Genomic DNA, 144179 nt, shown 5'->3' with positions numbered 1-144179 from the left:
GTGTAATGTGCCAAAAACAATAGTGCACGAGATTATTAGGGATCAAAAACATCTGGCGGCTGCATCACGACAATGCGCCGTCTCACACCGCGCTTGTCGTGTCGGACTTCTTGGCCAAGCACGGCGTGGCAACGCTGCCGCACCCGCCCTACAGCCCGGACTTGGCACCACCGGACTTCTTTCTGTTCCCGAAGATAAAGAGGAGTTTGAAAGGAACGCGATACGGGACTTTGGACGCCGTCAAAGAGGCCGTGACGACGTGTCTTCGAGAGGTTCCCGATGATGCCTTCGCGGGAGCGTTCCAGGAATGGGAACGCCGCTGGAACAAGTGTATCGACTCACAAGGGTCCTATTTTGAGGAATATTAGCTTAAGATATGTAAAAGTGTAATAAATTTTTTTTCCTGAGCTCAGTACACTTATTTTCCGGACGAACCCTGTATTAACGGATAACTCCGTTTAAAGTTACTGCCGCGGCATCTCCCGCAGTTCTTTTAATTTATCAGAATAATGTCTGATATATATAGTACCCTATAAACTTGTATACTGATAAAATTTGCCTTCCTTGTACTATATCTTAAACGTTGTCTAATCTATGGGCTCGTAATCGTGTTTCTGTAATCATGAACTCTTTATCCATATCAAGATGAAATGGGACAAAATGTGAATAATAATAAGGAAATATGAAAAATAATTATTAAACAAACATCATTTTCAGCTCAGGTAGAGTAAGCATTCAGTATATTTGCGTTTGTGAATCGCATAGTATCGGTTGGCCCCTTGCTACAGTGGCTTGCCTCCGCCGTCTCTAAATCATCGAGTGTAGTCACGTGGTAGAGGAACAAGTGACAATTCAATTCATTTTGACCGATAATTTACCTTGTAATAGGCTGTTAATACCGGGCACCGAAGGGGTTCAATTCTCTCAAATGCATTGAATGTGGCTCACGTGAGAAAATGAGCAACCCTAAGTTACCAATGAAGAGACGAGCATTCCTTCACCACCACATCATTTCGCGTAAATTTAACGAAAAATACACCGGAGGGATTACCATAAATGAATAGAAACCCTAATAATCTAACCTCAAAACATTCTAATATATTACAAAATTGTTTGAGAGCACATAATTTGAAGACTTTGTAATCGAGTTACATTTGAATAATTCAACTCTTTTGAGGTTTCAGTACTTAAGACAAAATGTTTAAAAAACATTTTCACAATCGCGCGTGTATTTTGCAATATGGCGAACAATGATAACCAACGACTAAATTAGAGAAAAAGACAGAAGAGCTTACTTTACGTATTGTTGGGTCTACTTCTCACACAAATAATACGATATTATTATCGGCATTAATCATGGATTAAGGTAGGAATTTCATGGTTAGGGTGGGTGTAAATTCCTATATTTTATAGCTCCATTTGTTTGACGCGACTCTAATTAACACGTTATGCCAACAATTTAAGAGTCCCCAATTCTAATCCAGTTCTTTAAATTGTTTCCCGTTCTCGATACCCTGCCTACTGATCCTTCCATCCCCTATAACCCACCATAAACGATTATTATGTAATACTCATTAAAAAAAACTGAGCACAAGTCTGGCAGATATCCTTGAGAAAAAAACACCCATCATTCCCGAGGGTTGAACTATTTATAGAGTGAAGAGAGGAAGCGCAACCGAATGGACCTCACTCAACATAAACTACCCGTAACCTCACTTTATATTTTAAAGGGATTCCACTTTCATTCAGCATTAATTCCATTTGTGAGTTTTGATAAAATTTAAAAACTTGTAAATCAAAGTGAAATGCTCATTTCATGAGAAAACCATAAACCTTGTAAGGAGCTACCGTAGAAAGGGAGGAGGGTGGGGGCTGGTCTCCAGCCGGTGCCAGTAACCCCTTCCAACTCAACGAATGGCAAATCAGAAATTCGTCTTCAAAGGTGAATCAAGGCGACCAAACATCCAAGTATTGCGTGAACTTCACAACATAAATTTCTACTTCAGTTCCGCGTACGTTATACCTACCGACTAAACAGTGAATTGTCATCCTTCCTCTTCTTTACTTACCCGACGTTCTTCCTTATATTACACCAATTAGTATCCCACTTCCAACTAACTATTCCCTCCACACACTTTTCCTGGTTTCTTTGTATTTCACCATCAGTAAATTCCAAACATATTTAAAGTTCTGTCCTTGGTCTTTCTCTTTACCCAACGTTTTTTCTATTCATGTTCAGCATACTCCCACTTTTCAAAAGCCTCCAATGTTTTCTTATGCCCTAGCCAAAATGACGGGTTACGGATTAATATTAATTAATTTCGGCCCCAAGCGCCATGTTGAAGTTTATTAACATTTTATTTGCTCCTTTAATTAGGGCACCTGTCACCAAATCCCTTTTTCTTGAAAGTGATCCCTTTCCCAACGTTATTATGGCCATAACACATCTATTACTACCCCCATTTTCTTACTTCCCGAATACGTCAATTGTTTCACATGCTCTTGTTAATTTTCTCCCACTTTAACGTTCACTGAGGGAATTTTAACTACTTTCAATAAAGAACTCAGAATTGCTTCAACTTCACTCCATTTTAGTTGCCGCTGTCCAACGAACGCCCAGCGAGGGAAAATGCATTACTCCCGAGAGACGGGAGTCGCGTGAAACAACCAGAAGCCATCCCGAGGTCACCGGCATGTGGTCTCCACATTGCTCAAGCGCTTACGTTTGTTCGTTCACGGGGAAGGCACACACCGGATAAGGAAACTGCCAATTTACGCGAAAGGAACGTACTTCGCAGGGGCTTAGATTTATCGCGGGGAACAAGGGAGAGATTTTTATTTTCGGGCGCCCAACAGTTCAGCGCAACAGATCGCTGGAAAATCTGAGCTCGACGTAGACGAGGGTCGAGCATCCGGCTGCCCCGGACGCGAAAGGATTCAGCCACAAAGACACACGCCACCTCCCTCTCTCCCTCCACGGCCAAACAGGGGCGAAGGGAATCAGCAGAGGAGGGTGGGACACCAGCTCGCAAAACAGGCTAATGGAAGGGGAGCTACAGGAACCTCGGCTTCGCAGACGGTTTCCCGTGATTCGAGCCGAGCGCCTCAGATTTGAAAATGCGATTTCAATTGTGCCATATTCGCTCGTCTCTTTCTCGAGTATTTGGTGTAATTAAAACGCATTCTAAGCAGGCGGATATTTCGTATGACATTCTCAGAGGGAAAGTTGTAGGAAGCAAGTGAGTTCTTCACACGAGTAGTCGAACGCATTCTACTGCCCCGAGCAAGAATTTTAACATACGATGAAAGTCAGCGAGAAAAAATTGATCCTAATCACAACAAACTGGCAGTAAGAAAAGATATGGCGGGTGATGCGAGGAAAAATTACGTTATTAGTAGCGAAATTTTTGATTGAGACCAATGCTAATATACGTAAAAACATATTTCGTTAATATTCCGGAGTAATTACGAGGTGTGTTCACTAATTAAAGGCAATTTGAGTTATTTGGAAATCATTTCCTTTATTCATCTATATCAATGATATCCCCTTCCAAGTAGTCCACATTAGATATTATACAATTACGCCAGCGATTTTTCAATCCTCGGAACACTTGTGGAACGCGATCTTTGGTATAGCTTTTAGCTCGCTCAGCGATGCATTTGTAATATAATCTATTCTTGTAAAACGACGGCCCTCTAAGGTTCTCTTAATTTTTGGGAACAGAAAAAAGTCGCCATGACCATGTCTGGCGAGTTTTGGACTTCATTACAGTGCTTTTTTGGCCAAATATTCACGAACAAGCAGTGAGCAGTGTGAACAGGTGAATTGTTGTGGTAGTGCAAATGCTATGAATAGTTTCAGCACAAATACGGGCGTTTTTTTCTTATTACTTCAAGCAAACGGCGTTGAACTAGTTCAATGCGAAATTACAAAATTTGCGTTACTTCCTGAACACACTTCTTACGTATGGGTATCGTTTTTAAGTAATTAATACTAAGAAATAACCAAGATATCTGGATAAAATTCATTCTACGAATTAATTGATCCTTATGTACATTATACTGCACATTACAGCTGTTGGTGTTGATTTGTTTTGTTTCAGGGAATCATATATTGAATTAAATCGCAGAGTGGTGACTTGCAGACAAGGCTCGCAGTGTGATTAAGTTTTTTCATTTAAAAGGTTGAAGTGCCCGGAGAATTGACGATGAAACGATGTCTGTTTAAGAAAATGATAACCAATCATATGGTACAGTTGTGAGGTGGAAACAGAATTTTCGAACTAGTTATGCGTCCTTCATAGACGATACAAGAAGTGGATGACCATCACACACAGGCAATTCTACTACAGTGAAGAAAGTGGTGGCTTTTTGGAAAGACTTTTTCATATTAGACCGAAGAGCAACCATTCAAATGGTCATAAATGAGACTGTTCTTAGTTAGGGTAGTGTGTGTAAAATTATTCACAAAGGTGCTGCACATGTCAAAGGTGTCGGCACGCTGGGTTCCACTGGGACTACTAACTACTAACTCCTTTTCAGAAGCAAAAATGGCGCGACCTGCAATCGCAACCATGGCGCGACCAGCAATCAAAGCGATGTGGCTTTGAAATTTTGTTATATCCACCCTGTCCTCCCGTTCTCGCTCCAAGCAACTTCCTTATTCCCAGAATTTAGAAAACCATTACGGGGTCAGAGATTTATTAGCACAAATGACGTCATTCAAGAAGTGGTGGTTTTCGACGTAATCTGCTAAGTTCCACAATGACGGCCTTAGAAAGGTCAATAAACGTTAGGAGAATTGTATAACTCTGGATTTTGACTATGCAGAGAAATATTAAGAATGAAAAATAAAGTTTAAATTATTTCTTGTGTTAGTTAAAAGTTTTACACTATACCCCTCGTATCAGGGTGGGAATTACGCTTGAGCTCGGTAATCAACCTGCCGTGTACAATATTCATGAAACTCAGCTTACCAAATAAAGTCCTATTTGGAGTTGAGTTATTAAGTTCAAATAAAGTTTTGAAATATGAATTAACATTTTTGTCCTTAAATACAATGACGAAAAAGTATTCAGTTAAAAAAATGAAACCTCACTGCGGCAATATTTTGGATATTTTTTTAAACACAACATGGGATTACCAGGGAATAATGAAAAGGAAATTTATTCGAGTTAAACGAGCAAGTCAAACTGTTCAAATAATGCCATAATTTCCTTATGGGTGTAGAAAAACAGATTTAATGGTGCGCACGTCATTTCGAGCCCCAAAGGATACAACGTTCGTAGGCGGCCGCGGGGAGATCTGTTCGCGCGAGGGGTGGCCGACGACGTGTGCCACGGAGTGGGCCGACTACCAAGGCCTACTCCGTGACACACGTTGAGTGCAATCGAGATCCGCCCCGTGCCACACACACGCACCCCCGGCCCCGTCTTCGCACTCGAGCCGGGAGGCGATCGCTCGGAGGAGAATGTCCGGGGAATGGCGATCGGAGCGACGACTGCTTCGCGGTGACGCGAACGGAGACTGCCCTCTCACTTCGTCGAAACGGAAAGGCAAATTGCCTTCGTGGGAAACAATCGCCTAAAAAGCAATCCAAGGCACGATGGAGTTGTCAGGAACATTATAGAAGGGAAAATAGACAAAAATGGGATCTTACCAGGAATAAAAAGGGAGAAATACGAAGGATAAACGGTGAGGGATTGCAATACGAAATAGCCGGATAGCTATTTACGTAACAAGTCGCGGAATGAGAGTATTTTAAGTTCGAGAGAAGAAGACTGTTGTCTGATGCAAACAACACGTCGAGTGCGTTGTAAGACATTTTGCACGTGCTGAATTCAATATTTTTTAGGTAGCCGTAAAAAAAGGTTTTACTTGCAGTAAAGAATAATAATTTTTTACAGGCGTCATATAATTGCGAACCTTCACTTTTCACCTTGGTTGTTAGAGAGTTGTTTAATGGTGACTGATTGATTGGCCACAATCGGCATTTATTGAAGGAAACAAGAGTTCATGGGTAACGAGAGGGGAAGTGCAAAAAAGATTAGAATCTTTTTATTATCTTAGAGAAACTGTCTAATACCCAAGAAGTCAATATCCACCAGTAATAATGGAATGGTAGAATTATCTTCAGCTGTAACTTATTCTCAAGTCTAACGGCACCTTGGCTTACAAATGTTCACACTTTCAATTCTAATGAGATTGAAGTAATTAAAATGACTGAAAGATTGAAAATTCAATTGTTTGGACTATTCCACATCTACACTTTTGTACGCCAAAACACGTCATTCCTTCCAACGCAAGCATATTGAATAATGGAATTTTAAAACTTAAAGAAAAATCAAAACTTCCTATCCTCCGAATGTGTATACGTGAGTTGTTAACATTACCGCTGAAGAGATAAGATTGGAGGGGTAAGGTAAGCTCTACAGATAGAAGGAGTAATGAATAAATGAAAAATATTTCTATTCAGAAACGGGTAAAATATATAAAACATTTTAATGAGTTATTAAATTACAAGATATTGATAATTCTTACCTGAAGTCTTTGGAAATAAGGATACATTAAATGGTAGGTTTACTTGACAGCAAATATACAACTTGAATTTTTTTAATGAAATAAAAAGAAAACTCCTAAAGCCGTAACAAAATAGCACTTGTCCCACAATGAAAGCAAAATTTTGTTGCGATGGTTTTTGGGAAAATAAATTCCACAGTAGTGACCAACCACAACCTCTCAACCAGAGCACCCTTCTACAGTGGTTTGCGGGAATGTTACTTCCTCGCCAGGGACCAACTACATACCAAAACACTCAAATCCAATTGGGGTCATTGACAGGGTTCAAAGGTCTCCGTTAAGGATACCTGGGGTTATGAACCGAACACACAGCTGACACATTCACAAGCACAGAGCTGACACATTCACAAGCACTCAGGGAAACATCACTCACACAATCAAAAAGGTCCCCAATACTGGGGGAAAATCACTAAAATTGAGCAACGTTAGCAAAAAACAGGAAAAGACGAGAGTGTACGTCTGATACGCGTATTTCGGCTACAAATCAGCCCTCCTCAGTGAACTGAAGGAAAAAAGACTTGCAACAAAACGTTATAAGCCAACGATTCCCATTGGGTTAGAGTGTTTGGGTTCGCAGTTGGTCACTGGTGAGGAAGTAACATTCCCGCAAACTACTGCAGAAGGTTGTCCTGGTTGAAAGGTTTTGGCTGGTTACTCGTCGTGGAATTTTTTTCCCCCAAACCATCACAACAAAATTTGTTTTCATTGCGGGACGAGTTGTGCTAACTTATTACGAGTATACGATATTTTTATTTTATTTTATTAACTTACGAGGCCACAGAGCTCAATTTCTTTTATTTTGAATGTTTATGAATAATTATCATAGCAGTGTGAATTGATTGCTACATTAACTGTCTGTGATCATTTCAAAATGTACCATAATAAAAGTAATAATACTGTGATAATTACTCTGCAAAACTTTTATATTCTTGAAAATGAAATGACGTATGTATTTAAATAATTATATATTTCGACGTGATTGAAAATAAGTTTAAATTTAATGTGACTGTATGGGTAAATGCTTCATAGGCACTTTAAAATAGCGCGTTTACGTGTATATAGGAGTTTTTACAAGTTACACATTCAAAGCCACATGGCAACATAGTGATAGAGACCTAACTATGGTTTTTATACAATGGAACTAAGTGAGTTCCTAAAGTGAATCGATAGTAATGGGGCTATTTCTACGTTCCAAAGATCGAGGAAATGCGTAATTTGTCGGCTGGATCAAAATGTCAGCCTTGGAAATCTCTTTCTCCTTCCCTTTCCTCTCTCACTGAATTTCCACGCCGCTTCATTATGGTTTTCCATCTTCGACACCCCTGCACGTTACTGCAGTATCTACAATTGATATTAAACTTCTAGAGTTACAACATGTGTCCTCCTCTTTAGCTCCCTCCTTTAATACTTCCGTTGCAAATTAGTATTCTTTTCGCTGTGAGCATCTCCGCATATTTTTTTCCCTGACTGATATCAGATGCTTCATTCGCAGCAAGATCTTCATATCATTTTACTACTGCATTCAAAACGAGGGATAAATTCATTTCTGGGCTATTGGGCAAGTTTAATCGCAAGGTAAGAGAAGCAGCAACGAGATTAGGGCTGGAAATTGGTAAGCTTCTTTCTTTGCTCGGAATTGCTGTCCGAAAGAAAACTTTACAGATGATTGATGGCTGAAAAAATGTATCAAGCAAGTACTTTTAATCGATATTTTGTACCTTAGAGCATTCGAGAGAGGTTAACTAAAATAAAAAAAGATGATAATAAAGGTATAGATATAAAATACTTCCTCGAAGGGAAGCCTGAAACAATAAAATATATAAAGGTATGAAAAGGATTGTGATCTAATTTACATACAAGAAAATAATAAATATTCATAATTATAGACTCAATCATGGTGGTCCAAATGATACAGGTTTTATTAAATAACTAGAGGTATTAAAACATCGAGATACGAATGGGTACTGCTACACAAATTGTGATGATAAAAAATAGAAAATTTTAAATTATTTTATAAGGACCTTCAAAAATAGCACAATAAACGAGGAACAATTGGCATAAAAATCCACTCGGATGCCATTTAGAAGGTTCATCAAGACCGGAACTGTACACCTATGATTAAGGGCTAACTCGACTCGGGTGAAAGTTCAGAAGAGGCTCAATTTAATTTGCTAAGAAATCGAAGAATAACCCTTAGTGTAACCACCGAGTTGGAAATATTGAAAAGATGCTCGGAAATCGGGGAGGTCTTTTCAATAATTGCTAGTGATATACTGGGCCTTGCACGTAATTGGGATGAGAACAAAACCCCGCATACTTCGAGAAAGTGGCTTTTTAAAATAAATTCGTACTATTAAACCGAATTTTGATCGGTGATGATTGATTTTGATTTTTTGATCCAATATGCGTATTAATGGCGTTTCCATAAAGGGCTCCAACACAAGGTGGTAAATCGGAAAGCACAGCTACCCAACAGGTCTCCCACACGCACGGGTGGGTGCACATTCAGGGGAGAGAGGAATGTATTATTATAGACACCAGTGGGGTCATCCATTGCACTCTCAACCCCCCCCCCCCCGCGGCAGGACTTGCGCGTTCGTGAGCGTGCCCCCGTCCTTCCCCGGCCGTCGGTGTGAGGGGGCGGAGTTCGCCCGCCCGTCTGCCTGCCTGACGAGAGGCGGCTGGCACGGCGGGTGGGCCACGCCCCCGTCAGCCCGGGCCGCACCTCCAAGAGCACTCGCAGTGACCGACTCGAGTCCCTTCTCGTACTGTAAATAGATACAAGTGAATACAAACATAATAGGAGTACATGGTCACGATTCCGTTTAATCTATAGTCGAGTATTTCAGAGGAAGTCATAGAGCTACACGGAGTGAATGGCTATTGACTAAATCCGTCAGGGGATGAGTGATCGCATCCAACCATGGCGTCTTAGCTGAGTGGTGAGGGCTATTTAAAGATAGGAAATAGTAGATGCTCTTATAATTGGGCCTGGAAGGAAAATTTCCCTCTTCCGACTTCATGAGGGAGTGAAATCCTCGTCCATATAATTCCCCCAACCTCTAGCCCTCTGAAAGTGAACCTGTCGGCAGTTAATTGGACAGATCGGCAGGAGAAATTGGATAAAAAAATAGGAGAAAAGAGAGGCGACAAAGCTTATAGGGGCCAAAGTAATCACCAAAGGTACTGAACCCAGACAACGCATGTCAATGTAGAAAGCGCTTGACTAATCTGTAATTAATTGTCAGGAATATAACATAATTATATTGATAATTTTAACAAGAAATTAAAGCCTTTTCTCGTAAATCATCAAGTGTGAAAATTATTCAAACGCACTTATCCACTCCTCCATTGTATTCTCACAGCTGACTTGCAGGTATTCCACATCATAATTGCTCAAATATCTTCCGGAATAATAACTAATTAAATCAGTTACTGATGACCTCTTACCATTTTTTGGCGAAGTTTAATTTTCCAGAGTTAAATTTCTAACAGCTACCGCAAATTTAAAAAACGATTGACTGCAGCCGAAATTTATGATCCTGAAACCAAACATGAAATCTTATTTTAGAGATCTCCTCCATCGCATAAACCAAAAAACTCAAGTTTTGGCATATGCTGGAAAAGTTATAATGATGTCATTTTTCTATATTCAACGAATGGTGCCTCAGAAAGTCAGACAAGCACACTCAAATTTTAATGGAGCATGCAACGGGTATTTACTGAATCTGATCCAAAGTCATATCAATCTCAAGAAGACACGTTTCGAAGCGACACCCGGATTCTCCTCCACAGTGACGTATTGCTGCACATGTTAAATGTTTTTGCTTGGAACCTATGAAACATCGAAAAACATCGCGAATTTTATTCCTCATCCCTCCGGCCCTAGATCTAACGCCATGTTATTTTTGTATCATGTTTCCCAATGTGAAGAAACACCTTTTTGGAAAACGATTTTCGTCATCAGAAGTAGGCGATCCGATAATGTTTTGCTACGGCTACCGCTCAGGCAAATATCAATCAAACTTGCAACGGACTCAAGTTTTCCATTAAAATAGCTGTAAACGAAGTTGTCAACCAATGTAGCATAAAATTAATAGGCTGCACTATAAATCATTTGAGTCAAAGTATGCACGTTCATCTTTTATTGAATAGGCCTTAGGCATTTTTACACGGAACATTTCAAGTTTAAATTTCTCATGGATTGCTACCAAATAATGGCACCCAGCAGCAACAGAACAGCTTCCTGTGGCGAATGATATTTAGTTCTATCCAGGAAGTCGCTTTAAAAAGAATGGCTCAACCACGAAATCGAAAAGTGCAAACTCCATGGACGAGTAATTTAATCTCATCTCTGGTAGACTGAATGAACTTCTTCCGTATTACTATCTCGCCATAATGAAAATCTCATCAATTATGAATAAGAAGAATGACTGTCCCATAAAAATGGCCGATAGCTTAAATATTATCAACACAATTTCATCCAAATATATCAAAACTTCTTCTTTACAATCGCGATCATATTGTGGAATATCTTTGGATATGTAGGAGAGTTAAGGGAAATAATTTACAATATTTATTACATTAATCTGATAAAATATTAGGGTTCCAATAATTGCATCTTTATAAAATATTTTTTCCTGTTCCTAAAAGATTACTCCATTCACATGGAGCACAGGGACATAAGCGAATATAGTTTAGCATTACGCATCCATTGGGTATAACCTAATAAAATTTTCACCATCGGAAAATTTTCCTAATAGTTCTGATAATTTACATTCGTAAATACAAGGCGCAGATCAGAATTATCATAAATGTATCATTATAACTTTTAGATTTGTTCAGCTTTTTTCGTAATTTCCTGTTAATTTAGAAGGTACACGAGGCGAAAATATTATTTAGTATGAAAAACAATCACCTTTAAAAACATGATCAAATTCAATTATCTACCTGAAAATAAGTGTGAAATTCGTTAAATGTGAGGGTTTAACAATTCCATTAATCTAGAGTTTATGCAACCGATATCGCAAAATATATTATATTATACCTATATATATGGGTAGAGAAGAACCGAGTTCCTTCTTTCCCTGAGAAAGGTGGTTTGACCACCGAAAATTCGGAATACGTGTTTCATTTTTGTGTGTTTCTATGTTATTAATTATCATTATTTATAATTACATACAAAATATACATTGTTAATTTCTGTGTTCTTAATTATCATTACTTCTATATCTTCCGATGAAGACGGAACATAATTCCGTTGAAATGATCAAGAAATAACGTGTGAGTGATCTTTTTATGTGTTCCTATATTGTTTGTTGCTGTCCAATTTATTATGGGTGGATAACACTCCCGCGGAACTTTTAAAATGTTTAGGAAAATGTGGGAGGAAGAGGCTATATGGTCTGATCCGTAGTATTTATGAGGAAGGAATCTGGCCGGAAGACTTGGTGAGATCAGTTTTAGTTCCCATTCCGAAAAAGGTAAAGGATATATTATGTGAGGACTACAGGACAATAAGTTTGATATCCCACGCAGCTAAAGTTGTTCTCAGGATCATAAAAGGATAGATAGTAGGGCTAATGATTACTTAGGGGATGATCAGTTTGGGTTTAGGAAGAGGAGAGGTACGCGTGATGCCATTGCAGTAATGAGATTATTAATCGAGAGGAATATAGAACACAACCAGGAGGTATTTGCCTCTTTCGTAGATATCGAAAAAGCGTTTGATAGAGTGAATTGGGAAAAACGAATGAGTATATTGCAGAAAATAGGAATAGATTGGAGAGAAGGGGGCTAATCCGCAACCTGTACATGTCTCAGACTGCTCAGGTGCGGGCGGGGAACGGGGAGTCCGGATGTGCAGTGTTAGGAAGAGGCGTAAGGCAGGGTTGCCCATTATCACCGTTGCTGTTCAACCTGTATGGAGAGGAAATGATCAAAGAGGTGTAGGAAGAACTGGAGGTAGGAATGAAAGTGGGCGGGGAATTCGTAAAATCAGTTAGGTTTGCTGATGACCAAGCTTGTCAGTCAGCCAAGGGTTTGCAAGCATTGCTTACTGAATTGGAAATTCAGTGCGACAGGTATGGGATGAGGATCAATATTAATAAAACATAGGTTATGCGAATTTAGAGAATGAAAAAGGCTAAGCTTAATATTAGAATAGTAGGGCAAAAACTAGAGCAGGTAGAACAGTTTACGTATCTCGGTAGTGTTTTGGACCAACACGGTCAAAGTAGTAGGGACGTAAGGCGAAGAATTGCGCTAGGAAAAGAGGCTTTCACAAGGAGGAGGGAGTTGATGACGGGGACGTTGAGTAAGGATGTTAAGAAAAGACTCGTAAAAACTTTGATATGGAGCGTAGCTATGTACGGCGCGGAAACTTGGTCATTGAAGCAGGAGGATAGACGTAGACTGGAGGCTTTTGAAATGTGGGTGTGGAGAAGAATGGAGAAGGTGAAATGGACAGAGAAGAAAACAAACGAGGAAGTACTTGGTATTGTGGGCGAAGAGAGGGGTTTGTTGGGAGCAATCCTATGGAGGCAGGAAAAGTGGCTGAAGGGGGTATTGACCGGCAGCGGGATGTTGAAGACTGTAATAGAGGGGAGAATGTTAGGCAAACGAGGAAAGGGAAGGAACAGGATAGGGATGTTGGACGGGATGAAAGGAGGAAGAAAGTAGAGATGAAGAGGGACCTGATATAGAGTAGGATGTTGTGTTTTGCTGGGGGTCACAAATTATTTAATTAGTAATTATGTCCATCCAAAAACCTACCTTAACCGGTAGATTACCTAATAATATATATATATATATATATATATATATATATATATATATATATATATATATATATATATATATATATATATATATATATATATATATATATATATATATGTGTGTGTGTGTGTGTGTGTGTGTGTGTGTATCATATATGTAGATAGCAACTTTATGGCGTTCACTCATTCTTGATGCGCATTAGCAATTACATTAACAGTAGTAAAAATAGGGATTAACACATATATATTTATACACACATATAAATACATATATACAAGGTTGGTATAAATAGTAATATTTTCTTGGCGTGTGCGTGAAGTGCTGAATTCAGACCGTCGGTTAAGTGTGCACTTGATTGCAGATGGTATTGCATAGATTAGAGGACAGTGTATAGTATGTCATTATCACTGAAAAGTTGGTGATTCGAAAGATCTACTCTGAACTTGTCCCGAAGGTCTTGACGGACGACCAAGGGCTGAGTTGTCGGGTTTACGCATGCAAAGATTTACTACGGCGTCGCGACGATTCCCCAAACCCCTTACAGATTCACCTTGGCACGAGGAGACTATTTTTTATTCCCGAAGGTGAAATCCTCCCTCGAAGGAGACCGACATGGGATCCTAAGTGCTGCCAAAGAAGCTTGCACGCGTGCCCTAGAGGACCTACCCCAATCCGTCTACCAGGGTGTCTTTTGGTCGAATAAAAGGCTCTGACAAAAGTGTGTCGACGCTCAACTGATGTATTTTGAAGAATATTGAAGCATTGCAGAAATATCTGAAATTAATCTAATTTTTCGAAACATTTCCCGATAATTTTTATATAACCCATGTAGTTTGCCTTCTGCTACACACTCACTTTCAACTCTGGTGGCAATTAAGTTCCCTTTTATCGCCAAGATCGAAAATCCACGATCGGAAAAGTTCGCTCAAGTACCTGAATGTGTCCGCGCGGAACTAGAGTCGGAAGCGAAGTGTTGAACGGAGACGGGGTGGATTGGGTCGGGTGGTGAAAGTGACAGAGGAGGAGGGGAAGTTCGATTGGCGCGCGATAGCCAACCTCCCGTCCCGCTCAACCCGTTTTGTCCACGACGCCTCCAAGTTCAACTAGCCACTGCTTGGCTGTTTTTCCATTCCCAAGAAAATGAGAAGACGGAATACGACCCGATGAGGTTTTGGCAGCAAGCCCTCCTTTAAAAATAAGGAGTAGCCTGTCACAAATCGGCGCGGCGAATCAGCGATTGGACACTTTCCATTTCATTCAAAGTATGTGACAGAGATATATTAACAAATCACTTCCACCTAATGAAAGCTAGTTTTATGCGCAACTAGATAATGCAAATAAGTAATAATGAAATGGAATAGCTACGTTTCCAAGAGTTTTTTCCCCGAGTGAAGCCAAAATCGCGGAATTTGGAACGAAATGGAACGACTAGAATCAAAGAAAATCGGACTCAAAAAAATTCGTTTAATTATATTACACCCAAGCAGGTCGCTTCTTTTCTATGTCAAGCAAAACTGTTCCAAACTTCGACACACCTGTCACTTTCTTCAGCCCATAAACATTTTGGGCCCAGGAAAATCGAGGGCACAGTTGGAGCGACTCCATACAAAATCATTTAAATGATTTTTTATCAAGTCTAACTTTCAGTTCTCTAATTTTTCTACTATCTTTGATAAATTAAATTAGTACAGTTTTCATCCCTTCCTATATATCCTCCTCTATCCTACACAGTTTTCCTTTTCTTTGCATCTCCTTTCGTTGATTCGATTGGAACATACCTTTGTAGAGTCAACGAAATATTATTACTTAGCCGTCCAGGTTTTAGCACTTATAAATGTAAATATCTTATTGGCATTCAATGGTAAAAAATTCGTGTCCATGATGCTGAACATGTCAAAATCTGGGTAGGTGAATGAAGATGTTTATTGGGCCATACAAACGTATTTTCGTTGCGAAACTTACAAGTACTGTGAGGACTTCTGCGAGGAGTTCCGTTGGAAGTCCCTGTTACATATATAGCTGTATCTATACCATAACCTCGCAAGCCGCCACAAGGGCGTGTAGCAGGGAAATTATTGATACCTATTTCAAAAAAGGAAAACGCAGCAGTATGGGGACTAGAGGACTTGAGGCCTCTTAATCCAGATGGCAAAGGTAGTGGTTAGGATCAATGTTAATAGAAATACTACGATATATAGGAGCAGACTGATGGGAAAGGTGACTTACTCAAAACTTGTTCATGAATCCGACAACAGAGTAAAAGTGACGAGAGAAGGATCGGGATGAGCCCTGATAAGGTTGCGGGAACTTTTTGACATACTTCATGCTGAGGATATGTTACCTTTAGCATGGAGTAAGAGCAGGAGGCAACATTATTAAGTCATTTAGGTTTATAGGTAAATCCTGGTGTGGATACACCCCCTGCCACACACCTTCCCGGTAACTTTCAGCATATTTTGCACATGCAGATTTAATCTAAAAGTATTCAGCCAGACATAAAAGGAATTGCAGTTTCTATCAGGTGTTTTACAGGAAATATGCGAGAGGTATGCGATGAGGATTAACCACAGGATAAAAACTTAATTATAATCTCGGCATAAATGGAAGCCAAGTTAAATATTAAATTTAGCGAGAATAAACAAAAGCAGGCAAAGCAGTTTCTACATTTAGGTATTACCAATTTTAGAGGAAAATGAGCATACTATTGGACACATTAATTGCGTTGGTAAAAGTAGCATTTCCAAGAAGATTTTGGACAGGCTCACTAATTAGAAAAAATATTCGCTCAACTTAATGGTGGAACATAGTACTTTATGGATTTGCGACAAGATGATGAGTGTAGATTCAAGCTGTGAAACGTAGTTTGGGCGAAGAATAAAGGAAATATGTTCTACAGAGAGGAAAACAAACGTTGAAGTCTTGAAATCAGAAATAACGAAGAGAGGACGTTCCTGGCAGAAAAGGGCAAGAATTGAATGGAGGAAATATTGACAGGTAAATGGTATGTTGAACGCCAAAATAGAAGGGAGAATGAAGGGTAAAAGAAAAAAAGAAGATAGGGGGAGGAAGGAAAAGAATAGGACCTTTGAATGCAAAACAATAGGTTTAATTTATCGAAAACTGAAGAAAAAAATAATGCAAATGAAATAAGAGGAAGTTATCGCGAATTACAGAGAGTGATAGCCGTTAGGGACCTTCCAAAACCTACATTATTAGGTAGACTATATTGAATCAATGAAATACATTAAAACTTATTTACTCTTACATAAATACTCTTTATGGTACAGATTTCAGGTCAAAATATCCTGAATTGCAGGTTAAAACCAACAAAATCCTATTAATTTATTCACATGCGTCCCAACGGTAAATTTTTTATTGTTTCTATAGGTGCTGGCTTCTAATAAATTATGAAAACACATCTCGATCTGTTCCTCACAACAAAGACCGATCGGTTCTGATCGGCAAGCAAAACATATGTGTTAAATAATGCGAGGTAATATGATCGATAATTTTTTTTAAATCTTACCACGACAAAAATTTGTGAATCAGCAGTGACGATAGCGTAATCCTGTTACCGCAAATAAAATGAAATGAATAAAATGGAAGAAATAAAATGAATACTTCTGATGTAGCATAATCTAGAGCCGGAGTAAAATTTGCATATTCATTAATTTGCAACTCCTCATGCTTACGGACGCTCATAATACTATTCAATGGCACTGAATGACGCCGTGAAATAAATTATAATACCTCAAAAACATCATTTTGAAATGTTTGACCTTCAAAGATTCGAGGAAGGAGACAAGAGAATTTAAATTTAACATCAAAGCTATGGTCTTAATTTAAATAAACCTTGAAATATGGTATTTTAAAGCTTATATCTGCGTAGCTTGCATCATTATATTTCATTTATATTGTAATCATTGGTACCCCACCATTTAAGATAAGGTTTTGGATCAACACAATCTACCTGTATACAATTGCACAACGAGGCATTTACACGTTCTTTCCTCTCCTAGCCAAGGGGTTAGGTGGTTAAAGAGACTCCATAGTCTCAATCTCGCCCCAAAATTAAGGCGACTATCAATCTATCTAAAAAAAACAACCTTGTATCAGACAGCAAGAAGACGTGTGAGCTATTGGCTGTACAAGTGAAGTCAGATAAACTCCTATAGCCAATAATATGAAACTTAGAAAGCCCCAATAACGTAATTTTGGTCAGCTGGTAACCATCAACAGGGAGAGGTAAGGGTCACCGTAGATGGTCATCGGCTGACCGAAATAACCTTACTGGTGCTTTCTTAGTTTCTTACTATTTGCTATATGAATTTATTCAACTTCACATCAGGCAACAAAGTCAGCCCGTCTTCAATTCTGCATACTTCATTCCTTCACTCCGTTGAACTTGCATATCCTATTCCTACCCCTTCCTTGTTTGCCTAACAATCCCCCATCTATCAAATTCTTCAACATTACATTGACAATCAGAACACTCTGAATCCATCTTCTCTGCCTCCTTTTCATTAATCCCAGCAATCCTCTCTCCTCCCCTACCTAATATAACAATGTCTCGTTTGTTTTCCTTTCCGTCCACTTCGCCTTCTCCAAACCCATATCTCAGATAAGATAATCTTGCAGTCTAAGATAAGTAAAAGTTGTGAAAAAATGGCGTATATCTCTGATGTACTTCTATTTCCTGAAATACATTCTAGCTTATTCTCTCTTTCAAACGCCTTCTCGAATGCTAAGAAAAAACAAATCTTGACTGTATTCTGAATTACTTCTCTATTTATGATCTTATGATTGCTATCGAATCATGTGTCTTTTCCCTTTTCGAATCCAAAATGATCATCCCTAAAATAATCATTTGCCCACCTAACTATTCTCTTAAAGATTATACTAAGAACGAGGGCGATTCGAAAAGTAAGTTATCCTATTTTTTTTCATGAAAAACCAAATGTATTCTCAACTTTGCGTGCATCGTAGGAAAGGCTGAGCATCTAGCTATTTTTCTATATAGTCGCCTTGACGATCAATCACTTTTTGCATCCTTGCAACCAGCTTTTTAATACCGGCGTCGTACCTTTCTTTTTTCATGGAGAAAAAGAGGGGACCTTACTTTTCGAATCGCCCTCGTATCTCTTTAACTGGGTGCGGAATATAAAGTACTCGTAATTATAATTTAGTCCTCACATTTCTCTATTTTTGTATGAGAACTAACTCATATCCGACGAAATATTCTAGCCAAACTCCTCCTTCGCAAAGGAAATGAATTAGTTCATCAAAATTCTTCCATTCGTAACTTCAAAGAATACACTTTGTATTTCCATATAAATCTTTATTAGAAACCTAGGTTTCAACACTTAGCGCCATCATGAGGTTAACCTTCATGACCATGACCAAATGATAACGCTAAGCGTTGAAACCTAGGTCGCTTAATTAAGGTTTATGTGAGCATATAAAGTGTATTCTTAGAGATTTCATAGACCTCTCGCAAAAGGTAATGCTGGAAAGGGATATCGGGGCGTCCTTCATCGGCCTTCAGCCGACGATCCGATCATGAACCGTTCTTCTGTTCACTGCACGTGTGAGACCGACAGGTGTGTAGCGGGTAAGATATTAGAGCTCTGCAGGGCTTTTTAGATTAAAGTATAGGTCAAATATTGGGTCTCCTAAGTCTTCTTTGCCAAATTATTTAGCCTTGAATGAAGTGAGGGTCAGTGCTAGCAATAGTGCATTTAACACGAACCAGATAGAATCGGACGGAAAATTATATAGGCGATTCAACATTAATAAGAAAACAATCCTTAGTAAATATTCAAAAGACCGTTATATCAAGGTAAAGCCATCCGTATTGGTAATTGGTAGTTAATTGCCAAATTGTAAACAATAAAGTCGCAGAATATCATCACCTCATTCAAAGCACAGGCGCAGATTTAATTATTGGGACAGAAAGCTGGTTATCCACTGATATTGCTGACGGTGAAATTTTCCCAAAATCCTTTTCCGTTGACAGAAATGATAGAGCAAATAGAATTCTTCCCGGTGGTGCAGTTTATTGCAGTTAAAAATTCTTGCGTCGGCTGGGCTGAGCTGATTCCAGGTGATGGAAAGCGTTTGCTGCTCAATTATAAGTCTTCACTCCAAAAGAATTTATGAATGCGTATATTACAGACCGCCACTCGACAGAATTAGAATGCTAGAATTAGATCAGCAAATCAAATGTATTGCAACACAATCACCATGGCGTAATAATTGGTGAAGATTTCAATGCCACTTCTATGACTGGAGCACATAGAGTTTTAAAATGGGGGTAGAGACAAAGGTATCTCTGCGAGTCGCTATTGAATTATTTTACGTTGAACTCATTGAATCGACTAGTCAATTCACCACTCAAGGGCGATAACATTATTGATTTGTTAGCAACGACTATTCTCGAGAAAGTCTTAACTATAGAAACTGTTAAAGGAATCAGGGACCACAGGGCAGTAAATGCTAAGCAGCATGGTTTCTGAAAGGGTAGATCCTGTGAGACACAACTTGCGCTTTTTATTCATGATAATCTTACTTCGGGAGAGAGCAATGTTCCAGTAGACGCAATTTTTCTAGGCTTTAAGAAATCTGCGACTAAGTACCTCATAGTACCGGGTCTTTTTGATGAGGAGAGATATTCCTATTTTCCAATGATTTCTTCGATTATAAAAAAAATGAAGGAAATACAAATTAATTCTTGCCTATTCCCAAACATGATTTCTGTATACGTAATTTTTATCTACTATAATAATAAACTTTACATATATGTACTATGGACTATGGAGCATTACACCTTAGTACGGCTGTTCCCTTTTCCCAAAGACTTCAGCCCTTGACCGAGGAAAGAGAGACGTTGGTTACTCACAAAATGAAAAGCTGTATTGTCAGACTTGGAATCCCTCCCCAATGCTAAGTGTTTTCGTTTTCAAATGAATCCGCAGTAAAAATATCTGCCTTCCAACACAATCTGTTAAATCCCTCATTTTAAGACCTAATGCAATTCCAGTGAAGGTGCTCTCCTTCCTCTATCGACTGAAGTCTCATTGCATGGAACTTCGGTTACCAAGTATACTAAATGTGAGGCAACTGACCAGAAGTCATACGACTCACTGAATCTCCTAGCCTATTAACCACTAACAAAACCAACATACTTGGTGATGATTTTGCATTACACTCCTATGTACAATTACTAAATTAAAAATGCCTTATTACTTGAGAGTAAACACGGGTTACATGTTGACAAGCTAAGAGAAAACTTTGTTTCATTTATTTAAAGGGGATATACAATGCAAAGATAAGTAATCAATATTATTTGCACCGGCTAGGGCACAATTTGTACACGCTGACATCATATGGAAAACTTACGAGGTAGGTTTGACTAGTGAGCGACTAGAGTGCAGGGAGGCCGGGCAGAAATTGTACAATCATCTTCATAGTGATTAGGTAATTAGAATAACTGTGGCATAATTACACGCAGCACAGCGATCAGCAGTCAACTTTTCAGTAAGTATTAGGCTCGCCTATCTATTTAAATCACACGAAAGCCTTTCAAGGGTAGTATATCAAGCTGTAGCTCCTATGGTGACCGGGGCGTACGTATTGTGTCTTGTGCAAAAGGAGCATAGGAGGTGTCATTGTTCGTTCGGGTTTATTAATGCTTATTCTAATGTACCAGACTCTTTCGGAAATTAATAATGATAAGTATGAAATCAGGGAAAGGAATACCTACAGTTTTTTCACCCTCTATCATTACTTTTTAATATTAAGTTATTGCCTTGACTCAACTATATTGCATCTCTAGATTTACATATTAATTACACTATAATTACAAGCCATTCAACCAATTTTTAATGGCAAAATTATCTTTGTAACATGCAGCCAAAATAATGAAATAATTCACATATTTCATTTCTAGATCACCTTCTACCTCTTGATTTGAATTCAGAGGGAATGAATACACAAATAGTTTTTCATTATATACATTTTACAAAGGTACTGATCAACATTTTCATGAAAAACAGGTACATCCGATGTAAATTGAATAAATAAAATATATTGTAATCAACTGGTCTAACACTTTTGTCCTACATGGCAAATTTAATAACGCATCATACAAATTTCAAAATTTTTAAATTTAGCCCTAGATTCCCTAGTGGTAGCATCATAGGACCAATACAGTTCCCTTTTTATAACTACGTAATAATTAAAAAGACTGAAAAATATCAATGCAAGACTACTGGCCGATGTCAATTAATAGGCTATTAAAGGGCAAATATATCGGAAAATACCTTCGTGTGAAATTAACCACATTCAGAAAGTAGGATGGAATGGGGTACCTAAACAATATGGCAAAATATACACTGCTTAAGAAAATAACATCAGTCAAGGTTCGTTCCTTCAATGCACAAAGGAGCTGAATCAGTTTATTTAATCATGAAACTTAATAAAGTGGTGATGGAATAAGTTTATGACTAGGTAAAATCATAATCGTATTGATTACACCAGGGCAACTCCCGCGTCGTTCCATCTGGTTGACATTTCGCTGGCGTTGAAGCTGCAGCATCTCTAAGATTCTGACTGCCAAGCCGGAGTAACTGCCGCCCAGTCAAAAGAAACAACACGGGAGCAGCCCGAAGGATAAAAGGAAGGTTTTGATCTGTGCATCACCGCGGAAGGCTTCGGTACAAGTTTCGTATTCGTAAAATCAAAACTTGCTTTTTGGTAAGTAGGTATACTCGTATACGGAATTCAAGCTTTCTAATGACACGGTCATTCAAGTTCCAACAGAATTTTTTTAACCTGTGATATATATCTGTATGAGATTAATTGGTATGCTCTGTTGTTTCTATTTTTCAAATACTATCGACTACTGACATAAAAGGTTTGTATAAAAAATCTGGGCAACAAGTTTTTCCTGACGTGTACGTGAAGTGCTGAATTCAGCCCGTCGGTTAAGTGTGCACATGATCGCAGACCCTATTGGCATTGATAGGATAACAATGCACGTTATTATCAGAGAAAATTTGGTGACACAAAACATCTGCGCTAAACTCGTCCCTAAGGTCTTGACGAACGACCTAAGCAGAGTCGAGTGTCTGCTTGCAAACGCATTCTGTAACGCGTTGAAGACCCTGGCTTTTTGGACAGCTCCGACTTGGCACCAGCAGACTATTTCCTATTCCCAAAAGTGGAATCCTCCCTCAAAATACACCACCATGGTTTGACCCTAAGTGCCGCCAAAGAAGCTTGCAGGCATACCCTTAAGGACCTTCCGGAATCCACCTACCATGAATCCTTCGAGTCGTGGAGAAGACGCTGGCAAAAGTGAGTCGACGCTCAAGGGATGTTCTTTGAAGAGTTTTCAGGCATTGTTTCAATATCTACAATACATCTATTTTTCCGAAAATTTTCCCAATACTTTTCATAAAACCATGCATTATTATATAATGCAATATAGTTTCATTTACAATATACTACTAACAATTTTTTCCGTTCTCCAAAAAGCGCTTTTACAATGAATGGATCAGATGAAAAGTTTAACAATATGATACAGTTCAAAATGTCGAGGGAAAAATGCTGATAGAATAAGGTTCAATTTGATAGTACACGTCATACCAAACTTATGGAAATAAATTATTTACTAAGCACATCATTAATAGTATTCAAATAATTCCATAATTGAAACTATGCTTCAATCCTTTTCTCTGTTTCACCAAATTGATGAAATGACATTTTTTAGCGGTATGGAAATTATTTAAAGAGATAAATATCCATGTAATTTCAGTGATAAGACATCGAAAATACATAAGCCATCGTAAGTCATTAAACATTTGCCATCATAAACCACCCATCAGCATTTTTCTCTCAAGATCCTCCAACCCCAAGTACACAAATGACGATTATTATTACTAGGTAATCTACCGGTTAAGGTAGGTTTTTGGATGGTCACAGCTACTAAATAAATATTTTGTGCTTCCTAACAAAATACAAAATCAAGTATCCTACTCTACATCAGGTCCCTCTTTATCTCTGGGTACTTCCTTCTCCCCATCATCCCATCCTACATCCCTAACCTATTCCTGCCCTTTGCTCGTTTGCCTAACATTCTCCCCTCTATTACAGTCTTCAACATCCCACTACCAATAAATACGTAGTAGTAGTTTTGAGGGGAGGCGACCGACAACTGAGGTCATTTGCGCCAAAGGGGATGGACTCGATCAATACGTCCTTTACCCATTTCATCCATAACAAATGACGATAGTTAAAATATCCTCTCCCGCTCATTTGCCACTTATTTAACTGTCTTTCTTCGGTTGCATCCCTCAGTATCCGCCGTCTCCTGCTATCACCTATATCCGCCATTTCTTTCTTTCTCGAATACTTCTCCACATCCTCTCACCTTCAGTCTTGTCTAACACTTTCCTTCGGTTCAATTAATTTCGCCGTTGCTTCTAAGAATCCACATCTTCAATCCCTTCACCTGCTCTCATTCCATTTTCTCAAATATGATTATTCGTAATCATATAACGCTAAACTTCTATCTCAAAATATTTTCATCACTTTACTTTCTTTATTGGTTAATTATGATATCTAATACATTAGTACCACATCAAACTTTAATCCTTCTCTTTTCATGTCAAAACGTCTTAACCGATTTCTTCCGAATCGTGAAATGCGCGATTATTCCACTTTCATTTTGATACTACAAAGACTTCGACAAATAGAGGTGATTAAGTTTATTATTACATGATTGGCTGCGCAAAACTTTAATTTTATGATACATATTTTAAGCTCAATGTATAATCCACGAGTATATACGGTACACATTTCATTTATTGGACTCCAATATTGCCCCCATGGCAACCTTTGCAATTTGAAACATGTTCAGTTTACCTTCAGCAACAATGGAGATAGCTCGCGGTGACCAAAAGCTGACCGGAAATTTTATATCACTGAACAAATCTTCAGCCAACACCTATGCAATTCCACAGAAGACTTATGGAAAGCAATCTTTTTCCCATAGCATTGTTAATAGATGGTTTGAAACTCTTAATCAGGAGGGCAATCACTAATGCCGAAGGGAAGTGGACAAAGAGCGCCATTCAATGCTCTTACGGAAGTAAACGTTTATACCGTTTCTACCGTGATGAAGTAAAATCGTCAGATAACATTATAAACTCTTGGAAATACCTAAAATTTCATAGGGTGCCACCCACACGGTGGGGTCAGATCGTAGAATATGAGACGTGCTTGTCTTGGGGTGCATTCTGAGACTGATATTACCCGAACAATCGGACGTTCGCATACCGATTATTCGCAGCTGCATTCGATGTTACAGGAAGATGAAGAGTTTCTTACGAAGGTTATGACTGCATTTGAAACTAAGCCACATCACCATGATCCTGAAAGCAAACAGAAAAACTCTGAGTGAAATCTCCGCCATCGCCAACACCAAAATAGCCAAGTTTTGGCTTCTGCTGGGAATATTATGGTCATGTTATTTTTCGATACCCAGTAAATGTCTCATCAAGTCGTACCAGCATACACAAATTTAAATGGATCATACAACAGGCATACACTGAAAATGATCCAGGGTCATATCAAACTCAATAAACTACGTTTCAAAGGAAAATAGTGGATGCTGCAACATTATATTCCACGACTGCATATTGTAAATGCTGTTACTAAATAGCTTGCAAAAATCAATCCGAAGTGTGTATTCCGTCCTCTCTATAGTCCAGACCTAACCTGCCTTTTCCTGTTCCTCGTTTTGGAGATACACCTGATACTGATAATTAATGTTCAATCATTCACTTGTTTTATGATAAATTTTTACGTAAGACTTCAAATACAATGAGTGTGGAAATAGTTTGTGAGTTGACAGGGTTATGACTTCAGTCCTATGTGTGACTTCAATCCTCCGAAATCTCCAAAGGAATCGATTTATTCCTGTTTTTAACCTTTCAGAAATACCAAAATGAATCTCAAAGACTGAAAATTGGTATTGAATAATTACTGAACGAGAGGGTTTTAATTTTCCTTTTATATTAAAATAATTTAAGGAATCTATTTCTTAAAATAAATAAATTAGGTGTGGGAGTGAGGTACTGAATTAGCTTGTCAGTCTAGTTAAGGATTTTACCCTCCGCTGCACACCCCAGGAGAGACTATTTCCCCAAAATTTTGGAATAAACTCAAAACTCGTGGACGTATGTCACTCGAATTTCAGCGTTACTTTAATCTTGTTTAAATTCGGCATGAAATAAACTTGCTTATCACGAGGCCAGAAGTGTTCATTCAACTCCACAAAAGACACTATTCGAATATCAGATACTAAAGAAAGGAGCGATCAATTTCCGCAACGGAAAGAAACCTACAATACAGGAATCCAATTTGGTGGGATAGAATATTAATAATAGATTTCTGACTTCGATCTCCACAGAGATCGTCCAATATTTAATTTTTGCAGTCACCTTTGCAGTTTGTTCAACACACTTTCTCCTCTTTCTCTCGTATCTTAGACTTTTATTCCAACATCTATCGTGAAATTTATATTTGGAAAAATTTTCTACAGTCAGTACAACGATCACGCCAACATTTCTCATTTTCCCGTAACACTCGTATAACACTTGGACCAAAACCCATGCCGCACTCGCTACACACCCTTCTTCGCCATGTTCTCCTGTCGGCTAAATCCTCCTCTTAGCATCACTGCTATCGTTGACTATAACATACCGTTATTCACTAATTCAGTTTTCACTGACAAATGGGACAATAAATTATGCCAATTACAATTCACGGAGAATTTTAGGGACCGCTGCTTTGGAAATACAGAGACCTGAATTAAGAAGCCCTTCACGAAGAAGGAGATTCGAAGTGTCGCCTGTTTTTAGAAACTGGTTATGTCCTATGTCATAAAAATCCGTTTTAAAACTGTGAAGATATTCCCGTGGTCAATCATTCTTCCCAGCGACTCAGAGGGAATGCCATTCTTTCCATGGAAAGAGGAACAGGTTCCGGGGACGCCCCGAAGGGGTCGGTCGAGAGAGATCACGTCTGGGAGAGCGGAAGTGAGGCGCGAGACCTCCGCCAGCCCCCTCTACATCCGGTCGAAGTCTGCGCGCCCACCGCGCCACCGTTCGGAGATGAACAGAGCCCGAAAGAAACACCGCAAGTCATTTCACACCAGAAAGGTGGCGTTTTGAAACAAAGGCCTGAGTCGAAGAGGTGTGTGCTAAGGGGAACATGATATTGCCGCCATTTGGTGCAGGGAAGCCGGCCTGTAGGCACTGAGAATCGTTCTCCAAGACTCCCAGGGTTTACCTTGAGGCCTGAGACATGGATCTTACGTTTCGGAATAAATGCATGTGGTCTTCTTGGCAACCAAAGAAATGTTTTTGGCTTCGTAGCAAATGATGACGGTGACGAACGTCTGAGCGAGTCATGAAAGTATTCGTTTCCGATATTCGTTTGACTCTGAAAATCCGTCGCCACCTTTTCTCCAGGATGGACCAGTGGCTTCCACAGAGTATACGATTATGAGGTATAGCAGATGAACGCTCAAACACACCAGCAAACACGTACGTATGCAGAGGCCAGCGGTGTTTCATTTCAAGTAGGAATGCAAGCACTTTGAGTCCGTCAGAGACTTTTAGGTATGCAATTAGGTGGTTCCAAAAGCAAATAAGGACCACCTATAATCAGCAAATTAGTTTTCCAAATATTTGGAGTTATAAGATTTTTGCCTCCGTCTAAAATTTCAAAAACACAATGTTCGGGTAGCGTTCAAATCAATCATAATGATGCGATCATAGAGACCACGCTTCACTGTGGCGATATGACAGAAATTCTTGCGTCTCTCGATCATTCTGCGTATATCAAATTTGCTCTTCAGCGATTAAATGTAACAAGCAAATAAAACCAGACCTAATTAGATGCGAATATTTCTAAAATTAAAGGCTAGAGGTCACCAATGTAACTGCAAATGTAAATCGGACAGGTAATTTAAGTTGCGAGAAAATTCTTCAACATGGTTACTAATTTAAAAAAATATACTCAAGGCATTAACTTTTACGGCGCGCTAAAAAATTATTAACAACATGGAAAAATGAGTTAGAGCGTATGCAAGTGATAAAACTTTATGGAATAATTACTAGTGTGCCGTTTCAGTGATATTAATTAATGACCAAATCTAACCATTTTAATAGTACCAGTTTACTTAGTTTGAGGAATTTCACTCATCTGAGCAAATAAACATGAAAGATCCAGACCGCATTCTTCCATAGGGCGATGAAATACGAAAAATGTCAACCCCCACCCCACAACCTGCTAGTGATCTCTCGAAATTGGAGTTTGCGAATATTGTAACATGAGATCTGGAAAGGAAGAGTATTGTATGAATCGACAAGGTGCTTATGACTTTCGCACAAGATGTAATAACGAGAAAAAAGAACGAAATTTTTTTCCCTCTCTTCGAAATGAGAGAGGTAGTCATCAAAGTTGAGGTACTTCGCCTGATTCCATTTTCTCGGAGAACGTGGTGTTATTATTTCCTTCCCGCATCCATTCCAGTAAGCTCCTCAGAATGATACATGAACCCATGCGTAAGTCCCCTGACATTAGAGATCTACCATTATATTTTCTCCCCAATCACAGGGAGGCGAAATATAAAGATTAAAAAAGTTCCCATTTCCATCCGGAAAAAAACAGTGAGCCAAACATAAATTAAAATCATGCCCTCAGGTCTAATCTATGAATAAGAGTTCCGCGTGAGATGGGGTCGGAGCCGAGATCACTGTTATGTGATTTGATTATCCTCATGATTTTTTTTTCTCTTCGTTCCCAAACCGCACCGTCTCCCCATCCTCCCCTCGGCAGAAGGAAAGAGCATCTCGCTCAAACCCCGCCGCCTTTCACCCTCCACCCCCGATCCCGTTTCTTAAATAATAAAACGTCGAAAGGGAAAGGGCAATCGCCGAGCCCTGCGGCTCATCGCTGTTCTGAAAGTTGTCCGGGCGCGAGAACGAAAGTGCTTTTCGGAGTGGACGTCCGGGCGAAGAGAGACGACCGGTCGTCTGCGGGGGACTTCTTTTTTCGACCGCCTCACACGCCCCCCGGAGTATCATATATAAGAGCGTCCGGAGGCTCCAGTGAGCACACTTCTTCCAACGATCTCCTCGAAACAGTCGCTTCTGGGAACTCACGGCGCCATGAAGCTCTTGGTGAGTATCATTCACCTGACAGAGTCTCATCTGCCTTCCTTGCGCCAAGCAAGTCTCTTGGAACAACCCCGACCTCCCTTGCCATAAGGTAGAGCCCACCATTCCGAAGAGCACCTACCTGGAAATGAAGAAAAAGATAATTTATCGAAATTCTCGCTATTATTTTTTAATAGTCATACTATCTCAGGGGCTACTTCCTTGTCATAATAGTTCCGTTAATATTTTAAAGCAGACATGCTCCAAAAGTAGTAGTTTTGAGGGGAGGTGACCGACAGCTGAGGTGATTTGCGCCATTAGGGATGGATGGGAAAGGAAGGGTGGATAGAAACCCAGCGTCGGCATTAGCCTACTCTTAACGAAAGGCGCCTAGGGGTCCGCAGCTTAACGTCCCATCCGACGGACCGCGTACTCTCTCGAAGTGCTCTCCACAAAGCACCTCAAGTACCATTGAATACCACGGGACACCACTGAAAAATATCAGCCACCCCCTGGAAGCTCGTACGTTAGCCACCGCACCATCCCGATCCTCCATGCCCCAAGAGTAACGCTTTTATTCGCACGAGTGTAAAATTGGAAGTGTTACTGCACGATACTGATTCTTCAAATGCATTAATTATAAAACTACTTACGCAATACAAATGTAAAAATTTGAAAATTGAACGCTTGGAAATTTCAGCCGCAGCCGAAAGAAATAATTCTAGCATTTCTATGTTTTTTTAATTTCTTGGGCGTATTTTCCTATTTCCCCAAAATCTTGTCTGCTATTTTCCTCTTGTTTTCGATCGGAACCCCTATTTATATTTTCGAAAGCTTCACGTTCAAATATGTGTTCATACGTTTAGGTGTCAAATGAATCATTTCTGTCTTAGTATTTCCCAGGCAGTATATTAATATAAGTATCAATAAGACATTACGGCTGTAAAAATTCCCTTTGCCGAAATAACCATATTAAAACGGTTAACTAGAACATCTTGTGTGGAACACGTGGAAATATGTTGCTTGCACTCGCCTCAGTGGACGATTTTCAGACCTCGTGCGTGCCTTCTTTGACCTTTCTCTTCATATTTCTTCATTCCCACGGCCCCTTCAGTCTACAGGGATCTCTAAGTGGTATGTGAGACCCAGAAGAAGTATGGCGTCATTTAAACTTCAAGTCTGTCAATACGCCAAGATCCTCAAATGAGGGCACATAGTTCAGGGACGTTGAATTTATCATGTATTTGGACCTAAAACAGAAATGAGTTGGAGCACTGGACTTACTTGGGTTGAGATTGCGTTTCCAGACATTACACCATCCTAATATCCTATTTAGTCTATCCTGAAGGCCATAACGGTGGGCAGTACTAAGCATTGATAAAGAGTATTTTGAGTTTCGTATGAATCCCTCTCTTTTTGAGATATGCATAAGAGATAATATAATAGTAAGCAGACTTTCCCTTTCATAAACTCAGTATCGCTTCCTTATTTTAATGCTAAAAAATAATATTTCAGCGATTTAGATTTACTTTAGCACGGAATGACGCGATGGTTAGTTCCTTAAAACTTTTGATCGCTGGTGGTACCTACTGGTCAACAAATTTCAAGTTAAACAAATTACGTCCAAAAAATTAACTTAACATTTACCTCGCCGTTAGAGCATTTTGTTACATGCAAACGTATGATTTAGATGCCGAATACAAAGCGATCCCTGGTAAATCTGCGAAATTTCGCGAATGGGACCGTAATTACCTGTAAATTTAATTATAATTTCTCTGACCTTCGAAAAAACCGATATTGATAATACATTGACACGGATAAAAGTATTATAATTCGCAGGAAACATTCAATAGCCTTCTCAAAAGCATATTTTTTGTTTATTAGTCCCATACAAAATCGGTGCTGCTGAAAGCTGCTAAAATGTACGCTGTCTATAATTTGGGCTCCAAAATCGTGAGTCAAACATTTTTTTCCTTTGAAACAAAAAACGCATGACGGTGATCATTCAAGCCTTCGCTTAATATTTTCAGCCAGTAATTTCCATTCTTACAAGATAATCAAGTTCAATATACCTGGCAAAGGTAAATTGGAAGCCAGTAGGTTAACTGCGTGGTAAATAGGAAAGCGCACAATGGAATATTCCGAACTCTCCCCCGTAAAATCTAGTAGCGCACAAAGAAACTGTGATTCAGTGAAACTGGCCCTTTCAAAATTTTCTGATTTTAGATCGTATAGTCAGTTCCTTTTCAAAGATCATGGGGTGTTTCTTCACTAATCTTATGGCTCTGTCTGCCCTAATTAGGCACTTCTATGTGGTTCCCTTCAAAGGAATACAATAGAAATACACCCTGGCTTTGGATACTGGCTGGCCCATTTAAACTGAGAGGTCGTCAAAGAAACATGATTTTTCAGGAATCTTAAATACGCATACGTCCGCCTGGGTGACGCCATCAATCTCGTGGGGTGAGAACACGTTTCCCTGTAGTTGTTCGCTCCAATCAATCCACCACTAAGGAACCTAACGCCTTCAAAAGTTGCATTGAAAAGAATATATTTATTACATTTCGACGATCAATCGTCTGCTTAACGCGTCAAAAATTGAATTTAAAAAAAATCACTGAGAAAACAACCACCGTTTTGTCATTCCCATAAAGCGATTTGTTGTGTTTTTATATCAATGCTGATTGCAACGCTATACGAGATACTAAAACTACAAAATCCGTACAAAGAAAAGACAGGCCTTTCTATGCGCGAACTGTTTGGAAAATCACCATCACTTAGAGATCGTCTTTTAGCGGCGTTTGTGAGAAGTAAAACACTGCCTTGTTAGTGGTCCTATCGCAACTTGTCTCCGCACAACAGCGATTTTTGTCTGAGCTTTCACACGTTTGCTGTGCAAATTCTTGTATCGATCAGAATGAAGGCACTAGAGAAGCAGCGTATGTGCGTTGATTTTTGTTTTATAGTCGGGAAAAGTGCAACTGAAACTTATGCAATGATTCACGAGGCATTCGGGAATGAATCTCTGATTGGGCACAGTGCTTTCGTTGGCACAACCGCTTTCAGTCTTGACAAACTTCGACTGATGAAGAAATTGAAAATAGTAAAATGTAAATAGTGAAATGTAGTCAGGGGGATGTAAAATGTAATATTTTGTGCAATAATATCGCCGATGAGGATTAGATATGCTGAATCTTTGGGATTTGTCAGTGATCATTCAGCTGCGAATATCAATCCTCTTCCAATGCAACAATTTCAGAATATAAAAATAATTCGCCTTGACCGGGATTCGAACCCGGACGAGTGCTTTAGCCAATTAAGCTACCGAAGCGTCCTCTCACACTCTGAAATTTCGGGGGCTTTAAAGGAACAAGATGTTGTGACGAAATACCGTACATATGTACAATGCCACAGGCATTCGTAGTCGTGCGCGATGCGCCACAGTCCACGAGGCTAAAGCCACCTTGTACAACTAAGGGTATTTTACATTTGACAAATAAATCAATCCCCTTATTCCACTGACGACCTCATCCTACAATCTCTCTCTACACCCCCGCAGATTCCGACCGCCTTGCTGGTCCTCGCTGTCGCCTTCGCCTCCGCAGCAGAGGAGGAGAAGAAGGACGCAAAGGGCGAAAAGCAACAGGAGAAGAGGGGTCTCTTCGGCATCGGATACGGAGGTCTGGGCGGCTTTGGAGGGGGCCACGGACTGGAGTCCTATGGAGCCATAGGCTCAGGGTCTTACGGAGCCCTCGGAGGGGCGTCCTTCGGAGGAGGACTCGGACACGGCGGCGGCCTCGGATACGGGGGAGGACTCGGGTACGGGGGCGGGCTCGGATACGGGGGCGGCCTCGGCTACGGCGGTTACTCCCTTGGATACGGCGGCGGCGGCGGTCTCGGTTACGGGGGCGGACTGGGCGGCGTCCACGAGAGCAAGGTGGTGACCATCACCAAGCAGGTGCCGTACGCCGTGCCGCAGCCCTACCCCGTCACCGTGGTCAAGCACGTGGGTATCCCCGTGCCCAAGCCAGTGGCGGTGCCCGTGGACAAGCCGTACCCAGTGCCGGTTCCCAAGCCTTACCCCGTCACCGTAGAGAAGCCAGTGCCCTACCCCGTCGAGAAGCCCGTGCCCTACCCCGTGCATGTCCCCGTCAAGGTCTCGGTGCCGCACCCCGTCCCCGTACCTGTCCCCAAGCCCGTGGCGTACCCTGTTCACGTGCCGGTCAAGGTCCCCGTGCCACACCCCGTGCCCGTGCATAAGCCCGTGCCTGTCTACGTGAAGAGCCACGGCGGATATGGTTCGATCGGCGGAGGTTCTTACGGAGGCTCTTACGGAGGGGGCCCTTACGGAGGAGGCTCTTACGGAGGAGGCCCTTACGGAGGAGGCTCTTACGGAGGAGGCTCTTACGGAGGAGCCTCGTCCTACGTCGGGAGCGCCTCCTTCGGCGGTAGTCACGGGGGGTCAGGTTCTTTCGGCGGAGGGTCCTTCGGAGGGGGCCATTACGGAGGAGGGCCCTACAGGGGAGGATCCTACGGAGGAGGGTCCTACGGAGGAGGGTCCTACGGAGGAGGGTCCTACGGGGGAGGGTCCTACGGGGGAGGATCCTATGGGGGAGGATCCTATGGGGGAAGCCACTGATTCATTTGTTCTATCCTTTCGCCTCACCATCCATGCACTTCACCACTTTCACCCTCTCATTCATCATTTTTGTAAATATAATCCGCAATAAATGTTGTTAAATAAAACTTGTGTTCCATTTCTTATCAACGACTTTCTCTATATATTCTCTATCTTTTCAGGATTAACTTTGTGAAAATCCATTATTACTGAAGTAAAAAAAACAATTTATCTTTCCACGAATGTTATTAGGCATGACAAGTTACCTAGAACAATGAGGCCTTAGTTGTCCACTTCGAAGTACTCACTTTTGGATCTCACACACTTATCCCAGCGTCTCTTCCACTTCAGTTATTTTCGATAAAGAGTACAGAAATAAATACAGAGAATGACACGAAAAACAGATAATGGTAAATGCGAAGATGGCTATCAGGCGTGCAAGGCATGTGACCTGAGAAACCATCTTGGCATCATAAAATCATAAATTAATCTTAATAAATTTATTATAAAGTTAAAGATGGAAAAATGTAAATACGGGAGATGCATTTTTAACCTTAGAGTCCCTGCAGAAGATTACCTTATTTTCTAAAGAAAATTCCTATTTTAACATTAGTTGAATTTGTGTTATTCAACAGCTGATTCGTCCACATCCACAGAACTAACAAAAAATGACATTTTAATCGGGTGAAACATCAATTTTCTATGCCCAACTTCATAATGCATTGAATGGAAGCTTATTACAAATCAACGATGCTTGTATTTACCCAAATTAATTTTTGAACTATTTGAAAGAAAAACTAAAGACAATGCCATTAGTATCATCTACTTCATTAAAATTCACATTAACCTATGAGTATCAAAGAACACTACTAATCATAATTTATTCTCGTGAATCCCTCCTGATCACAGGTATTACGGAGAAATGAGAGGTCATCTTCAAACCAGGAAACGTCTCTAGGGAGGAGGGCTCCGTTAAAAGACGACAGCCGGCATCAAGAGGAGAAAAATGCATATCGAATCCGAGGACAAAGAAGCCTAGTGACACAGTTGGAGGCTCGTAAAATATCGCACTGCAAACCTAAACCGATAAAAAAACCATGGCATAGTAGTTGTAGTATTTAGGGAAGGCGACCGACAGCTAAGGTCATTTGCGCCATTAGGAATGGATGGGAAAAGAAGAGTGGAGAGAAACCCAGCTTTGGCATTTGCCTACTCTCAACGGAAGGCACCTAGGGGTCCGTAGCTTAACGCCCCATCCGACGGATGGCGCACTCATTCAAAGTGCCCTCCACAAAGCACTTCAAGTAGAGATCAGGATGCCACTGAAAAACATCTGCCGCCTCAGGGATTTGAACCCGGGCCCTCCGGGTGGGAAGCCAGTTCGTTATCTACCGCACCATCTTCGATCCCCATGGCATAGGTATATAAAGTCTCGCTCCCGAGAATTTCTTCGCCAGAATCGCGACCACTTGTATCAGCCGGGAGGGAGAACGTCTCCTTCCTCCGAGCGATACCCCCCCTCACACCCCATCCTCTCCCCCCTCCCAAAGGGGTGGAATCTGGAGTGAACCCTTGAGGATGAGGGCGAAAGTGTTTTAATTCCGCCCCCGACCCCTCCTCGTCAACGAACGCGGCCGTCGAATTTCCCGAGCGATCCACTTCCGCTCCGTCCCAAACCCAGTTTCACTCCCGCGCCCCACTTCCGCCCCCCAGGTCGATTGTTCCCCACCCACCGGGTCGGAGAGGCGTGGGAGGTCGCCATCCCTTCGCCGAGAACCATTCGATTTCCGCCGCGGCGTTCGCCCAGAGAACGCTATCCGGCGACGGCACGACAATGGAAGGAACTGGAAAAGATGAAAAATCGGAAGTGCATGGAACAAAAAGGCGTTCACTCGAGGGTGAACGAACCCTTGGACTCCGACGTCGAATGGAGGAAGGGATTTCGACCGAGCTGCTCCGTTTTCGTGAGCCTTCCTTTCCGGCGGCGCGTTAAACCGTTCACGGAGTGCCCGGCGGGTGACCGTGCAGGGTGACCGCTGTTTACCGTGAAATTTTAATGACGCAAGGAATGCATTGATCGATAGGAACATCGCGTAAATAACAGAAATACCACAGAGGATATGCGACGGTTAAAGTCAACCATTATATATTTTTAAACCGCAGAGAAGTAACATGGACATCAAATAGATAACATTTCGGCATTTATTCGAATTTAGCAAAGGTGTGTCTCCTACAGTCGATGGTCATTACTCCTGATCCGACCAGCATTTCACTGCAGATTTAGGCGCGAAACAATAGACCAATATCCGTTGGATGAAAGTTAAAAAGTGGAATTAACGAAGTAATTTTTTTATATTAATATGTAATATATTTTTTTATTTTTTATATGTAATAATACATTTTCAACATACCTGCTAAAGAGACGTCCTTCCTATTTATGCCAGAGCTTCAATCTGTAATTTCACCTTCGCTCCGATAGTGATCCCCAGCCTACCTCCTCTAATATTTTGGATACGCTACTAATTTTATCAAAACAAAGTTTTACAAAACTACCTCCTCTTTGCTGCACGCGATCTAATTCGTCAATTAATCCAACTTCTTGGGGATCCCACATAATTGTAACATGTTTTAAATGAGGCCTAACCAGCGAAACATATTTCTGTTTGACCTTATCATCATGTTTATCCAGTACTCTTCTAATAAATCCTATTTTTTTCTTAGCTTGTCCATATGTTCCCCGTACATGTTTCACCCTCAAAAAAGGATCAGTTCACATGATAAATGCCGAAAAGGAGCCTATCCCTATACGGTCACGGTAAATTAATTAGTGTTCATTCAATCATGGGCTATCTTAATATGTAATATTGGGACTAAGGATTTTGTGTCATATTAGTTATGGCTTACGAGCGCAGTGGTGTGCAGTGTCAGGGTCCACCAAATATCTACGCTAAGCCAGCTCCGCGCATTTGTTTAATACATCACCGGGAATATCCCATATTGGCAAATATCTCGTCGGCCTCAAACGATGGATGTGAATTTCTCGTCAACCCTCTCCACATGGAACGTCAGGAAAGCAGATAATTTGGAATTGGATTTTATCTATTATCTTTTGCGATTATTTGGGACTTGTGTGCCATCTGACACTGTCTATCAGCACATGTGTATTTTTAATAATAATGAAAGATATGTGTCATTACTTCTATTTCTTCCGATGAAGGCGGAGTTGAGTTCCTTCGAAGTGATCAAGAAATAACGTGTGAGTGATCTTTTTATGTGTTCTTATATTGTTTGTTGCTGTCAAAGTTTGTTATATATATATATATATATATATATATATATATATATATATACATGTATGTATGTGTGTGTGTAAAACACATACATATAATGTCAATCAAGTTAGCACTAGCGAAAAAAACAAAAACACAGAAACACACACAAAAATAAGAAACTTACCCGTACTCGAATTTTCGGTGGTCAAGCCACCTTTCTCAAGGAAAAGAAGGAAGGAATTTTTTTCCTCTCTTTCTTCAGAAAGGTGGATTGACCACCGAAAATTCGAATACGAGTGAGTTTCTATCTTTTTTTGTTTCTGTGTTTTTGTTCACCAGTTCTAACTTGACATAGACTTAACTAGACATTATTATTCGCATCCATGAGACTTATCCATAAGTTTTATGTATATATGCATGTATGTAGATCGCGGTATTCCAGGGGGTAAAGCGTTGGACTATTGACCGGTGGGCCCGGGTTCGATTCCCAGGCAAGCCTCTCTGGGCACCCGCAGCTCCACCAAAGCTACGTGATTTTTCGGGTACCAATTCTTCCTGGGAAGCCATAACCGGCACAGGGAAAGGAACTGGCCCCCCTTCACTGATATGTGAATTTCACATGCCATCGGGCTTCGCACTGGATGAACTCGACTATCACCTACCAAACCCACCCTCGGGTTGATTACTGTGTTCAGGGTTTAAATACATATGAGGTCCTAACGTAAAATTTTAATGCATCCAGTGGTCTGATAAGTTTCTTGCTTTTAAATGGTTTGATAAAAGATCTAGTGGTATCATTTAGAATCTTATTTGTTTTCCCAGCGTGCTACGTATTGCGCGGTACTACACGAGAAAGCTACTCTTCCTTGGCGTTAAAAATAAGTCCTGAATAACCTGTACTTATTCGGAATCTAAGAAGATCGAGACCCCGATGTACCCGTGCTTCAAAAATTGCGAGCTCTTGCTGTGTAAGGCTTTCAAACGAGTGAAGATCAATTAAAGGTTTGCTCTGCAAATCGCATTGCGGATGGTGACAGTAATGTATGGAAAAAAATTTGAAGTCACCCCTTTAAGACAATTTAAATGCAGAAAAATTAGAATGTGAAATCATTTATTGAGAAATTTCTGCAACAAGTTAAAGAGACTCACCAAAACCTGCAATAAATTAATCTGGCGAAAACAGAACCATACTATATATTTGAGAAGCCATTTGGAAAACAACCTTCCGGTTGTTTTCCAAATGGCTTCCCAATCCGGCGGGAATCAAAAGATATGTTCAAAACAGGAAAACTAAAGATGGCAGCCTCGAAGAAAAAATTGAGCTTTTCCGAGATGATATTGAGAACAGTTCACGGCATGCCTGTGGAGATCATCCCTATTATGCTTCTTATGTTTGCTCAGAAGTAAATACATATTGCAAGAAAAATATCTATCCTGATTTAAAAACAAGTATAATGTTTCCAAAGTTAGAAGAGCCAATCCGAAATTTGAATTAGCACCTCAGAAACCTTATACATGATATCGGAAGCAACCCAATGGAGCATTTAAATTCCATAATTGCTAAAACGATTGGCGGAAAACGAATAAATTACGCCCACCGTCGACTTACCAAGGAAGATTTGCGGTCATTTGTCACAATACAGGTGTTTTTTTGCGAAAAACTCACAGCAAATTTTTTTGGCGATTCACGATAAGAACTGAAACGCGCATATTGAAAGCGGATTGCACGTGTGCAAGAAAACGAATCCAACCTAAATCCAGGAAGTTAAATTTTAAAGTAAAATATAATATATCTTCTTATGAGCGAAAAGCTTAACGCCAAGATATATCTTTAATACACTATGAAAAGGAAACGTGCAATTTTTTGGGCAACCTTTTGAAGACTGATGAAGATATAGTGAAAATCGAGAGAAGTATGATTCTACAATCTGGAATCGGGCATTGGAGAGAAGATAAGAAGAAAAGGTCTAGCAGCTTCGTATTTTGGATGACTTTGCAACATACCTTCACGTACAAGTTGTGAGGATATAGCGAAATGAATCATGCATGGAACTTAGGAAAAATAAGATTTTGTATAAGGTAGGGAATGTGAAATCTTAGATCAAAAAGATTTTGAGCCAGCCACCGGCCTTGCAGTGGAATCCTGTTGGAAATTTATTGATAGAGAGATACCACGCCTAGACGATACTCCCGATGGGTTGATTGGTGACGACAGTATCCTAGAAATCATGTGACCTTAATCAGCTAAGGAACTGAAACTAGACGAAGCAATTGTCCAACAAATGATTGCAATATATAAAATAGATTAGAAAGCAGAAATTTCAACAATACTCAACGACATAATATCCAGTTCCGTATCCCGGCTCAATTTCACGTACCGCGTCTCGCTACCTGGTCGTGTAACCACCAATCGGGAAAAATTTAAAGAGTTGATAGCTTTTGGGAACAATTATTGTTTCCAAAACTGGAAGAACTCTACTTTTATAAATTTTCATCTGGGATAATGGATCCTTGTTAATTTCAATCAATGTGTATCAGAAATCCAAATTACATTGAAGAAGCAATACTTCAGTATGAGGAGAAGAAATCTCAATCATTGAAGGAAAAACTTAAAAAATTACTAACTAACAGAATTTCAATAGACTCTTTCTCTTTTATACTTCTCCGGATGGCCTTAGAATAAAAGACGGGTGGAGATTTTTATATAAAACCGTGTTCTTTCATATAATTATAAAAATCTGGACGTACGAATGCCTAAGTAAAATTTTAATAAATTAGTTTTTTCTAACGCAATTCCACAAGGTTTATCAAGATGTTGTCATTTATATACAAATCTGTATTTTTGCTTTGCTGTATTATATCTTATGATTGAGTACTGTTTAAGGGCTTCATCATTCTCAGTGATAACAGTTACCAATCTAGAAAGGGCACAACAAAAAAAAATATACTTTGAGTATTGAAGGATAGACATGATTCATCCTTATCCCCAGTATTTCAATCCTAAGACTGGTACACTGGAGCCCTCTAATTGTCTATGTTCATTGCTAATTTCTTCACTCCCTAATAGCTTCTCCGTTTTACGTCCTTCTTAATTTGTCTAATGTACTTTACTCATGGCCTTCTTCGCGGGATCATCCCTTCAGTTCTCCCTGCCATTATCCATTGTGCTTCCAGGTGTGCCCCATCCATATAGTTCTACTTTGCCGAAGAATTCTCCATGATGTCCTTTCCTCTTCTAGTCTTGTATATTCTTCCTCACTTTGAGTATTTCATCTTCGGAATTCTCTTCTAGCTCCATGTTCAATTCAATTAGGACCAATTACGCTCAGAAGGGGCGAAGTTTGGGCTTCTAATTTTTTTCTTTAAATGGGTAAACATTCAAAGAGTAATATAGGCTACATCCAAGCTGGATGAACATTTCCGTTTTTTAATGGAAAGAAGCAATTTTTGAAAAAAAACTTTCCACACTCCAATGGCGTTTCACTCAGAATTAATATTTTAATTCATTCACTTCACTGAGGAGCGACGATTAGACTGTCGCATCCTTCATCTAGCTATGATATCATTTACAAATGCATGTTATGATTCATGCCGATGGCTGAGAAAACGCTACGTACATTTAAAAAAATTTAACAGTTCAAATTCTATAGTCCCGGAATATTTCTTTGCAAGTTAACTTAAAAGCATGGTCTTGATGCACAATTGTATGACTTGTGGAATGTTATCTCGTCTAACTTTTTACCATTACCTATGCAGAGATTCCACCAAATAACATTTCACAGATTAAATGCAGCACCCTTATGTTCCACAAGACTGTGATTTACCGAAGAAAATGATAATGCAGTGGTAAAATGACAGAAGCGGGCATGCCCAATAGTGTGTTGCGATGCCCACGACGAGATAACGTCCGCAACCATCCGGAAATGATGTAATTATGATAACCAGATGGAGTGTTTTGGGTAGCCGTCTATCGCCCCGGATGAGTGTTTTGTCAGGATACCGTATGTCCTGTCGGCCGCGCTTTCGAATCCATTTTACTCCCACCACTCCCTCCCTCCGGCGAGATCTTCTCCCGCCGACCGAATGGGCACGGCGTGCTTTTCCTGCATGGAACAATCGCGATCTGTACTTCGATTGAAATCTGCCGAAGCACGCGAACTTAGGATTCGCCTCGTCAGACAGGCCGACGCATCGGAGTTACCCACACTGAGCTGCAATCCTGGGCTGTGGTGCCAGCGATGCGCGTTGTAGACGACCAATCAGAACTACTCCACACGGGCACCGAAGCTGCAATCAGACCATTGCTACGCCACACACATAAGCTCTTCAGCCGAAAGCCTTTTCTCTAAACATGCAAGGAGAAAAGAGTGTATGCGTACGCGGATGGCTTCATTTCTTTCGGTTAACTCTTCCTGTTGAATATATTTCAAATTTTGGTTGAGAAAGGGTTCCCCTGTGTGTGGTTTTCTGCTTGAGTTTAACTGGATCAGACGGGTGCAAAGGGAGTATGTTGAGGAGGGAGCAAAATTAGTTTGGATCACTCAAGCGTATCCTCCAATCAAAATTTCAAAACATTATTGTAATTCACGGGGTCAATGCAATTTAAGTGTCTGATGATTTGGCAGACTGCTTTAAAAGATATTAAACTTGTTGTAGATTTGCTACTTGAGTTCCGGAATGAAATCTTTTTTTAATTTTAGTATTGGCACTTATTTTTTCATATTCGTTTTTCTAACAGTTTGCTCTTTCTTGTCACCGTACTCATATTTTTATCTTTTGGACTAATTACTATAAATACATTTTATTATTGCAATAGGACAAATAAAAACAGTTCTCACTATTTTTATGAATGAAATTCTAGCATGAAATTAAACACCCACATAAATTTGATTGTATATGTACACTTGTGTGTGTATGTGTGTGTGTGTATATATATAAATATATAATATATATATATATATATATATCTTCGAAATGGAACGCTCTTCGGCGACGCACAAATATATAAAAACACAGATGTAGATTTTTAGAATATAGAGACATAAAGAAAGGACACTCACAATTATATATATATATATATATATATATATATGAACACAGGAATCAACCCGATCATGTCACGATGGAAATTTGAGTACATTTAATTTATAAGTCAGGACAAGATTAAACGCTAATAGATATAAGGTTTATTCGTAGGTGCACGTTTATGTCAATAGTATACACAATGTAATTATTTACATTTATGTATAAGCTTTAAAGATTTTTACATGAATATATACGACATTGTGGGTTTTGAATGGGGTTTTGTTGTCTGTTACGGGTGGTGACCAGAAAACAGAATTTCGAACTGCAGAACCGCATCCAGCGTGGCAGCCTAGTGGTGAGAGTATTCGGCTACTAACCTAATGGCTCCTGGTTCAATTCTTACTTGAAACCTTCAGCCCCGTATAGAAACCTAAGCTGTGAATTTTTTTGGTTGCCCAATCATGGTCATAACCCGAACGGAGGTACAGGGAAAGGAAATGCCTTTCTGTCTTTACTAAAAGTGAATGCTCGTACGATGTTGAGCAAAGTCCCGGGCGAGTACCACCAACAACTGTCCGACGCAATTTCAGGCTGCTCACTGTGACGTAAATACAGTGCCCTTATTCTCATTTTTCATCCGTGTGACCTGATCCACTGAATTACCTGGTGGAGACCTGTAATTATTTCCTCAGTGTGAAAAGTAAACTCCAGTGCCCTGCTTCTTTTAATTCTTTGGTCTCTCTTGCTCTCTTGGTGATTGCAGGGACTCCCAATCCTCGGTTTCGTTTCCAATAATTCCGGCACAATTTATTTTTTAATCGTTACAATATTTTAAAAATACCGAGACTGGACGAACTTCATCTAATTTCGGGATTTATCTATCATTGGTCAATAACAATTTCCGTATATTCCCAATACCTCCCAACTAGAAATTTTTTCATGTCATTTTCGTTTAACTATTTCAATGAAAAGTATGGGCCTACTTCTAACAACATAAACATCGCATGTTTCTAACGTAGTTCATTTAAGATAGACTGGAGGTCATCAAGCACATTAGGTGGTGTTTGGGCATATTGCACCGGGCCTGGATGAAAACGCGTGCCATTTCGTTTCATCTTCTTCTAGTCTCGACCTTTGCTTCAACCCTGCCTCCCCCCTTTTCTCTCTCAACCCCGTCTCATTCCATCCCCTACGATCGCCGACAATCGCCTTTCGGCCATTGACACCGAGCAATGCAACACGCGGCGGCGTGCGAAGATCTCTTCATGGAGCGTGTTGCAACGTCCCACCGGAAATACAATTCCTCCGCGGTCGCCGAAGGTATCTCCACTTCCCGGCAGTTAGTTCTCACCGCTCGGCAGACGTCATTCCAGCCGAAACTTCGATCATTCACATCAGCCAGTAATTCACTCAGTGAGGGATGCTTTTGAATGTCAGGGCACTCGAGCCACGGCCTTCCATGCACGCATCGTATCAACGTAGCCGTTTTACAGAGCAATGAAGTTTCGCTTAGTATATGCCCTTTGAAAGACTTTTAAAAAGCTGTAAGACTGGGTAAGCGCAAAAAGTGTTTTAATTATTTTAAGTGTAAAACCTCAACATATATTTACAATCACAATGAAATTTTGATAGCTATTAATTTGGAAAGTGATATCTTGGTTACGTATGGTCTGTGTCCCGACGAAGATTGTGTCTGATTTCAACTCGAATATGTCGGTGACCTGTACCGCAAATATCTATATTAGGCTTTAACATTTAAAGAAATAATATTGATTTTTCAGCAACGTTCATAGGGCCAAATGGTTATTAAAGAAGATGCAGGTAGAAAGGTAATCCGTATTCAATTATGGTAATACGGTCGCCCCCCTTCCACATAACCTCTCCGCCCTTACTCTGAGGCGGACATTCTGAGGATGACGGTTTGCCCATCGACACGTCAAATATAATCGTGAGTGTCCTTTCTTTATATTTCTATTTTTATTCATATTTTGAAACGGTGTGTGCACAAATGTTTGTGTCGTAGCTCAAGATTGTTCGTTTTCATACACATACACTCAATTACTTAAAACATGTTCCGACTAACTACGAACTCATTTAAGTTGGCTATTAAGTATCATTGACGCCGAAATATATTATTAAAATCCGCATTGTTTAATCTAACGATAAATTAATTGACACCATTAAAAAATTTTATCTATTTCGGTCATATTTTCAAAATTTATAAGAGCACGACAAAAGTTGACCAATTTATGAATGCAGCACCTCTAGCGTTCATAAACAGCTGCAAAGATAAGTAACGTATAGAATAGAAACGCCTTTTTTTAAATAAAACTGTCACAGTGGATTTAACCAATATCCTTGGATTATGCCGTCATTTGAAGGGTGTTTATGAGAAATAAATAGACCTTCGAAATCGATTATACGAAAAATCGAAAATTAAAAACGCAAAGTTAGAATGGACCCCAAATCACTATTACAAACGTTAAAAATTATCGTATGAGATCGAAATTAGTTTCATTCCGACATTTTAAAAGCATTTAATACACTGAAGGTCCTTCAAGGGGACTATGAAGATGTAGAGAAGTTACCACACCCCAAGAATCCTTTATTTTCAGCAAAGAAAAAAATGCAGGGGACATGTTTCAACAAAAATTAATAAAAGGAAAATTCATTGCCATGAATGATATCAATGCATAGACCAGGAAGAAATCTGAGAGTTATTTCTTTTTATCCGAACACTTAGTCTTATTTTTAACTACAAGCTGCTTGTATCGTTTCCTACCAAAGAAAGAATTTAAAGAGATCAAATGGAAATACATATGTCAATTTTTACGTAGCTTTACGGAGCGGTGTAGACCGAAACTTGAAAATCTCAGCTCCCATAATGCTCAACTTAGAAGTAGTTGTTGTGGAAATTGTAAATTTGGCAGCGAAATTCTACAGTGTACTTGACTGCAAGCACGAGACGAACAATGAAGGGCTCGGCAACGGCTTAAGCCAACGAAAGCAAATCCTAGTCTCAGCGTATAAAGCTTTCTAAAACACCAAAGCCAGTGTTCCCCAAACCTAAGTTTCGGCAAAATTTTATTAATCTTCATCTTTCAAGCTCTGGAGTGTTCCCCCGTCAATGATCTTACCACGATTATAGGAGGAGGGACGTACTTCGGACCACGGTGGGAGGTGGGCTGACAGCGCCTGAGACTGCGGGGGGGATTCAAACCCTTTGAGGGTCGCGTGTTGCCGACCCCTTTGGACGTGTATCACGGACATTATCGAATGATAAGTATCGGGTAATATGATGTATTGCTCTCACTTCTCGACCGTAAACTAATACCCTCTCTTCTACATGACGGCCGCGAAGCAAAGAAATGCGGTAGTAAAATACTTTTCACCCCAAACGCATCCAAAGAAATGATCCAAATTACAAACTCCTATGTAGGTAAACGCCAAGTGCTAAAACTCAACAAACGATCTAAGGTTTTGGAAATATGGTGGGTTTGCTACTACAAGCGAGAAAAGCTTAAAGGTTTATCTCAGATCATACGTGGTCTGTGCAATAAATGCGTGAACTGGTGCAATCTGAAGGCCAATACGCGGACAATAGCCCCGCCCACTAGTGGCGCTGTTTGCCTGAGACCCAATGAACCGTCTGTGCTTGGCGTATCGTCGAGCCCTGCGTATGGTGCCAGTTATGATAGTTTCTGTTGTCCTTCTTTTTACTCTTTGTCAAAAATGAAAATTGACGAAATCACGGAGTAACAATCAATATCGAGTTTTTTGGTGAAGTGCGATGAACGTTCTCACGAAATAACTGGAACGCTGACAGCTGTTTATGGTGATAATGCCCTGAAGAAAACATCTGTTTTCAAGTGGATTAAATCAAATCAAAAAATCAAGAAAAAGCCGATCGGAAATCAAAGTCATGCTCCTGGTTTTGTTTGATGTCGAAGGTGTTGTTCAACATGAATTTCTTCCTGAAGGACATACGGAAAATGCTGAGTTCTACCTTACAGCTCTCAAGCGTTTCAGAGATCGCGTGCGTCGTGTGCGACCAAATTTGACTCAAGGCGATGGATGGATCATGACAATGCACCTGCACATTCAGCATTGATTGTTTGCCGTTGTTTCTGGCAAAAAATTCAATCACCATCCTTAATCATCTTTCTTATTCTCCAGATCACGCCCCCTGCGACTTTTTCCTATCCCCAAAATGCAAAAATGTGGTGTTGGGACATCACTGGGAAGATGTGGACACAATAAGGCTAGAAACGCCGAGAAAACTAAACAGCCTAACAGCCGAGGACATCCAAGGGTGTATTAAACATTGGAAAATAAGATGAAATAAGTGCATAGCAATGATTGGAGAGTGCTTTGAAGGGGACAAAAATAAAGTTTGTATGGCCTCAGTTCGCGTATTTATTGGGCAGAAGAGTATTTAAAAAGTGCATGAATCATCTATCGAGACTCTAAGCCATCTTGACCGTTCCGAATCCCGCTGCTGAGGGGTCGAAGGGGCGTCATTTTCGGAGGCCCATTGCGAAGAATGCCGCCAAATGGCCCCAAAGAGAGAGAGGGCGGGAGGGAGGGATGGAGACGGGGCAACTGGGCGCCGTAGATGAAGAAGCAAGCCACCCCGCACCGCGTTGAGTCGCACCGCAGGAAGCGGACGGACTGAGAGATCGAAGTTACCTGTCCGCAGCTTAAGTAATGGCGAACAGATGACTGGCGATATGGCGTCCCGCTCTCCGAGGGCCGCTACTCCGCTGCGATGCACGAGATAACGGGAAGGAAGGGGGATACTTCATTGCCGTTCCGCTTGGCGGATCCACATCGTCCCAATTACGGAGAGCTGAAAGGAAGAGTGAAGGGGCGCGGCGTGGGAGTGGAGAGGGAGTGGGGGGATGGGAGAAGAAAACCTCTCGCTTACCCCTTTGGACAACGCGCGTGACGACACGCAAGAATGCGAGCGAGATATTCCCGTAATCCAGAGCAATGTTGATTTCCAACCTCGACCAAGACAAAGAGAGCGTCGATGACGCCCTCGCCTCGTTTTCATGTTTTTTCTGCGCGCTTCATGAAAGGGAAATTCTTAAGAACCGGAAGAGAGAGCCGTGGGTAAACATCCGCATGAAGGCCTTCGCACAACCTTCCCGTTGACCTTTCTTACATTTTATTTCAGAGATCTGGAGTCTTGCGGACAGTAAAGTAATCCTGGAACTCGGGGGAGGAAGTCCACTCTTCGACAAAATTGATTTATTTTTGCTAATTTTTGGTTCCGTATGATCTTCTCAGTTTTCCGCGATTAGGAAAAATATTAAGAAAATATCACCCACATGATTAATCAGCTGCTTCGGCATTGGATTCCAGCCTTGGTCAGCGAAACATTTATCCGCTGAAATCCACTTACGAAATCAGTGAATAAGGCTTAGATGAAAAAATATACATTTTACAAGGGATACAAGTTTTATAAATAGTGACCAATTATTTATGTATGTCTAATTCATAAAGAAATAATTAAATACGGCAATTGCAAGAAACTAAGTTTCTTTTTAGCAGTAACGACGTAATATCGTAAAAAGTAACCTTATACTGTCTGAAATATAAATGACAATTCACTAAATTTAATAAGGGAGGATTGCTGTCATCGAATTTATATATAAAATTATGTATCCACGCAGAAGTTCAAATCAATACTCAAGCGTTCTTTATTAGACATATTCTAATCTTGTCATTGCCCTGAAAACATAAAATGCTGTCAGATAACTTCAAAATTTAAGACAACGAAAGACATTTGCAGTAAACATGTACATTACTAACATCAATAAAGAACATAACCGTGAAATACCGAATGTTAGAACAAATCCTCTCAGCAGGTGCGTCGAAAGAACTTCCCCGGAGAGGAATGGGATATGTGCATCATTACGTTCCTCGTTACTCATCAATGATTTGCATACCGATGTTCGTATTAAACAAGGGAAATAATATTCTGTTCATGCGTCGTCATAAAAATACCGAACTAATTTTTATTGTGACAAGCGCAACACTTTCTCGAACATTCTCCAGGATGTAGCCGATAATCGATTGATTCTATAGCCGGGTTTATAATCGATTATTGCAAGTTAAATATTAAGCTTCAGACTTCCAAGTCTTACCGAGAATCCAGAAAGGTACTCTCGCTTGATTGCTAAGCTTTTTAAATTATCATTTAGTACTTTGAAAATTTATATTTTCCTCAACACGTACCAAAGGCCCATGACAGAAATGTATATTTTTTTTAAACACACAAATTGTTATGGTATTGTTTACATGAAACTCACTATGTATAATTTCACTGAAAACCTGTCCGCTTTTAATTTTATATCGTAGGGTATGAAATATTTACCGTTTCATATTACATCAGTATAAAATTACCTGAAAGTTGTGATAAAAACAAGGTTGCAATTTTCCACAGATTTATTTGTAACGTACAACGCGTTTCAGTTCATCGCACCATCTTCAGGTACTAGTCTTGTGCCCGAAGATGATTTGATTGACTGAAACGCATTGTATGTTACAAATAAATCTGTGGAAAATTGCAAATTTTGTTTTTCTCATAATGACAAACTTCACTACATCTCACCTGAATCTGTTGAATTACCTGAAATTATTTCAAAGACACTTTCTGATGATACCTTTTTTACAGGAAAGTATTAAGATGCTAAGGTGAAACATGATAATCAGAGGGTTGCTATTTATATGTTGAGCCTTGACTAAGTGCTTTAGGCGCCATCTGACTTCTCCATCTGAAAGTTTGACGCTTTTAACGATGCTTTCTCCAGATAATTTTGCCGTGTGGTCAAAACTTATGTTGCTTACATTGACTCGAAAATTGTGGCTTACGAAAAAATGGAGTTAACTCGTGAACACTTTCGTGCGATGATATTTTACGATTTTTGACGTAGATTATCAAGACAGGAGGGCATCGATCAACTTACTTCCACTTTTGGCGATAAAGATCCATTCTTTGCCACTGTAAAACGCTGTTATAACGAATTCCATCATAGCCGCCGTTTTCTCAGCGACGAAAGTCGTGAAGGTTGTCCAAAATCAGTTGTTATGCCAGAAAACATTGATGCTGTGAAAGAACTAGTAAAGGAAGATCGTCATGTGACTTATCCTGAGATTGAGGCATCCTTGGGGGATAAGTATGACGAGCATAAATAAGATATTGCATGAACATTTAGCTGTGAAAAACATTTGTTCGCATTGGATGCCGCATATTGTGGCAAAAGCTCAAAAAATGCTCGTGTCAATTGGTGCAAAGAAATGCTCAGCAAATACAATCGCGGTGTATCAAAAGCAGTGTATAAAATCTACACTGGTGACGAATCCTGGGTCTCTGCGTATGAGCCCAAAACAAAGCAGTAATCCGCTGTACGGGTCTTCCAAGACGAGCCAAATCCGACAAAATTGATTAGTGCACGAAGCACATCGAAGCAAATGGTCGCCTGTTTCCCCGGAATAACTGGACATGTGGCAACCGTACTGCTGGAGCAACGTAGAACCGTGAATTCTGAATGGGACACGACCATTTTTTTGCCAGGAGTGCTTGGTAAAATACGGAAAAAGAAGCGGCTACGAAGGATCATTCTTCATAATAACAATTCAAACTCTCATAGATCGACTGAAATCTGCCTCTTCGATTGGCCAAAACGTCGAATTGATAGATCATCCTCCGTACAGCTCTGATTTAGCACCTAATGATGTCTTTTTATTCCCGTTTATTAAGAAAAAAATGCGTGGTCAACGTGCCTGAAGAAGCCGTTGATGCATTCAAAAACTATGTTTTGGAGGTACATCAATCGGAGTGAAAAGCGAAAATTGGATCGAGCGTATGCAAAAGCGTAATGATCATCATGGAGAATACTTCGAAAAACAATAAAGCCATTTTCAAGAATAACATACAGTCTTTTCACTACTAGGCTGAAAGTATAAATAGCAACCCTCGTATAAAAAAGGGAATTTTACAGAACTAATAGATATTATGCTCATATTTTGAATTGTTAATGCATCCTTGCAGTAAACGACAGATCACATGAATTGAATTTTATGTTTTATTGTGACCATTTAAGTTGCAACATGCCCGTAATTACCAATGTACAACCGGGAAAAATCCCTTTTAATAGCTCATAAAAAACTCATAATCTTTTCATAACATAATTTTAATAATAAATATATATACCGCGCCAAGAACAATATTAAAATTTTTCGTCTATTGAACTTATTTTATGTTGATCTTAAGAATAAAAAATTAATAAAAAGTAGCACTTCATTAAAGAATTATCTCAGGGAACAAAGAAATTTGAGCAGGCTCCAATATGAGAAATACCTCAGATATATTATTAAAATTCATATTAGTGACATACAAAAACTGTCGCGATTGTTGTGCGGTAGCTGCTGACGAAATTCGGGGTAGCAACGTTGCCTCACCTCCCCCCCCCCCCAACAGCCCCGACCTGGCTCCACCTGACTTTTTCTCGTCCCGCGAATAAAAAGGGAGCTCAAAGGATATCGGTTCGACTCCATCGAGGCGGTTTAAGCGGCGACGACAAAGGCTCTCAACAGTATTCCGAAAAACGACTTCCAGCGGGCTTTTGACAAGTGGCAGACGCGCCGAACTAAGTGTATCGATGCAGGAGGAATGTATTTTGAAGATTATAAAGTAAAATGTACTGATAACTGCAATAAATTTTGATTTTTGGAACCAGTCCCGATACATATTGTACGGACCCTGTAAATGTATTTTTTCCAAATACTAGCCTCCTGCCGATTGAGTCATGAGCACTTTTACACTACCTACAACTCTGTATTCACCAAGTTTCAGTGCCGACAATTTCGCAAACACAAAACCTTATTAATGCAAGGTATGAATAACAAGATAATCAAGAGTGAATTTTTATACCAACCTCCACAAACCTCCCTCATGCCTACCTACCAGCACTAAACTGATGCAAAATCATTTTCCCTATTAGCTTCTATCTACTAATAGAGTAGGCACAATGTATGAGTAAAATTTTTAATGAAATAATCCAGCAGGGTTCATGATGATATGATTAAATATCTACCTAGAATTTAAACTTTTTAAATATTTAATAGAACGTTTTAAAACACTGCTGATCGTCAATACTAGGGACATGCAATCGCAACATAAAAGTAATTTCCTCCCTCCCTTTGGACTACAGCCTTGACGTGGTGGAAGGGCTTGTGCGTTCAGATGACCCCTAAAGCCGTCCTGGCGGGAGTAATGATAGTTGCTCCTGGTAAGAGCAGCCATGCAAATAAGTCGAAGGGTAGGTGGTAGACGAAAGGCAGTGCGAATTGCGTTTTTTCCTCAGTGAGGCGGCTGCAAAGGCGTCTGACCCCAGTGGGACGGCCATTCATATCGGACTGGGAAACCATCAGTCCGCCCCCTCAGTCAGATGTCCACCGTCTCAGAATATCCAAACACCCGACGACGAGAAGGTACTTAAGTTATTTACGTTACTAAAGAATCAACGCAGCTCTACCAAATCCAAATGGCTACTCCTACCTGTCAATAGTCGTGATTTGCTATACAACAGGGGGCGGATACTCTTAACAGTGGCTACCTTTGGATGGCCAGATGCCATACGAATCTCACCTAGAGTACCGGACGAAATTATTTCACAAGGATTTGTGTCATCGCAGAGGATTTGGCCATGCGGTGGACTGAGGGTGCCTCGGTCCAGGTGGTGTCACGTTAAAAACACTATTGAGGGATACATTGGGAAAATGCTTCAAATACCTAACCCAGGATATTATGATGAGATCAAAAAAGAAAATAAGTCCTGAAAACTACGGGACTCGGCCCGCGGGATGGCTGGTGCCTGACAGCGGAGCCAAGGCATCCGCTGCCATCAGCATACGAAATCCTTGCACTGCCAAGAGGGTGGTAGCAGAAAATAGACAAAGAAGAAGAAAGAGTGAGAATAGGACTTGGAATGTAAAGACATACTAAAAAGAAGAAAGTGGGAAAACATCATGTGAGAGATGGAGAGAAAGGGAAGGTTATCGGAGCGAGAGTTACAGAGAAATACATAGTGGAGGGGGGAGAGTAAACTCGTAGTAGTCAAAGTACTAAATATAAAATTGGGGAAGGAAGAGTAGTGAACATGAAATATGTGAATGACATAAGTAGAAACAAGACCAGACCCAATCAATCAAGTGGCAATCTAGGTGCAACAGCTGACAAGCAGCCATAGGAAGGGAGAGCGAGAGAGTGATTACGATTTTTAGACGAAATGATTGCAAGTGTGTACCTGGATGATTACATTCGATAGTGATGGGGGATTTATATTATGTGAGGTAACGGGATAAATGGAAGTGAGGAAGGGTAGTACGGTTTAGGAAAAGGGACGAACATTAGAAGAAAACATTCGAGTTTTGCAGAAGAAATAGCTTAATTACTCGTCTATCTACTGGTTTAATAAGCAATGTAAAATAAGATATACACGAAAAATACGGGGAGATACAGAGAGATATCAGTCAGCTTGCATTATGCTTAGGCATTGGTACATGAATATACAGATTAAGTTACATAGTTTTCCAGGAGCAAATGCGGATTCGGACCACAATTCAGGGCTGATGAAGTTAAATATTAAATATAACTTCAACAGAGCTAAAGAATAATGGTGGAAAAGACATTGCGAGGGTATGGAGAGTTCACAGAGACAAGACGAAATGAGCGTGTGACTCAGAATGGTGAAGACTCTCTCAGGATATAAGAAAGAAGATTCCATTAACACTATAAATCATGCAACAGGTAGGTTATAAATTAAAGAGAAGGATGGGCTTAGTAAGAGGATTAAGGAACTGTACGATAAAGATAATATGCCTGGGAGTTTGGATAAAGGAGAGGAATGTGATATTAATAAATGGACTACGAGATAGAAAAAAAGAGTGAAATTAAATCGAAGAAGTACATGGGAATAGATAACATTCCTGCATAACTAACCGATATTTGCTCAAATAAGACTGCATGGCAAAACTGTGTAAGAATTAATGATTACGCAGTCACTGGCAAATTAAAATAAAGACACAGTAAAAATATGAGTTTAAGACCCTAATCACACTAATTACATTCTGAGGATAAATGTTAAGTCATCCATGGTATACATTCACACGCGCACCCACAATGCAATTGATGCAACACACGGCGTGCGGCGTGACGATGTTCGGGCCGGGAGTGTTCGCGGAACCTCCGAGGCGATCGGAGTATGAGAGATCTCCTCCTCAATGGCTGTAGGTTTCGACTTATTGTGCCTCAGAATAAATGGCTTTGCTCGCGTAAATAATACGTATACATAAAAAATCCTTCAAAATTTGTATCAATTTGGAATGAATTATCGATATCGGCGAGTCAAGTGGATGATTTCTTAGCACTGAGGCCCGGAAGTGCGCCTGATATTCGGCCACTTAAATCTACCATTCAAGAATCGTTTATGACGCATGATCAATTCCCTTTAAAATACTGAATAAACAAGTAACTAAATCTCAGTTGAAAAATGTCACTAATGGCGAACTTATTCACGCTGAATCAGCACTGGAATCCAATAAAGACATATGAGGGGCAGTCAAATGAAAATCGAGCCCGCCAAAACACAATCCGCACGAAAGGTTGGTACGTATTGGTGCTGCCATTGGTGTGGTAGGAAAACTGCATAGTGACAACTCACGGTCCATAACGGTTCGTTTGATCACACAGTCCCAAACCATTCCATGGTCATGTTGTAGCGGGTGTTCGTTTTTCATTTGACTGCTCCTAGAACAATTAATTGCCAATTAACGAGGCTCAAAACTGTTAAAGATGCTGTAAGCATGTATCCATTCTGGAGGCTTTGCGTATTAATTCCTAAAATGCAAATTTCAAACAGTTATTTTCTATCCTTAGCTCTTTCGAGGCTATCCAGAATGGTATTTTACAAAATGATGGGTTAACTATCAGCCTCGAGAGCAATATGTGAGAACAATAAGTCTGATTCCGCACGCAACTAAGGTGGTTCTCATGATAAATAACAAGAGTACGGAGATCTATGATTACCTAGGAGATGGTTAGTTCGGGTTCAGGAAGGATACGCGTGATGCCATTGTAGTAATGGGATCTCTAATAGAGAGGAACATGCATGTACAATACATTCGCGATAGATTTACCTGTGTCGTAGATTTCGAAAGATCGTTTGATAGAATGAATTGAGTAGAATTAGACAATGAATTGCTGAAAATATGAGGCGATTGGCGGATTAGAAGAAATCCCCAACATGAACATGTCTCAGACAGCTCAGGTGCGATTGGCAGATGGGGAATCCGGATGTTAGGAAGGGGGCGAGGAAGCCCTGCCCCAATCGCGCTGTTCAACGCACGTTTGTGTAGAGGAAATGGTTAAAGAGGCATGGGAAGAACTGAAAAGGATTTCCTTGTGCTTTTCCCATTTATATTTCCTATAGTTTGGTAATAGACTTTCGATACCCCTATTTTATTTGCTCTCATTTTTCCTGTAAAGCACCCACTTCTTCATCACTCATGATTTTCTTTAACGTCTACTGATACTCCTTTCTTGTCGTCCCTGCAATGCTTCCAAATTCCATTTCCTAGACCGTCTCCCCCATTTTATTTCTTTGAATCGGACGCTGCATTTCATTATTACCAAATTTTGGTCTTAGTCCGCATCTGCTCCCAGAAAACTGTGCGAATCAATCAAGCTATTCCTAAATATGTGCCTAAGCATAATATAGTCCAACTGATATCATCCCCGGGTATTTTTGATTTGTACCTAGATGCCACCAAACAACCATAGGGAGGAAGAAGTAGTTATTAGGGATTGATCAGTTATAGGATATAATAATGGGTATACCCGGAGGGAAACATTCGATCGTGATGGTACAGGACTCAATGAAGATTGGCGCGACGTTTAGCGAAAGAAGAGATGCTAGTTAGGTAGTGTATTTTGCTTTAGGAACAGGGAATGGCCACGGGGAGAAAGCAATAGAGTTCTTTAGGAGAGAGGGATTATTCATCACCAACACTTGGTTTAAATACCTAGCTCCTCACACTTCGGTTCCTGAAAGGGATAAACCAGGGTATTTGAGACTCACAAAGTGGATACAATCCACTCAATACACCAATTCATAGTGAGACTAGCTCTAAAACTGAGATGATTTATTGAAATAATAAGGTAATGGTCTCTTATCATTGCTTAAAAGATATTTCTAAAATCCTACCAAAATTAATGATCACAAATTCATTGATTTAGATTTCACTATTTCACCTTCACATGTGGCATTCACTATAAAAGGAATGTAATAAATGAAATTACGCCCATTTGAAGCACCTGATTCTCACTACTTGTTAATTTGCATATTTTATTACGTTGAGTAGTGCTCAAAACCTTTACGTCATAGGGACTACAAATTATGCACAACGTCTGACACCTTACACGCAGTTGCAATTTATAAAATTGTCGGTAGTTGGTTAATTTATTTGATTCAATTATGCGGCTGACTATTCTTGTCTTCATATTCTATTTTGGGTCTTAATGTCTATCTACAACAATTCGCATTCAAAAACCATTGCGTCCGACAGTTTTTGTTGACAAAACGTGACCAGCAATATCTACACTGAAATTAATATGGCCACGATTCCATGGATTGGAAATTTAAGGAGTTGAAAAGTTGGGTCAAAAATACTCGGGAGCTATCTTCCTCGTCAAACGTCCTTAGAATTTTAAAAGACAAGAAATTCGACGATTCTCCTTTGAGTCGCGTACACAACCAATACTGAGTAACAAGGATAGTAGTTTGTATTTTTAAATTGGATCTAGCAATAGTCCCATCCAGAAGGCCTGGGTTCAAATCCTGGAGGTGGCAGATATATTTCAGTGGTATCCCAATCCCTGCTTGAAGTGCTCCGGGGAGAGTACTTTGAGTGAGTACGTCGTCCGTCGGATAGGACGTTAAACTGCGGATCCCTTGGCGCCTTTCGTTAAGAGTAGGCTAATGTCGACGCTGGGTTTCTCTCCACCCTTCCTCCTTTCCCATCCATCCCTAGCAGCGCAAAGCCTTAGCTGTCGGTCGCCACCCCAAAAACTACCACTACTAATCTAGCAATAACAAATTCAACCATCTGACCGTCTCGTCCAAGACTATACAATATATTACAAGATATATCCCCATAATATGTATGATTAGAAAGCCTCTCACGGCTAAGAAGATATTTTTTATTAACACAAAATAATGATAAAGGTCGACTAAAGCTTCACATTAGTCTGGAACCCGATGTTCTGATCAAGGAAATTATCCTTAACCTGCCGCTATTAGATAAAATCAAATAATATTTGAATGCTGGTAACTTGGCATATGTTTTCCATATCAATGTGTCTTATTCAACGAATAATTTTCATGTTTTATTGGTCATGGGAGAGATTAATAGAGAAATGCAACAAATGGCATTCTTTGGGGAAAGTAAAATCTCTCTCCATTACGCCTTCTTCCGTAAATACTATATTATGCCGGTCGTTGACGACTGCCGCAAAAACCTTGCTTCATTGCGATTAGCCATTGTGATTTTGACGGAAAGTAACATGTTCCACTGCTTTAAACGGTAATAGAAACCATGGTCGTACTGGGCGTAATGACCGTGACCATACCCATGACGAAATCCATTTATACCCATGCGCACCGAATATATTACCCGTTAGACTCGACCGAACCGGGCACGATGTTTAACTGAAAAAGGTTGCATAAGTGCAAGTCTTTTGGACTCACTTGGCGGCCGACCCAATCGAAACCACAGGCCTTTCGAACTCGAGTCTGCGTGATCATCCACTGAAACTCCGTTCGATTCCACGCGTCAGTCCGAATATTAAGAGGGTGGTGGCACGGCTGTACAGCGAGCCGCACTTTCCCGAGCATTCTCCCCGAGCAAGGAGATAATCAATCCTTCATTTCACAGTAGACTGGTTTATGTTCGCCGGGTATCATGTTGTCCACATTTTGACAAATGCGTTCCTTCGTAAGCGGAAGATCACCGGGGAAATTCCTTGGAGGTCTTAAAAAAAAAGTATTTCTTTGATGGATGCAACAAGAGCAGCTGGACTGCGCAACCAAAATAATTTATCTACCGTTGGCGTCTTGGCATAATTTCTCGCAAAATGAGTTCGCGCGGCATAGCTGGCCCATTCTGAGTTAATACCATTTTTGAGTAGTCAAAACCTTAAATTCATAGACTGGCAACTGTTCCCTTATCACCTTAACAGGATCTATTTGTGTTTTACTATATAACAACAGCTTTATGATTTTTTGATACTTTCCGTTTACTGATTGTTTTTTAAAGTCTAGTTTTTTGGAATTTAACCTTCTATGGTCCAAGTTTTAGCACTTCAAATAATATGGTATATATTTAAGATTGCACTCCACTCTGATGAAAAAATACTAATTGAAACAGGTTTTGAAGAAAAGACCTTTGGGTTCGGTAACGCATTGAGCAATGATCCTCAAGAATTCAAAGTGAATTCACTTCTTCTGCAAAATTCTCAACCGTTATTTTCTAAAGGTTAAATTCCTCATTCCACGCTCCATGGTCAACATTTAAGCTAATTTTTCTTATTTTTCTTTAATTCATGAGCCCTTCTTTCTCAAATACTTCACCAAAAATGAGTCAAATTTGAAACGATTATTCAGATTTTAAATTTATTTGGAATGCCTTATGTCAAAGAATTATGTACACTGGTAAAATTGGTTATTAACTAAAACTGTGCTGCACGAAAAAACTATTTGTTTATTTAAATTTAATTTGTTCAGGTCATACTCAACAAATATTATTAAATATTTCTTTCAAGTGCTAGGCGTTCTTATCAAAAGCATTGAATGAATTTAATTATAATTATGACACATTTGAGGTATATGAAACCGCTTATTTACTCTTTTTTCTGGTTGACTTATAAAACATACTCAATAAGAAGATAAAATAAAAAATACCGACAGAACGAATTTTCCTCTTCAACCAATTTTCATGATGTCTCAATCGTATCGGTCAACAATTGGACCGGAATAATGTGACTTGAGTACAATCTCGGATGGAAATACCAATGTAGAGTAACTATTACATCACAAACTATTACAGTAACGTTCCAACCACATAATTGTGAACAAAAATATTCTAAACTGATTTTATCAATGTTCAAAAATAGGAAAGAAAATCAGAGCAAAGCTCTTATATAGTTTTTTGTTCATATGTCATTGAAATGAAGTAATTTGAAAACAGCTGTAGGTATCTTAATAATTATTCGAATAAGTGGTCAAAGCATTCATGTGTTAAAAAGTGGCCGTTGACCTTGCTTCTAATGCAAATGTGGCTTCTCCTTTAATGATTCCATTTAAGACCATGGGACGACGTGAAGTTTCACAGGAATTTCATTGATAGTAACCTAAATGCTGCTGGGCATGGATAAAGTTCCATGCTCGCCAGCACCGGATAAATTTCCCCCGGTATTGGTAGGCGGAAGGAAGAGTATGTTAGGCATTCCGCGGATGACCTACCCGGACATTGGCACGGATAAGAGCAAAGCCGCAATAGAAGGGCTATTTACGTTCGCAGCTGGAAAAAGGCAGTAGCCATCACGCACGACACTTTCCCTTAGCGATGGCTTTAGTTAGTATTTTTTTTCTTTCGGTGATTTGTCGCACAACCATGCAAGTTCAAACACTGATTAACGCATAATGAGCGATAAAAATTATGACTCAAATTAGTTACAATGACGTTACTATGTATTATCCGGGGCATAAATTTTACACAAAATAAGATAACTAGTAAAATAATGAATCCTAAATACCATAAACCTTAAATCAGAGCAATGGGCGAGATTCACTCGTGAAAATGGAATGTTAAACGTTTCCAGCATTTAAGAAGTCGAAGTTACACTTTAAAATTCACTCCAAGGACAGCACCAAAACATCTTACGACCGCTAAAATAGAATCCTCCCAACGACTAATAGCGATATATTCAAACCACGCACAGTATAAAACAGCGCTAAATTTAGATTTTCACATTTAACCTCCAACTCTCCTTTTGATTTCCCTCTATTGTTTGGGACCAGAATTAATCAAAGATTCAACGATATTGAACACCTTTACACCATGAAACGCTAGATCTTACAATCAGCCTACCGTGGTAGTCTCAGTTAGTTTCACATTTTTCAATGCATCCTTTTTGCATTCACAACAGTCATAAATTCTAGTCCTTTCAAATCTATCCGACCAATAGTTTAACCCTCTCACCACATCTCACTTTGCATACATAATTTTCTTGAGAGGTATTTTGCATGCAAGACTTTTGAGACATTTTGCTTCGCGGGAAATAATTTTTCACCAAAGAGCTATGCTCTTAAGACACCTTAGCCATCCAATGCATACATGTTGAGAAAGGTGTGTAACTAGCTGATGTGAAAGTATTATGATATGCGAAGTTACGCCGGATATCCTACTTCCTTTCATGCAATAATTCATGGCGCATTGAAGATGGCCGCTTTCCTTAACCCTCCCCACAATACTCAATTGCCCCTTCTCATTAATACCTTTTTAAAGAGTTTAAGGAAATGCGAGCCCTGGAAGAGATATTTAATAGCCCCGGAAAACGTCGAGGCTTGCCATATGAGGAAAACCATTCATTAACGCATGTACGTATATTAACTGGCCTACAACGGCAGTATATATCACTATCAATAATAATTCTTGGAATGAACAAATTATAGAACATAAAATAAATGAAAACTAATCTCACGTATTCAACGGAGAGAACGTCAGCGTCTGACGCCCACTCTAACTCACAAAGGTTGAGCAAACGAGATTCCCAATTGAGCTGAAGCTGAAGGGTAACCCACCAAAGCAAATCTTGCTCAGCCGCAATAAAATCATTCCGACCACAGTTTGGCAAATTCTTATGAATCTTGCATGAAACATAAAGCGCTGAAAACGGTAAACTAGCGTCATGCTCAAAAGGTCCTACATAAAGAGCGATGAAAAAATGAAATATTCCAATTTTCATTCTATTAATTTGTTTAAATATTGGATTTAATTCCAAAATGTTAAAATTTTTATAAAATAAATATTTGGTAATTTTAGTCGGTGTGTTCTAAGGAGGAAAATACATTTAAATCAAAGAACTTGCAGAGAAAAAACACAGTACATAAGGAATTACATGAACTCATACACATAAACTAGGACAATTATTCATCATTATATTTTACAGAAAAAAATAAACATAAAATTAATGATTAGATAGGATCCTTGAGTTTTTTCCTAATGGAAACTTAATACAGCATTTAATGTGGCAAGTGGAACAGGAAAAGAGCAAACCGACAGCCTCTTGGTCTTCGGTGTGCACTACAACAAATGCTTCAGATCATACTCGGCTCTAAGATCATTCCGAATGTAACGGCATAACTAAGGCAGTTTTTGAAATTTGGCTCAGAACTGCTTACAATATTCGTAAAATTCAACAACTTTGTATCAAATCACCAAAAGGTGAAAGCTTTCACCTGTCTGAAAAGCTGTGATGTAGTTGAAACCTGTGAGAAAACACATTTTTGGTTATTTAGAATATGCATAAATAAATGAATATTCTCTTCTTCATTTAATGCATTGAAACAGGGTATATTTCCCCATATGGTGGAAAATGAAAAATGCTAAGGAGTGACGTCAATTCAGACTAACAAAATAACAATTATCGTTCCGAGAGAAGTCGAACAAGACAAGGTCAAGAGCTCTTCTCTTCAATTTACATTTCTTTCTCGTCCCTTTTTTTGATGTTGGCAGCTTTCTTATTAGGGACTGGAGTTTCTCAGTCCTTTGGCAATGTGTTCTTGCATCCCATCTTTATAACTCTTCGCCCCATCCTCGTGAGGTAAATACATAGAGTTGTTATCCCAGCGATATATTTTCCTATAGTTACTCATGTCCTGGATTCAGAATCTTTACTTTCATATATTTACAATTATTTATTTAAAACATATCCTAATTACAGATGGGTTATATTTAAAACGCCGTATTGATTTGTAACACGAAGTGAAAATGGATGCATCACACAAGAGGAAATGTTCCTACCCAGGCAGATACAGATGAGCAGGGCATTGTTCATTAAAAATTTATATTTTGACCAAAAATGGAAGCCTAATGAACCTCCAATTGGACGGAGCGGAATAGCTTTAGCAAATCGATCGAACCCTTTTTCTGAATTAAAATCTGCTAGATTCCTATTGACCACTTCTGACTCTATTTTCCGTGTACAACGTTTTGCTAATTTGTTGAATGAATTCAACTACTAATATGATATATACTGCAAATTTTTGTGTAATATTTCTCCTTGATTACTCTGCAATATAGATAAGTTTACAAAATACAAGTCCTTCCACCGTTCAGAATCGAAATTATATCCTAATATAAGTTTCATGGAATTGCAAATTGAAGGCGTCAAGTATTTAAAAATCTATATGAAAACATGATATATAAATATTTACATACGCATGAAATATCATATGATTACATATAATATACGATATTATTATATGATTACTAGTTGTAAAGAAAGTATATCACTACCATAATTTTGGTCATGGATAATTTTGAATTCATTCGATAATCATGTAGATTACGAAATAATCAACTGTAAGGTTTTCAGTTGAAATCCGGCCTTGGGGCAGGTCTTTTAATTGAAAAAACCATAGCATAAAATATTTAGTATTCAATTTACCATTGCAGAAAAAAAATTTGAAAATACAGAAAAACAACATGCCAAACTCTTAAATTATTTATTCAAATTTCTTCACCTTCATCTCTGAGAAAATCTATCCAAGCAAATCCCCTACTCGGTACACAATGCCGAATGATAACGGTGGTGATAAGAAGAGGGAATAGGAAAGAGATTTAAATGGATTTACTTAAGATTAAGGATGCCATTAATTTCTGCATTAATTGAGGGAAAGAGGTGAGTGATTCATGGATGGACATCTATTTCTGTCTCTTACCCTCGTGATACCATCGGCAAATGTGCCTTAGGTTAAGAATAAATGTCTGTAATTAAGGAGTAAATTGACATGCTCTATTTAACTCTTTAATTACATACTTCAAATAACGGAGATTCAGTTATCCCTCTAAGTATATATAAATAATTAAAATTCATTTACAATAATAAAAATTATTTATTCAAATTTACTGATACCATTATTCAACATATATTCATTTAAAACTCTCACTAACCTCAAGTAAAACTGCAGATAACTAAGGACAAGTTTCTACTTTGGTTTCCGATTAATCGACATATTACTTAGGGGCTTAGCTTTCCTCAGCCTAAGAGTACTAGTTAATAACTAAATTATTAACCTATAAATAATATATTCACAAAAATAAGATATTCTTTAATGTTCACTACTATGTCCAGGTTTAAAATTTCAAGTAAGGTCAATAAGATTAATCGTTTAATCGAAAATATGAAGCGAGAATCTATCTTGACCAATCAATGAAGATCTGAATAGTCCTGACTTTGGAATTATCTTATGTGAATTTCCTTGAATGCTCTATAATGGCCTCGAATCGCCGAGATCTGAAAATTGAAAGGTTATTTTCCATGGTCATTAGCCCAAATTACAACCAAAACAAGAGAAGCAAGCGGAGTCTTTCTTCTGATGCAAGCAACCTTCCGTTTATGAGACCTGCTCCACGCCGACTTCGTCAATTTACGATATTTCCCAGAGACTTCAACGCCTGAAAAACCTTGCTCGGTCAATGCTACGAAATACTTAATGGGTAGTTTCGCTCTCGAACTCTGTAACGAAGAGCAAGAGGAATTTATTGCGACATTAGAAATTATTCAAAATCGTTCAAGGTACTGCAGGAAATTGCCTTCTTATGATAAACTCTTGTAGGATATGCTATTTCAATTTATTTGATGATTAAAATCAATTTTTGAAAATTAAAACGAAGAGTATGACTTACGTAATAAAGCCAATGTAAAGTATCAAATGTGATTTTATGAACCCATAGTTCCAAGCATATTTGGTCGGTTAGCTGTCCTAAGCTATTAACTTGCGACCTGAATGAAAAAGAAAAAAACGGCATAAATATTTATTATCTATGCAAAACATAAAAACATCCTCTAGTCAAACTTTTTTGATAAATTTGGCGGGCTAAATATTTGATTAGTCCAATCCAAACGCTAAATGTGATACCAAATTGGCTAATGAGCGTTGAAAACCTACAAGAGCTATGGTAATGAATCATATAGAGGACGATCAAGCAACCGCAGGTACATTTTATTTTACCAGAGATATGGTAATAGCCTTACTCACCTGCGCCCTACTGACAGCAAACTTTGGGTAAGTTAGCAATGAGTGTTTTTTAAATTTAAAACTAACGAATTTTTACGTAGTGGTCTTAGTAAAGTGTAGTAATAAATTTTATTTTCAGAGTTAAATTCTGAGTCACTTCAAGCCTTATTTCTATAGTTGTTGTTCGGAGCGATCCGGAAGTAGGGAAACCATATTTTTCAGATATGTAGGTAGTCCTCGCAAACGATGATTCATACGTTTTTTCTATGCACGGCAACAGCAGATTTGGTCTGAATATTGATCAATTACCTTGAAATTGAGTAAACATCATGGATAATTATTTGAGTGCAACCAAACTAATTTCCGACTTGATTTTTGCAAAAGGAAACGGACATTTATTAGATTTATTTGAGAAATTATAGCGGGCAAGATCAAAGAGCATCTGAGCGGAAAATAGCCAAGGATTGGGCAGATGGTGAATATCATGCAGTTAACGGCTTGTTGCCGTAAAAAAGAGGAAATTTGATGGAAAAGTGAACTTTTGATCAATAGAAAAGGCATCCACATCAATTTCTTTAACTTATATGAATTGGTTAAGGAAACCTCAACGCAAGTAATTTGTTATAAACACAATAGAAAATGATATTGAAGGCACCACAACGAAAATCAAGAGGCAATTACGTGAGGGCTAAGTAAATATTGGGGTATTAGATGGAAGATCTATCATGGCGTATGAAAGGGAGTTAGAATTACATGCAGAAAAGGAAGAGTGGATAGGGCTGCATTTAAACTATCTTCGGAATTAAATACTGGCGATGACATAAATCTGGAAGGCGCGATAAAAAGTTTGAATTAAAAAATAGACTTTCTAAAAAACGTTTAGCGGAGTGTGAAATTCTTTTACGTGTGATCAACCAAATAGTAGTTTCCTCGAAGCCTGGGAAATGTCTTAATTTTAAATTGTTCATTGTAAAATGAAAACCTGTTTGCTTGAAACAAAAATTGATTGCCATCAAACCATGATAAAGGGAATTTTGTACGCTAACTTATTTTCAGTGAAGCATTATGTTTTTCGAGTGTTATTTGGAACATACGAAAGGAACATTAAAAAGAAATAAAATAATTATATGTAAACGCTATTTGCAATGATGATGGTGAGTGATGTAGCCGAGGAATGGGAATTCAAATACATCTAGGGTTCCATTTAGCGTTGCAAACAGGCACAACAATTATGAGGGTATAGGGTTATGTATACCTTGGCACTATATAGGATTTTGATGAGAACGATCCACGTATATCCTACAATTGTTTTAAATATTTTGCATGAAACAATAAGAAATAAAAGAGATTTGGAAGAGGGCAAACCTAAGGGGGAAAGAGGTCTATTGGGAAAGCCTCGATACACAATTATGAATGCTAAGAAAAGAGATAAGTGCACTACAAAGAATGATACATGCTGATTGACTGAATCTGGATGTAGAGACAAAAGAATAAATGCGGTGGATTCTGGAAAGCATCTTTTTTTAGTAATGGCCAACATTTGGAGTGCACATTGCATGAAAACTGATGATGAGTGGTAGATGGAACTTAGGAAATGGCGGTTCTTGTAACTACTTTTCAGCCCGAAATTTATAATCAGTCCTAGACAGAGTACATGGGGGATTTTATCGTACAAATTTCCTTCATCCGTCCTTCTTACGATACTGGCATGAAACTTTTCACGGAAATCAAATAGCACACGATATGTAGCCGTTAGTCCGCGAGCATTGAATTTAAATACCATATAATTCAAAGCCGATTCCTCGTGCTTCCTTCCCGTGAGAGGCACGCTCACCTACGCTACGAACGTCTTCTGCCATCCACTTTCTTTTAAATTTCTACCCTTCGTAATGAATGCCATACAATATTTCTAAGGTCTTACAACTTATTACATGCATCTCCAATTAGTAAACTACTTCGATCAGGTTGCATATTTAAAAATAAGATTGTACCATAGCATCGACGGAAATGCAAAATTGGCGAGCGTCTGGCACGACGTCCGCAACACTGAATATCGCGGCTCCGGGCACCGACGACAATCACATCGATGTACTCACGGCAAATCGCCTCTCGCCATTGGGGGTGGGTGGGGACCGACACCCACAACCGTCGGCCCCCCTCCCTCTGAGAGGGCGGACGACGGGAGGGAGACAAATGAGAGAGGGTGAGGACGGAGATCGTGAGCCAATTCTCCACGACAGGCGGGAGGGGGGATGGACGGACCCCGTTCCATTTGTATCCCCCCATTTGCGTAAGAATGGCATTTTTTGATCCGTTCGGTGGGAGCCTCCGCGAAGAGAGCGGAGGCCGCCACCTCTCTCGCACCCTCTCTCCCCCCCTGGAACGGGGGTGCAGGAGACGGGCGAAAGTCACACACGCACGCCTCCTCAGCAATGCCCCACCGATCCCCGCGTGTCCGCGTGCTCTCCCCCGAGAGTGTTCGAAGTGCGCAGGGGAAGGAGAGGGAGGTGGGGGATCAGCCTGCTAAAGGAAGCGGAGCGCGCAGGTAGGGGGGGCAGATGTCTCCCACTCGGGGTATAAAGGCACGTCGCCAGGGTAACGATCCTCATTCCAACTTCCGATCCGAAGAAGGCGGTCGAAAGCGTCCTTACCTCACAGCCACGTCCAAGAAAGGAGCAGCAGCGGGGAGATGAAGTTCTCGGTGAGGATACATATTTATTAACATTAACTTGTACTCTAGATTAACAAAGCAAGGTTTCCTCAGCTATACCTTTCGCTTAAACTTTCGCTCACATTAACTCGTCCGGTAAAATCCTGTACCCTGTCAAATATTGAATTGTTTATGAGTACGCTGCGTGCGCCATGCATGCATGCATGCAGCCACGACAAGAGCAAAACAGAAGTTCCTGGTTATTTTTCCGAATTTTTAACATTCTTAATGTTTTTCCCGTTCAAAAATTTAAATTTATGCCAATAAATTATTTCAGAACACAATACTACAACTGATGAAATTAAATAAGGCGGAAATGTGATATTTTCAAGTAGAAATTCTGATGAAGTAAGAGGAAAAATTAGATTCGGGCATACCTGTAGGAGTAATGCAATTGGAATAAACAGAAATTCAAATTCGTGAGCTATTCAATTGAATTACTAAGGAGTCACAAGGATCTTACGGCTAAGTGAATAAATAGTATCAGTACATTCTCTTAAATTGTACTCCTACTATGCCATATTCGCTGTAAGAAAATTGTTGATTTTATCCAATAAGGAAACATAGTTCCGATTCCTTCGCCCCAAATGAAGTTTTAGAGGCGTGCATGAAGCTCGGATTATTAGGCATAGAACCATATCATTTCATAATTCCAAAATATGGAATGCACAAGAAACAAATTATTTAAATACAGAAAATACATAAGTTTATTTTTTCAAACAGAAACATATCAAGACCAAATTTTATTTCATCAATAATTATCACAATACTCGTGAAAGAAGAATGGACCAAAATCTTTCATTTCACATAATTTTCGAAAACGGATAAAAATAATAACAAACACACCTCTTTTATTTGAACTGGATCCCATAAATCGAAGTTCTAATTCTCGGTTAACACGCGATCTACTACGGGTGTTCCACGAACTGATAGCGCCATGTTACACATTTGATTGGATGGTTTGTACTGGGAGGCCTTGAACACGAGAAAATTGCACGCTCGGCTTCTTAATTACTAGAAATCATTAGTTTTTAATATCGATACAGAATAAATAATTTCTCCCCGCAATGTATACGTTTGCCAGATGACGAGGTGGCGTTCTCAGGGACAAGGTGGTTCTCACATATTCACCATACTGAGCGCTATAAACTTTTCTTTGCATAATCCGAGACAGGACTAGATCGCGTGAATCCTAGAGGAGCTAAATTTGTAAACCGTTGTTATAATAAACCGAGTAGCTTGACAAAACTGTTAGAGGAACATGGATAGGAATCACTGACGAAGCAGAAGATTAAATCACAGGTTAAATCTCTTGCATAAATTGGAAGAATACAGGATGTATCTCTCTAGCGATGATGTAGAAAATGAATTACTAATACCATCTTACTACGTTATGATAGATAATGACAATAAAATTAGAGAGATTAAGCAAAGAGCAGATAGATTTAAGATATCATTTTTCCCATGAACAATAAGGGATCAGAGTAGCATTAACTCAATGCGCTAGGGGGGTATTTTGAGTCAAAAGTAGTCCGGTGGGTAATCACCCCCTGCCACAGATCCTAGCGGTGGATTTCAGGGTACCATGTAGATTGATAGAAAACACTATGAAGAAAAAATTTAACTTTCCAATTTCCATTTATCACCAACTGCTCATTTGCAGCTGACCAAACACCGCCTCCCCCTACCACACGACCTCTGGGTGACTTGTAGGGTACGGAAGCGGAGATTGCTCTTTCGCCGCGCGTGGCGCATGGTCGCATACAAGAAATGCGCTTCCTAGGACGCCTCACTTCTCGCTTTCAAAGCGCTCTTATCTTAAGCTGCGATTTCCCTAAGAATGAACCGTGGAGTGATTTTGTTCCTCCTTTTTGTAATCAATACTTGGTGATCCCTAAATAACTAATATACTTCGTAAGCATTAATTGAAACATATAAAGAGAGATTAATCTAGTTGATGTTTATTTTTTTGACAGATAAATGTTTGACATATTTCTTTTAAATAGTTCCTGATGGTAAAAGAGAATTGGTCTATTATAAGTTCTGTCAATTGCTATCGGTGGAACAGTGAGCGTAATGCCAAAGGTAGATACACTTACGATATTAAATGTTTAGATTACCATAGCTTCAACTCTTACGATATAAAAAAGGGTCATCCAAAATTCTTTTAAACTTCATTATTTCTCTTTGTTTTACGGAAATATGTATGTAACTACCATGTACAGTCTCTGCGACTGCAAATGGTAGTTACATACATATTTCCGTTCTTATTCTGAAAATTGAGAAAGAATAATTTGCCGTCGCTTTCATTCATTCCAACAGAACTAACCACTACTTGATCAACTACTGAGGTTCGCCAACAACGGCAAGTGCTTTGGTAGATGACCTAAAAACGGCAGCTCTATCGGTGATTTGCCTTGAATGAAACTTTACCTATTTTCTTTAGTTTTTTTCTAACTCTTGAATCACCTCCGCTTTCTTTTCAACACTTTGAATAACTCCGACAGACACGCAAGTCAAGAGGGAGTGAAAGGGAGAGAAGGAAAGAAAATACCAAGTTAAATACATTAATACAACTTCAAAGTACGATTATTCCTAAAGAATGGTATGAATCCTTAAAATATTCGTAAAAATATATCACTGATTTTTGCAAGAAATAAAGATACAATTCATATTTCTTACTATATATATTTCTATATATTAATTATATATAAATACATATAGCTAGAAATGTCATGCAACGGTATAAGCAACTATTTTTTTGGGCTAAAACAATTTTAAGGCAAAAGTACAAAATTAAAGCAAAACTGATCCAGCTAGAGAATACTTAGGTGTATGTTGCGACGTGTGGCCATACCAAGGAGAGAAGAGAGAAATAGTGAGTTCCCCTCGGAACTGGCGCTGCTATGGGACACCTTTCCCCGCCGCTGGGATTCCCCGCTCAGAGGGACAGGCAATTGCTGAAGGCATTGAATATTTGCGTATTGATAATAATCTCTCTGGGGCCCTACTTCTCGCGTTGCTTTGGCGTATTTGTCTATCACCTTTGGAATTGGCATCTCTCCTGTCGATGGAACGACATTCATTATTGCCAACGGCGTAATTCCCTCGTCGTATGCGGATCGATTTCAGGGGGAAACACGGCTTTATCTGTCAATAATTAAGCATAACAAACCAGAGACTAATTTATAGTTCCATTCAAATTACTCAAAATTACCAAATCTCATTTTCCTTTCGATTTCCGGACTTGAAAATGTCTTTTTTTTATATGGAATAGGATTTCTCTCAACGGGAAACGTTCGAAAGTCGTGAAATGGTAAAGTAAAATACTCGACATATACTTACTGAAAATCAAGAAATTTTTTTATCAGTCCATTTCAATGTCTAAAATAACTCAGCAATATAGCTCGTCATGTGCATTACATGAAAAAGCTTAATTTAGAAGATGGCTGAAGGATCCCGTTGGAATAAATAAAGAAGAAATTGAGAGTGAACACTATGTAGTCTACAGCCGTTTGATTCACAGTCGTAGCTATAACTTGGCTAGTATCTTAGCCCGCAAAATTCTATAAGTTTTTCGGCTTCAGAATTTCATCCCACTGCCCCCCTCCAGCCAATATTGTTGCATTTCTTCGCCTTCAGTCCGACGAAAGCGGTTGCCATTCCGTGCGAGAGATGTCAAGTAATTTTAAAACAGTATGTAGTCAATTACTATAAAGTTAGACTATTTAAATCACTATTATATATTTAATAATATATTATTTTTTGTTATAATAGCGAAAGGTAAACATTTTTACGCTTCAAATTCAACCAACTCGGTTCTAGCCATGCTTGCTCATTCAATAAATCAGAGGTAGGATCCGTTAAAATTTCTCTCCGACCTCCCATTCTCTACTCCACATAACTTCCGTTCCTCCCTTCTTTCCATCTAAAATAGCTATTCTTTCCCGCTCTCTACCTCACTTAGATGTTAAAATCTTCCACAGTTTTCAACCTTTCATCTCTATTCAGTATTCTCTGCCTCCATCGGACTTCTCCTGACAATCTTCTACTTTCCGATCTCAAGACTCCCGTGTTAATAATATCCTCTCTTTCCATTTTATTTTTACATTCATTTTCATTCTCCCAAATATCGAAAGCCAGCAATCAACGCTTACTATGTTGGATATACTATTTTGCTTTGCATGTATCCAAACTACGGGCCATTATACAAGATCTTAACAACTTACTTCTTTACATCTTTACTGAGGGCTCATAATGATAAAATAAGAACACGGGTCAACAATGACACAATTTTCACCGATACTGGTTTCAACGAAGAGTTTAATTATCAAGGTAATGGTAACAGTTATAAACATTATGCTGAAACGTTCAGTGATAAATTGCGTGAGAACTTACCTATTTTAATTTTATTATATTGAATGCCAAACATTTTCACGAAGTGACGCCTGAGGCACTATTTTATATTTACTTGAGGGAGTGGCCATTTTCTCTCTCCTCTTTACAAAAGCTTCACCACCTACTGGCAATCATCTTTAAATGCCCCCAATTTCTTAGGCAATATTTCACATGCTCTATGTATTTTGAATGACGGAAAATGCCTTTTCATTGTGCCTTTAACAGACAATTTGCGCCTTGGCGCTGATGGTGGCGCTGGCGTCCTCCGAGGAGGCCAAGCAGGAAGACTCCAAACAACACGAGAAGCGGGGCCTCTACGGTCTCGGGTACGGACACTTCGGGGGCCTGGACGGCGGGCTGGACGTCGGACACCACGGCGGCGGACTTCTCCTCCCCGCCTACCACGGCGGACACCACGAACACAAGGTCATCACCGTCACCAAAGAAGTGCCCTACCCCGTGCCGCACCCGGTGCCCGTGCCCGTCATCAAGAAGGTCGGCGTACCCGTGCCTCACCCCGTCCCTTACCCCGTCATCAAGCCGTACCCCGTAGCCGTGGAGAAACCTGTCCCTTACCCCGTCGAGAAGCCCGTCCCTTACCCCGTGGAGAAGAAGGTCCCCTACCCCGTACACATCCCCGTCAAGGTGCCAGTGCCGCACCCCGTGCCCGTGCACGTCCCCAAGCCCTACCCCGTCCCCGTGCAGGTCCCCGTCAAGGTCCCAGTGCCGCAGCCGGTCCCAGTCTACAAGCACGTGCCGGTTTACATCCACTCCCACGGACACGAGCTCGGGTACGGAGGATTCGACGGCGGATACCACCACGGCGGGTACCACGGCTGAGGCCACTGCCAAATGAACCCCTCGCCGAAGGATGCTCCGGAGGCCGTCTCCACGAATTCCTCCGGGGAAGAAAGACCTGGTGTCGGATTCCGGCCAGAGGCCTAGAGGGCGTAGCCCTCCTCCACGGAGCGTAGCCCGCCTACATTCATCATCGACCGCTGGAGAAACTGCTTTGAAGGGCGAAGTCATTCATCTTAATCCCACTGCATTCATCCAACCCACAGCTTCACATCTTGTATCACGCGAATGTATTTTGAAATACACATCGTTTGCATCCTTTCGCTCATTGAATTGTTGGTTTTCATTTCTCCAGTAAATACTAATAACCCACCTTCCAATTACAAAAAAGGTCTGGTATCAAAACGCATTGATATCATTTCATTTTTTACGCGTGTCACGTATGCTATAAGTATACCGCTTGGGGAGTTTGGTTTTTCATACCACATATAGTATCATACGGTCACTGTAAGGAAATTTATTGTATAAATAAGGGAAAACCTGATCAGTAATAGAATATGACCCAGTCGATCAATGGCATAAATAGGGCAATAGTGCTCATCGACACACTTTCCTCCTCTAAAAATGTATAAAATACTTGAAATATTGCTATTACGTATACCAAATACTAATAAATGCAAAGAACAAACAACCAAAGAAAGAACGATTCGGTAATTTCCGCATATTCTTTTTTCAAATTAATAGTAACACATTTTTTCGAAGCTTTGAAAATGAGATATTAATGTTGAAGACGATACAAAATTAATTTTTTTTTATATAAAACGCAAAATTTCTACCTTCAAACGTCTGAATATTAATATGAATGTAAACCTTGAGGTCTATTCATAAAATCAAGCCCGATATAAAATCGATTCGCAGAATTGACCGGAATGATCTCTGCCGTAGGGTGTTCAAGGGACCAATCCCCATTCCTTATTTATTTTATTTTTTTGACATACCCCTGCAAGCCACTAATAAGGCGTGTGTGTGATAGTGGCGTGGGGGTGATTACACACCAGACTAGTTTTGATTTAAAATACTTTTTACCCTAGCTCTCTAGGACAATGCTATTCTGATCCATTATCATTCGTGGGAAAAATTACATGCTAAATTTATCTGTTTTACGCTTAATTTCCCTGATTGTATTGACATGATCTCTTCTACCGTAATACGATGGGGCTAATAATACATTTTCGGCAAAATCGCTAAGGACAGCTCCTTCTAATTTATGCAAGATATTTAACCTGTAATTTAGCCTTCGCTCCGTGGGTGATTCCCAACCTAGTCCCTGTAATAATTTTGATACGCTACTCAGGTTGCCATAACATTTTACAAATCTAGCTCCTCTACGCTACATGTGATCTGATTCAGCAATTAATCCCTGTAGTACCGACGGCTCCCAGACGGTGATAGAAACTCCACAGCTTTGACCTCACTCAAGTGGCCAAAGGTGCCTCTAAAATTTTAAATCGGAACCCTTATTTAGCAGTTAGTCGAGCTCCCTAACATTAAGCTACCACACTACCCGAATCAAAAGTCATTCAATGCGAAGAACAGAGCTGAAATATCTTTTAGCATAAATAAAACCAAGGCATTCGATCCATAAAAAATTAAAAGAGAGTTACTGATCCACTGACCCGAATTATTATCTATTCTAAAACTAAAGAAATAGAGTTGATTAGCATTCTCACTAATTTGATTTTAAAATCACGCTTTTGTGAATTAACTTTCTATTATATAATGTTACTGTGTGAAGTTACTTCGAAGACAATGCTTGTTTGTTTTTTTAACAACAGATATCCGAACGGAAAACTTAATATCAGATATAGTATGTTGTTTACCATTCACAAATTCACATAAAGTCGAATCTCTGCATCTGCTTATACGAGAGATCCTCGTCAATAATAAAAGTTTTAATTTCGCTTAGTCTTCGTAATTCGTCATGGAGATAAGTTGTGGTCTTGGATTCATTTCTTTTGAGGGCCTAGTCTTTTCCCATTGGCCTAGAAAGCGCCATTTAAACGCACGATAACAATCCGAAGGCCGACCCTTGATTGCTCATCGGCCATGACCTCGGTCAAAGGGAGGCCCATAGCTCGCAATGGGTTTGCCGTGACCGAATTGTATGGGATGAGAACACCTTCCATCCATAGCGGTATAGACTCTTCTCCCGAATCAGGCGATACAGAACTTCTCAGTGGGTATTAATTTAAGGCATATAAGACTCATGATAGACCGATGTGGGTTTCAAAGAGGTTTAGGCACTAGATGAAGTCATAAACTTCCTAATGGATCCAATCGGTATCATAAATATCCCATGCTCCTTTATCTTCCATTGAATAACATTAGTAACGAATTTAAAAAAACAGTGGAACAAAGGAACCAGGCTTCAAGGATGCATACACCGAGTTCTTCAGGGTAAAGACCAACGACAAAGGAGTTCTGGGCTCGACGCAATACATTCCACGATACGCCACTTTGATTACGCACAAAACTTTTCCCCACTCCATGACACGAATGGAATTTCCCATCAAGGTTATTGCCCATAGGAATAGAGGGATTCGGAAAAAAGATAAATAAGTTGAATCCGATAACAAAGCCTTTAGAAGCATATCCCTGAAAAATTTTAACACAATTGCATTAAAAATTCAAACACTGCCTTTATATTATTTAATTTCATCACTTATTTAAAAAGTTTTTTTATCCATTCTTGATTTAAAAGTATATCGATATTTCATCTTTACGTCCGAGTCTGTTTAAATTTCTACTTATTTATTTGCATCATCGATCCATTCAGGTCAAATTTTTCATTTTGGTGGCTATGAGTCCATGTTCTGGAAAATTGCTGGATAAAATTTTCAGTGTTTTTAAGACTCATATGCAATCATTATCACGAAACGAGAAAAATAGACTCCTATTTTAAAGCTACACTGAACATATGATGACAGGCAGCAGTTTCGACATTAGGCACTGGTGGCGCAGACCGAGTGGGTCGGCTCGGCATCAGTTACCACAGTTGCGGGCGAGAGTGATGTGCACGGTAGCGGCCGCAGTTTTACGATGAGGAAGGCAACGGGAGACCACAACATTATTCTCCATAGAATATGCAGCCTTGTCTTGCATTCAAATATAGAGTAGAATGGAGGGATGCAGTAAACCATTCCCGGGATTGAAATACTGATGTTGATGCAATCATCACTTTCGAAATAATTTTCCAATTCTGGGACACCGAATTCCCATGGATTGACCTCTAACCTGCTGACTGGAGGGATTGGGTTCAGTTCCGGGTGACGACGCTAGACACCCTCAGCTTCTGCGCTATATTTCTTTAAAATTTCTGTTTTGTTTTGTACTGCGCGGAAACATGGTCCTTGAAGCAAGATGATGGGCGTAGTATTGAGATGTTTGAAATGTGGGTGTAGATAATGATGGAAGAGGTGAAGTGGACAGAAAGGAAAACAAACGCGTAAGTACTAGGCATGGTGGGGGAGGAGAGAGGCCTGCCGGGAGAAATCCAAAGTAGACAGGACAGATGGATTCAGAGCTCACCGCAATCAAATCGCATTTGTCCAAAGCATCCGCAAAATCGCGTGCTCAGAGAAGACACCGTGATAGCAATACTGCCCAAATACATGAAAAGGCCAATGCACTTTAAAAGGTTTTTAATTTTACCTCTAGCTTGTATGTATATTTTTATTCTTTTATGCGTAAAAAATTATGTTTGCATGGCTTTCAAGATGGGTTTCAATGGCTACATGGTTATGACAAACGGTAAAATGGACGACAGAACAGTTCCTGATGACATTAAAATTTTCTCCTTAAGTCCAAGCTATGCAGGATCTAACTTATTCAACCATTTACTTATTAAATAAAAAAGACTTCCACTTTCCACTTTTAAAGTAGCTCCACTGGAATTGCCTAAATGTTAACTGCTTTTATACCCTGCTCCATAGTTCGTAGAGGCATGATACGTATCATGTCGCTCGGGTAAAAGATAATCCTGTCCTGGCATATCCTATGCTTGATATAGGAAGTCCTGGGATCAATAGAAATCATGGTTATTATCGACATTAGAAAATCTTTTGAAACTTAAGATATTTCATCCAGACGGCGAAATTTCACAACCGTCATTGTTTTAAGAAAATGAAATTCGAAGGATTCGCAGGATGCCGTTCCCTTATCTGGCGAGTTCCGCGGCGCACAAGTCTCATCAAAGATAGTATCAAAATATTCGTTTTGTCTGGCCAAAATGACGGCTTCCGATTACTGAAATCCTCACGAGGAGAGATACAAAAGGAGATAAGACTGCATCTGACAAGGAGACCCTTACACTTTAGTGGTATGCAGGGACTCATTGAGTTTACTCATTGAATGGGAATTCTAAGGAATTTTTCCGCGAAACAATAAACAATGACGATGAAGGTGCCGTTGCAATATCTATTTAAAAAGTTACGACGGAAGCGGTATCATTTTAATAAAAGTCAAACTGAAAAGCAATTGGGTCCATTAGCTGTATGTGTGCAACAAAACACAAAATAACTTATTCGGTGAGTTTTATTTTCCCCAATGTCGACACATAGTATCTTTCCTTCCTCATTTTTCACTGTAAAGATGTTGCAGACAAGTGGGTCAAAAATTAAAAATTCAAGAATCACTCTATGAAATTCCAGAAAACTTTTTCAAGTAGAATTAATTAATTCATTTATATTACCATCATTATTCATAAATTATTTTTTGTACAATCAGTATTTGCGAGGGACTTGGAAATTAAACGATTAATACTACAAATTAGAGGGTCGTTTTTTATACACCTGTAAAATACACATTTGGCAGAGTGGTACATAATGTAATTTTCCCACGCTGTAGATTTTTAATTGACTACAATAAAACCGATGAAGCGTCATAGCGCAGAGTGCACAAATAACTTTTTGTTATTGCCGAAAATGATAACGTCATTTTCATCAAAAAATAAATATAAGTTCCTGCATTATAAATATTTAGATTTGCGTGAAGTTATGAATGACCAATTGGCCATGGACCATATCGCGGCACTCTGATCACACGGTATCATCTCGACGTCGTACGAGTTGTCTCGTATATTAATACAGCAGAGGGTTTGGATGAATCTGAGCGTTATCTTGCATCTGACTCCCTTACCATTTATTACCAAAAAAGGTTTTTAAACTGGTTATTTGATTTCCGGAAGACCATTTTGGTTTTTATGGGGAGATTATACGCTAACAATTCAAAATTTTACTGAGGCACTTTTTTCTAACCAGGAAATAAAATTGAAGGAGATAGAGGATACAAAGTGTTCCTAGCAAATTATTCTCATGACAAGTTACGTATTATGCAAAGTAAGTAACAAAGCACTTATCGCGGCACATTTGCAAGCAGGCATTCAAAAGAATGACGTATGCTACAATAAGTTATAACATACTCGTCTAAAGCTTAAGAGTTTACAGAGAATATTAGTAAATAAATCTCGTTTCCCATTATTTTGGTTACCAAAAACAAATATGTCCAAGTACCATTGGGTACTATTTTCTGCAGTGTTTTACTTACCCTGCCATGGTTGAAGTGAAGCTTCCTTACTTCGTGTCTAATGCGATTAAAAATTTCTTAACTGTAAGACGATCATTCTCGTGTCAGCTAATATTTCGCTCAATAAAACCATCAAACATAATGAAAAAAATTCATTCCAAATAATTTATCCATTTACGCCAGTAATAATACCCCAATAATTCGACGCATAATACCAACAGCAGATATAGAAATGCAAGGTGAGAAATTTCAATTTTGCTTCAGAGGAATCGGAGCTACCACAGTAATTTTTTCAGGAAAATTTAATTTAAATTTGGTAACTGGTAGAAAGGGTGGTACAAAGGGTCTGGCGCAGCCATCGGTGGAGATTTCTACATCTACATCAGACCGTGCAAGCCGCACAGTATTTTTGTGGCTGTGTGTTTAAGTCCACCAACCTTCAGTAAATAAATGAATATTGCGCCGGAGGTTAGTGGTTCGCAGCTTGGCTCATCGAACGGCGTTTTTTTTTGTTGCTTAGCTTTGTTTATGTGGCGATCGCAAATCGCACGAGGCAAGAAAGCGTCCATGGATCCTTAAGTTCCCCAGTTAATCTCCCTTATATCATCCGAATGATCCATTCCCATGACGAGACTTCATGATTTATTTGGTGCCATGAGTTATATCCAGTGTCCTGCACCTTTCTAATGAATGCTTAGTCTAGCCTTTCACCTTCTCGCTTGGAGGGATTCTCATCCTAGATACTCTAATAGCGGCGTTACGCTTGCTTTCTCACCGTAACATTTTTTCATCAACCTAAAGGCCCCTCTTCGCACCTGTTCTATCTCCTCAACCAGCTCCTTTCCGACGGACCCCAAAAAATCGTCGCGTATTCCAAGAGCGGTAGGACCAGTGAAAGGTAACACCTCTCCCTTTCATTCTCATTATATTTTCCTACGACTATTCGCATAAATCCAATTTTATTCAACTGGGTTCATAAGAAAATACAGTAAGCTTCCCGGAAAATCCCGAAGGTTTGAAATGGGAAAGTAATCCATTTCGTGAGTAGTAAGGCTAATATATTCACATATTCATGCGGTTATGCAAGAATTCCGACCCGGAGGACCAGAGCTCGAATCCGTACGGTAGCAGATTTTTGCATTAGTATTTTGATCCTTAAGAATTATGCATATCGTGCACGTCATTGGCTAAATTTCATACCAATTGGCATGAGCCAAATATATGCAAGTTCTAACGGACACTCACACACATTCGTGAATTTTTGCGTTGCCCTCTTTCCATTCGAGAACCCTGTGTTTTTCCATTCCTCGCTCCACCATCTGCATACATCAATGCCTAACATGATATCCAGAAAGGGCACACAGTGTGTGTGTGGCAGAGGGTGCTAATGGTAGCGAAGGTATTCTCGATATTACGCTATGCATAAAAATGAATTTACATTTCCCCTCCCAACTGATGGATTAAACTTTCATCTTGGAGACAATATCAAAAGACAATTATAAAAAAAGCAAATATAAGTAGCAATTGTAGAAGTGGAGTAAGTTCATAGTAGAAACATTGCAACTTACAAAAGCTGTCCTTTTAGCTAAGACCAATGGATGGGATTCGTTAAGTAACGGTAAACAGTTTGCGTGAAAAACGAAATATTTGTTCAAGCTCCCTCAACCGCATTCACTTTCACGCGTTGTCCCCTATGTGAGCTTGATCCATCTTAGCATGAATTCATCGCTTACTCTAGGTTCGACGTCCTCTTGGGGAGTGGATTTTGAGTCGCTCGTTGCTGAATATGCGCTGCGGATTCAAAGAGCCGTTTCATGAGCTGCTTTCAGGGGGGAAAGGGAAATTAGCGTACGACTGGAACACGGATCGTCGTTTGCATTTTTAACATCTCACCCCCGAGATTGTCCCGCGACGCAATAGACGAACTGGAACGGTGCGTCGGTTTCATAACGGTGCACCCCATGCGACCGGTGAAGTGGGCCGCCGGGGATGACGCTCTTCTGTCTCGCACCTATGGCATTGTTTCCTTTCCGCCCCGCGAGAGGATGGCGTTCGGGCCTCGACAAAGGGCTCACGCCGCGCTGAAATAGCTCCCTAGTCCCCTTCGAAAGCGGACAAAGCGGAAGCCCCCTTTCCCTCCATCCCCACTCCCCTCCCTCATCCCACCCCTCCACCCAAGACTTCGCGGAGACGGATTTTTCCCAACACTCAACCAGTGGAAAAAAAACTTCCTCTTACGGAAACTTTCGTTATGTTTCAAGCCTCCATTGTTGCTGAGACACCCACCCAACAGAGATTAGTCTGAAAATTTCTCATGCGGAGGCGCTAAATCAACGAGAAGCCATGAAAAACCATTTACTAACTGAACGAGGAGATAAGCATGCGAATACGTAAGATCATTCTAAAAAAGCACGCACTTAACGGATTGCTTTTGAAAAGTCCGATGACCCAAAACGTACGTGCACACCATTCGCGCAAAAATACGAATGATGGTGAGGTTTTGCCATTAAAATCACTAACAAAATAACTTCATACGGAACAATTTGTAAAAACTAAATGTTTCACGCACGAGATATGAAGATTGACCGCCGAAGTGAGCGGACAAACACGACCGCCGCGAGTTTCAAACACATTTCTTACGTGAACAGAAAATCACATATTCTTTCATAGAAAAAATCTTCCCAAGTCGTTCCACGATAAGGTAATAAATTATTCACACCAAATCGGTGAGTTGTATCTGAGTGAATCGGTGATTCACTCAGATATCTGTGGTCCTGTCAATCTATGAATAAAGGAATATTCACGAGTATCTTCATGAAATATCAGATGATCATTTCCAGTTAGGAGCATACTCCTTAAATTTGATAATACGAGGTTGGCGATACACTACCAAGGAATATTCCCAGATAGGCAAAAGAGTAAAGGGAGTTTAGAGTCGACAGTGGTGGGGAATTCTCACCCAATACCTTCAGAAATTGTTGTAAAAATAAGGACATGCGAGTGCAATATATTGTGACTTCTCACAATAGGTGGGACCCCTGAAAGGATGAGTAGAACGCAATTAGATCTAGTGCGTACGAAAATAGCTGAAGCAGGCCTATCTACGAGTAAGAGCTAGAGGGAGAAAAATAATTCTTCGTTAAGTGTCTCAACTCCACAGATTTCCTACAAGAGGCAATATCGTATTCCCTCTGGTGAACATTCTTGTAGAGAGAACGATATATCCACTTTGAGGGTCCTTGAAAGCGAGTAAATAATCACCCAGACCTAACTACGAGTACGTTGGAGCCACTCAGATGATGAAGCGGTTTGCATGGATGTTTGGAGGGGAGCCATTAAAAAGGAATTAGAATCTCAAAAGAAGATTAAAATACGGATATAAGATGGGTCTTAAGAGGAAAAAAAGTATTGATAGAAGATTTCAGCAAAAGGATTATGAAATATATTAAGAGACTCCATAAGGCCAAGGTCGCGAATTTCGATCAAAAAGTCATTACTTGCACATTTTGTTAAGAAAGATTGGCTATTACCTCAGATTGACATTACCACTGCATTTTTAAATGGTGATTAGAAAAATTTTAAAGTGAGGGCACCAGACGATTTTGCCTCAAAACGTCAGTTGTAAATTTTATAAGACGCTGAATGGATTTGAGGGTGCTTCAAAGTATTGGAATTATAGGTAAAATATTTTGTTTTAAACCGTGGATTTAAAAGATTATGACATGACAGGAATGTTAAGATTAGACTTGAAAAGCTATGATTTAGTGATTACATAGTACTTTATTAAGGAACGACCCGTGTTTCAACGCTCAACGCCATTTTCAGGAGCACACTAAGGTGACGTTGGACATCGAAATCCGTGTAGTTTTACATAAAGCACTGCAAAATCACGAAGTTGTAATTTGTCATTCTAATATGACTCCATTTCATGAAATTATGCCTGAAACCACCTATTACTTAAATCGAGGTGAAGTAATTTCAAGCCGAAAGAAGAATGAAGAACCATTCACGTTGATTTTCGCGACATGATCGCGACTTCGTGCAACCCACAGCACACAAACAGATGTCAAGTGCAATTTTCTTTCACCAATTCGTGGGTTGTACCCAATTAAATATACAATTTTTTCAATAAAGTTCTCTGCGTTATTAGACAACCTTCACTCACATTAGCAGCAGCGCTATTGGTTACCTTCGTAAGAGCATTGAACGAAGCTCCGGGTCCACCTTCCTTTGAAAGTAATCAGTCTTAATTCTTTAAACATTTCAGACCATTTCCAGCTGCACTACACGTAAGAATAGTCTCTCCATAGACGACCTACCCCACTTTAACACCCTCCACCGACGATTTGTTCAGGTGCAATTCAAATTTCAATGTTGCATATTTCTGGTCACGTGTCTTCTCCATCGTTCTCGCAATCGAACTGAACATGTTTCAAATTGCAACGGTTACCGTCGACGCAATACTGTATTTTAGTCAATTAAACTCGTGTAACACATAAATTACATATTCAGCTAATCATATAGTTAAATACTTGCATATTAAATTAGGCAAATGAGATTGTGACTACTCTCCAGTAAACAATTATCGTGCATATAAACGTTGAAATGTCATTCATTTACGAGCTTTCGAAGATGCTGTTCAAGGTAAGTGAAATATATAACCGTAAATAAATACCTAAATCAGGTGATTTAATCTCTGATGTCCTTGCAGAATGGGCATTCGAAAAATGTCAAGCCCCAGGGGCCACCGACGAGAAAAATACTTAGGAAAAAGTATGGGAAGGAAAAGGACGATGACTTTCCTTCACGCTCACGACCTCCAACAATGGTAAAAGTGTTCGGCCGCAGAGACCTTGGCCTTAATTAGGAATATTCTAATGAGATATTACGTCTCTCACCCAAATACACTACAGAGAGAGGCAAATGTTCATACCTCACCATTACCTCATCTTTCCCAATAGTAATACTTGGTCAGTGGAATAATAATAAATATCGTGCCAACCAAATGTTTCATATTACATGAAAACATTATTTTAAATAATACTGCATTAATTTCAACACATGAGCCAATTAATGATTAATATTAAAATGGCTGCTGGGAAAAAATTAAAACCTGGATGATCTGGCGGGAAGAATATGATAAAATAAGAAATCACGGGCTCATCACTTGTTCGCCTTTATATTCCTGTTTACCAATCTAATGCGTCTTCATTTTTTTCCGGGTGACCAAAGAATTTATCACAACCGTGGTATAACCTTCAATTATTATAATTAATAAAGTCATCTTAGCTGGGTAAAATTCCTTTCCGCACGACTGAATTTCGATGAACCCATTGAAATAGAGATTAAGATTAAATGCATATTGATACAGTTTTAGAAGTGCAAAAAAATGTAGGAATGCCCCACATTGGATGTAACATCACACCTTAAACAATGAGATATAGGTTTTATTTATTAAAGGAAAATATTTTTAACCAAAATTATTGCATACAGGGTGCGTACAATAAGTATTGGGACTGGTCTCAAAAATCAAAATTTATTGCGGTTATCATTAAAATTTCTTAATAATCTTCAAAATGCATTCCTCCTGCATCAATACACTTGGTTCGGCGCGTCTGCCACTCGTCAAAGCCCGCTGGAAGTCGTTTTCCGGAATACTGTTAAGAGCCTTTGCCGTCGCCGCTTGAACCGCCTCGATGGAGTCGAACCGATATCCTTTGAGCTCCTTTGGAGCTATCCTTTGAGATGATAAAGCTGTCGAGAAAATCTTCATCTTCCTGGACGTGGTCCAAATTTTCTTGCGAAATTTCTACCCGCGACAGTTTTTGTTCCTCGCTCAAGACTTTCGGCACCAGCTTCGCGCACACCTTCCTCATCGCAAAATCCTCTGTTGCAATGGTAGGGACGGTTCCGACTAAAAGGCCGGTCTCCTCGCTGATAACGGCGATGGTTAAACGCCTGTCCGAGTCCAAAACCTTATTTACTTTGGCCACCTGAGCATCGGTTCGAGCGGTCGTCGGGCGTCCGACGCGGTGCTTGTCTTCGACGAGCTCAGCGTCGGCCTTCCTTGAACATTTTATGCTACTCAAAAACTCTTGTACGGCTAAAGGCATCATCCATATAAGCCTGTTAAATGAGTTCAAGAGTCTCCAACGCGGATTTCCCGAGTTTAACGCAAAACTTCACAGCGCAGTGTTGCTCGACGGTGCGCTCCATGCTGGCGCGACGGCACCACAAACAATCACACGTCACAAAAATTCACCTCCTGTCTCAACTCATGCCCGGAGGCGACTGAATTTAAGTGCGCCTGAGTGGTGGGGGACCCCTATACCGAGGCGGCCGGTCGGAGCCCCACCTAGTTGAGGCTACAGCGAACCAGTCACGATACTTATTGTATGGACCCTGTAATTCATTGGGTAACTTGCAATTGGTAATTGTCAGAACCAGATTTAAATTCAGATGTATATGTCTACATATATAAATGATAATGCATACATACATTTCCCTCCCCAAGGACTATAACCTTGACGTGGTGGAAGGGCTTGTGCATTCCGATGACCCCTGGAGCGATAGTGGCGGGAGTAATGATAATTACTCCTGGTAAGGTCATGCCAGATAGGTCGAAGGTTAGAAGCCATACGAAAGGTAATCCACGCAGCTTCTGTTCCTCAGTGAGGAGGCTACACAGGCGTCTGACCCCAGTGGGGCGGTCATTGAGTGAGATGGCGTGATAATAAAAACACTATTACCTCTTCTACGGTCGTCACCTCAGGAAATATTTGGAGAGATAAATCGAATGCAGCAGCAAAGAGAACACAACTGAAGACCAAGCCAGTTACAATAGGCACTGAAAATGTTAGGACGATGTTGAGGATAGATAAATTAGCATAATAAATCGTGATTTAGAGAGATGGAGGAATTTCGGGAATCACCGCAGCGATAGATATATGGTAAAGTAGTATACCTGCATGCATGTATAGTGAAGGAGAAGAGAGCCGACAAGGAGTGGCAATAATACTGAACTAAAAGGTAGGAAAACAGTAAAAATAAAGCACGGTAGTGACAAAATACTATTGGTATAAGTAATTTTTTGAATTTTGTATTTTTTAGTACACTGCAAGCTCTCGCTAGGATGTGTGGCAGGGGGTGAAAGCACAACAAACTAATTTTGACCCGAATATTTTACGCCTACCTTGGTCAGACAGTGTTGTTCTGATTCCTTATCGTTCGTGGAAAAAATGCCATCTAAAAGCTATCTGTTGTACACTTAATATCTCTCATTTTATTGACATGATCTCTCCTACCATAGTACGATGGGGGTACTAGTACATTTTCAACATCACTGTTCAAGAGGTATCATTCCAATTAATACAAGAGATTTAATCTGTAACTTAACCTTCGCTCCGCGAGTGATTCCCAGCCTAGCTTTTCTAATATTTTGGATACCCTACTAAGTTTATCATGACAACGGTTTACAATCCTAGCTCCTCTAGACTGCACTCGATCCAATGAACAATCAATTCGGCTTCGTGAGAATTCCATATAACAGCAGCATATTCTAAATGAGACCTTATCAGTGAAAGATGACATTTCTCTTTGACCTTTTCAACACATTTACACAGTACTCTAACCCTAATATTTTGTTAGGCTGACCACATATTCCTCGTTTATGTTTCACCGAGGAGATGTCATGAGTGAGGGTAACACCTAGGCATTTGATCGAGTCTACGCATTCCATTTCAGTGTTCCCGATGAATGTGACGTTTGGGAGGGAATTTCTCTGTCTCCAAAATTGCTCCTTTTTCATCACTATGCATATTTTAAAGTTTAATTCTAATTGCTAAGTGTCGTACCAGCCTTGGATAGCATTTATGTCATCTGACAAATATGCTGTGTCCTCAGGATTACGGATATCTCCGTTATATAATCTGAACCAATATCGATGTTCAGATTTACGTGCCTGCAAGCAAAGAGAGGGAGGAAGAAGTCGACTTGGTATGTGATCAATTACAGGAAATAATTTAGTGTGCTCTTGCATGAAAGCATTTCATAGTGATGGCCATTGGAACAAAACGGTAGAGAAAGGAAGAGATGGTACTGAGGTAGCGGACTACGGTAGTGATGAATTCGCAGTTTCCCGAGCGCCGATGAGGACTTGGACCAAAATTAAATACTAATGAAGCGTAACGTCAGAATCGAGAGGATAAAAACAGGGAAGACGGTTGACGAAATGGAATTTACGAGTAGAAACATTAACCTGAACGACAAGAAAGAAGTATTAGCAGGCTGAAGAGAAAATCATGATTGAGAGAGAATGGGAGCTACGTACTACAGAAGAAAAATGGGAAAAAACTACAGGGAAAATAAACTGGAAAAGAACAAGTAAACCATGGATTACGGACAATATGATTAGAAAGATAATTGGTAGAAGGAAACGGAAGAATATGAACACACAATTTGGCAGAAACCGTTCCGAGCTGAAAGATAAAACTGGCTCGAGAGACCAATAGGGCGAAAAAAAGGCTGGTGAAAGATACAATGCGAGGATATGGAAAGTTTACAAAGGAAGGGTGCAATTGGTACGTTGCACAGGAAAGTGAAAGCACTGTCGGGAAGCAAAAAGGGAAAATCCGTGCGTGCAATAAAAGCTAAGTCTAGAAAATTATTTTTTGAACCAGAAAACATTCAAGAGAGGAATATATAGAAATATGCGGTATATACATTACGCCATGATTCATAAAAAATAGGCATCATTAATGGCGATATTAAAACGACATAGAGGGAATTCAAATGAAATAAGACCGTGGGGATGGACGACATCACCACGATACTATTAAATTGTTTAGAACAATATTACCCGAAGAGTTCTTATGGACTATTATGTAGTTTTTCTATGAAGGATGTATTTGGTCGGAAGATATCCTATAAACAGTGTTAGGCCTACCCCAAAAGAAGGAATGGTAACTAATAGTGAGGATTAGAGAACATTAAATTTGTTTCCGTTCGCAGCTAAAGTACTTCACAGGATCATCAATAAGCGGATGGAGAAGAGGGTATAAGATTACAGAGGGGATGATCGGTTTGGGTTCAATATACATATAAGCAGTCTGATCAAAGAGTATCGCGACTTTAGTTTTCTTCAAAAATTATTTATTTATTCATTAATATTTATTTTATTCCTAATTATATTCCTAATATTCATTAATATTTCTTTTATTATACTTTTTGAACATACCTCGTGTGTGTGTGTGTATATATATATATATATATAAAGATTGTCCGGAAAAACTCATACGAGCGGCACAATAATGGGCTGACACAACATAACACAAATAGAAAAGAATAGACACATATAAAAGAGAAGGCCCCTGAGAGGGCCGAAAGCTCGAACAATTTACCGTGTAAGTGTTCTTTTATATGTGTCTATTCTTTTCTATTTGTGTTATGTTGTGTCAGCCCATTATATATATATATATATATATATATATATATATATATATACTCATACACACATACAAACATAATGTATAACACTTAGCACTAGTGGACACAGACAAAAACACACAGAAAAGAGACTCACTATTTTCGGTGGTCACGACCACCGAAAATTCGAAAAATAGTGTCTCTTTTTTGTGTGTTTTTGTCTGTATCCACTAGTGCTAAGTGTTATACATTATATATATATATATATATATATATATATATATATATATATATATATATATATATATATTGAAGAGGGACCTGATATAAAGTAGGATGATGGATTTTGTGTTTTGTTAGGAGTAATAAAGTGTTTGTCTGGTAGTTGTCCATCTAAAAACCTACCTTAACCGGTAGATTACCTTTATATACTATATATATATATATATATATATATATATATATATATATATATAAATCCAAAGCGATAGCCGTAAGTGATTTCTAACCTAGATTACGTGACTAAGCTTAATATTCTACTTTATAAATCTAATTTTACAACTCCTCTTGCACACAATCTAATTCGGTAATCAAGCCGACTTAGCAGGGACCGCATTTATTATCAGTATGCTCTAACACTAACTAATACTAAATGCTTGCATCGTTGTTTCAACCCTCTCTCTCCATGTACTCTTTTAATGAGTCTTGATCATCTGCTACTTTTATAGCCGGTCAATGTTTCCCCAAAGACGGCCATAATCGTTTAATAGCGTGCACTTAATAACTCGGTATTTTCGGCGCAGAGCCGTGCATATTGTTCTTCGACGCTGTTGCGTTTCTGCGGTCTTGCACTCATTGTCAGACGGAGAAATTTCGACGCGTGATCCCGAACGGTGAAGGCAGGATGAAACAGCGGGGTGGGAGAGCAGGAAGGGCGGGAAAATCTCTGCGCAAGGGAAACTTACGACCGGCGTTGCGATTACGATATCGGGTAGAGTTAAGGAAATGGAAAATGAATGTTTTGTAACACAAGCCCGGCATTGAAAAGATTTCTTTTCCTGCGCCTTCTCTCAATTATGCTGCGTGTTTATCGAGCACATCGAATTGGAATCGATCCTTCTCCTTCCGATTGACTGCAACTGCAATTTTTTTCCTCCACTTTAGACATTCCATTCCTGAAAATAATAGAATTAAAATGATTGCAAGTTCACTGTATCCTGAGTGATGGAAACTGCCCAAGATAGCCGATTTTATATCTGCGCTAATCAGATATTGCATTTGTCCTTCGTGTTCTCCTATGCCCTCGCAGTTTACGTCGCTTGCGTTTTCTTCACTTCCAGAGATAATCTGCAATTGCGACAGAATTCGATGAGGGAAGCTGTTTTATATCCTCATGCTTTGATGCACTATCGATTTTTTTATCTTATTGATGCAACATCTGCTTCGATACGTGTCTCAATAAAAGCCTTTTTTGATTCCTTACGAAAATCCAATTGATGTTCACTACCATTTGACATGTCATCATTTTCACTCTCTAAAAAATTCCCCCCGATTCGACTCGGCTATTTCAGTTAATTATGTTCTAATGCTAATAATTACCGTTTTTTGCAAGGTATGTAAAGACCCATTTGCCCCTATGACTTTGATAGCTCACTCCTGGCTTTTTAATCGGGTAACCCAAGGGTACATTCTCCAGAGTTCAGAGATGTTGAAAAACACAATGACATTTTATGGCTTCATCATTAATTAGAACGTATTACTTGATATTAATTTTAGTAAAATATAATATTAGGTTTCAAGCAAAAAATGCAGTTTAAAATCAATTGAAAGATGGATTCCTCTTCGAACACCAATTACATGTCAGTTTAGCATACTCTCACTAAACGAAAAAGTAATTTCGGTCTTTTGACGCACGGAATTCAGTAAGTATAGGACATTGTCAATCCTTGGCAAAATCAGCACACTCAGAAAGTTGACACCATGAATGGAAATCTCCGATTTTCAGTGCGGGACTGTAGCGTGTCCTCATTGAATAATCCCCATGGACATGAATAATCCCCATGGACATGAATAATCCCCATGGACAATAATCTTCCTATGCAATTACTGTATTAACTGAAAAATGCCATTCTTCTAGCATAACGGTCTTCCAACTTATCTTTGTTGCATTCTCCTGAATTTACAACTGCCCTTCAGAAAACAAATAGCATTACTTCTCATGGTTCTACATTCATGCATTTTGCAAGGCAACCAACTTACACCTCATAATCAATGCAGCCTCCACCACCCACCAAACAGTTCGATGACCTGTGGTCCCACACTCAATCTGGCTGACGTAATTTCCCAAGATTGCTGTTTAATATTCATAACATTGACAACGATTTTCAAATAAATTGGCGTTGAATAAAAACTCTGCGGACAGGAAATTTAATTACTAGCGGACCTCCGAGCTAATTTAAAGCGATAAGCCGTTCAAGAACGTTCGATACCTAGGGGCGATATTTTATAACAATTGAGAACGAGACTGGAGTGTCTACAAAACGTGCAAGATCGTTTTGGCAGGTTTGAGTGCCCGCCATTGACTTCAGTGGAAGTCTGTTAGACAGCCACACGAAATTCGCCAGATCAACGTTTCTCTTTCTGCATGAGGCACAAAAGAGAGCATTCCCATTGCTCCTCGCCTTCAAAGCTTTAAACCAAAAAAATTCCACCTTGAACCAACGCCCCCCCCCCCCGTTGTTCGGTCGAACGAAGGATCCGTACGCACACACGCGATCGGCAGTCGTGGGCTCAACCGTATGAGGAAGTCAGCAGGGGTAACCTTTGCCTACCACCACCCCCCAACCCCCCGGGTACACGCCGTTCTCTTTGTCCGCGCCGCATTTGAGTCGGTGGCTCTCGCTTGTACAAAGGGGGGATGCTCCCGGGGAGGGAGGAGAGTGGGGGGGGAGAGGAAGTCATTCGGTCGAGGTTCGCCGACGGGGGGGGTGAGGAGGGGAAGGGGAGAGTGCCCCCGTTACGTAACGCCGGCCATCCGCCGAGGAAGAGGAGCAGCAAGGTGGGAGAACAGCGGTTGCGTTCTCGAGGATGTTTGTGTTGGGCGGGAGGGGGGGGTTGGGTGGGGCATGCGTGTGAACGACGCCGGTTCAGGGAGAAGGGGAGGGGAGTCTGGGGCGGGAGGTGTAATGGAGGTAGAGGAATACCCGGTGCCCAAGGGATTGCGGCGTGCGGCGGTTCACATATAAACGGCGTGTGGCACGTGCCCATGTTGCCTTGGGTGAGTGCCGACTCGGGGATGGTATGGGACGAACGTGTGGAAACCAGTAAGAGGTCATTTCAGTTTCTGGCTACTCTTTTTGAAAATTTTAATTGATTATTTTTTTGGGAGAGGTGATTGTTAGGACGTTAATGCTTGATCGTATACCACTTGGATAAGACCGCTTTAGATTTCTAATCCGATGATATCCCATAGAATCAATTTCTCCCGAGTTGACGCAGCATCCACAAGGAAGGGTGAGTCCGCAAAGTTCGAGTTTAGTTCTTTTACTTATTCGTCGCAACATTACGACCAAAAAAATGTCAAGTAATCGGCCATAAGGTTGGGGTTTGATGGTTGAATGCAGAGATCAACTTAAGCCCTAACCGGCAAGTATGAATTTCACATACCAACAAGGTAACAAGGGCAACAGTTCCTTATCCACTGTGTCGACTATGGATTCCCAGGAATGTGGTACCCGTAAAATAAAACAGCATTTTTGAAGCTGATGCGACAATTTCAGAATTGCTTGGCAGTAAAAATAACATCATCTTTTATGATTTCAGCAATATGCACCTTCTCCCTGTAATGAATAATCTCTCCCTATAAGGTGTATTCAATAAACCAATGCCAGAACTGGGGCTTGGGGCCTATGGGCTTAGCAGGAGAGCTTGTTTCCCCAAAATCTAGAGAGACTGATAATGAGGAGTAATAATTTCACCGTTCAACGTTCACTCCGAAAAAGGAGTCGTGACATTAATTTAATAACAGCATTAATATTGGCATAATAGCGGGCGTAACGAAAATAATCTGGGACCCACCCGCCTTTGATGCTGGCAGAAATTGAATCTAAGCCCTTCTTTCTTGAAGGGATTAGATGCTTGAAATATTCCCACTTCATTTTCATTTGGGGGAGGGGGTGGCAGGGAAAAGCAGAGAGTTAGATATACTTCAAAATAAGAAGCACCCAATAATTTTAGCCATCTTCATTAGTAAAAATGTCTGCAATCAAATGTCCGAGCAGGTCAACAGTGGAGTAAGGGTACAAGCTGAATTCATTATGAGACCACGCCATAAAAGGGTATTTGCTATTTCAACTCCACAATATAAGGAGGAGCTCAGATACGCAACTCATAAGTAAAAATTTTTAAAACCATCATAATAATCTGCAAATTAAATATAAAACCAATTACAAAAACAGTATAAACGGCTAATTTCCTTCATCGTAAATTACGTAACAAGGCAATCTGGAGCGTAAAATAGGTTGAAATCATTCCTCTATTGTTTGAAAATTGTAGATTCTGTACGAAATTATGCCATAGATATTACATGTGCCAAACTTGTGGCATATTCTCTTTTCGATTCTAATGACACGGGTATTACGACGATTCGCAATACTTTTTTTTAAACTTTTTCATATAAAGCGTGTATTTCCTTAAATGATAACTGTTCGCACGTCATAGTAGACAGTGCCCCTCTTACCTCTGAAAAAAACATCTCATTTATGCATTTGGTACCTTTCGTACCTCAGGGATAGCAGAATATGTAGCATTAGGCATGGCATGTAGCATATACCGCCTAGAGTTGTTATTGGCCCCTTTCCTTGGAAATGGAGTTTGCACCTATTCAAGTCATTCGTCGCGGATTACGTGTTGGGCCTCTCTGTTTGAACAACTAAAACTGGCGCGTAGAAAAATGTATTTTTTTCTCTAACTTTCATCCTTCTTAATTCCTGAAATGAATCATTTCTTTCCTTTACTTCCATCGGTGGTTCTAGAGTTTTGAAAAAGGTGAATTTTCCTAAGAAAAACTAGATTTTCCCGCAGTATTTCTCGAAAGATTGAGTAGTTATTTCAAATTTGGACATTGCAATCAATGACTGAGAAGAAAATCTTTGCCTTAAATATCAGAACCGTCATATAACCCTATCCGGTGAAGAAGAGGCGATAAGACAATGATTATTGAACATTCTTAAATGAAAAGCACGGAAATCGCAGTAAACATCGAAGGTCGATGAGCACTTCTCAATCCTCCTATACAGTGTAATTATTCATTTGCATGCCATGTCAGACGAATTTTTCCGCGAACAACGAACAGGGTGGCTAACCTGCAAGTCATCTATGTGTAATTATTCAATGTGCTGATAAAATAAATTTTCTGGAATAAGTTAACGAAACGATATGCGTTAATCACAGATGTCAAAATATTCTTCAAAAGCAAATTATTTCAATCATTCAAAATGTTAAAGGTGCTGCGGGTTTCCCTTCGACCTAGGATGAATGCCGAGCCAATGCCGCTCCCGATGCAAATATAAAATATAATAAGATCTTTCCGCCACCGTAACACTCTTTGTAGATCAACTATCTCTCCGTCCACCCCCAAAGACGAGATTTTTTTTAAAACAGTGATTCCGAATCGTTCATGTTTTCATGTTTTGATTGTATTATTGTTATTTCTTCTGTCTCTATAACGATTGAGGAATAAAAACCTTGAAAACTGAAACTGAAATAAATCATTAACAGATTACACAATTATTTCATGCTGGGTCTATTAGCAATAGAGATCGACTATTATGCCGTAAGTCCGTACTCAGAGTTCATTAATAAAAGAGAGCGTAATTAAATGTCAGAAAATTAGAATTTCCGTGCGTTTAAAATAATTTGCTGGAAGTGAAATAAACCGCGTCGTATTTACAACATTTCGTGGCTATAATTTACGACCGTCGTTTCATACTCACCGACCAATGATTATCGGCTTTCAAAACTTCTACGCAAATTCCGTTTCAATAAAAATTTCTCGCTGCTCGTAAATGCGGTAGGTATTATATATTGGCATTGGCATTACTACCTTCACAGGCACGAGAGAAGTGAGAAAATTTATGATGAAGGAAATCCTAACGTTTGTATTGGCCTATCCCGATACTGGATTCCCCACTGGCTGACTGTTGGATTGACGTTGTGAACGCCCACGGTGCACCGTGGATGTTAACAGCGCTCGTCCATGGGACGTGGCGCTCCTCAATAGGAGTGATACCTGTGACCTGAGCGTGGAAACTAGAGTATAATTCCTAAGTATTTAATTTTTGCATAGAAAATAGTCCTTTAAATATTGTAGAATGAAAAGCCATGAACCTGATCGTGTGCAACCGATTTAAAATTGACATCTCCCTAATTATTGCTGCTTTCAAATCAAATGCTAATCACCTAACAAGTATATATCGATCAAACAAATTGTCAATATTGCGATTAAATGATAAATATGGGCAATAAAACATAAAATGAGTTGCCTAATTGGGATATACATTTTTATTCAATAAATATCGTCAGCATTTTGGATACTCATGATATTTAAACTAAAAATACATTAGCCTATTTTTAATGAATCGCCGTAAAAGAGAGCAGCTTAAAATAAGCACCAGCTATGCGTATATATTATCCCAAAATCATTTCACCTCATCAGTAGAGCTCCTATACTTGGAGGGGATCGAGATGGTGCGGGGGCTAGCGCACCGGCTTCCCACCCAGAGGGCCCGGGTTCAAATCCCGGTGGTGTTGAATATTTTTCAGAGGTATCTCGATCCCTCCTTGAGGTGCTTTGTGGAGGGCACTTTGAGTGAGTACGCCGTCCGTCGGATGGGACGTTAAACTGCGGACCCCTTGGCGCCTTTCGTAAAGAGTAGGCTAATGCCGACGCCGGGTTTCTCTCCACCCTTCATCCTTTCCTATCCATCCCCTATGGCGCAAATAACCTCAGCTGTCGGTCGCCTCCCCTCAAAACTACTACTACTACTCCTATACTTGGATGCCATTTTGTTTCACAACTAACGCACTTTTTTTTGCGCATAGATTTTAGTAGAAAACGAAGGTATTTATTGATTTAATGACCAAAATTATGAGTTTAATTTCCCGTGAATTAATTAATTTCCATTAAGTAAAACATACACAATACTCTTAATATGCCGTTTTAATTCACGATATTCTAAGCTATAGTTTAAAAAAGTGTTGAAAAAAAATCAGCTTTTATGATGGTAGATTTCATTTTCAATTGTGATACTCCAATGAAAACCTCACCTAACCCGCACCATTCTAGACCGAAAACGATTCCGCTGACAAAGGTACAAATTGTTCGCTCCTTTAGGTCTATGCTGTCAAATTCTATACTAGCCAGCCAGCAAGTCTTAAGTTTTATCTTGAAAACTGGCCAAAGGATTTCTATGAAATCGGATGAACATATTGTTTCCGGGTGAGAGCAATTAATAAGCAACAAGTTCCGATTTCGGGTGTATTTACTGAGGAGGGATGTTACAATTCTCCGAACGAATCACTTTTTTTGTTGAATAAACATTGGTAAGTGATTGATGGGTCACTAAATTTAGCTGTATGGCGAAATTTGTAAAAATAATTAAAAAGGATTCACTCCTCATGCTTCCGTAACGGTTATGATGATAATGTCATTGCAAAACATTTTAGAGTAAATTTTGTTTCAAGGTTTTTAATCTAATGAAAACAAAACCAATAATTATTTTTCTCCGATGCTCAGTCTCATTTTTCTCTCATTATTCCTAAATTTTCAACCTTGACGATTTTCAATTATTATTATATTCCTTGGAATTAACTCAGCAAACTCTAAATATATTTATGGGCAGCATTTTTCACACACTCAGCCGCTTAGCCGAGCCAAGCTTGGATTTACAGGTATTATCTTGGGAGAAAAAGTTTGCACGGGATTCAGCAGAAAGCATCGCAAAACATTCCAATGGTATAAAACCATCAGCGTACGAGAAAGCTGGATCGTAAAAAGCAAGAAAATCAAACCTCTGTGAATTTCGAGGGATATATTTTGGAGGGAGAGTGTGTCGCGGTGGGACGAGATGATTTCAGGCGCGACTGCGTTCGCATGAGTGCCCGAGTGGGCACGCGCCTGCTCCCCCGCTATCAGCAACCGAGGATCTCAGGGGGTGTCGGCGGGCGGAGGGGGGGTGAACGAACGAACGAATGGGGACGGGGAGGCGCTAATGAGCGGACGGAAGCGCCACCAGCGAGTGGGGCGGGGGTCGGAGGAGTGGGGTGGGTGGGCGGAGGAGCTGTGGGGTGGGCAGGCGAAAGTGGAGGTGGCCGGATCCGGCCCCCAGGGTCGAGGGAGGCCGGCGGAGGGCGGGGAGCTCGAGAGGGGGGCAGTATAAAAGGATCCCCGGGCACCAAACCCTCGCATCACAACTGCTCCTCAGCGCCGATATCAGACTCAAGTGCGCCGCCCGTGCATTCCGTTTTTTACGAAGACCCAGGGGAAACCCTCAAGCATGAAGGTGATATTGGTAAGTCTTGAACACCTGCAGAGGCGAAGGGGGTCGCTAGCCGAGAGTAGTAAGGCCATTAGAGTTTTGGGGTACTTCCTGGATGTTGCTGCTCTTTTTTTCGATATCCCTACTAAAATATTCACTTCATGATCGCCGTTTTAGTTTCGAAAGTATATTTACAACACTCATGCACAAGAGGCCGTTGTAACTAAGTGGCAATTTCACAGACTCTGACGGGAGTTAACGAATCGACACGCAATTTTCGCGATAAATAAGTATAATAAAAGAAAAGCAAGCGCATTATCTTCAAAAATTTTATATCAGGCGATTTTATAGATATATTTCGAGGCAAATATCAGCCGTTCGCCATCAATATTTGTAAATGCGTGCGACCATTCTTCGAATGATTTAAATTATGGCGATAAGACTTCATTTTCCGTCGTTAGTGGGTTTCAGCCCTCATTAGTGGGTTTCAACAATTAAAAGACAATCCCTTTATTACACGATGCACTTGTGACGGTTTTTAACGAAAGGCGTTTGGTGATAAGTCCATCCACTAATATTCGCACGATCTGGTAAACATTCACTATTCAGATATGTGTATTAAGGCGGATGTGACGAAAGTAGTAGGTAACCTTTAGACTAATTAAATATTCGGATCGTGGGGTCGTTCTCTCCCAATATGAAAGCTCGAGTTCATCGGGTCCTCCCCGCCTCGCTAAGGTGTAAATCCTGCCCCCCCTCCCCTACGGGGTCCCTAAATCCCCTTCTTACAATACTCCCATATGTATCATGGGCAGAATGTGCGCGTCTATTTAATAGAATTGGCGGAATGTAAAATCCGTGATCCTCAAACCGTCTAACGAGAGGAGTCACCTGTTACACAAATTGTTCGGGAGTGTTTTTTGCTGTTCCTGAAGGAATCTGTCATCTCCGACAGGGATCAGGTGATGGTGGTTATAGGTGGTATAATCACTCTGTTAAAACGAACCAATTAGGTTTGTAGGTTAGGGGAACGGTATGTGGGATGGAAGCAGTGAAAGTTTTGGTCTCATATGCGTTATAGGTGGATCGTCATCATAATTCCATGATGTTTCTACCAGGGGTTTCCACATTTGTGACCGGAAGCTTTTCGTGGAACCTCTGCTACGAATGATAGCTCCCGTCCCAGAGGGCAAGTGGATGAGGAACGTGCCTTCAGCCCCTCCCACTCTCCCGAGGGACTCGGAGAATCCGCAACGGAAATAAAATGGGAGGCAATACTGGGAGACATTCGCGAGCAGCAAATCCGGAAGAGGGAGAGGGACAGAGTCAAAAGCGGAAGGGGGAGAGGCAGCGGGCGTCCCTCTCTTTCCTCCGGAACGTGTTGCTTCTACGTGTGCCTCCACGAAATGCATTTCCGCGTAGATTTCCTCGACTCACACTCGCCATAAAATTAAAACCAATCGTCAACCACTGAAAATTACTCCCAAACCAATTTCAAACTTTTTTCACATCCGAATTCCCACTGTTATCGACGAGGTTAAAACGGACTGATTTGACCCATCCCTCTTGAAGAAGGCGATTCACACGACCAATACGACTCAAAACATTAGGGCAAAGCTGTCGTTCGGACTATAATTTCACTTCGACTCCGGAATGGGCGCAAAGATCTCCGCCACCGCTGATTCTTTTTGGGGGGGGACTGCTTCGCGCGCCCAAATAGTACGATTCCGACACCCCCTAAGCTTGTTGCTTATCCGAAAAAATAACAGTTATGCAAGATGCGATGCGGAACGTACAGGAAACGCGATGCTCATTTAAATGAGGAAAAATTGGCGATGTAGTTGGGCTATTAGGAGCATTACGTTGACTGTGGAAGCATTTGTCAGATAGCGGCATTGGCGACACAGGTACCTTAATTGAACTCGTGAATTAAGAAAAAAATAACAAATAAGTTTAACTCGAAGAGCAACCCTGTATAGTGGATCCGAAACCTGCTTTGGGGCAATACGCGGATCAGTGTAGATTAGAGACTTATGAAATATAGGTACAGAGAGCCATGGGGAGTGCAAGTTAGATAGAAGTTAGATGAGGAGTGCAGATAGATTGGAGGAATAAATAAAGAAAAAGTTTTAAACATGGTGGTAGGTTTTTTAAAGTAGCGTGGGAAATTAGAGGAAGTCCACGCGATGTATAATTGTTGGCAGTGATCCTTAAACACCTGCCTTGAATGGGTGTATTTTTTTACCTTTAAGAATGGTGTAAAATGAGGATGGTATTTGCGGTTTGCCATAAATTCACAGACACTGATTTATTGCAGGAGAAATTTTCCTATCCAATTGCAAACAGTCCTGCGACATCATTTCATTCAATCCAGGATAACAATGACGCGAATGGTTGGGTCGCCTAGTTAGGGTTCCTAGAGAACTTAGATCAAGGGTCGCCTAGATGAGCATTGAGGGTAACGCTGCCTGATTATCTACGCGTACGTTCAATCCTGATTTGGAATTTAGACGTGGCGTCCGGTCTCCGGTTCTGATGATATGGATTCCACTGGTTCCTTGGCACCACTCGAAATCTCTTAGTGCGAGTCTGGCATACCCGAAATTCCAGAAACACACCAGCCAACCGAGGCGGCTTTGTGAGAAACATTACAGTAACCAAATAAGTCATAAGACAACATTAAAATATCTGCTGACTTTCCCAAATTCAAAACTAAAATATCACTTCGGTTTTCAATTTTCTCCATGCAGAGTCGCTAGGACTCAATTATGAAAATATTCGATTATTCTCCTCAAAAGTAAAAAAAAAACACTACACAGGCATCTGTACCATCAAACATTGAAAATGCAAAAGATATTTTTGGTATTCAAACCTAATTATTTGCATAATCTCCGTAAGCGCCTCACTCAAAAACTGAATTACTAGTAGCTCCAATGCGGATATAAAATAGAACATAAATATTCAACTTCTAGGAGGGCGGCCAATACACGAATGTCTTTACAATGTAATGGGTAATTCACTTGACGAATATAATCCTAATTAACGAACAATTAAAAAGTGAAAGCGTCTAAAATCAGATAAAAGAGCTATTTCTTGCGCACCACTTGAGGTGTGCTCTACCTAAGCGCCAAAAGCAAAACCTTAAGAAAAATAAGTACCAACGCTTTCCTCCTGTTTCGCCAACAATATCTAGTTTTTCCACCTCAATTGGATCAGTTATCATGATATTTTCACTGTCTTCTACCAGTTTTATTATAAATTTGAGTTTAACAGTATATATATATATGCATTAGTATTGATTTTATTTAAAACTTTTCGAAAGATATCCGATTGCCGATTGTTTACTAGAATTATTATTAACGATTTACTTACATTACCAGAAACAAAACAAAACACCCAAATATATTAATGAAAAGTGAGTAAATAGACGGAATGGTTTGAGGCGTCACTTAGTGGAAGCGATTCATATCGGGAAAGAAATACTTAGTTATTCCACATATATTTTATTAAACACGACCTATGGTTCGACTGATGGTGACTTTGTAAGCCGAATTCTAGGTCGTGTTTAATAAAATATATGTGGAATAACTGAGTATTTCTTTTCCGAAAAGTGAGTACTTTTCGAACAGTTGAAGGACGTTCATTCTGTCATAAAAATTTATAGAAAACGTTTATTTAGAATGCACTTTTAAGGATAAACAATTATCGGCCCTTCTCATGCATATACGAAAATTATGCATTGATTTAAAATTCCATCGATTACCTTTTTATTACTAATGTTGATTTCCAAAAGTACTTTTTCCAGCAAAATATTTTAAGGAAAAATCTAACAAGAAATATTTGCATATGCGATTCTTTTTCTTGAAAATTTTGAACAATCATCCTGAGGAAATGCACATACATGAAGAATACAATCAATTCCTTTGTCACTTGGGCCCCACTCCTATTATTGCACAGTGAAAGATCAAATAGCGCATGCTGTCGGATTTAAAATGAATAGTAACATTGAACAGTGAGTTTTTAAATTGCACTACCTAAGCACTCCTGACGACGAGTGAAAAATGCTTTTGTACAGAATCTGAACAAAATACTCTTCTCAGTCTATTATTTTCTGTCTAGAAATTTTAAACACTCATCATGGAGATTTTACAAATGCATCGCCATATCTTGAAAGAATAAATTCCTAATCATTATTTAAGCACTAAGTGCATGCCCATAACTCTCTTTATTTCTGGTCAAATTTTCACGAACGTAAGCTAGCAGATTTTCACAGGTCACCAAAACTTGATCAAACTTGCATTTTGCCTCGTTTTTCGGCTGCTTTAAGTAACTTTCTTTTTTTTATAATGATAAATAAATTAAGTTTGTACTTATTATTTAGTGTAGAGTGGATTCTTTCCTAAAGTATAAAATATTTACCCGATGGAAAGTTGATATACTACCTTGATCAAAAAGTTCCCGGAATAACCACCGTGTGGCGCTCCCATCGTTCCGATGTGAGTTCTGTTTTTTTTTTTAAATTGGTACATCTGTTGTTGATATTCCCTTTAAATCTTAGTGTCATAACTTGACATTTGCAAAAGTTACGGTCGGTTTTCGGTATGGCCATCAGTGCTTCCTGCGATTTTTCCATTACTTCCTCTCGGCTGCTAAAACGCGTTCCCCGTAATGGTTTTTTAACTCGATTGAACAGAAAGAAGTCACAGGGAGCCAAATCAGGTGAATTCGGTGGCTGTTGGATGGTATTTGTTGCATTTTTCGTCAAAAAATTACGAATAATGATAGCACTGTGCGACGGTGCGTTATCATGGTGCAAAATCCACGAGTTTTCTGCCCACATTTCTGGTCTCTTTCGGCGAATTGCTTCACGCAAACGTCTCATAACGCCCAAATAATACTCTTTGTTTACTGTCTGGCCTTCTGGCAAAAATTCATGATGCACTACACCGTTGTAATCCATGAAAACCGTCAGCATTGCCTTCTTTTTTGACTGAAAACGACGTGGTTTTTTTGGTCTCGGCTCATTTGGTGAACGCCATTCACTTGCCTGATGTCTGGATTGCGTGTCGTACTCATAAACCCACGTCTCGTCTCCAGTAATGATCCTTTTGATGAATGTGGGATCGGATTCAGCCTCGCAAATCATGTCTTTTGCGACGTCAACACGGTCTCTTTTTTGCATGAAATTGAGGTCTTTTGGCACCAACTTTGCTGCTACACGACGGAAACCCAAATCATTAACCACAATGTCTTGGGCGGATCCATAGGCAATGTTCAAGTCCTCCGCTATTTCTCTGATGGTTAATTTGCGGTTATTGACCAACATTTCTTTTACTTTATCAATTTTTTCACCGACTTTCGATGTCGATGGTCTGCCACTGCGTTCATCATCTTCGATTGACTCACGACCACTTCTGAACCGCTCGTGCCACTGGTAAACGACCGTTTTTTTTAGAGAATCGTTGCCGAAACAATTTTCCAACATTTCCAACGTCCGTGCGCCACTAAATCCGTTTTTTACGCAAAATTTAATACAAGTTCGTTGTTGCAAATTTAAATCCATTTCTGCAATTGTAAAAAATCGCCAACACACAGAGAGATAGATGTACTCTTGGCTACGTAACTTTTGCAAATGTCAAGTTATGACACTAAGATTTAAAGGGAATATCAACAACAGATGTACCAATTTAACAAAAAAAACAGAACTCAAATCGGAACGATGGGAGCGCCACACGGTGGTTATTCCGGGAACTTTTTGTTCAAGGTAGTATGTAAGTAACGTACTTTCAAAGTTCACAATGAATGATGTTTTATTCGACAGTGGAGGCAAAGAAAAAAATCAAGTATAGGCCTTAAGAATGATACATCTTTCCTCCACTATCACCAATCTTTTGATACATCCTGATAGCCGATGGCCAGCCATGGAGTTCAAAACTAATTGAGCACATCCTGAGAAATGGTAGCTTGCCAAGGACTAAATTAGAAGGAAAAATAGAAAATAGGAATTAGAGAGGAAGACATAGGATTAACTACGAGAAGTAAGTAATGGAAAATGTCGGTGCAAGGAGCTGAGAGGGAATGGGCAGAGATTGGCAGGGAACCGGACTAATTTGATAGCTGCTTCAACCATCTTCGGATGGACAACCCCTGATGACATTGATACTTTTTATGTACTTCTTTACATGCGTTTAGAAATTACATTATTCTGAAATATTGCATAAATTAAAAAAAGTCAATAAAGCAGATGTTAAGGTTTTTTTTATGTGTTGGATTGCTGCAATTCGCCTGTTGTGTTTTATCACCCACCACTTTTGTTTTTATGGTACTGCCCGATCTGACTTTTTCCCGGAGAAAAATCTAGCTTTCAATCGTCGTTTCGGCAGGCTCTGGCGTGCCTCCTCGCCGTGGCGTCGGCTGAAGTGCCCGCCAAGGAGCCCGCGAAACCCGAGTCCAAGCAGCCAGAAAAGAGGGGACTCTTCGGCCTGGGCTACGGCGGACTAGGAGACTTCGGCGGCGGAATCGGGACCTACGGCGGCGGAATCGGGACCTATGGTGGAGGAATCGGAAGCTACGGCGGCCTAGGCTTCGGTGGCCTCTCCGGCTTCGGCGAGAAGACGGTCACCATCACCAAGGAGGTCCCCGTTGCGGTACCCCAGCCCGTGGCCGTGCCCGTGATCAAGCACGTGGGCGTGCCCGTGCCGCAAGCCGTGCCCTACCCCGTCATCAAGCCGTACCCCGTCGCCGTGGAGAAGCCCGTTCCTTACCCCGTCGAGAAGCCCGTCCCTTACCCCGTGGAGAAGAAGGTCCCCTACCCCGTGCACATCCCCGTCAAGGTCCCCGTGGCACAGCCAGTCCCTTACCCCGTGGAGAAGAAGGTCCCCTACCCCGTGCACGTCCCCGTCAAGGTCCCCGTGCCACACCCCGTTCCCGTCTACAAGCACGTACCCGTGTTCGTCAAGTCTGGTCACGAAGGATTCGGCTACGGCGGTGATTCCTACGGATTCCACTGAGCGAGCCCGCGGGTACAGGGTACCACCTCGACGACGGCGGCCCTCACCCTCCTGGCAGGGGGCGCACACCAAAGAGAAGATCACACCACGGCCCTAAATCAACTCACCTCAACCACCGGCTTGTGATCCAACTATTAATATAAAATATCGTATGGAGATCGAGCAATAAACGAAGTGCAAAAAAACGACCAATGAATTTTATTTCAATCGCAAATTCCTTTCACTTTTCAATCCATTCGTTTCTAAAAGCGCGGTTCTGTTGTCGAACTTCGTATCTTAAATCGCTTTCTCCCGAGGGGCACAATAGCGAGTTCCAATCAAATTTGGCAACAAGTTGCACGATTTCAGTCGATCAGAAATTGCGAGTACGTAGGGTGCAGGGAGCGTGAAAATAATCTTCCACTCCTGAAATTCCAGTCAATTCAAGGAAACCGACAGCTGTAAAAGGTAAAATGCCTATGGCAGGGGGCTATTAAGGGGAGAAAGTTCCCATTACGTTGTCGGCCCACCAAATTATTACCCAAAAAATGGCATATAAGCGACTTGAAAATTTGTTAAAACATTGCAAGTTTACGAATGTGGGCATTTTATTTTTTCCGACCAATTTTTTTTCTTGTATCTGTAATGTTTATATAAACCTCAATATAGGGCGATGTACTTTAATTTATAAATATGGGCATGAAAAATAAGAATTCTTTCCTCGACTTGATTGGATAATAGCTGGTGCTCTACCGCTCCCACCACGTCCTTACTGCGACTTGCGAGGCATTGTGCAGACACAGATGGCACTCTCTGCAGACGATTTCATCAATTAATTCCTTCCTCCCCAAAAACCACTCTCAGCGATCTGTTGGCATATGAATGGCAACCTAAATTTTATTTCCGGGAGTTTAACGATGATTGGCTCCTAGAGCAGATTTGTCGAGGGTTTTTTTACATTTATTAATGTACATTTAAAATAAGATGGACGAAGAAAGGCATTGCTAGGGAAAATCCGAAAGAGTTAGAAAAAGTTTGTGGAGAAAATGTTACAAGTTGGTGGGACGTGGACGCCCGTGATAGAGGGAAAAAAGTATGCTAATTAAGCGGGGAGGAGGGAGGTGGGTAATGAGAGAGAAGTTTTAAGCATCATGAAGGCAGGTAAACATTAGAAAGAAATGAAGACGGGAATAATGTAGAACAAAAAAGAAATTTCCTATATTACGTAGAAGGTAATAGTCAATAGAGTTGGTGCTCTTATGCACGTAGACAGAGTACCTTGAATGAATAAATTTTACGATTCGGATCGGGAAATAGTTATTCAAAAAGCAAAAAGCAAATTTTAATGCATAAATTAATAGTTACATAATTTGTTGTTGAAACGATGAAGCTATATAATAAAAAGACGCTTAAAACTCTCAAAATTCGAGCTCGTAATAAATCCTACCCAAGCTGCACAGGGTAGTTGTAGTGACTAATTGTCAAAGAGAATATCATGCTAAGCATGTGAAAGTATCATATGAGAAAACTTCATTCAGTAAAAAATAATTTTGGCACGCCAAACATCGATTGGTGTTTACTAAAGAAAAACTCCATTAATGTTGGCTTAATATGTCATTACAAGAAATCGCTCCGGCTTTTCGGCATCAAAAATGAAAAATAGAAGGGTGTATTTGATGCGTCATTGCACATTGAAGAACATTCTTGACATTAGATAAGAAAGAATTAAAAAGGACTAATTTCCATCAAAAATGTTGGTCTCTAAGAATCTTGATGGTCATAATCATTCGGCACTCTGCCGGTTAAGGTAGGTTTTGGATGGGGACAGGCTACAAAACGATACGGCGACAATTTCCTTGTCCCTCATAACAGAACACAATCTGAAAGCCCCTCTTCATCTTCGTCTACTTCCGTTTTACCTTCATTCCATCTAACATCTCTATTCTATTTCTGCCCCTTCCTCGTTTGTCCAACATTCTCCCCTCTATCAGAGTCACCAACATCCCACTGCCGATCAATAGACTTTTCATCCAATTTCCCTGTCTACTAATGATTTCTCCCAGCAATCCCCTCTACTACCCCACGACATCTAGTACTATGTTTGTTTTCCACTCTGTCCACTTAAACTTCTCCACAGCCACAGTTCAAAAGCCTTAAATATTCGCCTATCATCCTGCTTCAATGACCATGTTTCCGGGCCGTGCATAACTACACTCCATATCAAAATTTTAACGAGCCTTTTCTTGAAATTCTCAATCAACATTATATTCTGGCATGGCCACCTAGGCTGATTTGGTCGACGTTAATAGGCCAACCTGAGTTGCTAGACTAAACTACCCTGCTCAGGGCCTGGGTATTTGGTAGATGCTGTACTGCATTCGTAAAAACTATAATGTAAATAAACTCGATAACAATACAGTCTGGTTGGAAAATTAAGACTATCGAACCACCACTGAAATCTAACATGCAAAAAGTCTGTCCCAAAAATAGTAGGACTGAGTTGATTGAAAAAATGCATTGCCAGAGTTGACTTATTAACTCAAAAGTCTTCCAAGTAGCGCCGCTGTGCGTCCACACACCGCTGCCAGCGGGTTTTCCACGCCTCGTACGCTTTCTGGAAGGGGGCGCCCAAGATGCTGCTAAGCTCCCTCGTCACGACCTGTTGTAACGCTTCCACCGAGCTGTGGTGACGTCCTGTTGGTATAGGATTTGAAGCTGGGGAAGAGGAAGAATCCTGGTGGGGCATTGCCTAAAAAATTTTAATCCTCAATCACATAGTCGAGAAGCAGATTCGCGTGCAAGTTTCATTTTTTTCGTCCGAGAGCACTCGCGGCACCAACTTCGCACACACCTACCTCATGTCCATGCTTTCGGTCACAAGTCACTGCAAATCACTTTCAGGGATGCCAAGTTCATCAGAAACCATGCGAATACTTCATCTGCAATCCCTTTCCAACAAAGCTTTCACTCTTGCAAGATTTTCTTAACTTTTTGAGTTCGAAGGGCGTCCTGAACGTTAAGTGTCTTCTCTACCCTCCATCTTCTCTACCCTCCCGAAACAACTTTTGATACTCAAAAACACCCGTTCTAGCATAGCATTATCACCATGAGCTGCCTTGAGCATGTCATAAGTCTCTTTCCTGGTTTTGCCCAGTTTCACGAAAAATTTAATGGCAGAGCGTTGTTCCAATAACCGATTTATGACGGAGCGAAACAAGATCACGTTACAGAGTTTCGCAAACGAGCTAGCAATCCGCACTCCGCAAACGCTGGAAGCCAACTGTCCCCATAGAATGTGTTGCCATAGAAAACTCCATAGTGGAGAAAATACCATAGCTCCAACGGAATATTCCAAGGAAGGCCACACAAAGTTTACCAGATGAAAGTACTATTAATCACATTGACCATATAAAAATAGGGAGACAACATGCATCTTATATCCTCCAAGTGGACAGCTATAGAGAAGCCGACAATTGATTCGGATCACTAGTTGGTACGAGTGGAATATAAACGACGTATTGCAATATATAGATCTATTCGGGAGAAAAAAGTACCAAGGACAACAATCTCTCAAAATGAAAACGAAAAGAAACTGCAAAACAATATGAAGCTAAGCCGGAAAAGATGTTTGACTAAACAACAGAACTGGAATATCGAAAATTTTGAAGAAAAAGGTTTCCGCAATTTCACTTCCCATCCCGCGGACGGTGTACCCACTTAAAGTGCTCACCACAAAGCTCTCCGAAAAAGACCTGCCTTCCTCGGGATTCGAACCCGAGACCTCCGGATGCGAAACTCATACTCTATACACCACACCATCTGGATCCCCATTTGAACTAGAGTAAACATCTCAATAGACGGAGTTTTTGTTTTAAAAATAGAATTTTATCTTGACGAAAAACTACATGCAATGCGTTTCCCCCAAAACCACTATTATTTTTAGGGCAATTTTACTGCTTCGCCAATTAATCAACTCAAGTTTAATTCACCAAGAGATTGGTGGCCAAAGTAAACAATGGAGCGCAAATATTATCCATATTTCTCGATTGAACTCGCCTTTCTGCGAGTTTCGGGACAATGTGCCATCTTTAGATAAGCTGAAGATCTACGTTAGCATAGAATTTTTTCGATAACATCCCCTTACCTTGTTCTTCATTGTCCCAAGGCCCGCTGTCACCCTCCCTCGTAGCCGTTCGGGGTCGCCTCTTTCTCGCTTCCCACGGCGATTAAGCTCCCTCCGCGCGATCACCTTTCACACGAAGATCCGCCTTTGGCCTCCGCTGAGGGTGCACGCTAATCCTTTCGCGGGCATAGCACAAATGGCGTAACACACGCACGAACACGGGAAGCACACACGTAAGCACGCCTTCCTTCCTGGGGTGGGAAAGGCCAAAGGGTGGGAAGGCCGACCGAACACGCCTCTCCTCGCATTTAAGTCTCGCGCTACCTCCGCCGTACCGCACGAGCGTGTGGAGGGACGCGGCCCATGGACGCATGGGGCTCGCCGTCGTTCCGACCCCCCAATTGAAGCGGGCTCCCTCGAGCAGTCCATCCCGCCTGGTCAACGGGAAACATTCAGAAAAATAAATTGGGCAGGCGTCAACGCACGGTATTTCATCGTTTACGTATTCAACTACGCGTAGAACAATTACGTATGAATTTGACGTAATTACAAGACACGTATTTTATAACTCTTTTCAACTCAATCGTAACAATCAAAACATTTTATTACATTAATATGCTGCAGTTTTTAATGTTATTTCACCCTTCGGAGCGTAAACAAAAACTCTCGCCAGGAAATGCAGCAATTTAAAGGCGTAAAAATCATTCGCCTTGTCCGAGGTTCCTATCAAGGCATTTTATTTTTACACTTTGGAATTTTTGCATTTAAATTAATATTTGCGGATGACTCAGTTATAGTTATCGTCGCGGCATCTCCCACAGTTCTTTGAATACTCTTGCTAAAGTTGAAATCGGTGTCCTAATGCAACGGGGCAGTAAGGAGAACTTGAATATTTTATGATCTATTTTCTCTTTACGATTCATATGGTTTAGTTAAGCAATCGTTTTACATTAGCATATAGTGTCCCACAAATGATATCCCACATGAAAACGCTGCATCGCAAACACAGCGACACTTTGTACAGCCCAATCTGAATTGTGGATTTTTCTGGTAGTTTGAACTTGAAATGAAAGTACAGAGAATTTGGCACAGAAATTGGCCAAGCTACCCTGGCCGTGCGAATATCACACGCCATTGTTAGGCGTGAGCTAAGTCCTCACCAATCAAAATCAACCTTCGGCTGTGATGATTATTATTACGGAAAATGGCAATTCAATTCAAAAGAGTAATTATAGCAATCATCAGTCCCATGTATATGCAGGATAGTGCCTTTATACGCCGCTGCACGGAGTAACTTACGCTGTATAATGCCTTTTCAAATTGCCTTTTTTGAATAACTTGGCCTTCATATAAATTTTCCTTTAGCAATTTATTCAAAAACTTCTAATAATTTGCATGTAACTTAGTGAAAATTTTGTCAGAGACTTGTTATAAGGAGATTTTTTGATGATCATCCGGTCGCATCCCCAAAAATGGCTTGCCGTTCTAATCCCTGGAGCCACAGTGATATTTTACGATTAAAAGAAAACAATCCATTCAAATTGTTTTTTATTGGCAACACATATTGCAAGTTTATCTCATGCAATAATATCCGGAATCCGACATTCAAATATTATATCAAAAAGTATTCGAACGTAGAAGTTCCAATTGTGTCCAAGTCTAATAATATTATTCTATCTATAGCAGTAACAATAGTCAAATTATTTCGGGAATTATTCGGAATGTATTCCATAGACATATGTACCTTCAAAATGATATACACCAAGACATTAATATATTTAAAAGGAAATAGTCCACCTTAAAACCATAGAGTACTATTCAATATGAATAATATAAAATATCGCTTTCATTTTCAGCAGTATTTTCGAAATTTAGCCGCCTTAATTTCTTTCATAAAAATAGTATTCTGAGGTGCAGGTTCTACCTTAAAGGATCAGCTGCTGGTGAGCAACGAAATTTTTCATGATCCAGAAATGCGGCGATTGAGGAAAGAATATGAGCTTAGATTGGATGCTATTGGTGTGTGGACAAGAATACGGAGAGGAAAAAAATGATGAATTCAGAGAAGAATATTGAAATATTGATAAGGATACAGAAAATTCGTTGGTCGAAGAAGAAGACTGACGGCGAAGTTTTGAAGGCGGTGAGGGAAGAGGAGAAGGTGCCAGATGACATTCTAAATAGCCGGAAACAGTCGTGGATGTGGATATTTACGAATGATTGGATGATGATGCCGTGGCTTCAGAGGCTGTCCCATCCACTGCGCTTAATTGTTTCTCGCACCAATGTTTAACCAACCAGACGGATTTTCTTTGACTCTTTTCCCATTCCTTAATTAACTTTCTTTCCCATAGTAATAAGATGCTTGCCAAGTGTTTCATATAGAAGTAAACTAAAGCAGAGTACCACCATTCTTTTGTATTCTTGTTACATTCTCCTACGCCCCGCGTCTAATGAACCATAGTTCCTCCAAGGATGATCCGTACATTCTTTTTATTCGTGCGTGGACCATGAATTGTTCGATGTAACACCCAAGTATCTGACCTGCCCACCCACCCAACTATCTGAGTTGTTAAATCCCAGCCCCTATCTTCTATACTTAATGTTTACTTCCTCTTGTCTAATACCTCAAAACTTCAGTCGTATCCATGCTCTTATATTTAATTCTAACCCCTGTTCTTTAAACCACTCCGATAACTGGTCTAAATCTTCCACTCTGCCCTGTGGCATTCCGGAAGTTACGTATGCCGCTAATGCACTCAACCCTTCGACGACTACTTTATAAATCGATTAAATAAAAGTCCTTAAACCAGTCCGTCACTTTAAAATTATTACCATTAATAATAAGTTTAATTTGTACATTTATAAATTAAGGGACCTTTTCAAGCACTTTCTTTAAATCTAAAAATAAAACTTCCATTTGGGTATTCCATTTCCCAGATTTAAGTATGTGTTGAAATAAAACACTCATTTGTGTTATGAATGATCTGCTTTTCCTAAATCAGTACCAGCTCCGGCATACAACATATGCTCCTTCTACCAAAAAATTAAATTACATTACAAATAATTACATTTTCTAAGATTCGGTAGGATATCGATGTTACAGAAACCAATCCATGTATACTGGGATCCTCGCTAACGCGCCTTATGCACGCAGCAGGTGGCTTGAGCTAGCTTCCAGTCACGAGGTGAACGGCGCCTTCTTACTCCCTTGTGCTAACCTGTTTTTAAGTAAGGAATACTTCGGAGCTGTTTCCTAATTCCTTCCTGGGACAATTAATTTGTCGTTCAAGAGCTCTACAGGCATGAGGAACTTCGTCTTGTGCGCCTACATTTTACTGTGGCTGATCTGAAAAAAATATTATGGATGAGAGGGATTATTCACTCTGGCTATCTTACGAAACAAGTTCGCCATTTTCTACCTTTTAAGAATGTGCATTGGGACGTTTCTCTTTAGTTTCCCTGATTTAAGGCCAAAATGATTAAAAAATATCCAGTAAATATTCGCAAAATATTTTCTTTTTGAATGGACGTAAGTCTTTCCGCATATCTTATTTTCTTATTTTTGCTCGAAGTTCCTCTTCTAAAATTTAAAATATATTTTCGTCAGGACATTTTTAACTAATTTTAAAACTTAAAGTGAATTTTTCCTTTCCCCTTGATGTCACTCTGACTTTTCTGTTACACCGTCGTGGTTCCTTGTTACTGCGTTTCTCATTTGGAGGCATCTTAACAATTATTTCGACGGATAAAGTCAAAAACCTTTTCTTTACACTTAGCGAAGCGAGTTGGGAATTCCTCCCACTTGGTGAATGAGTAAGTAGGATATCTACGGCTCGTTTTATTTGAGCAAATGAGGATCCAAGGTGGTCCTTACCACAAATTGTATGTACCGAATGCTATCCCAACACATCAACATTTTTTAAAATTCCATGCCAATATTTCGGTCATCTAATAGTAACGAAGTAATGCCCGTGGTCAAGTTTCTTGGGGTGGGGGAGGCTATAATAGGAGTGGGGAGAGGAAGGGAAATGGGGGGGAGATGTATTTTCTATTTTATTGCGTTGCCTGAGTACCTTTAAACTCGGGAACCAAGTTAAATAAGGGACTGCTGATGGTTCACGGCTCGTAATTCATTCTTTGGTCCCCTATGTATGTGTATGTGCAAGCTCTCTGTGTCGTCGAGTTTGGAAATTTCGCTCAGCCCTCACCCCCGCCTTACCTACCTCCTTCCCACACCTAACCCCCTTCCCCCTTGCACATTGCTCTTTACCCAGCAGCGCCCCTAAACAATGGCCATTGACACCCCTGGCTGAATTGTCTCCCGCCGCGTCCCTGTCCCAATTCCCAAAACCTCGGCTCGAACTGAATCCCAGTGGGCCCGGGTCAACTCTGCCTGCCTGCCTTTTGTGCCGCGGCCGAGAACAGCAAACTCTTTATCCCAGAACGACAGTTCTTATCTCATGTAGAACATTCGCTTCTTCCCAGGAGGATAAATAAACCCTTACTATTGAATTTTCAAATCCGACAACGATAGATGTTTTACAACACGTCCTCGCCATACGATTATTACCATCGCATGATCTGAGTCCTCTAGTTAATTAATATAGCCTCATATATGCCGAATATAAATTTATATTCACAAGTTTAAAACAAAACAATGAGCGCATTACTAAAGAAATAACAATAAGCATTACGTTAGGAAAAAACTTTCATAAAGTGGAGGGAGTTGATGACAAGGTCAATTGGGCTACGTTTTCATGCTTCCGGTTTGGCGCCACCGTCATAACCCCCTCCTTTCCATGTTCGCAGCAGCGACGGCAGGAAACAAAAGACAGCGATAACCAGCATGTCTGGATGGGAGATGAACAAATGATTGGAATGGAGCAGCGGTTTTTTCAAGAGTTAATGCATGGGCAACTTTGGGGATTGGACAGTGGCGGGACTGAAGGCATGGCCCATGGACAATCTAGGAACTGCATAGGATTAGCATATTACTTGATATCATATAATATTCAATGTTGTAGCGATATTTTAATTTGGAAGAGAGCCCTTTGTCAAATCGATTCTCAGGCGGTAACTATTCTTAGTTAACATCGCCACTACTTTCCCTGGCCCCATTGACGTAATACTTAGTCTACGGAGAAAGGTCGTAGATGTGGAGGATCCCTTCCCCACTTTTTGGTATAAGGAGAGCTCGGAGAGAATGCTTAATTTCCCACTCGACCTACGTCTAATAAACGGCGAATATAGTACGTTGACCTTGCGCCCCCCCCTTTCTAACTGCTGAAAATAACAGGGCACGCTTGTACTTTGGAATCGAAGCACCAATTCTTGCGCTAAAAGTGTTAATTTGACGGGGATAATCGTCTGGATAAATTAAATGTGCACTGTTTACCTGCTTTATGTGATTTTCCGCCGCCATTATCTCTTCTTCTGCAGGTAATGAGATTTCCTGTTCCGCGAGGAGTTCGGGGATGTCACGTTTCGTGTGTCCTCCTACTGGTCCCGGGATGAGAGGCCTTTTCGCGACGAGCTCGCTGACGCCATGCTCCTGCTCATCCTCCGGGTTTTCATTTCCTCTGTCGTGATTTTCCCCTTGCTCGTCGTCTTCTTCTTCTGTAGAGGTCCCGGGGAGGCTGGTGGTTGATTCTGTCTCGGCAAATTCGCACCACCGCAGCAGGGAATTGTGAGTCATCTGGCTGTTGGTGCAGTTGGGCAGTTGAAGTTGGGGGCACGCATTTTCACCGCCCGCTTACCTCTTCCGCGGCCGGGGTCGCATCGAAATGGCTGCGTTGGTTGAGACACTGCTGAGGTTGTGGCGCGGTTGGCGTTGTTGAAATCCGGACGGCACCCGAAGGATGTCTGACGGGACAGTCAGTGCTACTCGGCGCCTGGCCACCCGCGTGTGTCCAATGTTAGTAAACTCCTGAAACAGTTGTATGTGCTACAACTCACAGGATCAGGTAATTTCTGCTAATGTACTGTCATTGTTAGCATGAGTTCAGAGGAACCTCTGTTAGCATTTATACTACTGGCTGCTGCTGGCCCCGGGCACCCGAGGTAAACCTGTTCTAAAATTTTTTTGGACGACTCTCAGATCAAGTTAGCCCCCGACTTACATACGCCTCCAATGCCAGCATAGCCACTGTGTGCATAAATCAGGGTACGAGAGGACTCATCGGTTAGGTTTCGTGCTGTGACAACCCAGTGTGAGGTCACCGTCTGTGCCTGGGAGTTTTTTATTACATTACATTAATATACAATTCAATCAGAATAGAATTTCATCAGTAACTTATTTTTTGTTGAGTACAGTGTTACAATGGAGTCTAAATAGCTTTCAATTACGATGTTATACAGGTATAGTTATACCTGTATAGTTTGGAGAGGTGAGCAGGTGGGACAGTTTACCTATCTCGGAAGTGTTTTGGACCAAAATGGTCAAATTATTGGGGACAAAAGACGAAGGATTTCATTTGGCAAAGAAGCTTCCACAAGGATGGAATTGATAACAGGGACGTCGACAAAGGATGCTAAGAAAAGGACCGTCAAAACTTTCATAAGGAGCCTGGTTTTTTACGACGTGTAAACATGGTCATTGAAGCAGAATGATAAGCCTAGATAGGAAGTTTTTGAAATGAGGACGGGGAAAAGGATGGATAAGGTGAAGTGGACAGGAATGAGAATAAACGAGGAAGAACTAAGCAAGGTGGGGGAGGAGAAGGGACCGTTGGGAGAAATCACACAAAGACATTGCTCTCATGCCTGTTCTTTCTGAATCAGATATGATTTTCCAATACGTTCTCTTCAATTTTTTGTTCCATCCATCGACTGAACATCCTTTTTAGTATTTTGGATGACTATGTAATTATGCTTAAGTTTCGATGCTACCCGTGCATATTTTTCTTTTTCGCTTCTCGTCAAACAATTATTTCTCTTCGATTCTTTCACTGCTCTCTCTAATTCATTTCTGAGTACATCTGAGGCTCGTTTACCTTCGTCTACCTGACCCTCTTCTTTCATAGAACCATCATTTCTGCATGATTAATTAGCATTTTCCCATTTGCATCTTTAATATTGTTGGTTTTCTTTTACCCAATGCAGTTATGAAGATACGCATATACACAGTCCCAAATACGAGAGACGTTTTGAACTTCTCCTTGGCGATGGCTCCAACGGTCATCGACGTGCGTCCCTCCGCATTATTTAAAAACATCCAGTGGATGTCTCTCCACGAAAGCACCTCCATTCCCCTCCCAACCGAACCAAACCCTCCTCATTCTCTCACGAGCCGCGCAGTGTGCCCAGCAGGGCGGGAGGGAGGGGGTTTCCAACGCGACTCGGTGGACGGGCGTCGACAAACAAAAGGTGGCACGAGCGACGCTCTGGCAGTGACGCCGACTTAGTGCCGTGGGCCGCACCTCTTACAAGGGATCGGAAATCCTCACTCTAACACTCACCCGAAGTGCAAAAGACGATGGAAGAACTGCTCTTCGCAGGGAGACGCCCGCCTTGGACGACTGTCGCACCTGGCGTGAGCCGAGGTATGGGGAGACTGCCTCCGGGGCAGGACACCGAAATTTAAAAAAGGACAGGTCATGTTCCAAAAGTTTAATGGATGCATTTTATCATGATTGTGCAACCCAATTCCGAACAGGTTACTTGGATTCCTTAAATGAAACCTTTCCTGAGTGAAGTCCCCGATTTCAGGGTACCATGAATAAAAAGACGCAATTGTGTTGCGAATACTGGTCAGCTATTGCAACGTAGCTGTGGGCTTGGGCATAGTATGCTCCCGCCGTCAAGAAAGTATCTTATGTCAGAAGCACTGGCAAGCTCTAAGATTGTGCAGAAAATCAATTTCAATGAAATTTATTAAAGAACGTACTTTGCTTTTCCACATTGCACTCTGTGGAAAATCAAAGTGTCTTCTTTAATCATGAAGGATTTCCATCGTATCACGTCTGAACCTGTAATTTATTTTGTCAAATAAATCGGTCTGTAATTACCGGGATCCTCCCTATTGCCTTGTAGAAGGAGTTAATGTGAGCTATCAGAGATTTCTTCAGGTCTTGAGGTCAGGGTATCGTTTGTTCATCTACTTCGGGGCTGTTTTCCTATTCCATTCTGGGAACTTTTACGTCAACCTTATACGTTTAAGACGTGTAAGAGACGGTGATTTGTGCTTTAATAATTGTGCAGTAGACGTTCTCAAATACGTTGTTTAGGATATTGGCCTTGCATGGGATTTTTTTCCTGACGTAGTTTTATTTTCGTTTTGTTTTTGCTTTGTATAAAGAAATACTTCAAGGTAGAGCAAGTTCGTTTCTTTGTTCACAAAGTTGACACACGTATGCACTATACTTTAATTTCCTAATATAGCAATGCTTTTGTAATTACCAGCCTTTCATGCATGCTACGTGACCGTAACTCTTCGCCTGCTTGGAATACCTGGTGTGGATGTACTCCCTGCCATACACTTTTCCGTATGTTTGTAGGGCATCACGTATATGTATAATTGTACTCTTTTAGCTCTTCACGTGACATGCATGAACTCAGTTTTAATACAAATCTAAATAATGTAGTGCACATAACGCTGTTCATAATCTCACTTCCTATCACCTTTTTGGGGTAAATGGCTTCGCTTCTAGTTCCTATCTCTCGTTATTTTTTTCACTCTGGGCATGCCTGGTGTGAAATCATCGTCTACAACGCACCCTAGCTGTTAGCCTTGGGGCGTGCCCCACCTTCCAGCATATAAGATGAAGAACCCAGAGAGAGGTGGCGTGACGCATTCTTGCAACAGATCGATATTGCAACATAGTATAACTGGTTGGGGTGACTAACAGACAGAGATAATTCATTTTTTTCAAGCGTTTGCTTGATAATACCTTGTAAAATCAAAAAAATATTAATTCTCATCATTACTTCATGGTGGTCGTTCTCATTTGCAAGTCTATATCAAGCTCTGGAGTGATCATTGTTTTCTAGCTATCACCAGGCCTTGGAAAGTAATTGACACCAATCAGATTTGTTCACGCACATGAGGACTTCAATTTTCCTTTTTTACGGTTGGTGACCTAACACCCCCCGCCACACGCCCTTGCGGCGGATTGCGGGGTATTATGTAGATGTAGAATAGATTAAATTTCTTTGCCAGTCAAGCCGCAGTCAAGTACATTTCTTCAATCTTCATTTACATCTATATGATACCCTGGAAAGCTCCGCTAAGGTGTGTGGCGGGGGGTGATTACACACCAGACAAATTTTGAAACGCAATACGTTTCACCCTAGCGCGGTCGGATAATGTTATTCTGACCCCTTATCATTCGTGGGAAAAATCACGTGCTAACTTTATCAGTGTTACGCTTAATCTCTCTGATTGTATTAACATGATCTCCCCTGCCGTGGCACGATGGGGCTAATAATACATTTTCAGCAACATTGCTAATGACAGCTCCTTCCAATGTATGCAGGAGATTAAATCTGTAATTAAACCTTCGCTCCGTGAGTGATTCCCAGCCTGGCTCCGATAATATTTTGGATACGCTACTAAGTTTCTCATAACAATGCTTTACAAATCTGGCTCATCTAATTTGCACGCGATCTAATTCGGTAATCAATCCAACTTCCTGAGAATTCCACTTACTCATACTATCAGGATATTCTAAATGAGGCCTAACAAGATTAAGAAAACACTGTAAAATTAACCAGAGAACTGCATTTGTGGCATCCATCCAAAGAAGGCTCTTACGAAGTGTCTATTGACTATGAAAGAATGTCCACTCTATGTATCTGTTTTTCAAAGGTATTTGAAAAGATATTATAATTACGTCATACTTGTTTTCTATGGACATTTAATTGATGGATCACAGCATGGCTTCTATAAAATTAAGTCAACTACAACAGCCTCATTTCAATCAATGCATTTATGCAGGTTTGCCTTATGTCTCTATTGGACCTATTTCAGCTTATATGCATACATCTATATGTATATGTGTGTATATATATATATATATATATATATATATATATATATATATATATATATATATAATATTTTTGTCTAACTAAGAACTCTTATTATAATTATTATGTTGCAAAATTTCAATTGGGAAAGATTTTATTTGTGCTCTGACTATGCGGAAGCAATTTTTTTATAGCATCACAACATGTGTTTTTTGTCAGGTGTTTGTTTTATCACATTGCATTTAGACTCCCAGTAGATTTAACACAGTTTACGATGCGACTAAATGCGATTCGAAGAGTAGATCTGGTCATGCAAGCATTTCACCGAAAATTCATTTCCGTGAAGGATCTCAGGTTTTCCCGGCGTATGGTATTCAAGAAGTTCTCTCGGGTTTCCCACCGGGTCAGTTTGCACCCTGAAGACGATGGCAGAGTCAGCCTTCGAAACGTCGGTGTACTGAAAACTGACCCGGTGGGAAACCCGAGAGAACTTCTTGAATTCATTTCCGTGTTCTCCTTGGAGTAGCACGAGAGAATTATTACCCCCAAATACAGTGTCGTTACTCATTAAATGCTGCCGGTGTGATTCCTGCTCACATGTCACTCAGCGCTGGAAGGAGCAGTCATTTGTCCCATTCCTCACTTAATCCCTTAACCTTGGGTGAATGTTTTGCCTTAACTCTACCAAATACAGTGAGTCTTGAAATGCTGCTCATGGAATCCCTGCTTACAAGTCACCAAATTCATACAAATTATCTTGCCAATATTTCCCTCATTAATATTCTTGGATGATTATTTCATTGATTTGCTTCAATCTATTTGTATTTTTTCCTATCATCCTACCAATTATCTTCTAATTTCTCGTCCAATGTTGGGCAATTCACAGAACTTGCCAGTGCAACCTCCATCCACATGAAGTTAACACTAATGTTGTAATTTAGCTTTTTTGTATTTGTTATAGCACACATTGTCACATGTTTTTCTACAAAGTGAAGTTCGCTTTTTTAACTGTATTTGTTTCCTTGTTTAAGTTTTCAATGGGATCAAAACCTACTTAAGATTGTGTGTTTTATCTCTCCAAATATATGTATTACCAAATATCTCCGCCAATGTCTAAGTATTATTGTTTTTATATCATCCAATTCATAATTCTATACTCGTTTTATTATTTTACAGCAATTACTTTAAAATAATGTTAGTGTTAAAAATATTTTATATTTCTATTTGGAAACAATAAATATTTTGAAAGAAAACCATTCTTATTGTATTCATTATTTTACCATTATCCTCATCAGGTTTTTAAATTAAGAATCTATGCATAATTTAATATTAAATTGTGGCATTTACTGGATTTCATCTTTTTTTAAATCGAGTGCAAATATTGTTATACTTATTGTGTGATGCCTACATTTTTACGTTAGTGTGCCCACGTATTTACATTAGTTTTTCTTTCATCAACGGACGCGAATATGTCTCTTTTTCGGAAAAACGACGTTTGGAATTGTCAAATCTTTAAAATCCTATGCTCTCCAGCTCGCTACATCTCTTTTGGTATACGGCCGGCCTTGCTCCCTACCAGCGGGGGTACGAGTTAATCAGAAGAACAACTATATGGCAGCACGTTACAGTAGCAAGCAGACGCTTTATTCTGTGGTTCCTTATGCTTCACTGCACATCTGGTAACATTTAAGCTGTGTCCGATTAAGCATTAGAGCGCATTTTTTTGGAGCCTAAATTGAAGGCGCGTAAATATAATACAGCTGGAGGTTGGATACCCTAAGAATTAGTACTACCATAGCTAAGTAGCTATGTAGCTAATAAGAATGATTTTACATATGACGTACGAACTTAAATACATACGTTTATTTTATTGCGGCAACACAGCAGCCCTCAGTTTTGCTGAGGGGATCGAAATGGGGCGGTGGCTATCGTACTGGCTTCCCACCCAGAGGGCCCGGGTTCAAATCCCGGCGATGTTGAACATTTTTCAGTGGTATCTCGATTCCTACTTGAGGTGCTTTGTGAAGGGCACTTTGAGTGAGTACGCCGTCCGTCGGATGGGACGTTAAGCCGCGGACCCCTTGGCGCCTTTCGTAAAGAATAGACTAAGGCCGACGCCGGGATTCTCTCCACCCTTCATCCTTTCCTGTCCATCCCCTATGGTGCAAATGACCTCAGCAGTCGGTCGCCTGCCCTAAATACTACTACTACTCGACGACCTAATATCCACTCTCAGCAACAAACATGGCAGCAGTAGGTTTATAATTTTTGATAATATTAATCTGCCGTCGATTGTTGGAACTCATACTGCGTGGGAATATCTGCCAAAAACCGAGATTTATGCTAAGAACTCCTCCATATATTCGCAATGCACTATTTAGAACAAATTGTTAAATCACAAAAAACGGATTACAGCATTCATTCTTGATTTATTCGCGCTGTTTAATCCGGAGATTATTCCCAATACTATTGCACTAATGGAAGGCATCCGTGACCATAAAGCTACAGGTATTCTATTAGAATTAAAAACTTAATTCATGAAAGTAAACAAAGAAAAGCGTAAATTATGCATCATCTTCTAAAGGTGGAGCCTTGTTGTTGCAGCCATTGGTCTCACTCCACTGTCGTTCTTTTCAGTTCATCGTAGTTTGTTACTCTAATCGTACTTTTCATATCATCTATAAATTTTAATCTCAGCCTTCCTCTTCCTTTTCTTCCTACTATTTTTCCCTCCACTAAATTTTCCAGGATGTTGTTATGTCTGATAGCATGTCCAATAAATTTAATTTTCCTTTTCTCCATCTCTTTTATTAAATTCCTTTCCTCTTTCATCTCTCTCAATACTTCTATGTTGTTTTTCTTGTCCAACTATCTTGTTCTCGTTATTCTTCTCAAAATCCCCATTCCCATTGCTTCCAACCGAGCATTTTCCCTCTTTCCCAATGCCCAAATTTCGCATCCATATAAAAATTTACACGAAAGAAATGATTTTGTAAAGGATTTTCTAATTTCCAATTCCATGTGTTTATTTGCCAAACGATTTTTTTCATTATCATATGCGTTCTTCGCCAAGGCTATCCTTCTTTTCACTGCAGAGGTGCATTTTTTGTCTCATGTAATTACACTCCCAAGGAAGCAGAACTCTTTTACTTGGCTTACCATTGATTTTCCTATAATTTAAGGAACAATATCACATATTCAACAAGAAACTCTCGATTAACTAAATTTGTCAGTAAACAGAACAATATTTTCCTAACTAATGTTGTAGACTTCTCCAATATTCACCAAATTACAAAATTGTAATGGAACTTGTGAGCAAGGACCCCGTGAAATTAGATTATCATACTGGATGACTTCTTAAATAAAAATACAAGCAAATAAAATAAGAAGAAGTAGTAGAAGAAGCTAACTAGATAAGAAAGCAGTTTCTAAATCCGGATTTATTTCAATATGTTGCTTTTATTTAGGCAATAGGAGTCCACAAAAGCCAAACACGGAAACCATTAGCTGAATTATTCCGCCTCCTTTCACTTGCGTTGTACAGCATCAACCCCCCAAAACCACTCTCAATATTCATCCAGTTACATTGAAAGCAGGAGTTCTCGAGAAAACTCAATTTAAATCTTTATAGCAAGATTGCTTTTGGCCATTTTTTTTATAAAATAACTTCGTAATTACCTTCCAGAGAAAGCAGACCAAGGTGCCGAGTTGCAAGTTCATCTCAGCAAGTTCACATCTTATAAGTATAATTAGAAATTCCAAGAATAGAAAAATTAATTGGAAACTTAATTAATTAATTAACTGGAAAGCTCCGTGTTTGATTTAATTTTGATTATTCTTAGATTTTTTCATGAATTTTCCGTAGGAGTCTTGTTTACTTATCAAAGAGAAACAGTAATTTCAGCAAAGGCATTTTAACTGAGATATTTACGAAGCTATAAGTGCGTCGACAAAAAACTGCCGTTCGGGCGAAGGAAACTTTTTCTATAACCACCAGCGCAGCACCTCAAGGCGAAAGGGACACTGTTTTACTTTCACAGAAGGAAACCAGAGGGGCAACAGAAACAGTTTGATTAAAGCCTGAATGGTTTCTCTGGCATTAGAAGGTGCAAGGATTAAAGATTATGAAAATCACTCGAGGAATTACCTCCGCTAACTTTTACGGAACAGGAAAAGATCGATCAAGGGTATTTCAAACAATATTCCTCTCTCCATTTTCATTGTGTGTTTTTGCTAAAGGATGCATTTTTTGCGCTCACTTGCGACTGAGAGAAGGGAGGCGACGTGTGGAAAGTGCCCCGCTTTCGGCTGCACGTGACATCGAAGGGACGCGGTCACTTCCGCCAAAACAAACCCCCATACAGTCGATGTTGTCTCTTGCGGGAGGAGCTTTAGGGGGCGGAGGGGTTCCCCACAGGACGTGAGGCGCACTCGAAGGCGTCAATCATGCGCCGTTGATTAATTTGTGAGAGGAGAAAAGTTGTTTACTCGAAATAACGAGGCAGTTTGTTTAAGAGCCACTCCCTCTGGAGTTTCTCGTATTATCATGGAAGCTCTTGCAACTTCATAGTTGTTTCCTAAGCACCAATGATCTGCGCTTTCTCAATCGTCTTGGTTGCCGAATGGAATCACGAGCAGCGAAGGAGCTGGATTTGTAAAACCTTATTATCAGACATTGAGCACCATATACAAACTATTAGAGGAGCTAGGTTGGGAATCATTCACGGAGCGAAGGTTAAATTATAAATTAAATCTCTTGTATTAATTGTAAGGATGTCTATTTAGCAGTGTTGATGAAAATGTGTTATTACCCCCATTGTACTACGGTAGGAGAGATCATGTCAATAAAATTAGAGATAAAGTATATAACAAATGATTTTGAGGTGTCATTTTTCCAACGAACGATAAGGGATAATAATGACATTGTCCTATCACGGTAGGGTCCCATTCGGTTCAAAATTAGTCTGGTGTGTATTCACCCCCTGCCACACACCCTTGCGGTGGCTTGCAGGGTACTAGAATATCAATTATCAAACATTTCAATGTCAAAAAATCATCGTCTTGCTCTCTCTAGTCTGTTTTTGCATCTCTGGTGTCTTCTGTCACTATTTTAGTTATTCTTATGAATCCCAATATTTTCGTTACATATAAGGTTCATATGTAAATAAAATTAAAGAATGAACGTGTTTGAGCTTCTGTTTAGACTGAAACACTGAGTTGAAATAATTGCATAGTTTTACTCGCCTTTGATATATTTCTCTTTCATTTTCCTCATGTCAAAGTTGAATTCGAGGCCAAAGTTCACGTAGACGTATATTTGTCATTGCGGTGGATTAAGTAAAAACGTTGGCTTTCCATTCTCCTTAAGTCCGGCAAATTTGTCTACATCTATATTGATAAAATTGAGCATTTATGGATAGTAATATTGAATAAATGAAAAACTCCAACAGCCGTAAACAGTTTATGCAAACTGTTTACGGCTATTGGAGTTTTCATTGTTTCGCCTACATCTGATTTGGTGGTTGAACTGAGCCAGCGGGTTTTATTCACCATGCACTCGGCAAAGAGGGTGGGGGGAGCAGCCAAATCCTTTGCTGCATGGGGAGGGCGCTCTCGGATCGTCACGGACAACTTGGGTTTCCCTGGAGGCGCTCAATGACCAAAACTAACCCAGTTAATAATTTAATAAAATACGGAAAACATATGTCTGGCCATAGTCCTCCCCAATCTGTATATTCTCCCACTGAATCGATTAGCATTTATTACCCGAATTCTTAATCTCGGAAAAACATAATCCTTTCATCGTTCATTATTTCAGCAGCTAGAATATTATGGTATTAAGGGAGTTGCACTGAAACTAATGAAGTCATATTTGGATGATCGCCACCAATTGGTTGAACTTGATGGCCGTCGGTCTGCAGCTCTTAAAGTAAAATGTGGTGTACCACAGGGCTCTGTGCTTGGCCCAGTACTTTTCATTATCATGATTAATGATTTGCCCTGTAATATGAAACCTAGATCTGTTTTATATGCTGATGACACTACTTTTGTGCAAAAGTGTCAACATCTAGAAGATGCAAAGTTACGATCTAGCGCTACCCAAAAACAGGCTAAGGAATGGTTTGATGTTAATCATTTACAATTAAATACTAACAAAACTCTGCATATTGTGTGCAGTCTTAAATCAAAAATAACTGATATTGAAATTGCTAAAATACTAGGAATTTATATTGATACAAAACTTAATTGGGAGACTCACATCAGTCAGACCTGTAATAAACTTAGTAAAGCTGTTTATATGTTAAGAAAGCTCAACTTTATCATTTCAAATTAGTATCGTTTGACACTTTACCATGCCTTCTTTCAATGTCATTTGAATTATGGTGTTGAGTTATGGGGTCATTCCCCTCATGTTAAACAAATCTTGCTACTGCAAAAGAGAGCTATTCGCTCTCTGGCTAATATACCACCACGTGATTCCTGCAAACCTTTTTTTATTAGGTATAGAATCATGACTGTATTTTGTTTGTATATCTTTAAGGCTCTGATTCATGTGAAAGTTAATCTAGAAACTTACCAATTAAGATCCAACCTCCATAACTATTCCACAAGAGGTAAATCGAATCTAAATACTACTTATTGTAGATTGTCATCAACTTACAACACATTTCACAATATGAACATACCACTGTATAACTATCTGCCTACTCAGTTGAAATCAGATGGTATCCAGAGTTTCAAGAATAGGGTATACCTGGTTACTTGCTCACCCACTATACTCATTGGATGAATTCTTTTGTGACAATTTTCATCACATTTAAGAAAGCATGTTTATATGTTAAATAATACTTATATTGACGACATTTAATATGGTTGTACCATTTTTAAAATGAATAAAGTATTATTATTATTATTGTCACACTCATTTGCGTTTGGTTAGAAGAAATGTCAATAAACCAAAATTAGACCATCGTTTTGTGACTTTTGTTGGGCTCTTTGGAGTAATTCCTCAGTTGTGCCTTTTATAAAAGATAACTATTCTTAAACTTGCACAAGATATCTATTTATCCCAAGCAACTCTACAACAAGACTTGCAACTTACAGTAATTTGAAGAGCACCCACGACGCCAATGGGTCGGGAAGGTGGGTTACTCTGGCGAACGAACAGAGGGGCAATGTCTTCTTACATATTTAACTCGCCCTGAAAAATAATAAATATTAAATATCATTTAATAACTACCAGGAATTAAAGTTAAGTTATCTCAAATAGTATGCTAATGCAGCAAAACAGCCATATGCAACCTGGCAGATGATTGTTCTGATAATTCTGGTATACAAGGACTGTCTCAAAAGTAGTAGGTCTGAGTAGATTAAAAATATTTATTGCAAATATTGATGCATTCACTCTAAAGTCTTCGGAGTGTAGCACCCCTGTGCGTCCACACACCGCTGCCAGCGGGTTTTCCACGCTTCATACGCTTTCTGGAAGGGGGCGCCCGGAATGCTGCTAAGCTCCCTCGTCACGGCCTGTTGTAACGCTTCCACCGAGCCGTGGCGACGTCTGGTTAGCACGGATTTGAAGCTGAGGAAGAGGAATAAGTCTGGTGGGGCATTGTCTTAAACATTTGGATCCTCACTAACCATGTCGAGAAGCTCTTGGCAGAGCCGCGTACGAGTTTCCTTTTATTCGTCCGAGAGCACTCGCGGAACCAAATTCGCATACGCCTTTCTCATGCCCATTTTTTCGGTCACAAGTCGATGTGCATCACTTTTAGGGATGCCAAGTTCAATAGAAACCATGCGAACACTTATTCTTAATATTACCACTTTTTCGACACACCTTGTAAGCATTACAAATAAATATTTTTACAAATGTTTCGCATTAGTTGTCAAAAGTTTAGTGAAATAGCAAATGTAATCATTAGCGTGACTAGCCCTATTATAACCGTATTCTCAAATAATACCTATACTAATGACTATTTTACTCAAGTTACTCCTATGTCAAGAGGCTTAAGTAGAATCTTGGTCGGCTTAGCTTCAGACTATTCATGTATTTCACCCAGAAAATACATGCATACTCATAGATGTGGTTTTAACATGAACGCATTAAATTAATGTCAAAAATGAAGGAAATAAAGGCATCATTGTCACAGTATATCTACCCCTAATGATAAATCCATCATTCGCATGTCACTTCAATCTATTCCTACATGTTCACATCTGTGTCAGTGCCTTTTGCCTTCACTTAATTACAAATGATACAAAACATTTTGAGAAGTACTACGAGAGAGAAAAACATAATCTCATTAAAAGTGAAAAAATAGTTACAGCAGATAACAACAAAATACAATCTGCAGGCATTTAAACCAAGTGGAAGCACTTTCAATCACACTCGACCAAGGTACACTTGGCTTTCACTTACCTAAATTACATCGTCCTCATTCTGACACTTCTCTGTAAGGAATACTGGATTCTTCCTTAAAGAAGCCTTAACAACACTACATGAATGAAATTAGTTCCAATGTAATATCATTCGTAAGAATAAGGTAGGTATTTCTTTAATGCACAAAATACGTTTGGATAAAACAGAAAGCTACAAAAAATATTCATCAGTAAGCAGTACATGGGGATGACAAGTGTGAGTAAGACGATTAAGAATTGAAATTTGAATGATCATTTTTCATTTCCATACCATCAGCGTAAAAATAACACTAACGGTAGTATGTTAATTACTCATTAGACTCATGGTTCTGTGGCATCTAATAAAATGCTACTATAAAGTAAGATTATTTTTATTCCTCTTTCACCTCATCCTGTAAAAGAGAGTTTGAATCTGATTCAGAGTTTAACTCATTATGAATTATTTCCGGAACTCATATTTGCAAGCTCTAGCAATCGTTCCTCTGCGTGACAATCCATTTAGGAGATGTTTAAATGGATGAAAATAAGAATTTGATCAATTTTTTGTTAATGCTTAATCAGTTGATTGGATTGTCGTCATCAATATAAATAATCATTTCAATGTGCCACATATATTAACATAATTCACATTCCAACATGGCAAGCATTCCTTACATTCAAGAAAGAGGCAAATTAACGAAGAAGTTACAGTAAACAGAATGCATATAGTTCAACGGTGGACGCTGAATGCCAAACCAAAGTAATTACAGAAAGACATTTGTTCTATTCCAACTTTACGCCTAATCCTATTTTGATGCTATAGATCCAAGTCTGAGATTCACAGCCAGCACGAATTGGATTGGTAACCTTGGAAAAATAATTGTAGACCCAAACCATCCATTATTAATACTGGAAAATGATGCAATCACACTACACATGCACCTGCTATTAATGAGCCAAAGATCACACATGGATGTATGTGCATCCCAAAATGAATTAAACATCCCATTTACGCAAAACATCCACTGCAATTTTTAAGGCTTCACCTACAGAAACTAACATGAATAAGTTTTTGTACACTAAACGGTACCGCTTCAACCCCTTTGTGTAGTGATAGAGTCAATAATTAATTATACAAAGCCTTTCAATTAATTATCCTATATTTAGGAACAAATTTACAAATACTTCGTAAAATTTACAAGTACTTCGTTAGCCAATTAGTGAGCAGGAGGCCCCACAAATGAAATCACCGGCAGGGCAGATAACGGGCAGGGAAACTTCATTTCGAGTCTTAAAGGAGAAGACTGGATATGCTAGAACAGTGTGAGATGGTACAACACAAGAAGGAACAGTGATATCACGTGATAATCCTATACACTTGCAGCTTACTCTAAATAAAGTCTAAAGTGGCCGCTGCTCGCTCCCTCGGTCCATCATAAGCCTACCTTGACTAGAAGACGAAAGATAGTGAAATGCAGTGGCTAACATATTTTCTATAGTGGTGAGACGAGGGCTATGATAGAAACTAAAAAAGAAAACTACATAGAGATTCGCAACTTGAGAAGAATGCCAAGTATCAAATAGACGAATTAAGCATCAGAAGGTCTTCGAAGATTGGGTTGAGATAAGACCATCACTGACGTAACTGCATGCTAAATGAGTATTATTAATCCCATGAATTGCAATGGGAAAGGTTATCTGAATGCCGGATGAGAAAAGAGAGGGAAGGTTGGCCAGCAACACTAAAAGAAAAGACCAAGGAAGTCCCAATAGAGGCGTTTATGCAAAGGAAACGCTAGCGATAAGAATAAAATAAAGAGTTGCTAAAAACAAGTTTTTAGAAACAGATCGATGATTATATACTTAATGTGTATTTTTAAGTGGGATGAATTAAGCAGCATCATGATCGGATTAAGAATCCCATTACCGGTTTGAAACAGAATTGCATTCCACTCCACTTTCATTCAATCCTGCTTACATTTCCCGTTTTTATGTAACTCCAAAGTATTAATGTGCCAGGAAATCACGTAATTACTAACATGGAATAACACTCCGCTTCAGTCAGTACTTCTGGATTGGTCTAGTCCCGAGTCAGATCACCTCTCCTCGATTATTACAACATGAACTTCAACCGAAATATCGACGAGGAAGTTTTCACTTGCCCGAAGGTTTTGGATATCGCACCATCCGGCTTGAGGAATCAAGCACTTTGTGTGCAATTACTTCTTGAAATGTCCATAAAAACCTTTATGAATACGAATGTGAGATTATGACTTCTACCTGATGATAGTTGAAGTGTGACTACATGATGAATTATAAATCCAAATGTATACCAAAATAGCATTATTATATGAACATACCATCTTTCCATCGATTTAAGTCTAATATTGGTATACGTAGCACACTTTTAAGAAGTAAGACATAGTTTAATTACACTCGAAACTGATCTTCGCCGCAAGGTGGATGATTCAAATTTTCACAAAGGGTTACCTGATTATCTGCCCATGTCCGCGTAGAGCGGCGGGCTCACGAAATCTATGAGAGAAATTCTGTAACAAAAATGCATATACTGCTGATAAAATTAGAATATAAATCTTAGTAACTGTTGTACGATCCAGTGCTTTCCCATCTTATTATCTTTATAAACTCCTCTCGGTATTCAGTAGTCAGTAAAATATCCATAATAGTCGTTAAAATTTTATAATGTAAATATTCTTGGTGGCAAACTGGAAAACGTATGTAGAGCGGGCGTGGTGGATTAGCTGGTAACGGCTTTCCTTATAATCGGACAGCTCTGGTTCGATTCCCGATGAATTTGGACACTTTTACTCATTACGTGTGATATTTCATGTCTAATAATAAGATTCTGGGAAATTGCAAGGGGCACACGGAATAAGCACCTATCAAAGTATATCCAAGCAAACAATTACACTCAGTGTACGAAGAACAGTCATTTCTACTGGATATTTAGCCCTTCGACGAGGAATAATGTATTGGTCATGTTAAATGAGCATTCCTTACACTAATTATCATTATTGATTGGCGCAATGAAACACTAAGCACAGAGTAAGGGAATTTTGGCGGAAATACTATATGTACAGCGCCCATGCGTCATACTTGCGTATTGGTGTTTGAGCCAGAAACAGAATAGGAGATTCTCTATTTTCATTTACTCTTAAGTAAAATGACTCAAAATATATAATTAAAATGAAAAAAAATCTCAGTTCAACTATTGTATGCACCAACCAAAAGACGGATCTATGTTCTCTGTATCCCTGGAGAAAGCAGAGAGGTTAGTTAACCTAAATATTTATTACTTTTAATCATAACCTAGATGTAATGATACTTTTTAATAAATATATATGTGCACATACGCATGCCCGCACACACATATTTATACATACGTAGATCTACAAGATGTAAATGCGAGGTTTTCACACGTTTGATCGGAGACGCATACGTCCTGCTGGGTACGAGGTGTGGTCAAACCTCACATACCAAGCCAACATTTGAGTATACAAGTACTTATGGTTGTGAAGAAAAGAATGGTGACATTTGCATAAAATATATATAGTAGCATTACGACTTCCACCGAGCGTCTTTCGCTCTATTTTTTTCCTGCCTCAAATTATTTTTCATTTCTTTTCACCTCCTGAACCTGTTCTGACCACCTTAAATTTCAATCATCTCCATGTCTAATCCTCCCATCTATTACCCATGATTTCCTTATCATTTTCATTGACTGTTCCTACACGTGTAGTTTCGTTCGCGGCTTTCAATATCCATTTCTTCTTTTGCTCCAATTTATCTTCAACTGTTCCCCTATTACTATCCTCACTCATAATTTTTTCTATGGCACGCTGATATCCTTTATTATCGTTTGTAGTGCCTGAAACAAGCACACGTTATGATTAACCCCTTGCCTCCTAAGGAACTGTGTGGCTTTCTCCCCGATGTCATCCCTTCTTCCTAATCCGTATTCCTCTCCCTCACTGCCATCTCTCCCTTCGCCCACTGTCTCGTTCCAATTACCAATCATAACCAAATGTTTCTTTCCAAGAACACCCAATGATTGATCAAATACCTGTCTTTTGATTGATCAAATGCCCTGTCTGTTTCTTTCTCCCTTTCTTTGCTTGTTGACACGCAGACATCACCCATGCAGAGATGCTTATCCACCATGTTCTTTGGCTCAGCATTACTTACTTATACTAACAATATTCTACGCATCACTCGTCTTTTCTATGCTAACTATGCTATTTCTGACTTTTTTGTTCAATATTTTTGCCACCTCTCGCTGGCTCTATTCCCCTCCACTGTATATGTGTCACTTTCCAAAATAGGTGTAACATAAACTTTTACTGGAACCTTATGATCTACTAGCGTTTTCTTAAATATGATTTATAGATATGGCCCAATGTCCAACGCCAGTTCCTTCGATCAACGAGATGGTATTTGATCGGGCCTGGAAGATTTTTAGGATTAATATTTTTCAGCAAACGTTCTATTCCATTATAATTTCCACCATTTCAATTTTGAGCTCGGCTGGCGGGAATGATTTCATATGATTGGAATGAGTCTGTGGGACATTCAGTGAGGCATTGGTAAAGTTGCTTTGAAAGATGGAATTTAATAAGTTGGCCTTTTTCAAACGGCTGGTTACTCTTTCACCTTTATCAAATGAGTGAATGAACTGTAGCCTCTGATTTACAACCTAAATGCTTTCGGATTCTCTTTCAAATTTTCGGCTAATTATTTCCTTTTGAATTCGCTCAGTGTTTTACGAAATTCCTTCTTGGAATTCGCCCTAGATATCTTATTAGCATAAATGATCTCAAGCCTTTTGTCGCTAGTGGTATCACTTCTTATATTTGTCATCTTGGCGTGACATAGACTTTGACGTCATAATGACTCTTTAACATCCGCTTGGCACTATCTCGGTTCCGTGTTATCTTTTATAAATCTACTTGGAAAGAGCCTGCTGAGATCTGAGCGAAATTCGAGGAAGTGATTCAATGCATCCTTCGTATTTCGGTGTTTAATATCTTTCTTAAAATTCGCAATTGAATTCTGTAACGTTCACTTTTAGCCATTATAGTCCCCTTTTTTAAACAAGTATTTTTTTTACCTTTCATTTATGATCTCATATAGGGAAAACATAGCATTAGAAAACTGCTCTGTGGTCCCTAATTCATTTTATGATTTCTATACGTATCATCGTTTCGGGAAAACCTTTTGTTGACAAATCAAGAATATTATTTCGCCTTTTTGGTGGAGTGGGGCATGATTTGATGTACTACCTTGATCAAAAAGTTCCCGGAATAACCACCGTGTGGCGCTCCCATCGTTCCGATTTGAGTTCTGTTTTTTTTTGTTAAATTGGTACATCTGTTGTTGATAGTCCCTTTAAATCTTAGTGTCATAACTTGACATTTGCAAAAGTTACGTAGCCAAGAGTACATCTATCTCTGTGTGTGTTGGCGATTTAAATTTGCAACAACGAACTTGTATTAAATTTTGCGTAAAAAACGGATTTAGTGGCGCACGGACGTTGGAAATGTTGGAAAAGTGTTTCGGCAACGATTCTCTAAAAAAACGGTCGTTTACCAGTGGCACGAGCGGTTCAGAAGTGGTCGTGAGTCAATCGAAGATGATGAACGCAGTGGCAGACCATCGACATCGAAAGTCGGTGAAAAAATTGATAAAGTAAAAGAAATGTTGGTCAATAACCGCAAATTAACCATCAGAGAAATAGCGGAGGACTTGAACATTGCCTATGGATCCGCCCAAGACATTGTGGTTAATGATTTGGGTTTCCGTCGTGTAGCAGCAAAAGACCTCAATTTCATGCAAAAAAGAGACCGTGTTGACGTCGCAAAAGACATGATTTGCGAGGCTGAATCCGATCCCACATTCATCAAAAGGATCATTACTGGAGACGAGACGTGGGTTTATGAGTACGACACGCAATCCAGACATCAGGCAAGTGAATGGCGTTCACCAAATGAGCCGAGACCAAAAAAACCACGTCGTTTTCAGTCAAAAAAGAAGGCAATGCTGACGGTTTTCATGGATTACAACGGTGTAGTGCATCATGAATTTTTGCCAGAAGGCCAGACAGTAAACAAAGAGTATTATTTGGGCGTTATGAGACGTTTGCGTGAAGCAATTCGCCGAAAGAGACCAGAAATGTGGGCAGAAAACTCGTGGATTTTGCACCATGATAACGCACCGTCGCACAGTGCTATCATTATTCGTAATTTTTTGACGAAAAATGCAACAAATACCATCCAACAGCCACCGAATTCACCTGATTTGGCTCCCTGTGACTTCTTTCTGTTCAATCGAGTTAAAAAACCATTACGGGGAACGCGTTTTAGCAGCCGAGAGGAAGTAATGGAAAAATCGCAGGAAGCACTGATGGACATACCGAAAACCGAATATAAAAAATGTTTCGAGGATTGGATCAAGCGCTGGCATAAGTGTATTGCAGTCGATGGGGATTACTTTGAAGGGGACAATATAGATTTAGATGAATAAACTTGTATTTTTAATTTTCTGAATAAATTCCGGGAAATTTTTGATCAAGGTAGTATGTAGTTCAATGCGAGATATGCGAGATATAGCAATCGCCACTCGCAGGTGTCGTAGAACTCACTTAGCGTACCGGGAGGACAGTACCCCAAGAGGTCAACCCAAAGAAATAAATTTTTCTTTTTCTGTAGTTAAGTCTGCGGCTTTCGATGTCCCTTTCTTGAGATGCTCAAAATTTTATTTTACTTTTCCCGTTTCTCTGTCATCACTTATCAATTTTTCCAATGCCCACTGGTTCTCTTTCATTTTATCCCAGTTAATGCTTCCTCAACCGTTTGCTCTGTTTTATCCTCTTTAATTTGACGGTACAATTTATTAACATAACCATGATCTCAATCCGCATCCGCTCACGTGAAACTACGAATTAATTGCGGTGTTCATAAATCCGAAACTTAATATAGTCTAGGTATCTTTCTGAATTCCAGGGAGTTTTCCATGCTTGCCTTCATGCCTGTTGTGGTGTCTAAATCAAGTATTCATGATTACCTGAAAAATATTTAAGACCAAAAATAGAAAAGTGTCAAATTATGCTAAAAAATAATATTTGGAATGCAATTTAATTTAAAACTATTATTTCTTTATTTACGTATTAACAGTAGTAGTTTCCGTATTACGGTACGTCTTTTGATGGACCCTGACACATTACCGTACCCATAAGTACTAAATACCAAGACATTAAATATCCTAAAAACCCCATTCGGAAATGGACAATACATCATTCTATAGCTCTTCATATATTCGACATCTCTTAATTCCATTCAAGAGACTTATGCTTTAACTCCTTCTACCTCGCGTCCCCAGCATCGTCCCTTCTATTGACGATTTCACCCGCCCATTGCCTATCTGTATCTCCTGCATCCACGTGTTCTGCCTCCATCGAATTTCTCCTGACCGCCATCTAACCTCCTTTACCATATTATTTTATACCATATCATAATCACTGAGGAGATAATTTTCTTTTGCCATTGATCAAAAAACCCTCTTTACATTTAGGTCTAATCTCCGACCTCATCGCTTTTAATTTAAAATACCCAAGAAAATTTGTATTTTAATTTAAAAATCATGATACAAACCCAGATGGAATCAGTACCAACAATACTTAATAATCACTTGCAAAATACTGCAATACACAATTGCATATAATAAATGTATCGTTAAGAACAGGTGAAATCATTAATAAATGGAAACTATCAACTATTATTCCTATCTCAAACATTCAATTTCCCACTAAACCTGAAGAACTTCGAACAATCATTTCGTTAACATTATTGGAGAAACTCAATGAAATTAGCATCCATAAACAACTTAAAAAGCAAATTCAATCGCAATAATATTTTCTATGCCCATCGGTCAGGTGTTAGGGAAAATATCAATGACATACGGTACTTTCAATGGAGGCATTATGGTAAAAAAATTCATTATTATGTTTTAGCGTCATTGATGTTATAATGGTTAAGAGGTTATTTAAATGAGAGAGTTTAAGGAACAACTCATAATAAAATTTATCACAACATTAAATCTCTGTTTTAGATTTCAAAAGATTTTAATGGAGATTATAATCCTATTTGTTGAATGATACCTTAATATTCTACAATAAGGCGGGATCTCGATTTGTTTCAGTAAAAATTAATATTTGTAAAGATCTATTCGGCAGCCAAATACATTACGCTCAAATGATCTGGAGAGTTCTGCCTCCTTGCCTATCCATTACTGAGTTCCTCCGTTAAGCTTGGATGATTTGTACTTTTACAAAACAATTATGAGACTGTAATCTTTGTGTTTCCAATGCCTGTAATGATTCAATTCTATTTATATGATATATACATTGGGTCAACCATTCACTACGATAGTTTCCACTCTATAATGCCATAGTAATTGGTTATCATATATACATTAATATAATAATAAATTAATAATAATAGTTAATAAATGTATGAAGGTATGTTAAAAAATGAAATGTGCCCGACAATGGTTTCCGCTTTCCATTTATTTCTTAAGTTTTCAGAAACTGGCATATATGTGTGATTACGGAAGAGCATCAACAAATTACACATGTTGCATTGGTTTTCCATTAAATTGTAATTGCATTTGTTAAAAAAATCCTTGTCGTTCAATCGTCTATATTTTTTCATTACAAATATTTTCGTGATTATTTTACTCTTACGCTAATACTGAAGCTTCCCGCTCCATACTGTACTTATATTTTTTACGAGTTATAAGAATTAAAATGTGATAATTCCATGATCCTTGTACTTTTGTTGCTAGGCATTTTAGTACTTGAGATTTTGGTACTCCTTTAAATGAAATTCGGTAACTGAACATATCATTGAAGCAGAGTATCTAACAGATGCGTTGCTTTAATGAAATGCAATGAAATCAAACGAAACGTGAAATTACACATTACGATACTTGGCTGCTTCAATCCAAAGGTAGATCATCAACACTCAATTGTAATATAAAAAATATGGACAATATATAAATAATTAAGGCCCCTCATAGAGTTCCAAGGTAACATATGGACGCTAAAAAATATAAAAGAAAACTACCGTCCATGTTGTGTGTGTGTGTGTGTGTGTTTTGGTTCATTGAAATAGAATATAAAATAAGGAAATAAATCATAAATGCAGTATCGTTTTCACTCATTGGAACTCATTTAAATTTATATGGGGAGCCCAACACGTTACAGCGGCCTGTTGGTCTAGGGGTATGATTCTCGCTTTGGGTGCGAGAGGTCCCGGGTTCAAATCCCGGACAGGCCCACTTTTTTACTTGTTTTTTTTGTAGTGACGTGAATGTGTTCAATCAATAACTTTTAAGATTTTGCATTGTTTATATCCCATTAATTTTGCCACTTCTGTAATCATGCCATTAAAATTACCCACTGACGTGATATACCACCCCTATTTCTACATATGAATAAATGTCAAATGAGCGATTCTACTCAAGTATCTGTTGTAAATTCATGGTTATTTATTTATCGACTTAATTGGGCGAGGTTGAGACTAATAGCCCCTTCTTCCACCGGTTAAAAGGTTGGCTAAAGGGTAAATAAGCTCATCAAAGCAGTAAATCGGGAATAAGTAAGAAACTAATCCGTGGTTATTAGGTATAGGTAGATGACGAATAAGTCGGCAAACTCGCCGGTGCATCTAAGTACAGATTCTAGCAACATAACTTCCTTTTTTCAAACGCAAAACGATTTAAAATAACGTACCAATAGGAATGCTAGCAAGAATTTTAAAAACTGCAGAGGAATTTCTTTCGAAAGTTAAAATATGTTCAGGGAAGCAAATAGTGCTTAATATTGGATGTACAATACGTTGAAGTAAGAACAGCTTAATCCTCTCTCTCTCCACTAGAACATGATGTGGCTTGAAAATGCGATTCCTATTTAAGATGATGTATGATGTCAACCAAATATTTACGAGGTATTCAATTGTTCCCGGCTCAAGTTATTTACGAGGTAATTTAAAACTGTAACTACTCAAATATGTATAACTCTTTAGGATGACCAATAAATATGCAGTAATTACTTTTTCTGAAATGTCACTGTGCAAAATTAGGAAAAGAATGTATTTTCCTCAAAATCCTTTATACGTAGAAAGCATTCCGCCCGATTTCATTCTGAAATTCCAAAACCTCAAATTTTATGAATTTTCGATTAGCCTACGTAAGAATAGAATACGTAGTCAAATATGGAGCGTTTTATTCCGTCCAAACAACGAAAATAGTTTTTAACTAGAAAAGGAAATAATCTAAGAATAGGGCAGGTAATTCAGTAATAATAAATCTAAAAGGAATTCGGCGACCTGGGTTCGAATTCCCGAAAATGTGATTGCAATATTTAATGGATGAATGAGCATCATTGGAAATTATAGGAGAACGATTTTCGTGGTATTTCCTATTAATATATCCTGGATTTCGTATCTTCTGGTAACTTTTAACCTTCTCATGAAAATGTACAGTCTTACGAATGAGTAATAAGGTTTGCACGTTGCTGAATGGCCTATTTATAAGCTATTTTAACGGTAAAAGAGAATCAACTTTTACAATAATTTTTAAAATATTAATTTACGCGAGTCAACTTTCTTTGCCACACGCTGCGAAGTTACTATTTTTAGCTTTAAACCTGATATCCTTGACTTCGTGATAGCAAAAGTGTCCCAGGAAATGAGGTCGAAAAAGGTTGTGTGAATAGTTAATACCCCGCAGAACTGCTAAAGGAATTAAGAAAATGATGAATGAAGACATGGGCAAATTCGCAGTATTTAGAAGAGAGGAATTTGTCAGATCAGCATTCACCCCATCCCAAAAAGGCAACAGCAAAAGTACGCGACAAAGGCATTCCTTGTGATCATTGGCAAAAGGATTGTGAAGAGAGCAAATGTTTATGTATGAGGTAAACAATTTGGGTTTAGATACGGGATGCTAAATGCTAAATGAAATGCTAACTAATGCTAAATGAAATGCTGATGAAAATGAGGCCACTAGTATAAATAAACACGAGGAGCGTTATCAGGATGCTTTCTTATGCTTCGTGGAATATGAAAAGGTGTTCGACAGAGTAAACAGTGCAATTAATGAACGTTTTCCAGAAGAAAGGAGAAGACTGGAGATATAAACGACTTAAAGAGAACTTGTGCATATCTAAGACTGCACAAGGGTGGATAGTGAAAGGACATTAGGCATGGCCAATGTTACGAAGGGGAGCAAGCGAGGGCCTTCCATCATATCCTATTCTAATCAATACATACACGTATGCAAAGGAAATGGTAAGTGAGGCATGGAAAGGGACGAAGGCTGAAGATGAAGTAGATAGGGAACCCTTAAAATAAATTCAGCGGATGGTCAAGTGTTAGTTGGTCAGTCAGCCAAAGGGTCACAGTCATTACTTAACGTATTCCGGGATCAGTGCGATAGATACTGGATGACAAGTAATCATGCGAAAACGAAGGTGATAACACAAAGAGGACTGAGTTTACATTTAAGAAAATAGGAAGCGTTGGTGGAGGCACAGGATGTGGCGGAAAGTGAAGGGAGATGATTCCAAATGAGGTTTTTTGGGGTAGGATGCTATTGGTTAAAATCCGAGAGGTTGTGAATCTAGGGCGACAGTATGGAGGGGATCGAGATGGTGCAGGGGCTAACGTACTGGCTTCCCACCCTGAGGGCGCGGGTTCAATATTTCGGCGGTGTTGAATATTTTTCACAGGTATCTCGATTCCTACTTGAAGTGCTTTGTGGAGGGCACTTTGAGTGAGTACGCCGTCCGTCGGATGGGACGTTGAACTTCGGACCCCTTGGCGCCTTTCGTAAAGAGTAGGCTACTGCCGACGCCGGGTTTCTCTCCACCCTTCATCCTTTCCTGTCCATCCCTATGACGCAAATGACCTTAGCTGTCGGTCGCCTCCCCTAAAAACTACTACGACAGCATGGAGCCTTGATGGGTAGGTGGGGTGGTTTAATCGGGGTGCTTCATTGAGAAGTCAAGTGCAATTTTCAACTCACTAATTACTAAACCTGGACCTAAACTATCGTCACTGACATCAGATTCCTCATTCATAATTGTCACTATCAGTTTTTGACCTTGGATTGGTTAATAATCCAAATCTATAAGTAATCGGTGGTTAACCGGGTTCACCGACAATCTCATTGCTGCACTGAAATCTTCAATCACCCATCATCTGCTTCCCAGAATACGTTCCCATTTCCCTCTTTGATTTTTGGCTTCCTACTACCTTACGCTTCATCGCAGAAGAACCTGATTGGCAGGCTACATAGAAAACCCGCTCGAAGCTTTACGATGAAACAGAACCGTCACTTTCATCTTGGATAACTTGGACTAGGAACCGCAAAAATAACATCTAAAACTATGAGGAAAATATTCGAAATTTGTGCTGACAAGGAGGGACGACAGTTATTCCTCCGCGTTACATAGGTAGGTCGAGACCATAACGAAACGTTGTAAGGGAAACTAACTATGGAACCGCTCAATGTATTAGGGTAAATATTACCCCTCGCGAAACTTGAGACTTCAACAGTGCAAACATAATTTATGGCAATTTGAACTTGCCGACAAATATTATACGAGACGCCGTTTAATACGAAAATACTCTAGTGCCGCTTGGTGAGCAATCTAGCATTCCCATCGGCACATCCCCGCGGCGGCTTGCACGGGATGACGTAGATTGCTCCGAAGACACCATACAACTATTCTAATTCGCTGCCGAAGAGGCAGTTAATAATTGGCGTGTGAGTGGGCACGAGGCTGGCGGGGAGCGGAGGTGGGGTGAGGGGCTCGCGGACCCGAGAACGGCGCGAGAAAGCAGAACAGGCGGTGCGGTTGAGCGTGCGCGGGGGGAGAGAGGGAGAAGGGAGGGGCGAGACGGCGGCGGGGGGGAGGGGGGCGTGGCGTGGGTGCGACACGCTTCCCGTGGGAAAGCACCCACCGCAAACCCGTTCGGAAGGGAGGTTTTGTCCCCGATTGCCAGCAAAATGAGGCGATCGCTGGACAAGAGGTCTGCGAGGAGGGAGGAGGGTGGAGGCAGGGGTGGAGGCAGGAAGAGGTGGGGGCGGCGTCCTCGGAGAAAGGCCCCTCGCCCCTCCCGAAGTCCCCTCCCCCACCCACATCCCCTCGACATTCACTTTACATCCGCGGCCGAGAGAGCAGCATCTTGTTCCGGCGTGCGATTAAAGCTAAGGATTACAGAGAATGGTCGATTCAGCACGCGACACCATAGTAACGCCGTTCGCGAACGTAAAATTGATACAGTTGATACAGATACAATTGATACAGATATTTTCACTTTGAACTCATCATTCCGATCTTTCATGAAGCAATGGCGATCATTTTACAAAATATGTTATTTTTAATTAATGCACTGATTTGGTAATATTATTATAGAAATTAGGTAAGTTATGACGTCGTGCGTAACGCTGACCATACGATATTGTACGTATTTGGTCTCGCACTTGGTCATCCAGAGCATTGACGTGCAACAGGAATCCTCTACATCCCATCTAAGAATTATGTTGAAGGCTGGTGCGGTGTGGCGTGGGTCATCTAGATAACTCGGCGATCGACTAAATTCCATAAGTCAGCGGGTGCCCGCGTTCCGTGTTGTTATTGATACGACGGTATCAATACAAATGCCGGCTGCGACAATAGGAATTTTGATATCGAGATTCCAATATACTGCCTGCTTCAGAATGCCTATACGATGAGTATGTCGACGAAAAACATACTAAATATTCCGATAAATCGATGTATGTCGCCTTTCCCTGTCTCGAAGGAGTCATGGGAATGGAAGGGGTTAGGAGAGAAAGGAAGGCCAGCTTGTTCGGAACAGGATTTCCGACTGCTACCTGCCACGTTCTATGAATAGCCAATATCTCTTCGTTGAGCGGGAAGTATACGAGCTCTGTCGAAAGAGTACCTTGAATTTTCCCGGGCACAGTAGTGACGCTAGGGTGGCGACAATGCACAGAGTGGCACGAGACAGCTTAATGCGCATGCTTGAATTTTTTCTCCGCCTTCGAGTGAGTCAGTCGCTGTCTGCTGGCCGCCGAGTAAGGTGACTGAACGAGTTTTGTCTGGTCGTACTTGCACACCCATGATACATACAAATAACATCATAATACAATACAAACATTCACAGTGGAAATGAACGTTATAATTTGACACAACTCTATAGGATAGCGGCAGGTATAGCATAGCTCATGTACGCGTACACAGTAGGAAAGAAATATGCAAGAGAGTATGTTTCAACTGCATTGAAATGCGTTGGAGTACTGTCAAGAAAATATGTAAACTAAAATAGCTCGCACATGCATCGGTCACAACAACCGACGGCGGTTTCTCCAGTCCATCCGCTGACCCGAGCATTGTCCGACCGCGGTAGGGTCATATTTGGGTTAAAATTAGTCTGGTGTGTGTTCACCCTCTGCCACACCACCTAGCGGTGGCTTGCAGGGTACTAAAATAAATCAAAAACCTTTTCAGGTCAGAAGGGTGTCAACAACGTGACGCAGCGGGGAAATCGGAAAGCTGAACAGCTTTGTGGAAGAATTTTGAAAATTTTTCAGTCGATGTACTCAAAGCCTAGGAGTAATAAAAAGTCCGCATAGTTTTCTCAAAGTTTTCCTCACCCCAGTCCGGAACTCAGAACCAGCTCGGTTTTAAGAAACTCGTTTGTTGAGCTCATTCGCTGCTCACATATGCTCTAACTTAAGATTCACTGCTGGCTCCCTCCGATACCAATTACCGCTAGCATTTTACGATGCTCATTTTTTCAAATATCGGAAAAAGAGGCTTACCTTCGTTCTCCAGACGCATATCTCAAGTGGCTTAAAACTGAATACTCACTCTCTTTACTCCCGGTCGAGTCGATATGCGTTAACATGCCTATTACCGTGCATAGTTTGTATAAAAAGTATCGGGAAAAGTTTATGATAGATTTTTTCAGATATTACTACAATGCCTCAATATTCTTCAAAGTACGTCCCTTTAGCGTCGACACACTTTTACCAGCGGCTTTCCAATGCTCGATGGCTCCCAGGGAGGCGGATTCCGGAGGGTCCTTAAGGGCACTTGTGCAAGCTTCTTTGATGGCAATTAGGATCCCATGATGGTGTTCTTTCTTGAATGGTTTCACTTTTGGGAATGGGAAATAGTCTGCTGGTTGCTAGTCGCCACTGTAAGGGAGCTGGGGAGTAATTGCGATTCCGTTGCATAAAGTCTTCGCAAGTAGACATTCGACTCTACTCTTGATTGTCCGCCAAGACCTTAGGGAAGAGTTTAGCACAGATCTTTCGCAGCGCCTAATTTTCAATGATAATGGTGTGCTCTTTTATCTCAATACCAATACGATCTGCGATCAGGCGCAAACTTAACCGACGGTCTGAATTCAGTAATTCACACAAACATCGGGAAAAAATTATTACCGATACTTTTTAAAGAAACCTTGTATACTAGCGAGTTCATAATCACATTTTCTCCTACGTCTAATTATATCTATAACTATACTATCAAACTTCTGTTATCAATTATCTACCATTTTTATATCAATTTCACCAACGCATTTCTCCCCCTAATGTCCTTAATACTGTATCTCTCACTAATTTCCATAATACATACCTCTTCTCTCCGAATTGGTATTACCAAAAAATATTAGCATTTATACTTGCATTAATGGATGCCCTCCCTTTACAACGATTAATTTAACCTTCCTCCTTGTAAACAATCTCGTTACTTACGCTGTCTTCGAATACTATATCTTTATTGTGCCTCTTCAAAATTGACGTTCAACTTGGTTCAACAGTGACAACAATCCCCACGCCTACTTTCCGCCAGCACACCTCTAAGCCCTTCGAATATCGTACTTACTCTTTGAAACATTCTGTTAATTTATCGTAAACATTTTGATCAAGTATACATATTTCATTTTAATCTCTATCCTCCAACGACGATTGCATCACCCGAGAAGTGGATGCGGAATCGTCCGCGGTCGACAAAAACCCACGGGCGCACCTCGCGAATATCCCCCCCGACATACAGGGTTCGTCCGGAAAATAAGTGTACTGAGCTCAGGAAAAAAATTTACACTTTTACATATCTTAAGCTAATATTCCTCAAAATAGGACCCTTGTGAGTCGATACACTTGTTCCAGCGGCGTTCCCATTCCTGGAACGCTCCCGCGAAGGCATCATCGGGAACCTCTCGAAGACACGTCGTCATGGCCTCTTTGACGGCGTCCAAAGTCCCGTATCGCGTTCCTTTCAAACTCCTCTTTATCTTCGGGAACAGAAAGAAGTCCGGTGGTGCCAAGTCCGGGCTGTAGGGCGGGTGCGGCAGCGTTGCCACGCCGTGCTTGGCCAAGAAGTCCGACACGACAAGCGCGGTGTGAGACGGCGCATTGTCGTGATGCAGCCGCCAGATGTTTTTGATCCCTAATAATCTCGTGCACTATTGTTTTTGGCACATTACACTGCTCTGCTATCATCCGAACACTAAGACGACGATCAGAGTTCAGTACATCGCGAACTTTTCGCACATTTTCGTCGGTGAGTGTCGTTGATGGGCGTCCAGGCCGTGGTTCGTCGTCGACCTCTTCTCTGCCCTCCACGAACATCTTGTGCCACCGAAAGATCATGTTTCTGGACATGGCTGACTCCCCGTAAGCCTGGTTAATCATACCGACAGTTTCGGTAGACGATTTCCCAAGCTTTACCGCAAATTTGATGGAATAACGCTGCTCCAAAAACTTCGGCATCACGTTCCGTGACGTGGGTCGAGCGTGGAGGTTCGTGTTAACAGAGCTCCTCACTACACCACAGCTCAGAGCCGACTGCCTTTTTCAGCGTCGCTTGCCAACATACCCCCCTCCAATCGCAGCCCGTCAGAGCGGTGCTGGGCGCGCCTGGAGCGGCGGGAAAAAATCAGTACACTTATTTTCCGGACGAACCCTGTACACTTCTCTCGCGTGCGCGGAAGTTGGGAACCCCAAACGATAATGGTTCAAAGGAAAATCAAAATAGTGTCATCGCCTGAACTATCTGAACTTCTGATATCCGAAAAAGGCTTTTCTAATGTATTTGTCTTCAAGTTATAATAGTTGTACTCTTATACGGTAATGTTTTCTTTAATTCAAATTACAAGATGTTACCCTGATCTGAAAATTTATCTTAGTGTTTGCCTGATTTCGTACGCCAAAACTAACTCTGAGAAAATAATAGGCAGTATGAAATCACTTCATGATAATCTATTTAATCAAAGCTTTATTGGGAATTTATTCAAGATTTTGCAGTTATTTTCCCTTTTTTGATACAAGAATCAACTGTTAAATCAATTTTTTTTAATTTATAAAAGATAACACGCGGTAGATGGTTCAACGCGGATTTTAAAAAAGCATTGCGACGTCAAAGACCAAGATGAAAAATAATAGGGATTATATCTCAGGTGACAGAAGAATTTAGATTACAAGATATCTAGGGCGAATGCCAAGAAGGAATTTTGTAAAGCGTTAAGCGAATTAAAAAGGAAAAGGTTAGCGAAACATTTGAAAGATAACCTAAAAGAATTTTGGTCACACGCCAGAGAATTTCGGGGAAATAAGTCAACTTTTAATTCACGCAAATATGATAACGGCGAAAGAGTAAACAGCAGTTTCGAAAAGGCTAACTTATCGAATTCCTTCTTTCAAAGCGTCTTCACTAATCTCTCACGTAATACCCACGCTAGCTTACCGATCGATGGTTGGGCATCGGTTAACGCATGCCCAACATCCATCTACTTAATACCCCGCAAGCCGACTCGAGGCCCTGTGGCGGGAGGTGAAAGGGAACCACCCGCAATTAAGATGGAAAAAAACAGCATGCAAAAGCCACAAATTTATACAAGCACAACATTGAAATCTCATTCAATGGAATTGAACGTGTGCTGAAAAATATTAAGTATAATAAATCCTCCGGGTCCAATGAAATATCCGCTCGTATATTTAAGGATCTACGTAACTTCAGAAATTGCGCCGTATCTACAAGTAATATTTAAGACATCGCTGGGAGATCACAAGGTTCCCAGAGATTGGAAAACGGCTCACGTAATATATTATACTACGTAATATACTCAATATTTAAAAACGGAGGCAAGGAGGAACCAAATAATTGCCGGCCTATTTCCCTCACACCCATTTCGTGCAAGGTTATGGGACATATAGTTGCTAGTTTGATCGTAAGACACGTCGATAGTCAGAAATTATTAATGAAAAATCTCCACGGTTTCCCAAAGGGTAGATCCTGCGAGACACACCTGGCGCTTTTTGTTCATGATATTCTTATTTCGGGATCGAGCAACGTTCCAGAGGACGCGAGTTTTCTAGATTTTAAGAAAGCCGCCGACAAAGTACGTCATAGTAAACTACTCGCAAAGCTAGAAGCATATTGCATAGATAAATATATCCGGGGTTGGATTAAAGACTTCTTTAATGGTCGGGTTCAAAGAGTAGTTATAGATGGAATTAGCTCAAATGAAGTAGAACTTCAGGTGTTCCTCAGGGAAGTATTATCGGACCTCTTTTATTCCTACTTTACGTTAACGACATTGACTCCGTAGTCACTAGTAGTTTATTTTCCGATTTGCAGTGGTTTACCGTGATATCCATGATCCTGAGGACAGAGCAGCTTTTTCAGATGACCTTATTGTTAAACCACGCTGGTGCGACACTAGGCAATTAGAATTAAACTTAAAAAAAGGGTAGGATGATAAATTTTTGAAAAAAAGAACAATTCCTCCCAAACGCCTATTGCATCGGAAACACCGAAATGAAATGTGTAGACTCGATTAAATACCTAGGCTTTACCCTCACTCACGACCTATCCTGGGTGAAAATATACGGAGAATATGTGGACAAGCTAACAAAAAATTAGGATTCATTAGAAGAGTACTTGGTAAATGTGTTGAAAAGTTTACAGGAAGATGTTGTTTCCATGGTTAGGCCTCATGTAGAATATGCTGTAAGTATATGGAATCCTCAGGAAGTTGGATTGATTACCGATTTAGATCGTGTGCAGCTTAGATGAGTTAGATTTGTTAAACGCTGTTATGGGAAACTAAGTAGCGTATCCAAAATATTACAAAAGCTAGGCTGGGAATCACTCATGGAGCGAAGGTTAAATTACAGATTGAAGCTCTTGCGTAAATGGGAAGGAGATCTCTAAAGCAGTAATGTTGAAAATGTATTATTACCCCCATCGTACTAGGGTAGGAGAGATTATGTCAATTAAATGAGAGAGATTAAGGGTAGAATACATACATTTAAGATGTCATTTTTTCCACGAACGATAAGGGATTTATAACATTGTCCGACCGCGGTAGGGTCATGCTCGGGTAAAAATTATTCCGGTGTGTTTTCACCCGACGTGACACACCCTAGCGGTGGGTTGTGGGGTACTAAAATTAAAATTAAAAATATTAAGGTAAAATTTTATTCTTTTGGCAAGCTAAAAACTCTCTTAGTCAAGTCTCTTCTTTGGAAGTTTTCTAAAATGTGATGAACACCGTGCAGCATTATCTATTCATCCAAAGGGCAACTCTTTCGAGACGAACCAAGCATCAAATGATAGAACGGTAGGTGTGGGATTTGAGAACCTCCTTTTAAGTAGGCGCCCTCATTTAGTGACGCATAATTGTCCCCATTCACTATCCAAGGGTTTTTTTCACTTCTTATTCACGTTAAAGTAGCGAATTTCGCAGTTTTCTTTCTGTATGAGTTCTGTCTCTTCAGTTGATTACAACTCACAACGCCGGTTTATCTTGGGAGACAGTATGGGGTATGCGTCGTTATCTCATGGCTTCCAGACTCACAAGATAAATCTTTTTAATTAATCCAAGATAAGTATTTTAATACGCAAAATTTACAGGGTTTTTGCTCCTAATTAGTTATTTTATGAATGTCATGCACTCTGTCTGTTGATTTTGATTGTACGTTTCGTTCATTTTGTCGAGATAAGATCCGCTTCATGCTCTGCCGAAATGTTTGACAATGGAGATAATATGCCTCCGCAATCAGACACCTGCGTGGCAGATGTGATTGTGCAAGAGTCAAAACTTTATTGAACACGATAATCCATCGCTCAAAATAACTTCTGAAAAACCCATGAAGATGTTTCCATGAGCTTTGATTGCATTTTTATAGAAAGGAGAACTTACGAACCGAAAAATCTCTACACGCTGCAGTAGAAACATATTGAATACATTTTTCATCCGTTTCATTTGCCGGTGGC

The 144179-nt window shown here is 39.9% G+C and overlaps 2 protein-coding genes and 1 non-coding gene across 3 annotated transcripts; all 3 read left to right on the top strand.

The window, feature by feature from the left end:
- The first annotated feature begins 28601 nt into the window (after positions 1 to 28601).
- On the top strand, positions 28602 to 71061 carry LOC139687577 (shematrin-like protein 2). The gene is made up of 4 exons (XM_071584794.1): positions 28602 to 28613; positions 32149 to 33176; positions 65507 to 65576; positions 70209 to 71061. Exons 1-4 carry the CDS (start codon positions 28602 to 28604, stop codon positions 70821 to 70823), a joined length of 1725 nt encoding a protein of 574 aa, XP_071440895.1. The 3' UTR covers positions 70824 to 71061.
- Positions 71062 to 80996: 9935 nt separating this feature from the next.
- On the top strand, positions 80997 to 101334 carry LOC139687576 (uncharacterized). Its single transcript, XM_071584793.1, has 3 exons — positions 80997 to 81008; positions 81076 to 81192; positions 100708 to 101334. Exons 1-3 carry the CDS (start codon positions 80997 to 80999, stop codon positions 101332 to 101334), a joined length of 756 nt encoding a protein of 251 aa, XP_071440894.1.
- Positions 101335 to 133086: 31752 nt separating this feature from the next.
- On the top strand, positions 133087 to 133158 carry TRNAP-UGG (transfer RNA proline (anticodon UGG)). The gene has a single exon. It is a non-coding gene; the product is annotated as a tRNA-Pro (tRNA).
- The last annotated feature ends 11021 nt before the right edge of the window (positions 133159 to 144179 follow it).

Source organism: Hetaerina americana, unplaced genomic scaffold (assembly GCF_022747635.1).
Source record: "Hetaerina americana unplaced genomic scaffold, ioHetAmer1.1.p SCAF_2, whole genome shotgun sequence".
NCBI classification, from domain to species: domain Eukaryota; kingdom Metazoa; phylum Arthropoda; class Insecta; order Odonata; family Calopterygidae; genus Hetaerina; species Hetaerina americana.
This window is presented reverse-complemented; position numbering and strand designations above follow the sequence as displayed.

Excerpts from the sequence above, each read along its gene's own strand:
- LOC139687576 (XM_071584793.1), top strand. Across the intron at positions 81,193-100,707 it reads GCTCACGACCTCCAACAATG|GCTCTGGCGTGCCTCCTCGC; the intron begins GTAAAAGTGTTC and ends TCGTTTCGGCAG.
- LOC139687577 (XM_071584794.1), top strand. Across the intron at positions 33,177-65,506 it reads GGAGGGTCCTACGGGGGAGG|GCGGTCGAAAGCGTCCTTAC; the intron begins GTCCTACGGGGG and ends GATCCGAAGAAG. Across the intron at positions 65,577-70,208 it reads GCGGGGAGATGAAGTTCTCG|ACAATTTGCGCCTTGGCGCT; the intron begins GTGAGGATACAT and ends TGCCTTTAACAG.